Below are 142,252 nucleotides of genomic sequence, written 5' to 3'. Positions count from 1 at the left end.
CCCCCTGTAGGACCCCCCGGTGTGTACAGACCTGTGGGACCCCCCTGTGGGAACCCCCTGTGGGACCCCCCTGTGGAACCCCCTGCTTTAACCCGTGTCTGTGTTCCAGCATGTGTAACGAGTTCTCCCAGATCTTCCAGCTGTGCCAGTTTGTGATGGTAGGTGGCGCCGCAGATGTTTAGTGTTTCTGTTTTGGACGGATGAGTCTCATCAGCGCCGCCATCGTCTGTTTAGGAGAACTCCCAGAATGCAACGCTGGTCCACGCCACCCTGGAGACGCTGCTGCGCTTCCTCAACTGGATCCCCCTGGGCTACATCTTCGAGACCAAGCTGATCAGCACGTTAGTCTACAAGGTAACGAGCTGATTAGTCTACAAGGTCACGATGTAATTACTCTACAAGGTCACGATGTAATTACTCTACAAGGTCACGATGTAATTACTCTACAAGGTCACGATGTAATTACTCTACAAGGTAACGATGTAATTACTCTACAAGGTAACGACGTAATTACTCTACAAGGTCACGATGTAATTACTCTACAAGGTAACGATGTAATTACTCTACAAGGTAACGATGTAATTACTCTACAAGGTAACGACGTAATTACTCTACAAGGTAACGATGTAATTACTCTACAAGGTAACGATGTGATTAGTCTACAAGGTAACGATGTAATTACTCTACAAGGTCACGATGTAATTACTCTACAAGGTAACGATCTGATTAGTCTACAAGGTAATTTATCTGAAAGTCATGCTATTTTAATAAATGAGATTAACTAAGTTGTTGTATTTTAAACATAACTGCGTTTCTAATAACATAACTCATGTTTCCGTTGTTCCTGAACGTGCGGATGTTCCGTTTCTAATAACATATCTGCGTTTGTTTCCGGTAGTTCCTGAACGTGCCGATGTTCCGTTTCTAATAACATAACTCATGTTTCCGGTAGTTCCTGAACGTGCCGATGTTCCGTTTCTAATAACATAACTCATGTTTCCGGTAGTTCCTGAACGTGCGGATGTTCCGTTTCTAATAACATATCTGCGTTTGTTTCCGGTAGTTCCTGAACGTGCCGATGTTCCGTTTCTAATAACATATCTGCGTTTGTTTCCGGTAGTTCCTGAACGTGCCGATGTTCCGTTTCTAGTAACATAACTCATGTTTCCGGTAGTTCCTGAACGTGCCGATGTTCCGTTTCTAATAACATAACTCATGTTTCCGGTAGTTCCTGAACGTGCCGATGTTCCGTTTCTAATAACATAACTAATGTTTCCGGTAGTTCCTGAACGTGCCGATGTTCCGTTTCTAATAACATAACTAATGTTTCCGGTAGTTCCTGAACGTGCCGATGTTCCGTTTCTAATGACATAACTAATGTTCCCGGTAGTTCCTGAACGTGCCGATGTTCCGTTTCTAATGACATAACTAATGTTCCCGGTAGTTCCTGAACGTGCCGATGTTCCGTTTCTAGTAACATAACTCATGTTTCCGGTAGTTCCTGAACGTGCCGATGTTCCGTTTCTAATAACATAACTCATGTTTCCGGTAGTTCCTGAACGTGCCGATGTTCCGGAACGTGACTCTGAAGTGTCTGACGGAAATCGCCGGAGTCAGTGTGAGTCAATACGAGGAGCAATTCGTCTCACAGTTCACCCTCACCATGAGCCAACTCAAGCAGGTGAGCACCAGGAATAACCGGGTCATCGGGAATAACCCGGTCACCAGGAATAACCCGGTCATCAGGAATAACCCGGTCATGATGAATAACCCGGTCATCAGGAATAACCCGGTCATCATGAATAACCGGGTCATCATGAATAACCCGGTCATCATGAATAACCCGGTCATCATGAATATCTGGGTCATCATGAATAACCCGGTCATTATGAATAACCCGGTCATCAGGAATAACCCGGTCATCAGGAATAACCCGGTCATTATGAATAACCCGGTCATCGGGAATAACCCGGTCATCATGAATAACCCGGTCATTATGAATAACCTGGTCATCATGAATAACCTGGTCATCATGAATAACCCGGTCATTATGAATAACCTGGTCATCATGAATAACCTGGTCATCATGAATAACCCGGTCATCATGAATAACCCGGTCATCATGAATAACCTGGTCATCATGAATAACCCGGTCATCAGGAATAACCTGGTCATCATGAATAACCTGGTCATCATGAATAACCCGGTCATTATGAATAACCTGGTCATCATGAATAACCTGGTCATCATGAATAACCCGGTCATCATGAATAACCCGGTCATCATGAATAACCTGGTCATCATGAATAACCTGGTCATCGGGAATAACCCGGTCATCGGGAATAACCCGGTCATCATGAATAACCTGGTCATCATGAATAACCCGGTCATCATGAATAACCTGGTCATTATAAATAACCCGGTCATCAGGAATAACCCGGTCATCAGGAATAACCCGGTCATTATGAATAACCCGGTCATCGGGAATAACCCGGTCATCATGAATAACCCGGTCATTATGAATAACCTGGTCATCATGAATAACCTGGTCATCATGAATAACCCGGTCATTATGAATAACCCGGTCATCATGAATAACCTGGTCATCATGAATAACCCGGTCATCATGAATAACCCGGTCATCATGAATAACCTGGTCATCATGAATAACCCGGTCATCATGAATAACCTGGTCATCATGAATAACCTGGTCATCGGGAATAACCCGGTCATCGGGAATAACCCGGTCATCATGAATAACCTGGTCATCATGAATAACCCGGTCATCATGAATAACCTGGTCATCATGAATAACCCGGTCATTATGAATAACCTGGTCATCATGAATAACCCGGTCATTATGAATAACCTGGTCATCATGAATAACCCGGTCATTATGAATAACCTGGTCATCATGAATAACCCGGTCATTATGAATAACCTGGTCATCATGAATAACCCGGTCATCATGAATAACCTGGTCATCATGAATAACCCGGTCATTATGAATAACCCGGTCATCATGAATAACCCGGTCATCATGAATAACCTGGTCATCATGAATAACCCGGTCATCATGAATAACCCGGTCATTATGAATAACCCGGTCATTATGAATAACCTGGTCATCATGAATAACCTGGTCATCATGAATAACCGGGTCATCATGAATAACCCGGTCATCATGAATAACCCGGTCATTATGAATAACCCGGTCATCATGAATAACCGGGTCATCATGAATAACCCGGTCATCATGAATAACCCGGTCATTATGAATAACCTGGTCATCATGAATAACCTGGTCATCATGAATAACCGGGTCATTATGAATAACCTGGTCATCATGAATAACCCGGTCATCATGAATAACCGGGTCATCATGAATAACCCGGTCATCATGAATAACCCGGTCATTATGAATAACCTGGTCATCATGAATAACCTGGTCATCATGAATAACCCGGTCATCATGAATAACCCGGTCATCATGAATAACCCGGTCATCATGAATAACCGGGTCATCATGAATAACCGGGTCATCATGAATAACCCGGTCATCATGAATAGCCCGGTCATCAGGGAGGTCCTGGTAACCTTTGTAGTAACCTGTTCTGTGTTGTGCAGATGCTGCCTCTGAACACTAACATTCGTCTGGCTTACGCCAACGGCAAAGACGACGAGCAGAACTTCATCCAGAACCTCAGCCTGTTCCTCTGCACGTTCCTGAAGGAGCACGGGCAGCTGATCGAGAAGAGGCTGAACCTGCGCGAGACGCTCATGGAGGTTTGGCTTCAGTCAATACTGTCAGGAATAACCAGGGCTGAGAGAACTTCCACCATACGATACCTGAGCGATACTTTTCCCGATACTTACACTCAAATATGTGTCTCCAAGAACCAGAAAACGTGTGGAAGACCTGACCTTTATGATCGGGTTCATCTCTAAGGTCAAGTAACGTCTGCAAATCGGAATCATTTGGGGGGAATTTGTGGGAAAAATATAGAAAAAGTTATAAAAAACTAATAATAATAATAATAATAATAATTGGGAAAAAATTGGGCAAAAAACATGCAGTAATGAGGGCAACACATACGGGAAATAACTGGGGCAAAATGAAGTAAAAATGTGCCCAAAAAAATGTTCTCAGCCCTGGGAGTCTGCAGGAGCTACTGCAGGAGGAGATGTTCTAGATTATTGTGAAGGACATGTCTTTGCTGCTGTGTTCAGGCGCTGCACTACATGCTGCTGGTGTCGGAGGTGGAGGAGACGGAGATCTTCAAGATCTGTTTGGAATATTGGAACCACCTGGCGGCCGAGCTCTACAGAGAGAGCCCCTTCTCCACCTCCACGTCTCCACTGCTGTCGGGAAACCAGCACTTCGACGTGCCACCGAGGAGACAGCTCTACCTGCCCGTGCTGTCCAAGGTATAACGCCCCCTACTGTCCCCTTCTGCCCTCTACGGCCCAACGCCACAGACCAGGGGCTGATGGAGGATCTCAGCGTGGTTCTCCTGCTCATGGGGCTGATGGAGGATCTCAGCGTGGTTCTCCTGCTCATGGGGCTGATGGAGGATCTCAGAGTGGTTCTCCTGCTCATGGGGCTGATGGAGGATCTCAGCGTGGTTCTCCTGCTCATGGGGCTGTGGTAGTTTACTGACATGTTTACTGATGTGTTAACTGATGTGTTCTCTGTGTTGTTCAGGTGCGTCTGCTGATGGTCAGTCGGATGGCGAAGCCTGAGGAGGTGCTGGTCGTGGAGAACGATCAGGGAGAAGTCGTGCGGGAGTTCATGAAGGACACGGACTCCATCAACCTTTACAAGAACATGAGGGAGACTCTGGGTAAGAACATGAGGGAGACTCTGGGTAAGAACATGAGGGAGACTCTGGGTAAGAACATGAGGGAGACTCTGGGTAAGAACATGAGGGAGACTCTGGGTAAGAACATGAGGGAGACTCTGGGTGAGAACATGAGGGAGACTCTTGGTGAGAACATGAGGGAGACTCTGGGTAAGAACATGAGGGAGGCTCTGGGTGAGAACATGAGGGAGACTCTGGGTAAGAACATGAGGGAGACTCTGGGTGAGAACATGAGGGAGACTCTGGGTAAGAACATGAGGGAGACTCTGGGTGAGAACATGAGGGAGACTCTGGGTAAGAACATGAGGGAGACTCTGGGTAAGAACATGAGGGAGACTCTGGGTAAGAACATGAGGGAGACTCTGGGTAAGAACATGAGGGAGGCTCTGGATAGGGAGACTCTGGGTAAGAACATGAGGGAGACTCTGGGTGAGAACATGAGGGAGACTCTGGGTAAGAACATGAGGGAGACTCTGGGTAAGAACATGAGGGAGGCTCTGGGTAAGAACATGAGGGAGACTCTGGGTAAGAACATGAGGGAGACTCTGGGTAAGAACATGAGGGAGACTCTGGGTGAGAACATGAGGGAGACTCTGGGTGAGAACATGAGGGAGACTCTGGGTGAGAACATAAGGGAGACTCTGGGTGAGAACATGAGGGAGACTCTGGATAGGGAGACTCTGGGTAAGAATGAACGGGATGTTAGCTTTAAACACTTTTATACAGTGCTTTTCTTTGCCGTGTTAGCCATGCTAAGCTAAGCTAGCTAGCTAAGCTAAGCTAGCAGGCTACAGCCACAGCTGAGTTAATCTGAGACGCAAAGACGACCTACTGCAGCCCCAGAGAAGCTTCATGTTTAAAGTCTCCTCAGTCGTGTTTCTCGGAGCATTGGCTGATCTCCATCCTGACTCTGGTCACAATCAGCTCTCGGGGCATGAGGATGACGTCACTTTAAAGCGGGATTACACAGATGTAACACATGATCTGGACTAGCATTAGCCGTGTGTTTATCACGTGTTATAGATATGTAACATGTTCAAATGACCTTAGAAGAAACTCTCCTCTCGGGCCGCCCCATTAACTAAGATGCTCAAATACACACCAGAGGCCTGTGGCAGGTCTGTCTTTGACCTTGGGCTAGTGGTTCAGTATAAAAACAGATGTATTCAAGTTTTACAGAAAGAGTGAGGTTTGAATTGTTGGTGTAGATGCTTTTGCCTCCTGTGCACATACACAGCTGAGATCAGCGGCTCTGTGTGTTGGTGAGATGTTTCCTTCTGTAGGTCAGACGTCTACAGTTGTTTGAACCTCAAACACCCTGGTTCTAGTGAAATGTCCTCTTCCTCACGTCTTTCTCTGCTTCATTCTGGCTTTTTTCTGAAATAAATAAGAAGATGAGCTCCGCGTAACGTGAGCCGATTCACTGCACCTGCAGCGCTAAAGTTTAGGGAATGAAGCCTAACCCTAACCCTGAGAGGTCGGCGAGGACGCAGAACCACCAGCATTTCACAATAAAGCTTGTGTTTACATTACGGCGAAAGAGACAGAAACGTCCGACCCCGAGGACCTGAGAACGTACGAAACTGTTCCGCACTCGGTTAAGTTTCAAGTTTCAAGTTTAATGGTTTTGTAAAGCCCAATATCACAACAGAAGTGGCCTCACAGCTGCACCAAACATCAAGGCAATAAAACAGAGCAATAAATATAACAATAGGCGGCGTTCACGATTTTGAATGTGATGATGTCATAATGTCAGATGGAGGGCGGGGCCAATACAACTCTATGGGAGAAATGCAGTTTTTGTAAGAAATCTCCAAAACGAAAATTGACAAATGTTTTTCCTCTTCAGTTTTTGATCGTGACTGGATTCACAAACCAGTGATATTATTTTTTTGTCTGAAAGTCCTTTCTATTGGACAACATCATGGTCGTGTTTTCGCATATTGTCACCACTTTTTGACATTTTTCAGAGATAATAATTGGACATTAGTTCATATGAGCCGACAGAGGAGACGATGAACTTTGTGAAAGTTTTTGTTTCATGTGGATTCCTCCAGTAATGACTGAGATATGAGCCAAAAAACAAAGACATAAAAATATGCATTTTGTCAGTTACCACCGTTACCAGTGTTACCGTCAGTTGATCCACCTCAATGTTAAACTATGGCTCTTTAGAATGTTGTGATGTCACGTGAACGCTACCTATTAAAAGTTCAGGTGAATCCAGGCAAATATAATGTCCAATAGGAGGTAGCGGCGTGGGCGTCCCCCGTCCTTAGACTCTCCAACACGGCGAGGAAAAACTCAAAAACCCGGCAGGAGAAAAGAGAAACCTTGGGGAGAACCACAGAAGGAGAGATCCACTCCCATGGACGGACAGGCTATAGAGACCCAGGGCCGAAGGATCCCTCAGCAGACGGGCCAAGATCACAGACCGTCCAGTCCTCAGGTTCCAGAATGCAGGGTTCCTCCGTTCACCCAGGTTCCTCCAGGTTTCCAGTGTAACGGTTACTCCTCTGTTCCCAGTGTAACGGTTACTCCTCTGTTCCCAGTGTAACGGTTACTCCTCTGTTCCCAGTGTAACGGTTACTCCTCTGTTCCCAGTGTAACGGTTACTCCTCTGTTCCCAGTGTACCTGACTCACCTGGACTACGCCGACACCGAGCGCATCATGACGGAGAAGCTCCATAACCAGGTGAACGGCACCGAGTGGAGCTGGAAGAACCTGAACACTCTGTGCTGGGCCATCGGCTCCATCAGCGGAGCCATGCACGAGGAGGACGAGAAGAGGTTCCTGGTCACCGTCATCAAGGTACCAAAGCTCTCCAAAGCTCTCCAAAGCTCTCCACCACCTGACTGTCCTCTAAGACAGTTCCCTTTAGCCGACAGTTGAAGAACGATCCATGAACCTGGTCCCACCACTGCCTTAGTCTGAGAAACTGCTAATGTCACGTGTGTTGCCTTCAGGACCTGCTGGGCCTGTGTGAGCAGAAGAGGGGGAAGGACAACAAGGCCATCATCGCCTCCAACATCATGTACATCGTGGGGCAGTATCCGCGCTTCCTCCGAGCGCACTGGAAGTTCCTGAAGACGGTGGTCAACAAGCTCTTCGAGTTCATGCACGGTCAGAAAACACAAACTTCACCACGTCGGCCCCATCACAGCTTTACAAACGATGAATAAACTCACTGAAGCTCACGTGTTATTGTTCCTGCCTCAGTAGAAGTGTGAAGTGAATCTCCGTTTGATTCTTCTCCCTCAGAGACTCACGACGGCGTCCAGGACATGGCGTGCGACACTTTCATCAAAATCGCTCAGAAATGCAGACGCCATTTTATCCAGGTCCAAGTCGGGGAAGTCATGCCTTTCATCGATGAGATTCTCAACAACATCAACACCATCATTTGTGACTTACAGCCTCAGCAGGTCAGACAGAACTCTACGAACCTTCTTATGTCGTGTGGTCCTTCTCTGCAGGTTTAAAGCGTTTATCTCCTGGTCCTCTGTAGGTTTAAAGTGTTTATCTCCTGGTCCTTCTCTGTAGGTTTAAAGGGTTTATCTCCTGGTCCTTCTCTGTAGGTTTAAAGCGTTTATCTCCTGGTCCTTCTCTGTAGGTTTAAAGTGTTTATCTCCTGATCCTCTGTAGGTTTAAAGTGTTTATCTCCTGGTCCTTCTCTGTAGGTTTAAAGTGTTTATCTCCTGGTCCTTCTCTGTAGGTTTAAAGTGTTTATCTCCTGGTCCTCTGTAGGTTTAAAGTGTTTATCTCCTGGTCCTCAGTAGGTTTAAAGTGTTTATCTCCTGGTCCTCAGTAGGTTTAAAGTGTTTATCTCCTGGTCCTTCTCTGTAGGTTTAAAGTGTTTATCTCCTGGTCCTTCTCTGTAGGTTTAAAGTGTTTATCTCCTGATCCTCTGTAGGTTTAAAGTGTTTATCTCCTGGTCCTTCTCTGTAGGTTTAAAGTGTTTATCTCCTGGTCCTTCTCTGTAGGTTTAAAGTGTTTATCTCCTGATCCTCTGTAGGTTTAAAGTGTTTATCTCCTGGTCCTCTGTAGGTTTAAAGTGTTTATCTCCTGGTCCTCTGTAGGTTTAAAGTGTTTATCTCCTGGTCCTTCTCAGTAGGTTTAAAGTGTTTATCTCCTGGTCCTTCTCTGTAGGTTTAAAGTGTTTATCTCCTGGTCCTTCTCTGTAGGTTTAAAGTGTTTATCTCCTGGTCCTTCTCTGTAGGTTTAAAGTGTTTATCTCCTGGTCCTTCTCTGTAGGTTTAAAGTGTTTATCTCCAGGTCCTTCTCTGTAGGTTTAAAGTGTTTATCTCCTGGTCCTTCTCTGTAGGTTTAAAGTGTTTATCTCCTGGTCCTTCTCTGTAGGTTTAAAGTGTTTATCTCCTGGTCCTTCTCTGTAGGTTTAAAGTGTTTATCTCCTGGTCCTCTGTAGGTTTAAAGTGTTTATCTCCTGGTCCTCAGTAGGTTTAAAGTGTTTATCTCCTGGTCCTCAGTAGGTTTAAAGTGTTTATCTCCTGGTCCTCTGTAGGTTTAAAGTGTTTATCTCCTGGTCCTTCTCTGTAGGTTTAAAGTGTTTATCTCCTGGTCCTCTGTAGGTTTAAAGCGTTTATCTCCTGGTCCTTCTCTGTAGGTTTAAAGTGTTTATCTCCTGGTCCTTCTCTGTAGGTTTAAAGTGTTTATCTCCTGGTCCTCAGTAGGTTTAAAGTGTTTATCTCCTGGTCCTTCTCTGTAGGTTTAAAGCGTTTATCTCCTGGTCCTCTGTAGGTTTTAAGTGTTTATCTCCTGGTCCTCAGTAGGTTTAAAGCGTTTATCTCCTGGTCCTCTGTAGGTTTTAAGTGTTTATCTCCTGGTCCTTCTCTGTAGGTTTAAAGTGTTTATCTCCTGGTCCTTCTCTGTAGGTTTAAAGTGTTTATCTCCTGGTCCTTCTCTGTAGGTTTAACGTGTTTATCTCCTGGTCCTCTGTAGGTTTAAAGTGTTTATCTCCTGGTCCTTCTCTGTAGGTTTAAAGTGTTTATCTCCTGGTCCTTCTCTGTAGGTTTAAAGCGTTTATCTCCTGGTCCTCTGTAGGTTTAAAGTGTTTATCTCCTGGTCCTCTGTAGGTTTAAACTGTTTATCTCCTGGTCCTCCTCAGTAGGTTTAAAGTGTTTATCTCCTGGTCCTTCTCTGTAGGTTTAAAGTGTTTATCTCCTGGTCCTCTGCAGGTTTAAAGTGTTTATCTCCTGGTCCTTCTCTGTAGGTTTAAAGTGTTTATCTCCTGGTCCTCTGTAGGTTTAAAGTGTTTATCTCCTGGTCCTTCTCTGTAGGTTTAAAGTGTTTATCTCCTGGTCCTCTGTAGGTTTAAAGCGTTTATCTCCTGGTCCTTCTCTGTAGGTTTAAAGCGTTTATCTCCTGGTCCTCTGTAGGTTTAAAGTGTTTATCTCCTGGTCCTCAGTAGGTTTAAAGTGTTTATCTCCTGGTCCTCAGTAGGTTTAAAGCGTTTATCTCCTGGTCCTCTGTAGGTTTAAAGTGTTTATCTCCTGGTCCTTCTCTGTAGGTTTAAAGTGTTTATCTCCTGGTCCTTCTCTGTAGGTTTAAAGTGTTTATCTCCTGGTCCTTCTCTGTAGGTTTAAAGTGTTTATCTCCTGGTCCTTCTCTGTAGGTTTAAAGTGTTTATCTCCTGGTCCTTCTCTGTAGGTTTAAAGTGTTTATCTCCTGGTCCTTCTCTGTAGGTTTAAAGCGTTTATCTCCTGGTCCTCTGTAGGTTTAAAGTGTTTATCTCCTGGTCCTTCTCAGTAGGTTTAAAGTGTTTATCTCCTGGTCCTCTGTAGGTTTAAAGCGTTTATCTCCTGGTCCTTCTCTGTAGGTTTAAAGTGTTTATCTCCTGGTCCTTCTCTGTAGGTTTAAAGTGTTTATCTCCTGGTCCTCAGTGGGTTTAAAGTGTTTATCTCCTGGTCCTTCTCTGTAGGTTTAAAGTGTTTATCTCCTGGTCCTTCTCTGTAGGTTTAAAGTGTTTATCTCCTGGTCCTCAGTAGGTTTAAAGCGTTTATCTCCTGGTCCTCTGTAGGTTTAAACTGTTTATCTCCTGGTCCTTCTCTGTAGGTTTAAAGCGTTTATCTCCTGGTCCTTCTCTGTAGGTTTAAAGTGTTTATCTCCTGGTCCTTCTCTGTAGGTTTAAAGTGTTTATCTCCTGGTCCTTCTCTGTAGGTTTAAAGTGTTTATCTCCTGGTCCTTCTCTGTAGGTTTAAAGTGTTTATCTCCTGGTCCTTCTCTGTAGGTTTAAGTGTTTATCTCCTGGTCCTTCTCTGTAGGTTTAAAGTGTTTATCTCCTGGTCCTTCTCAGTAGGTGTAAAGTGTTTATCTCCTGGTCCTCTGTAGGTTTAAAGTGTTTATCTCCTGGTCCTTCTCTGTAGGTTTAAAGTGTTTATCTCCTGGTCCTTCTCAGTAGGTGTAAAGTGTTTATCTCCTGGTCCTCTGTAGGTTTAAAGCGTTTATCTCCTGGTCCTTCTCTGTAGGTTTAAGTGTTTATCTCCTGGTCCTTCTCTGTAGGTTTAAAGTGTTTATCTCCTGGTCCTTCTCAGTAGGTGTAAAGTGTTTATCTCCTGGTCCTTCTCTGTAGGTTTAAAGTGTTTATCTCCTGGTCCTTCTCAGTAGGTGTAAAGTGTTTATCTCCTGGTCCTCTGTAGGTTTAAAGTGTTTATCTCCTGGTCCTTCTCTGTAGGTTTAAAGTGTTTATCTCCTGGTCCTCAGTAGGTTTAAAGCGTTTATCTCCTGGTCCTTCTCTGTAGGTTTAAGTGTTTATCTCCTGGTCCTTCTCTGTAGGTTTAAAGTGTTTATCTCCTGGTCCTTCTCTGTAGGTTTAAAGTGTTTATCTCCTGGTCCTCAGTAGGTTTAAAGTGTTTATCTCCTGGTCCTTCTCTGTAGGTTTAAAGCGTTTATCTCCTGGTCCTTCTCTGTAGGTTTAAAGTGTTTATCTCCTGGTCCTCTGTAGGTTTAAAGTGTTTATCTCCTGGTCCTTCTCTGTAGGTTTAAAGTGTTTATCTCCTGGTCCTTCTCTGTAGGTTTAAAGTGTTTATCTCCTGGTCCTTCTCTGTAGGTTTAAAGTGTTTATCTCCTGGTCCTTCTCTGTAGGTTTAAAGCGTTTATCTCCTGGTCCTCTGTAGGTTTAAAGTGTTTATCTCCTGGTCCTTCTCTGTAGGTTTAAAGTGTTTATCTCCTGGTCCTTCTCTGTAGGTTTAAAGCGTTTATCTCCTGGTCCTTCTCTGTAGGTTTAAAGTGTTTATCTCCTGGTCCTTCTCTGTAGGTTCAAAGTGTTTATCTCCTGGTCCTCTGTAGGTTTAAAGCGTCTATCTCCTGGTCCTTCTCTGTAGGTTTAAAGTGTTTATCTCCTGGTCCTTCTCTGTAGGTTTAAAGCGTTTATCTCCTGGTCCTCAGTAGGTTTAAAGTGTATATCTCCTGGTCCTTCTCTGTAGGTTTAAAGTGTTTATCTCCTGGTCCTTCTCTGTAGGTTTAAAGTGTTTATCTCCTGGTCCTCAGTAGGTTTAAAGCGTTTATCTCCTGGTCCTTCTCTGTAGGTTTAAAGTGTTTATCTCCTGGTCCTCAGTAGGTTTAAAGTGTATATCTCCTGGTCCTTCTCTGTAGGTTTAAAGTGTTTATCTCCTGGTCCTTCTCTGTAGGTTTAAAGTGTTTATCTCCTGGTCCTCAGTAGGTTTAAAGCGTTTATCTCCTGGTCCTTCTCTGTAGGTTTAAAGTGTTTATCTCCTGGTCCTTCTCTGTAGGTTTAAAGTGTTTATCTCCTGGTCCTCAGTAGGTTTAAAGCGTTTATCTCCTGGTCCTTCTCTGTAGGTTTAAAGTGTTTATCTCCTGGTCCTCAGTAGGTTTAAAGTGTATATCTCCTGGTCCTTCTCTGTAGGTTTAAAGTGTTTATCTCCTGGTCCTTCTCTGTAGGTTTAAGTGTTTATCTCCTGGTCCTCTATAGGTTTAAAGTGTTTATCTCCTGGTCCTCAGTAGGTTTAAAGTGTTTATCTCCTGGTCCTTCTCTGTAGGTTTAAAGTGTTTATCTCCTGGTCCTTCTCTGTAGGTTTAAAGTGTTTATTTCCTGGTCCTTCTCTGTAGGTTTAAAGTGTTTATCTCCTGGTCCTTCTCTGTAGGTTTAAAGTGTTTATCTCCTGGTCCTTCTCTGTAGGTTTAAGTGTTTATCTCCTGGTCCTTCTCTGTAAGTTTAAAGGGTTTATTTCCTGGTCCTTCTCTGTAGGTTTAAAGTGTTTATCTCCTGGTCCTTCTCTGTAGGTTTAAAGTGTTTATCTCCTGGTCCTCAGTAGGTTTAAGTGTTTATCTCCTGGTCCTTCTCTGTAGGTTTAAAGTGTTTATTTCCTGGTCCTTCTCTGTAGGTTTAAAGTGTTTATCTCCTGGTCCTTCTCTGTAGGTTTAAAGTGTTTATTTCCTGGTCCTTCTCTGTAGGTTTAAAGTGTTTATCTCCTGGTCCTTCTCTGTAGGTTTAAAGTGTTTATTTCCTGGTCCTCTGTAGGTTTAAAGTGTTTATCTCCTGGTCCTTCTCTGTAGGTTTAAAGTGTTTATCTCCTGGTCCTTCTCTGTAGGTTTAAAGTGTTTATCTCCTGGTCCTTCTCTGTAGGTTTAAAGTGTTTATTTCCTGGTCCTCTGTAGGTTTAAAGTGTTTATCTCCTGGTCCTTCTCTGTAGGTTTAAAGCGTTTATCTCCTGGTCCTTCTCTGTAGGTTTAAAGTGTTTATCTCCTGGTCCTTCTCTGTAGGTTTAAAGTGTTTATCTCCTGGTCCTTCTCTGTAGGTTTAAAGTGTTTATCTCCTGGTCCTCTGTAGGTTTAAAGCGTTTATCTCCTGGTCCTTCTCTGTAGGTTTAAGTGTTTATCTCCTGGTCCTCTGTGGGTTTAAAGTGTTTATCTCCTGGTCCTTCTCTGTAGGTTTAAAGTGTTTATCTCCTGGTCCTTCTCTGTAGGTTTAAAGTGTTTATCTCCTGGTCCTCTGTGGGTTTAAAGTGTTTATCTCCTGGTCCTCTGTGGGTTTAAAGTGTTTATCTCCTGGTCCTTCTCTGTAGGTTTAAAGTGTTTATCTCCTGGTCCTTCTCTGTAGGTTTAAAGTGTTTATCTCCTGGTCCTCTGTGGGTTTAAAGTGTTTATCTCCTGGTCCTTCTCTGTAGGTTTAAAGTGTTTATCTCCTGGTCCTCAGTAGGTTTAAGTGTTTATCTCCTGGTCCTTCTCTGTAGGTTTAAAGTGTTTATTTCCTGGTCCTTCTCTGTAGGTTTAAAGTGTTTATCTCCTGGTCCTCAGTAGGTTTAAGTGTTTATCTCCTGGTCCTTCTCTGTAGGTTTAAAGTGTTTATTTCCTGGTCCTTCTCTGTAGGTTTAAAGTGTTTATCTCCTGGTCCTTCTCTGTAGGTTTAAAGTGTTTATTTCCTGGTCCTCAGTAGGTTTAAGTGTTTATCTCCTGGTCCTCTGTAGGTTTAAAGTGTTTATCTCCTGGTCCTTCTCTGTAGGTTTAAAGTGTTTATCTCCTGGTCCTTCTCTGTAGGTTTAAAGTGTTTATTTCCTGGTCCTCTGTAGGTTTAAAGTGTTTATCTCCTGGTCCTTCTCTGTAGGTTTAAAGCGTTTATCTCCTGGTCCTTCTCTGTAGGTTTAAAGTGTTTATCTCCTGGTCCTTCTCTGTAGGTTTAAAGTGTTTATCTCCTGGTCCTTCTCTGTAGGTTTAAAGTGTTTATCTCCTGGTCCTCTGTAGGTTTAAAGTGTTTGTCTCCTGGTCCTTCTCTGTAGGTTTAAAGTGTTTATCTCCTGGTCCTTCTCTGTAGGTTTAAAGCGTTTATCTCCTGGTCCTTCTCTGTAGGTTTAAAGTGTTTATCTCCTGGTCCTTCTCTGTAGGTTTAAAGTGTTTATCTCCTGGTCCTTCTCTGTAGGTTTAAAGTGTTTGTCTCCTGGTCCTTCTCTGTAGGTTTAAAGTGTTTATCTCCTGGTCCTTCTCTGCAGGTTTAAAGTGTTTATCTCCTGGTCCTCTGTGGGTTTAAACTGCTTGTCTTCTGGTCCTCCTCTGTAGGTTTAAAGTGTTTATCTTCTGGTCCTTCTCTGCAGGTGCACACATTTTACGAAGCCGTGGGTTATATGATCGGAGCTCAGACGGACCAGGCCGTTCAGGAACATCTCATCGAGAAGTACATGCTCCTGCCCAACCAAGTGTGGGACAGTATCATCCAGCAGGCCACCAAGGTGAGAACCTCTGAGGCTCCTCCACCACGTCGTTAACACCTGAGAGCCGTCCCTAACATGTGAGACCTGAGACCACCTCCTCTCTCTCCTCAGAACGTGGACATCCTGAAGGACGCTGAGACAGTGAAGCAGCTCGGCTCCATCCTGAAGACCAACGTTCGCGCCTGTAAAGCCGTTGGTCATCCCTTCGTCATCCAGCTCGGACGCATCTACCTGGACATGCTCAACGTTTACAAGTGCCTGAGCGAGAACATCTCAGCCGCCATCCAGACCAACGGTGAGGAGCATCTACACTCTCCTCACACACATCGCTGTTGTTTTCTGTCACTGATCTTCTGCTCAAAAGGGCGCCACCTGTAGGGCTAATGTTGTAGCGGCTCTGCTCCTGTGTTTAAGTCTCTCTGAGCGTCTCGTCTCTGTCTGTGCAGGTGAGATGGTGACGAAGCAGCCGCTGATCCGCAGCATGAGGACGGTCAAACGGGAGACGCTGAAGCTGATTTCCGGGTGGGTGAGCCGCTCCAACGATCCGCAGATGGTGAGAGCCAACGCCTCAGCGACTCATGTTCCTCTGAGCGTGACCTTTGTGTCCGTCTGGTGTTCCTCTGGTGTTCCTCTGGTGTTCCTCTCGAGTTCTTCTGAGCGTGACCTTTGTGTCCGTCTGGTGTTCCTCTCGTGTTCCTCTGGTGTTCCTCTCGTGTTCCTCTCGTGTTCTTCTGAGCGTGACCTTTATGTCCGTCTGGTGTTCCTCTGGTGTTCCTCTGGTGTTCCTCTCGTGTTCTTCTGAGCGTGACCTTTGGAGCTTCTGTGTGTCGGCCAACCACATAATGTCTGACCCGGGCAATCTGCTTTGTGGGGTGCCCCAGGGCTCTGTTCTAGGACCCCTCCTCTTTCTTCTATATATTCTTCCTCTCGGGCAGATCATCCAGCAGTTCAGTGACGTTGCCTGTCATTTATTTGCCGATGACCTCCAGCTATACTGTTCATTCAAACTGTCTGAAGTCCACAAACTGACTTCCCTCACAGACTGTCTGACACAGGTAAAGCAGTGGCTAAGCGACAACAGTCTTCAACTGAACTCTGACAAAACCGAGACACTTATCTTTGCCCCTGACGGTGACCTCCTCCCCGCCATCAAGCAACACTTAGGCAACTTGATGAGAATATGTCTCTTGAACATCATGTCAGGCAGTTGGTCAAAAACTGCAACTTCCATCTGCGTAACATGGCTAAACCCAGACCCATGGTGTCCAGAGAAGAACTGGAAATAATCATCCATGCGTTTGTGTCCTCGCGATTGGATTATTACTGAAACAGTCTCTTTACTTGCCTGAGCAAGAAACAGCTCGTCTGCAGTCAGTTCAAAACTCAGCTGCAAGACTTCTGACCAGGACAAACAGAAGAGCCCGGGACAAACAGAAGAGCCCAGGACAAGCAGAAGAGCCCAGGACAAACAGGAGAACCCAGGACAAACAGGAGAGCCCAGGACAAACAGGAGAGCCCAGGACAAACAGGAGAGCCCAGGACAAACAGGAGAGCCCAGGACAAACAGGAGAGCCCAGGACAAACAGGAGAGCCCAGGACAAACAGAAGAGCCCAGGACAAACAGGAGAACCCAGGACAAACAGGAGAGCCCAGGACAAACAGGAGAGCCCAGGACAAACAGGAGAGCCCAGGACAAACAGGAGAGCCCAGGACAAACAGGAGAACCCAGGACAAACAGGAGAGCCCACATCACGCCTGTGTTGAAGTCCTTGCACTGGCTCCTGTCAGTTTAAACTCTTGGTGCTGACCTTTCGAGCTCTACACGGTCAGGCTCCCACTTATACTGCGGACCTACTTAAACCCTAGAGTACGTCTCGGAACCTGAGGTCCTCTGGGCAGAACCTGTTGATGGTTCCACGGACACACTTTAAAACTCGGGGAGGCTGCTCCTTCAAAGCCGTCGCGCCCCGACTTTGGAATAAACTTCCTCTTGACTTGCGCTCATTGGAGTCAGCAGCTGCCTTCAAAAAGCACCTGAAAACCATCTGTTTGAGAAAGCATATGAGTCCGGCTGATGCAATACTGACACCACTTGTATAATGAATGCTGAATTTAGAATTTAGAATTATTGCAATGAGTATACTGTTTTAAAATTATGTTTTATCACTGTGAAGCGCTTTGTGACTCTGTGTCTGTGAAAGGCGCTATACAAATAAAGTTTACTTACTTACTTACTTACTTACTTTGTGCTGCAGGTAGGGGAGAACTTCGTGCCTCCGCTGCTGGACGCCGTGCTCATCGATTACCAGAGGAACGTCCCCGCGGCGCGAGAGCCCGAGGTCCTCAGCACCATGGCCACCATCGTCAACAAACTGGGAGGACACATCACGTCGGAAATACCGCAGATCTTTGACGCCGTGTTTGAGTGCACGCTCAACATGATCAACAAGGTACAGACGTGTGAAGCTTCCCTGTGTGTGAAACTATGCGTTAGCTTTATGTTCGCTTGATGTTAGCTTTACATCAGCTTCACGTTAGGTTGATGTTAATTTTACGTTAGCTTGACGTTAGCTTTACATCAGCTTTACATTAGCTTGACGTTAGCTTTACATTAGCTTCATGTTAGCTTTAGATTAGCTTCATGTTAGCTTTAGATTATCTTGACCTTAGTTTTACGTTAGCTTGACACTAGCTTGGCGTTAACTTGAAGTTAGCTTTACATTAGCTTCACATTAGCTTGACGTTAGCTTTACATTAGCTTCATGTTAGCTTTAGATTAGCTTCATGTTAGCTTTAGATTATCTTGACCTTAGTTTTACGTTAGCTTGACATTAGCTTGGCGTTAACTTGAAGTTAGCTTTACATTAGCTTCACATTAGCTTGACGTTAGCTTTACATTATCTTGACCTTAGCTTTACGTTAGCTTGACATTAGCTTAACGTTAGCTTTACATTATCTTGACCTTAGCTTTACGTTAGCTTGACATTAGCTTGCAGTTAACTTGAAGTCAGCTTTACAATAGCTTCACATTAGCTTGATGTTAGCTTTACGTTACCTTCACATTAGCTTGATGTTAGCTTTACACTAGCTTCACGTTAGCTTGATGTTAGCTTTACGTTACCTTCACATTAGCTTGATGTTAGCTTTACGTTACCTTCACATTAGCTTTACGTTACCTTCACATTAGCTTGATGTTAGCTTTACGTTACCTTCACATTAGCTTTACGTTACCTTCACATTAGCTTTACGTTACCTTTACATTAGCTTGACGTTAGCTTTAAATTATCTTGACCTTAGCTTTACGTTAGCTTGACATTAGCTTGCAGTTAACTTGAAGTTAGCTTTACAATAGCTTCACATTAGCTTGATGTTAGCTTTACATTAGCTTCACGTTAGCTTGATGTTAGCTTTACGTTACCTTCACATTAGCTTGATGTTAGCTTTACATTAGCTTCACATTAGCTTGATGTTAGCTTTACATTAGCTTCACATTAGCTTGATGTTAGCTTTACGTTACCTTCACATTAGCTTGATGTTAGATTTACGTTACCTTCACATTAGCTTGAAGTTAGCTTTACATTATCTGGACCTTAGCTTGAAGTTAGCTTGATGTTAGGAAACTGTGTTCTCTCTGCGTTCTCTCTGTGTTCTCTCTGTGTTCTCTCTGTGTTCTCTCTGTGTTCTCTCTGTGTTCTCTCTGTGTTCTCTCTGTGTTCTCTCTGCGTTCTCTCTGTGTTCTCTCTGTGTTCTCTCTGCGTTCTCTCTGTGTTCTCTCTGTGTTCTCTCTGCGTTCTCTCTGCTTTCTCTCTGTGTTCTCTCTGTGTTCTCTCTGTGTTCTCTCTGCGTTCTCTCTGTGTTCTCTCTGTGTTCTCTCTGTGTTCTCTCTGCGTTCTCTCTGTGTTCTCTCTGTGTTCTCTCTGTGTTCTCTCTGTGTTCTCTCTGTGTTCTCTCTGTGTTCTCTCTGCGTTCTCTCTGCTTTCTCTCTGTGTTCTCTCTGTGTTCTCTCTGTGTTCTCTCTGTGTTCTCTCTGTGTTCTCTCTGTGTTCTCTCTGTTCTCTCTCTGTGTTCTCTCTGCGTTCTCTCTGCTTTCTCTCTGTGTTCTCTCTGCGTTCTCTCTGTGTTCTCTCTGTGTTCTCTCTGCGTTCTCTCTGTGTTCTCTCTGTGTTCTCTCTGTGTTCTCTCTGTGTTCTCTCTCTGTGTTCTCTCTGCGTTCTCTCTGTGTTCTCTCTGTGTTCTCTCTGTGTTCTCTCTGTGTTCTCTCTGTGTTCTCTCTGTGTTCTCTCTGCGTTCTCTCTGTGTTCTCTCTGTGTTCTCTCTGTGTTCTCTCTGTGTTCTCTCTGCGTTCTCTCTGTGTTCTCTCTGCGTTCTCTCTCTGTTCTCTCTGCGTTCTCTCTGTGTTCTCTCTGTGTTCTCTCTGTGTTCTCTCTGCGTTCTCTCTGTGTTCTCTCTGCGTTCTCTCTGTGTTCTCTCTGCGTTCTCTCTCTGTTCTCTCTGCGTTCTCTCTGTGTTCTCTCTGTGTTCTCTCTGCGTTCTCTCTGTGTTCTCTCTGTGTTCTCTCTGTGTTCTCTCTGTGTTCTCTCTGCGTTCTCTCTGTGTTCTCTCTGTGTTCTCTCTGTGTTCTCTCTGCGTTCTCTCTGTGTTCTCTCTGCGTTCTCTCTCTGTGTTCTCTCTGCGTTCTCTCTGTGTTCTCTCTGTGTTCTCTCTGTGTTCTCTCTGTGTTCTCTCTGTGTTCTCTCTGTGTTCTCTCTGCGTTCTCTCTGTGTTCTCTCTGCGTTCTCTCTCTGTTCTCTCTGCGTTCTCTCTGTGTTCTCTCTGTGTTCTCTCTGCGTTCTCTCTGTGTTCTCTCTGTGTTCTCTCTGTGTTCTCTCTGTGTTCTCTCTGCGTTCTCTCTGTGTTCTCTCTGTGTTCTCTCTGTGTTCTCTCTGCGTTCTCTCTGTGTTCTCTCTGCGTTCTCTCTCTGTGTTCTCTCTGCGTTCTCTCTGTGTTCTCTCTGTGTTCTCTCTGTGTTCTCTCTGTGTTCTCTCTGTGTTCTCTCTGTGTTCTCTCTGCGTTCTCTCTGTGTTCTCTCTGTGTTCTCTCTGTGTTCTCTCTGTGTTCTCTCTGTGTTCTCTCTCTGTGTTCTCTCTGCGTTCTCTCTGTGTTCTCTCTGTGTTCTCTCTGTGTTCTCTCTGTGTTCTCTCTGTGTTCTCTCTGTGTTCTCTCTGCGTTCTCTCTGTGTTCTCTCTGCGTTCTCTCTGTGTTCTCTCTGTGTTCTCTCTGTGTTCTCTCTGTGTTCTCTCTGTGTTCTCTCTGTGTTCTCTCTCTGTGTTCTCTCTGCGTTCTCTCTGTGTTCTCTCTGTGTTCTCTCTGTGTTCTCTCTGTGTTCTCTCTGTGTTCTCTCTGTGTTCTCTCTGCGTTCTCTCTGTGTTCTCTCTCTGTGTTCTCTCTGCGTTCTCTCTGTGTTCTCTCTGCGTTCTCTCTGCGTTCTCTCTGTGTTCTCTCTGTGTTCTCTCTGTGTTCTCTCTGCGTTCTCTCTGCGTTCTCTCTGCGTTCTCTCTGCGTTCTCTCTGCGTTCTCTCTGCGTTCTCTCTGTGTTCTCTCTGTGTTCTCTCTGTGTTCTCTCTGCGTTCTCTCTGCGTTCTCTCTGCGTTCTCTCTGTGTTCTCTGTGTTCTCTCTGTGTTCTCTCTGTGTTCTCTCTGTGTTCTCTCTGTGTTCTCTCTGCGTTCTCTCTGCGTTCTCTCTGTGTTCTCTCTGTGTTCTCTCTGCGTTCTCTCTGCGTTCTCTCTGCGTTCTCTCTGCGTTCTCTCTGCGTTCTCTCTGCGTTCTCTCTGCGTTCTCTCTGCGTTCTCTCTGCGTTCTCTCTGCGTTCTCTCTGCGTTCTCTCTGCGTTCTCTCTGCGTTCTCTCTGTCTGAACTCTTTTTCCCACTCGTCTGTTTGTGGCAGAACTTCGAGGAGTTCCCGGAGCACAGGACGCACTTCTTCTACCTGCTGCAGGCCGTGAACTCCCACTGTTTCCCCGCGTTCCTCGCCATTCCCCCAGCGCAGTTCAAGCTGGTGCTGGACTCCATCATCTGGGCCTTCAAGCACACGATGAGGAACGTGGCGGACACCGGTGAGACCACGGCACACACTGTTCCTCTCTTTGAATCAAACATCTCCTGTGTCTCTCCTCAGGTCTGCAGATCTTTGTCCTGGTGTTAATAACGTCTCCTCTCTGTCCTCCTCAGGTCTGCAGATCTTTGTCCTGGTGTTAATAACATTGTCTCCTCTCTGTCCTCCTCAGGTCTGCAGATCTTTGTCCAGGTGTTAATAACGTTGTCTTCTCTCTGTCCTCCTCAGGTCTGCAGATCTTTGTCCTGGTGTTAATAACGTCGTCTCCTCTCTGTCCTCCTCAGGTCTGCAGATCTTTGTCCTGGTGTTAATAACGTTGTCTCCTCTCTGTCCTCCTCAGGTCTGCAGATCTTTGTCCTGGTGTTAATAACGTCGTCTCCTCTCTGTCCTCCTCAGGTCTGCAGATCTTTGTCCTGGTGTTAATAACGTTGTCTCCTCTCTGTCCTCCTCAGGTCTGCAGATCTTTGTCCAGGTGTTAATAACGTTGTCTCCTCTCTGTCCTCCTCAGGTCTGCAGATCTTTGTCCAGGTGTTAATAACGTTGTCTCCTCTCTGTCCTCCTCAGGTCTGCAGATCTTTGTCCTGGTGTTAATAACGTTGTCTTCTCTCTGTCCTCCTCAGGTCTGCAGATCTTTGTCCTGGTGTTAATGACGTTGTCTCCTCTCTGTCCTCCTCAGGTCTGCAGATCTTTGTCCAGGTGTTAATAACGTTGTCTCCTCTCTGTCCTCAGGTCTGCAGATCTTTGTCCTGGTGTTAATAACGTTGTCTCCTCTCTGTCCTCCTCAGGTCTGCAGATCTTTGTCCTGGTGTTAATAACGTTGTCTCCTCTCTGTCCTCAGGTCTGCAGATCTTTGTCCTGGTGTTAATAACGTCGTCTCCTCTCTGTCCTCAGGTCTGCAGATCTTTGTCCTGGTGTTAATAACGTTGTCTCCTCTCTGTCCTCCTCAGGTCTGCAGATCTTTGTCCTGGTGTTGATAACGTTGTCTCCTCTCTGTCCTCAGGTCTGCAGATCTTTGTCCTGGTGTTAATAACGTCGTCTCTTCTCTGTCCTCAGGTCTGCAGATCTTTGTCCAGGTGTTAATAACGTCTCCTCTCTGTCCTCCTCAGGTCTGCAGATCTTTGTCCTGGTGTTAATAACGTTGTCTCTCTGTCCTCCTCAGGTCTGCAGATCTTTGTCCTGGTGTTAATAACGTTGTCTCCTCTCTGTCCTCCTCAGGTCTGCAGATCTTTGTCCTGGTGTTAATAACGTTGTCTCCTCTCTGTCCTCCTCAGGTCTGCAGATCTTTGTCCTGGTGTTAATAACGTTGTCTTCTCTCTGTCCTCCTCAGGTCTGCAGATCTTTGTCCTGGTGTTAATAACGTTGTCTCCTCTCTGTCCTCCTCAGGTCTGCAGATCTTTGTCCTGGTGTTAATAACGTCTCCTCTCTGTCCTCCTCAGGTCTACAGATCTTTGTCCAGGTGTTAATAACGTTGTCTCCTCTCTGTCCTCCTCAGGTCTGCAGATCTTTGTCCAGGTGTTAATAACGTTGTCTCCTCTCTGTCCTCAGGTCTGCAGATCTTTGTCCTGGTGTTAATAACGTCTCCTCTCTGTCCTCCTCAGGTCTGCAGATCTTTGTCCTGGTGTTAATAACGTTGTCTCCTCTCTGTCCTCCTCAGGTCTACAGATCTTTGTCCTGGTGTTAATAACGTCTCCTCTCTGTCCTCCTCAGGTCTGCAGATCTTTGTCCTGGTGTTAATAACGTTGTCTCCTCTCTGTCCTCCTCAGGTCTGCAGATCTTTGTCCTGGTGTTAATAACGTTGTCTCCTCTCTGTCTCTCCTCAGGTCTGCAGATCTTTGTCCTGGTGTTAATAACGTTGTCTCCTCTCTGTCCTCCTCAGGTCTGCAGATCTTTGTCCTGGTGTTAATAACGTCGTCTCCTCTCTGTCCTCCTCAGGTCTGCAGATCTTTGTCCTGGTGTTAATAACGTTGTCTCCTCTCTGTCCTCCTCAGGTCTGCAGATCTTTGTCCTGGTGTTAATAACGTCGTCTCTCTGTCCTCAGGTCTGCAGATCTTTGTCCAGGTGTTAATAACGTCGTCTCCTCTCTGTCCTCCTCAGGTCTGCAGATCTTTGTCCTGGTGTTAATAACGTTGTCTCCTCTCTGTCCTCCTCAGGTCTGCAGATCTTTGTCCTGGTGTTAATAACGTCGTCTCCTCTCTGTCCTCAGGTCTGCAGATCTTTGTCCAGGTGTTAATAACGTCGTCTCCTCTCTGTCCTCCTCAGGTCTGCAGATCTTTGTCCAGGTGTTAATAACATTGTCTCCTCTCTGTCTCTCCTCAGGTCTGCAGATCTTTGTCCTGGTGTTAATAACGTTGTCTCCTCTCTGTCCTCCTCAGGTCTGCAGATCTTTGTCCTGGTGTTAATAACGTTGTCTCCTCTCTGTCCTCCTCAGGTCTGCAGATCTTTGTCCTGGTGTTAATAACGTCGTCTCCTCTCTGTCCTCCTCAGGTCTGCAGATCTTTGTCCTGGTGTTAATAACGTTGTCTCCTCTCTGTCCTCCTCAGGTCTGCAGATCTTTGTCCTGGTGTTAATAACGTTGTCTCCTCTCTGTCCTCCTCAGGTCTGCAGATCTTTGTCCAGGTGTTAATAACGTCGTCTCCTCTCTGTCCTCCTCAGGTCTGCAGATCTTTGTCCTGGTGTTAATAACGTTGTCTCCTCTCTGTCCTCCTCAGGTCTGCAGATCTTTGTCCTGGTGTTAATAACGTTGTCTCCTCTCTGTCCTCAGGTCTGCAGATCTTTGTCCTGGTGTTAATAACGTTGTCTCCTCTCTGTCCTCCTCAGGTCTGCAGATCTTTGTCCTGGTGTTAATAACGCCGTCTCCTCTCTGTCTCTCCTCAGGTCTGCAGATCTTTGTCCTGGTGTTAATAACGTTGTCTCCTCTCTGTCCTCCTCAGGTCTGCAGATCTTTGTCCTGGTGTTAATAACGTTGTCTCCTCTCTGTCCTCCTCAGGTCTGCAGATCTTTGTCCTGGTGTTAATAACGTTGTCTCCTCTCTGTCCTCCTCAGGTCTGCAGATCTTTGTCCTGGTGTTAATAACGTTGTCTTCTCTCTGTCCTCCTCAGGTCTGCAGATCTTGTACACGCTGCTGCAGAACGTGGCCCAGGAGGACTCAGCGGCTCAGAGCTTCTACCAGACGTACTTCTGCGATGTCCTGCAGCACATCTTCTCTGTGGTCACCGACACCTCGCACACGGCAGGTCGGCTCCTTTTCAGACAAACCTTTGCTCACAGACAAACTTCTCTCCAGGTTTTGGGCTTCCCGGGAACTTCAACGTTCAAAAGGAAAACGTTTGGGCAAAAAGTTTTGTATAATTTCAGCTGCTGTGGTTTTACCCGGACAGACTCCGGCAGCTCTAAAGGAAACAGAGTTCACTATTTAGAAACTGGGCCCAATAATGTTTGGAGCCGAGACTCTGGTGGAGACGATAGTGACGTGAAGAAGGAGTTTGTAGGGTCTGTGTTGACGACTCTCCTCGTTCTCCTTGTTGACAGTCCTCGTTCTCCTCATTGACAGTCCTCGTTCTCCTCGTTGACAGTCCTCGTTCTCCTCGTTGACAGTCCTCGTTCTCCTCATTGACAGTCTTCGTTCTCCTCGTTGACAGTCCTCGTTCTCCTCATTGACAGTCCTCGTTCTCCTCGTTGACAGTCCTCGTTCTCCTCGTTGACAGTCCTCGTTCTCCTTGTTGACAGTCCTCGTTCTCCTCGTTGACAGTCCTCGTTCTCCTCATTGACAGTCTTCGTTCTCCTCGTTGACAGTCCTCGTTCTCCTCATTGACAGTCCTCGTTCTCCTCATTGACAGTCCTCGTTCTCCTCATTGACAGTCCTCGTTCTCCTCGTTGACAGTCCTCGTTCTCCTTGTTGACAGTCCTCGTCCTCCTTGTTCTCCTCACTGACAGTCCTCGTTCTCCTCATTGACAGTCCTCGTTCTCCTCATTGACAGTCCTCGTTCTCCTCGTTGACAGTCCTCGTTCTCCTTGTTGACAGTCCTCGTTCTCCTCATTGATAGTCCTCGTTCTCCTTGTTGACAGTCCTCGTTCTCCTCATTGACAGTCCTCGTTCTCCTCATTGACAGTCCTCGTTCTCCTCATTGACAGTCCTCGTTCTCCTCGTCCTCCTCGTTGACAGTCCTCGTTCTCCTTGTTGACAGTCCTCGTTCTCCTTGTTGACAGTCCTCGTTCTCCTCGTTGACAGTCCTTGTTCTCCTCGTTGACAGTCCTCGTTCTCCTCATTGACAGTCCTCGTTCTCCTTGTTGACAGTCCTCGTTCTCCTTGTTGACAGTCCTCGTTCTCCTCATTGACAGTCCTCGTTCTCCTCGTTGACAGTCCTCGTTCTCCTCGTTGACAGTCCTCGTTCTCCTTGTTGACAGTCCTCGTTCTCCTCATTGACAGTCCTCGTTCTCCTCGTTGACAGTCCTCGTTCTCCTTGTTGACAGTCCTCGTTCTCCTCGTTGACAGTCCTCGTTCTCCTCATTGACAGTCCTCGTTCTCCTCGTTGACAGTCCTCGTTCTCCTTGTTGACAGTCCTCGTTCTCCTCATTGACAGTCCTCGTTCTCCTCGTTGACAGTCCTCGTTCTCCTCATTGACAGTCCTCGTTCTCCTCATTGACAGTCCTCGTTCTCCTCATTGACAGTCCTCGTTCTCCTCGTTGACAGTCCTCGTTCTCCTCGTTGACAGTCCTCGTTCTCCTCATTGACAGTCCTCGTTCTCCTCATTGACAGTCCTCGTTCTCCTCGTTGACAGTCCTCGTTCTCCTCGTTGACAGTCCTCGTTCTCCTCGTTGACAGTCCTCGTTCTCCTCATTGACAGTCCTCGTTCTCCTCGTTGACAGTCCTCGTTCTCCTCATTGACAGTCCTCGTTCTCCTCATTGACAGTCCTCGTTCTCCTCGTTGACAGTCCTCGTTCTCCTCGTTGACAGTCCTCGTTCTCCTCATTGACAGTCCTCGTCCTCATTGACAGTCCTCGTTCTCCTCGTTGACAGTCCTCGTTCTCCTCATTGACAGTCCTCGTTCTCCTCATTGACAGTCCTCGTTTTCCTCGTTGACAGTCCTTGTTCTCCTTGTTGACAGTCCTCGTTCTCCTTGTTGACAGTCCTCGTTCTCCTCGTTGACAGTCCTCGTTCTCCTCATTGACAGTCCTCGTTCTCCTTGTTGACAGTCCTCGTTCTCCTCATTGACAGTCCTCGTTCTCCTCGTTGACAGTCCTCGTTCTCCTCGTTGACAGTCCTCGTTCTCCTTGTTGACAGTCCTTGTTCTCCTTGTTGACAGTCGTTGTTCTCCTCGTTGACAGTCCTCGTTCTCCTCGTTGACAGTCCTCGTTCTCCTCGTTGACAGTCCTCGTTCTCCTTGTTGACAGTCCTTGTTCTCCTCGTTGACAGTCCTCGTTCTCCTCGTTGACAGTCCTCGTTCTCCTCGTTGACAGTCCTCGTTCTCCTCGTTGACAGTCCTCGTTCTCCTTGTTGACAGTCCTTGTTCTCCTCGTTGACAGTCCTCGTTCTCCTCGTTGACAGTCCTCGTTCTCCTCGTTGACAGTCCTCGTTCTCCTTGTTGACAGTCCTCGTTCTCCTCGTTGACAGTCCTCGTTCTCCTCGTTGACAGTCCTCGTTCTCCTCGTTGACAGTCCTCGTTCTCCTCATTGACAGTCCTCGTTCTCCTCATTGACAGTCCTCGTTCTCCTCATTGACAGTCCTCGTTCTCCTCGTTGACAGTCCTCGTTCTCCTCGTTGACAGTCCTCGTTCTCCTCGTTGACAGTCCTCGTTCTCCTCGTTGACAGTCCTCGTTCTCCTCATTGACAGTCCTCGTTCTCCTCATTGACAGTCCTCGTTCTCCTCATTGACAGTCCTCGTTCTCCTCGTTGACAGTCCTCGTTCTCCTCGTTGACAGTCCTCGTTCTCCTCGTTGACAGTCCTCGTTCTCCTCGTTGACAGTCCTCGTTCTCCTCGTTGACAGTCCTCGTTCTCCTGATTGACTGTCTTCGTTCTCCTCGTTGACAGTCCTCGTTCTCCTCGTTGTCAGTCCTCGTTCTCCTTGTTGACAGTCCTCGTTCTCCTTGTTGACGGTCCTCGTTCTCCTCGTTGACAGTCCTCGTTCTCCTCGTTGACAGTCCTCGTTCTCCTCGTTGACAGTCCTCGTTCTCCTCGTTGACAGTCCTCGTTCTCCTCGTTGACAGTCCTCGTTCTCCTCGTTGACAGTCCTCGTTCTCCTCGTTGACAGTCCTCGTTCTCCTTGTTGACAGTCCTCGTTCTCCTTGTTGACAGTCCTCGTTCTCCTCGTTGACAGTCCTCGTTCTCCTCATTGACAGTCCTCGTTCTCCTCATTGACAGTCCTCGTTCTCCTCGTTGACAGTCCTCGTTCTCCTCGTTGACAGTCCTCGTTCTCCTCATTGACAGTCCTCGTTGACAGTCCTCGTTCTCCTCGTTGACAGTCCTCGTTCTCCTCGTTGACAGTCCTCGTTCTCCTCGTTGACAGTCCTCGTTCTCCTCATTGACAGTCCTCGTTCTCCTCGTTGACAGTCCTCGTTCTCCTCATTGACAGTCCTCGTTCTCCTCGTTGACAGTCCTCGTTCTCCTCATTGACAGTCCTCGTTCTCCTCATTGACAGTCCTCGTTCTCCTCGTTGACAGTCCTCGTTCTCCTCGTTGACAGTCCTCGTTCTCCTCATTGACAGTCCTCGTTCTCCTCGTTGACAGTCCTCGTTCTCCTCGTTGACAGTCCTCGTTCTCCTCATTGACAGTCCTCGTTCTCCTCGTTGACAGTCCTCGTTCTCCTTTTTGACAGTCCTCGTTCTCCTCGTTGACAGTCCTCGTTCTCCTCATTGACAGTCCTCGTTCTCCTTGTTGACAGTCCTCGTTCTCCTCGTTGACAGTCCTCGTTCTCCTCGTTGACAGTCCTCGTTCTCCTTTTTGACAGTCCTCGTTCTCCTCGTTGACAGTCCTCGTTCTCCTCATTGACAGTCCTCGTTCTCCTTGTTGACAGTCCTCGTTCTCCTCATTGACAGTCCTCGTTCTCCTCATTGACAGTCCTCGTTCTCCTCGTTGACAGTCCTCGTTCTCCTCATTGACAGTCCTCGTTCTCCTTGTTGACAGTCCTCGTTCTCCTCGTTGACAGTCCTCGTTCTCCTTGTTGACAGTCCTCGTTCTCCTCATTGACAGTCCTCGTTCTCCTTGTTGACAGTCCTCGTTCTCCTCATTGACAGTCCTCGTTCTCCTCATTGACAGTCCTCGTTCTCCTTGTTGACAGTCCTCGTTCTCCTCATTGACAGTCCTCGTTCTCCTCGTTGACAGTCCTCGTTCTCCTCGTTGACAGTCCTCGTTCTCCTCATTGACAGTCCTCGTTCTCCTCATTGACAGTCCTCGTTCTCCTCATTGACAGTCCTCGTTCTCCTCGTTGACAGTCCTCGTTCTCCTCGTTGACAGTCCTCGTTCTCCTCGTTGACAGTCCTCGTTCTCCTCGTTGACAGTCCTCGTTCTCCTCATTGACAGTCCTCGTCCTCCTCGTTGACAGTCCTCGTTCTCCTCGTTGACAGTCCTCGTTCTCCTCATTGACAGTCCTCGTTCTCCTCATTGACAGTCCTCGTTCTCCTCATTGACAGTCCTCGTTCTCCTCGTTGACAGTCCTCGTTCTCCTCGTTGACAGTCCTCGTTCTCCTCGTTGACAGTCCTCGTTCTCCTCGTTGACAGTCCTCGTTCTCCTCATTGACAGTCCTCGTTCTCCTCGTTGACAGTCCTCGTTCTCCTCGTTGACAGTCCTCGTTCTCCTCGTTGACAGTCCTCGTTCTCCTCGTTGACAGTCCTCGTTCTCCTCGTTGACAGTCCTCGTTCTCCTCGTTGACAGTCCTCGTTCTCCTCGTTGACAGTCCTCGTTCTCCTCATTGACTGTCTTCGTTCTCCTCGTTGACAGTCCTCGTTCTCCTCGTTGTCAGTCCTCGTTCTCCTTGTTGACAGTCCTCGTTCTCCTTGTTGACGGTCCTCGTTCTCCTCGTTGACAGTCCTCGTTCTCCTCGTTGACAGTCCTCGTTCTCCTCGTTGACAGTCCTCGTTCTCCTCGTTGACAGTCCTCGTTCTCCTCGTTGACAGTCCTCGTTCTCCTCGTTGACAGTCCTCGTTCTCCTCGTTGACAGTCCTCGTTCTCCTTGTTGACAGTCCTCGTTCTCCTTGTTGACAGTCCTCGTTCTCCTCGTTGACAGTCCTCGTTCTCCTCATTGACAGTCCTCGTTCTCCTCATTGACAGTCCTCGTTCTCCTCGTTGACAGTCCTCGTTCTCCTCGTTGACAGTCCTCGTTCTCCTCATTGACAGTCCTCGTTGACAGTCCTCGTTCTCCTCGTTGACAGTCCTCGTTCTCCTCGTTGACAGTCCTCGTTCTCCTCGTTGACAGTCCTCGTTCTCCTCATTGACAGTCCTCGTTCTCCTCGTTGACAGTCCTCGTTCTCCTCATTGACAGTCCTCGTTCTCCTCGTTGACAGTCCTCGTTCTCCTCATTGACAGTCCTCGTTCTCCTCATTGACAGTCCTCGTTCTCCTCGTTGACAGTCCTCGTTCTCCTCGTTGACAGTCCTCGTTCTCCTCATTGACAGTCCTCGTTCTCCTCGTTGACAGTCCTCGTTCTCCTCGTTGACAGTCCTCGTTCTCCTCATTGACAGTCCTCGTTCTCCTCGTTGACAGTCCTCGTTCTCCTTTTTGACAGTCCTCGTTCTCCTCGTTGACAGTCCTCGTTCTCCTCATTGACAGTCCTCGTTCTCCTTGTTGACAGTCCTCGTTCTCCTCGTTGACAGTCCTCGTTCTCCTCGTTGACAGTCCTCGTTCTCCTTTTTGACAGTCCTCGTTCTCCTCGTTGACAGTCCTCGTTCTCCTCATTGACAGTCCTCGTTCTCCTTGTTGACAGTCCTCGTTCTCCTCATTGACAGTCCTCGTTCTCCTCATTGACAGTCCTCGTTCTCCTCGTTGACAGTCCTCGTTCTCCTCATTGACAGTCCTCGTTCTCCTTGTTGACAGTCCTCGTTCTCCTCGTTGACAGTCCTCGTTCTCCTCGTTGACAGTCCTCGTTCTCCTCGTTGACAGTCCTCGTTCTCCTCATTGACAGTCCTCGTTCTCCTTGTTGACAGTCCTCGTTCTCCTCATTGACAGTCCTCGTTCTCCTCGTTGACAGTCCTCGTTCTCCTCGTTGACAGTCCTCGTTCTCCTCATTGACAGTCCTCGTTCTCCTCGTTGACAGTCCTCGTTCTCCTCGTTGACAGTCCTCGTTCTCGTCATTGACAGTCCTCGTTCTCCTCATTGACAGTCCTCGTTCTCCTCATTGACAGTCCTCGTTCTCCTCGTTGACAGTCCTCGTTCTCCTCATTGACAGTCCTCGTTCTCCTCGTTGACAGTCCTCGTTCTCCTCGTTGACAGTCCTCGTTCTCCTCATTGACAGTCCTCGTTCTCCTCGTTGACAGTCCTCGTTCTCCTCATTGACAGTCCTCGTTCTCCTCATTGACAGTCCTCGTTCTCCTCATTGACAGTCCTCGTTCCCCTCATTGACAGTCCTCGTTCTCCTCGTTGATAGTCCTCGTTCTCCTCGTTGACAGTCCTCGTTCTCCTCGTTGACAGTCCTCGTTCTCCTCGTTGACAGTTCTCGTTCTCCTCATTGACAGTCCTCGTTCTCCTTGTTGACAGTCCTCGTTCTCCTCATTGACAGTCCTCGTTCTCCTTGTTGACAGTCCTCGTTCTCCTCATTGACAGTCCTCGTTCTCCTCATTGACAGTCCTCGTTCTCCTTGTTGACAGTCCTCGTTCTCCTCATTGACAGTCCTTGTTCTCCTCGTTGACAGTCCTCGTTCTCCTCGTTGACAGTCCTCGTTCTCCTCATTGACAGTCCTCGTTCTCCTCATTGACAGTCCTCGTTCTCCTCGTTGACAGTCCTCGTTCTCCTCATTAACAGTCCTTGTTCTCCTCGTTGACAGTCCTCGTTCTCCTCGTTGACAGTCCTCGTTCTCCTCGTTGACAGTCCTCGTTCTCCTCGTTGACAGTCCTCGTTCTCCTCATTGACAGTCCTCGTTCTCCTCATTGACAGTCCTCGTTCTCCTCGTTGACAGTCCTCGTTCTCCTCGTTGACAGTCCTCGTTCTCCTCATTGACAGTCCTTGTTCTCCTCGTTGACAGTCCTCGTTCTCCTCGTTGACAGTCCTCGTTCTCCTCGTTGACAGTCCTCGTTCTCCTCATTGACAGTCCTCGTTCTCCTCATTGACAGTCCTCGTTCTCCTCGTTGACAGTCCTCGTTCTCCTCGTTGACAGTCCTCGTTCTCCTCATTGACAGTCCTCGTTCTCCTCATTGACAGTCCTCGTTCTCCTCGTTGACAGTCCTCGTTCTCCTCATTGACAGTCCTCGTTCTCCTCGTTGACAGTCCTCGTTCTCCTTGTTGACAGTCCTCGTTCTCCTCGTTGACAGTCCTCGTTCTCCTTGTTGACAATCCTTGTTCTCCTTGTTGACAGTCCTCGTTCTCCTCGTTGACAGTCCTCGTTCTCCTCGTTGACAGTCCTCGTTCTCCTCGTTGACAGTCCTCGTTCTCCTCGTTGACAGTCCTCGTTCTCCTCGTTGACAGTCCTCGTTCTCCTCGTTGACAGTCCTCGTTCTCCTCGTTGACAGTCCTCGTTCTCCTCGTTGACAGTCCTCGTTCTCCTCGTTGACAGTCCTCGTTCTCCTCATTGACAGTCCTCGTTCTCCTCGTTGACAGTCCTCGTTCTCCTCGTTGACAGTCCTCGTTCTCCTCGTTGACAGTCCTCGTTCTCCTCGTTGACAGTCCTCGTTCTCCTCGTTGACAGTCCTCGTTCTCCTCGTTGACAGTCCTCGTTCTCCTTGTTGACAGTCCTCGTTCTCCTTGTTGACGGTCCTCGTTCTCCTCGTTGACAGTCCTCGTTCTCCTCGTTGACAGTCCTCGTTCTCCTCGTTGACAGTCCTCGTTCTCCTCGTTGACAGTCCTCGTTCTCCTCGTTGACAGTCCTCGTTCTCCTCGTTGACAGTCCTCGTTCTCCTTGTTGACAGTCCTCGTTCTCCTTGTTGACAGTCCTCGTTCTCCTCGTTGACAGTCCTCGTTCTCCTCGTTGACAGTCCTCGTTCTCCTCATTGACAGTCCTCGTTCTCCTCATTGACAGTCCTCGTTCTCCTTGTTGACAGTCCTCGTCCTCCTTGTTGACAGTCCTCGTTCTCCTCGTTGACAGTCCTCGTTCTCCTCGTTGACAGTCCTCGTTCTCCTCGTTGACAGTCCTCGTTCTCCTCGTTGACAGTCCTCGTTCTCCTCATTGACAGTCCTCGTTCTCCTCGTTGACAGTCCTCGTTCTCCTCGTTGACAGTCCTCGTTCTCCTCATTGACAGTCCTCGTTGACAGTCCTCGTTCTCCTCGTTGACAGTCCTCGTTCTCCTCGTTGACAGTCCTCGTTCTCCTCGTTGACAGTCCTCGTTCTCCTCATTGACAGTCCTCGTTCTCCTCGTTGACAGTCCTCGTTCTCCTCATTGACAGTCCTCGTTCTCCTCGTTGACAGTCCTCGTTCTCCTCATTGACAGTCCTCGTTCTCCTCATTGACAGTCCTCGTTCTCCTCGTTGACAGTCCTCGTTCTCCTCGTTGACAGTCCTCGTTCTCCTCATTGACAGTCCTCGTTCTCCTCGTTGACAGTCCTCGTTCTCCTCGTTGACAGTCCTCGTTCTCCTCATTGACAGTCCTCGTTCTCCTCGTTGACAGTCCTCGTTCTCCTTTTTGACAGTCCTCGTTCTCCTCGTTGACAGTCCTCGTTCTCCTCATTGACAGTCCTCGTTCTCCTTGTTGACAGTCCTCGTTCTCCTCGTTGACAGTCCTCGTTCTCCTCGTTGACAGTCCTCGTTCTCCTTTTTGACAGTCCTCGTTCTCCTCGTTGACAGTCCTCGTTCTCCTCATTGACAGTCCTCGTTCTCCTTGTTGACAGTCCTCGTTCTCCTCATTGACAGTCCTCGTTCTCCTCATTGACAGTCCTCGTTCTCCTCGTTGACAGTCCTCGTTCTCCTCATTGACAGTCCTCGTTCTCCTTGTTGACAGTCCTCGTTCTCCTCGTTGACAGTCCTCGTTCTCCTCGTTGACAGTCCTCGTTCTCCTCGTTGACAGTCCTCGTTCTCCTCATTGACAGTCCTCGTTCTCCTTGTTGACAGTCCTCGTTCTCCTCATTGACAGTCCTCGTTCTCCTCGTTGACAGTCCTCGTTCTCCTCATTGACAGTCCTCGTTCTCCTCATTGACAGTCCTCGTTCTCCTTTTTGACAGTCCTCGTTCTCCTCGTTGACAGTCCTCGTTCTCCTCGTTGACAGTCCTCGTTCTCCTCATTGACAGTCCTCGTTCTCCTCGTTGACAGTCCTCGTTCTCCTCGTTGACAGTCCTCGTTCTCCTCATTGACAGTCCTCGTTCTCCTCGTTGACAGTCCTCGTTCTCCTCGTTGACAGTCCTCGTTCTCCTCGTTGACAGTCCTCGTTCTCCTCGTTGACAGTCCTCGTTCTCCTCGTTGACAGTCCTCGTTCTCCTCATTGACAGTCCTCGTTCTCCTCGTTGACAGTCCTCGTTCTCCTCGTTGACAGTCCTCGTTCTCCTCGTTGACAGTCCTCGTTCTCCTCGTTGACAGTCCTCGTTCTCCTCGTTGACAGTCCTCGTTCTCCTCGTTGACAGTCCTCGTTCTCCTCGTTGACAGTCCTCGTTCTCCTCATTGACAGTCCTCGTTCTCCTCATTGACAGTCCTCGTTCTCCTTTTTGACAGTCCTCGTTCTCCTCGTTGACAGTCCTCGTTCTCCTCGTTGACAGTCCTCGTTCTCCTCGTTGACAGTCCTCGTTCTCCTCGTTGACAGTCCTCGTTCTCCTCGTTGACAGTCCTCGTTCTCCTCATTGACAGTCCTCGTTCTCCTCATTGACAGTCCTCGTTCTCCTTTTTGACAGTCCTCGTTCTCCTCGTTGACAGTCCTCGTTCTCCTCATTGACAGTCCTCGTTCTCCTCGTTGACAGTCCTCGTTCTCCTCATTGACAGTCCTCGTTCTCCTCGTTGACAGTCCTCGTTCTCCTCGTTGACAGTCCTCGTTCTCCTCATTGACAGTCCTCGTTCTCCTCGTTGACAGTCCTCGTTCTCCTCGTTGACAGTCCTCGTTCTCGTCATTGACAGTCCTCGTTCTCCTCATTGACAGTCCTCGTTCTCCTCATTGACAGTCCTCGTTCTCCTCGTTGACAGTCCTCGTTCTCCTCGTTGACAGTCCTCGTTCTCCTCGTTGATAGTCCTCGTTCTCCTCATTGACAGTCCTCGTTCTCCTCATTGACAGTCCTCGTTCTCCTCATTGACAGTCCTCGTTCCCCTCATTGACAGTCCTCGTTCTCCTCGTTGATAGTCCTCGTTCTCCTCGTTGACAGTCCTCGTTCTCCTCGTTGACAGTCCTCGTTCTCCTCGTTGACAGTCCTCGTTCTCCTCGTTGACAGTCCTCGTTCCCCTTGTTGACAGTCCTCGTTCTCCTCATTGACAGTCCTCGTTCTCCTCATTGACAGTCCTCGTTCCCCTTGTTGACAGTCCTCGTTCTCCTCATTGACAGTCCTCGTTCTCCTCATTGACAGTCCTCGTTCTCCTCATTGACAGTCCTCGTTCTCCTTGTTGACAGTCCTCGTTCTCCTCATTGACAGTCCTCGTTCTCCTCATTGACAGTCCTCGTTCTCCTCCTTGACAGTCCTCGTTCTCCTTGTTGACAGTCCTCGTTCTCCTCGTTGACAGTCCTCGTTCTCCTCGTTGACAGTCCTCATTCACGGTTCTGGTCGTCGACGGTTCTCCTCGTCCTCCTGGTTCTCCTCCTCCTCCTGGTTCTCCTCATTGACGGTTCTCCTCGTTCACGGTTCTCCTTGTTGACGGTCCTCGTTCTCCTCATTGACAGTCCTCGTTCTCCTCATTGACAGTGCTCCTCGTTCTCCTCGTCCTCCTGGTTCTCCTCATTGACGGTTCTCCTCGTCCTCCTGGTTCTCCTCGTTGACGGTTCTCCTCGTTCTCCTCAGTGACAGTCCTCCTGGTTCTCCTCATTGACAGTCCTCGTTCTACTCGTCCTCCTTGTTCTCCTCGTTGACGGTTCTCCTGGTTCTCCTTATTGACGGTTCTCCTGGTTCTCCTCCTCCTCCTGGTTCTCCTCGTTGACGGTTCTCCTTGTTCTCCTCATTGACGGTTCTCCTGGTTCTCCTCATTGACGGTTCTCCTGGTTCTCCTTATTGACGGTTCTCCTCGTTGACGGTTCTCCTTGTTCTCCTTATTGACGGTTCTCCTGGTTCTCCTCGTTGACGGTCCTCCTGGTTCTCCTTATTGACGGTTCTCCTCGTTCACGGTTCTGGTCGTTGGCGGTTCTCCTGGTTCTCCTCATTGACGGTCCTCCTGGTTCTCCTTATTGACGGTCCTCCTCGTTCACGGTTCTCCTCATTGACGGTTCTCCTCGTCCTCCTGGTTCTCCTCATTGACGGTTCTCCTGGTTCTCCTTATTGACGGTCCTCCTCGTTCACGGTTCTCCTCGTTGACGGTTCTCCTGGTTCTCCTCATTGACGGTTCTCCTCGTTCACGGTTCTCCTCATTGACGGTTCTCCTCGTCCTCCTGGTTCTCCTCGTCCTCCTGGTTCTCCTCGTTAACGGTTCTCCTCGTTCACGGTTCTCCTCGTTCACGGTTCTCCTCGTTGACGTTCTCCTCCCCCTCTGTGTCCAGGGCTGACGATGCACGCCTCCATCCTGGCCTACATGTTTAACCTGGTGGAGGAGGGAAAGATCAACACGTCTTTAAACCCGGCGTCTCCCACAAACAACCAGGCCTTCATCCAGGAGTACGTGGCCAACCTTCTGAAGACGGCCTTCCCTCATCTACAGGAGTGAGTACTGCTACTACTACTGCTAAAAAACTTCAGAAACTACTGAAATGTTTTATAAACTACAAAAGCTGCTAAAACCATTGAAGTACAATTACTATAAAAGTACTACAATCCATTGTACACGAACACGGGTAAATCCACTGCTCCTTCAGGACGGGTCAAAAGCAGAGAACGAATTTCCCTACGGGGATAAAGTATAACTTAGCAATTATATACAAAAAACTAAAAAAATATTTAGAAATTCTAAAAACTATTGAAAACTGCTTTGTGCTAATGTCTCTGTGCTAATGTCTCAGTGCTAATGCTAATGGCTCAGTGCTAATGCTAATGTTTGTGCTAATGTCTCTGTGCTAATGTCTCAGTGCTAGTGCTAATGTTTGTGCTAATTTCTCAGTGCTAATGCTAATGTTTGTGCTAATGGCTCAGTGCTAATGCTAATGTTTGTGCTAATGTCTCAGTGCGCAGGTCAAAGTGTTCGTGACTGGACTGTTCAGCCTAAACCAGGACATTCCCGCCTTCAAAGAACATCTGCGAGACTTCCTGGTCCAGATCAAGGTGAGTTCAGAACCTTCAGCTCGTAGCTGCTTCGAGGACCTCCTCAATCCCGTCGTCACGTCTTCCGATGAGGAAGCAGAGGCTGGGGACTCGGAGGGGGGCTCACCCATCACCGGGGCTGAAGTCCCCCTGGTGGTTAGAAAGCTCCTCGTGGCTCCGGGGTGGATGAGATTCGTACCTTAAGTCTCTGGATGTTGCAGGACTGTCTTACCTCACACGTCTCTGCAACATCGCGTGGCGGTCGGGGACAGCGCCCCTGGATTGGCAGCTTTATACCCTTCATCGGGTGCTCGAGGGTTCGTGGAAGTTCGCCCCCAACCAGTCCCACATGTGTTTTGTGGATCTGGGGAAACATGGGGTCCGGGGCCCTCGTGGTGCCCTGTGGGGGTGCTCCGGGAGTCGCTGCTCCTTCACGTCGAAAGGAGCAGCTGAGGTGGCTCGGGCATCTGTTCCGGATACCTCCTGGTCGCCTCCCGCGGGAGGTGTTCCAGGCATGTCCTAGTGGGACGAGGCCTCGTGGACCCAGGACACGCTGGTGGGACTATGTCTCCGAGCTGGCCTGGTGTCGCCTCGGGGTCAGAAAAGCTGGAGGAGGTCGAGGTCCCCCCAGAACAGCTGGAGGAGGTCGAGGTCCCCCCAGATCAGCTGGAGGAGGTCGAGGTCCCCCCAGATCAGCTGGAGGAGGTCGAGGTCCCCCAGATCAGCTGGAGGAGGTCGAGGTTCCCCCAGAACAGCTGGAGGAGGTCGAGGTTCCCCCAGATCAGCTGGAGGAGGTCGAGGTCCCCCAGAACAGCTGGAGGAGGTGTGCGTGGATCGGCAAATCTGGGCGTCTCTGCTGAGACTGATGTCCTCGCGACCCGGCCCCGGATAAAGAGGAAGAAAATGGATGGATTCTCTTACGTTATAAACATGTCTCTCTCTTGTAGGAGTTACTTTATAAACGTGTCTCTCTCTTGTAGGAGTTACTTTATAAACGTGTCTCTCTCTTGTAGGAGTTACTTTATAAACATGTCTCTCTCTTGTAGGAGTTACTTTATAAACATGTCTCTCTTGTAGGAGTTACTTTATAAACGTGTCTCTCTTGTAGGAGTTACTTTATAAACGTGTCTCTCTCTTGTAGGAGTTACTTTATAAACATGTCTCTCTCTTGTAGGAGTTACTTTATAAACGTGTCTCTCTCTTGTAGGAGTTACTTTATAAACGTGTCTCTCTTGTAGGAGTTACTTTATAAACGTGTCTCTCTCTTGTAGGAGTTACTTTATAAACGTGTCTCTCTCTTGTAGGAGTTACTTTATAAACGTGTCTCTCTCTTGTAGGAGTTACTTTATAAACGTGTCTCTCTTGTAGGAGTTACTTTATAAACGTGTCTCTCTCTTGTAGGAGTTACTTTATAAACATGTCTCTCTCTTGTAGGAGTTACTTTATAAACGTGTCTCTCTCTTGTAGGAGTTACTTTATAAACGTGTCTCTCTTGTAGGAGTTACTTTATAAACGTGTCTCTCTCTTGTAGGAGTTACTTTATAAACATGTCTCTCTCTTGTAGGAGTTACTTTATAAACATGTCTCTCTCTTGTAGGAGTTACTTTATAAACGTGTCTCTCTTGTAGGAGTTACTTTATAAACGTGTCTCTCTCTTGTAGGAGTTACTTTATAAACGTGTCTCTCTCTTGTAGGAGTTACTTTATAAACGTGTCTCTCTCTTGTAGGAGTTACTTTATAAACATGTCTCTCTCTTGTAGGAGTTACTTTATAAACATGTCTCTCTTGTAGGAGTTACTTTATAAACGTGTCTCTCTTGTAGGAGTTACTTTATAAACGTGTCTCTCTCTTGTAGGAGTTACTTTATAAACATGTCTCTCTCTTGTAGGAGTTACTTTATAAACGTGTCTCTCTCTTGTAGGAGTTACTTTATAAACGTGTCTCTCTCTTGTAGGAGTTACTTTATAAACATGTCTCTCTCTTGTAGGAGTTACTTTATAAACGTGTCTCTCTCTTGTAGGAGTTACTTTATAAACGTGTCTCTCTTGTAGGAGTTACTTTATAAACGTGTCTCTCTCTTGTAGGAGTTACTTTATAAACATGTCTCTCTCTTGTAGGAGTTACTTTATAAACATGTCTCTCTCTTGTAGGAGTTACTTTATAAACGTGTCTCTCTTGTAGGAGTTACTTTATAAACGTGTCTCTCTCTTGTAGGAGTTACTTTATAAACATGTCTCTCTCTTGTAGGAGTTACTTTATAAACATGTCTCTCTTGTAGGAGTTACTTTATAAACGTGTCTCTCTCTTGTAGGAGTTACTTTATAAACGTGTCTCTCTCTTGTAGGAGTTACTTTATAAACATGTCTCTCTTGTAGGAGTTACTTTATAAACGTGTCTCTCTCTTGTAGGAGTTACTTTATAAACGTGTCTCTCTTGTAGGAGTTACTTTATAAACATGTCTCTCTTGTAGGAGTTACTTTATAAACGTGTCTCTTGTAGGAGTTACTTTATAAACATGTCTCTCTTGTAGGAGTTACTTTATAAACGTGTCTCTCTCTTGTAGGAGTTACTTTATAAACATGTCTCTCTCTTGTAGGAGTTACTTTATAAACATGTCTCTCTTGTAGGAGTTACTTTATAAACATGTCTCTCTTGTAGGAGTTACTTTATAAACGTGTCTCTCTAGGAGTTACTTTATAAACGTGTCTCTCTTGTAGGAGTTACTTTATAAACGTGTCTCTCTTGTAGGAGTTACTTTATAAACGTGTCTCTCTCTTGTAGGAGTTACTTTATAAACGTGTCTCTCTTGTAGGAGTTACTTTATAAACGTGTCTCTCTTGTAGGAGTTACTTTATAAACGTGTCTCTCTCTTGTAGGAGTTACTTTATAAACGTGTCTCTCTTGTAGGAGTTACTTTATAAACGTGTCTCTCTTGTAGGAGTTACTTTATAAACGTGTCTCTCTCTTGTAGGAGTTACTTTATAAACGTGTCTCTCTTGTAGGAGTTACTTTATAAACGTGTCTCTCTTGTAGGAGTTACTTTATAAACGTGTCTCTCTCTTGTAGGAGTTACTTTATAAACATGTCTCTCTCTTGTAGGAGTTACTTTATAAACGTCTCTCTCTTGTAGGAGTTACTTTATAAACGTGTCTCTCTTGTAGGAGTTACTTTATAAACGTGTCTCTCTCTTGTAGGAGTTACTTTGTAAACATGTCTCTCTTGTAGGAGTTACTTTATAAACGTGTCTCTCTCTTGTAGGAGTTACTTTATAAACGTGTCTCTCTCTTGTAGGAGTTACTTTATAAACGTGTCTCTCTTGTAGGAGTTACTTTATAAACATGTCTCTCTCTTGTAGGAGTTACTTTATAAACGTGTCTCTCTCTTGTAGGAGTTACTTTATAAACGTGTCTCTCTCTTGTAGGAGTTACTTTATAAACGTGTCTCTCTTGTAGGAGTTACTTTATAAACGTGTCTCTCTCTTGTAGGAGTTACTTTATAAACATGTCTCTCTCTTGTAGGAGTTACTTTGTAAACGTGTCTCTCTCTTGTAGGAGTTACTTTATAAACGTGTCTCTCTCTTGTAGGAGTTACTTTGTAAACGTGTCTCTCTCTTGTAGGAGTTACTTTATAAACATGTCTCTCTCTTGTAGGAGTTACTTTATAAACATGTCTCTCTCTTGTAGGAGTTACTTTATAAACATGTCTCTCTTGTAGGAGTTACTTTATAAACATGTCTCTCTCTTGTAGGAGTTACTTTGTAAACGTGTCTCTCTTGTAGGAGTTACTTTATAAACGTGTCTCTCTCTTGTAGGAGTTACTTTATAAACATGTCTCTCTCTTGTAGGAGTTACTTTATAAACATGTCTCTCTCTTGTAGGAGTTACTTTATAAACATGTCTCTCTCTTGTAGGAGTTACTTTATAAACATGTCTCTCTCTTGTAGGAGTTACTTTATAAACGTGTCTCTCTTGTAGGAGTTACTTTATAAACGTGTCTCTCTCTTGTAGGAGTTACTTTATAAACATGTCTCTCTCTTGTAGGAGTTACTTTATAAACATGTCTCTCTCTTGTAGGAGTTACTTTATAAACATGTCTCTCTCTTGTAGGAGTTACTTTATAAACGTGTCTCTCTTGTAGGAGTTACTTTATAAACGTGTCTCTCTCTTGTAGGAGTTACTTTATAAACATGTCTCTCTCTTGTAGGAGTTACTTTATAAACATGTCTCTCTCTTGTAGGAGTTACTTTATAAACATGTCTCTCTTGTAGGAGTTACTTTATAAACATGTCTCTCTCTTGTAGGAGTTACTTTATAAACGTGTCTCTCTCTTGTAGGAGTTACTTTATAAACGTGTCTCTCTTGTAGGAGTTACTTTATAAACGTGTCTCTTGTAGGAGTTACTTTATAAACATGTCTCTCTCTTGTAGGAGTTACTTTATAAACGTGTCTCTTGTAGGAGTTACTTTATAAACGTGTCTCTCTCTTGTAGGAGTTACTTTATAAACGTGTCTCTTGTAGGAGTTACTTTATAAACGTGTCTCTTGTAGGAGTTACTTTATAAACGTGTCTCTCTCTTGTAGGAGTTACTTTATAAACGTGTCTCTCTCTTGTAGGAGTTACTTTATAAACATGTCTCTCTTGTAGGAGTTACTTTATAAACGTGTCTCTCTTGTAGGAGTTACTTTATAAACATGTCTCTCTCTTGTAGGAGTTACTTTGTAAACGTGTCTCTCTCTTGTAGGAGTTACTTTATAAACGTGTCTCTCTCTTGTAGGAGTTACTTTATAAACGTGTCTCTCTCTTGTAGGAGTTACTTTATAAACGTGTCTCTTGTAGGAGTTACTTTATAAACATGTCTCTCTCTTGTAGGAGTTACTTTGTAAACGTGTCTCTCTCTTGTAGGAGTTACTTTGTAAACGTGTCTCTCTCTTGTAGGAGTTACTTTATAAACGTGTCTCTCTCTTGTAGGAGTTACTTTGTAAACGTGTCTCTCTCTTGTAGGAGTTACTTTATAAACGTCTCTCTCTTGTAGGAGTTACTTTATAAACGTGTCTCTCTCTTGTAGGAGTTACTTTATAAACGTGTCTCTCTCTTGTAGGAGTTACTTTATAAACGTGTCTCTCTCTTGTAGGAGTTACTTTATAAACGTGTCTCTCTCTTGTAGGAGTTACTTTATAAACGTGTCTCTCTTGTAGGAGTTACTTTATAAACGTGTCTCTCTCTTGTAGGAGTTACTTTATAAACGTGTCTCTCTCTTGTAGGAGTTACTTTATAAACGTGTCTCTCTTGTAGGAGTTACTTTATAAACATGTCTCTCTCTTGTAGGAGTTACTTTATAAACATGTCTCTCTCTTGTAGGAGTTACTTTATAAACATGTCTCTCTCTTGTAGGAGTTACTTTATAAACGTGTCTCTCTTGTAGGAGTTACTTTATAAACGTGTCTCTCTCTTGTAGGAGTTACTTTGTAAACGTGTCTCTCTCTTGTAGGAGTTACTTTGTAAACGTGTCTCTCTCTTGTAGGAGTTACTTTATAAACGTCTCTCTCTTGTAGGAGTTACTTTATAAACGTCTCTCTCTTGTAGGAGTTACTTTATAAACATGTCTCTCTCTTGTAGGAGTTACTTTATAAACGTCTCTCTCTTGTAGGAGTTACTTTATAAACATGTCTCTCTCTTGTAGGAGTTACTTTATAAACATGTCTCTCTCTTGTAGGAGTTACTTTATAAACATGTCTCTCTCTTGTAGGAGTTACTTTATAAACGTGTCTCTCTTGTAGGAGTTACTTTATAAACGTGTCTCTCTCTTGTAGGAGTTACTTTGTAAACGTGTCTCTCTCTTGTAGGAGTTACTTTATAAACGTCTCTCTCTTGTAGGAGTTACTTTATAAACGTCTCTCTCTTGTAGGAGTTACTTTATAAACATGTCTCTCTCTTGTAGGAGTTACTTTATAAACATGTCTCTCTCTTGTAGGAGTTACTTTATAAACGTCTCTCTCTTGTAGGAGTTACTTTATAAACGTCTCTCTCTTGTAGGAGTTACTTTATAAACATGTCTCTCTCTTGTAGGAGTTACTTTGTAAACGTGTCTCTCTCTTGTAGGAGTTACTTTATAAACGTCTCTCTCTTGTAGGAGTTACTTTATAAACGTCTCTCTCTTGTAGGAGTTACTTTATAAACATGTCTCTCTTGTAGGAGTTACTTTATAAACATGTCTCTCTTGTAGGAGTTACTTTATAAACATGTCTCTCTCTTGTAGGAGTTACTTTATAAACATGTCTCTCTTGTAGGAGTTACTTTATAAACGTGTCTCTCTCTTGTAGGAGTTACTTTACAAACATGTCTCTCTTGTAGGAGTTACTTTATAAACGTGTCTCTCTCTTGTAGGAGTTACTTTATAAACGTGTCTCTCTTGTAGGAGTTACTTTATAAACGTGTCTCTCTCTTGTAGGAGTTACTTTGTAAACGTGTCTCTCTCTTGTAGGAGTTACTTTATAAACGTCTCTCTCTTGTAGGAGTTACTTTATAAACGTCTCTCTCTTGTAGGAGTTACTTTATAAACATGTCTCTCTCTTGTAGGAGTTACTTTATAAACATGTCTCTCTCTTGTAGGAGTTACTTTATAAACGTCTCTCTCTTGTAGGAGTTACTTTATAAACGTCTCTCTCTTGTAGGAGTTACTTTATAAACATGTCTCTCTCTTGTAGGAGTTACTTTGTAAACGTGTCTCTCTCTTGTAGGAGTTACTTTATAAACGTCTCTCTCTTGTAGGAGTTACTTTATAAACGTCTCTCTCTTGTAGGAGTTACTTTATAAACATGTCTCTCTTGTAGGAGTTACTTTATAAACATGTCTCTCTTGTAGGAGTTACTTTATAAACATGTCTCTCTCTTGTAGGAGTTACTTTATAAACATGTCTCTCTTGTAGGAGTTACTTTATAAACGTGTCTCTCTCTTGTAGGAGTTACTTTATAAACGTGTCTCTCTCTTGTAGGAGTTACTTTACAAACATGTCTCTCTTGTAGGAGTTACTTTATAAACGTGTCTCTCTCTTGTAGGAGTTACTTTATAAACATGTCTCTCTTGTAGGAGTTACTTTATAAACGTGTCTCTCTCTTGTAGGAGTTACTTTATAAACGTGTCTCTCTTGTAGGAGTTACTTTATAAACGTGTCTCTCTCTTGTAGGAGTTACTTTATAAACATGTCTCTTGTAGGAGTTACTTTATAAACATGTCTCTCTCTTGTAGGAGTTACTTTATAAACATGTCTCTCTCTTGTAGGAGTTACTTTATAAACGTGTCTCTCTCTTGTAGGAGTTACTTTATAAACATGTCTCTCTTGTAGGAGTTACTTTATAAACGTGTCTCTCTTGTAGGAGTTACTTTATAAACATGTCTCTCTCTTGTAGGAGTTACTTTACAAACATGTCTCTCTTGTAGGAGTTACTTTATAAACGTGTCTCTCTCTTGTAGGAGTTACTTTATAAACATGTCTCTCTTGTAGGAGTTACTTTATAAACATGTCTCTCTCTTGTAGGAGTTACTTTATAAACGTGTCTCTCTCTTGTAGGAGTTACTTTATAAACGTGTCTCTCTCTTGTAGGAGTTACTTTATAAACATGTCTCTCTCTTGTAGGAGTTACTTTATAAACATGTCTCTCTCTTGTAGGAGTTACTTTATAAACGTGTCTCTTGTAGGAGTTACTTTATAAACGTGTCTCTCTCTTGTAGGAGTTACTTTATAAACGTGTCTCTCTCTTGTAGGAGTTACTTTATAAACATGTCTCTCTCTTGTAGGAGTTACTTTATAAACGTCTCTCTCTTGTAGGAGTTACTTTATAAACGTGTCTCTCTCTTGTAGGAGTTACTTTATAAACGTGTCTCTCTTGTAGGAGTTACTTTATAAACGTGTCTCTCTCTTGTAGGAGTTACTTTATAAACGTCTCTCTCTTGTAGGAGTTACTTTATAAACGTGTCTCTCTCTTGTAGGAGTTACTTTATAAACGTGTCTCTCTTGTAGGAGTTACTTTATAAACGTGTCTCTCTTGTAGGAGTTACTTTATAAACGTGTCTCTCTCTTGTAGGAGTTACTTTATAAACATGTCTCTTGTAGGAGTTACTTTATAAACGTGTCTCTCTTGTAGGAGTTACTTTATAAACGTGTCTCTCTTGTAGGAGTTACTTTATAAACGTGTCTCTCTCTTGTAGGAGTTACTTTATAAACGTGTCTCTCTTGTAGGAGTTACTTTATAAACGTGTCTCTCTCTTGTAGGAGTTACTTTATAAACGTCTCTCTCTTGTAGGAGTTACTTTATAAACGTGTCTCTCTCTTGTAGGAGTTACTTTATAAACGTGTCTCTCTTGTAGGAGTTACTTTATAAACGTGTCTCTCTTGTAGGAGTTACTTTATAAACGTGTCTCTCTCTTGTAGGAGTTACTTTATAAACGTGTCTCTTGTAGGAGTTACTTTATAAACGTGTCTCTCTCTTGTAGGAGTTACTTTATAAACGTGTCTCTCTCTTGTAGGAGTTACTTTATAAACATGTCTCTCTCTTGTAGGAGTTACTTTATAAACGTCTCTCTCTTGTAGGAGTTACTTTATAAACGTGTCTCTCTCTTGTAGGAGTTACTTTATAAACGTGTCTCTCTTGTAGGAGTTACTTTATAAACGTGTCTCTCTCTTGTAGGAGTTACTTTATAAACGTCTCTCTCTTGTAGGAGTTACTTTATAAACGTGTCTCTCTCTTGTAGGAGTTACTTTATAAACGTGTCTCTCTTGTAGGAGTTACTTTATAAACGTGTCTCTCTTGTAGGAGTTACTTTATAAACGTGTCTCTCTCTTGTAGGAGTTACTTTATAAACATGTCTCTCTTGTAGGAGTTACTTTATAAACGTGTCTCTCTCTTGTAGGAGTTACTTTATAAACGTGTCTCTCTCTTGTAGGAGTTACTTTATAAACGTGTCTCTCTCTTGTAGGAGTTACTTTATAAACGTGTCTCTCTCTTGTAGGAGTTACTTTATAAACGTGTCTCTCTCTTGTAGGAGTTACTTTATAAACGTGTCTCTCTCTTGTAGGAGTTACTTTATAAACGTGTCTCTCTCTTGTAGGAGTTACTTTATAAACATGTCTCTCTTGTAGGAGTTACTTTATAAACGTGTCTCTCTCTTGTAGGAGTTACTTTATAAACATGTCTCTCTCTTGTAGGAGTTACTTTATAAACGTCTCTCTCTTGTAGGAGTTACTTTATAAACGTGTCTCTCTCTTGTAGGAGTTACTTTATAAACGTGTCTCTCTTGTAGGAGTTACTTTATAAACGTGTCTCTCTCTTGTAGGAGTTACTTTATAAACGTCTCTCTCTTGTAGGAGTTACTTTATAAACGTGTCTCTCTCTTGTAGGAGTTACTTTATAAACGTGTCTCTCTTGTAGGAGTTACTTTATAAACGTGTCTCTCTTGTAGGAGTTACTTTATAAACGTGTCTCTCTCTTGTAGGAGTTACTTTATAAACATGTCTCTCTTGTAGGAGTTACTTTATAAACGTGTCTCTCTCTTGTAGGAGTTACTTTATAAACGTGTCTCTCTCTTGTAGGAGTTACTTTATAAACGTGTCTCTCTCTTGTAGGAGTTACTTTATAAACGTGTCTCTCTCTTGTAGGAGTTACTTTATAAACGTGTCTCTCTTGTAGGAGTTACTTTATAAACGTGTCTCTCTCTTGTAGGAGTTACTTTATAAACATGTCTCTTGTAGGAGTTACTTTATAAACGTGTCTCTCTTGTAGGAGTTACTTTATAAACGTGTCTCTCTTGTAGGAGTTACTTTATAAACGTGTCTCTCTCTTGTAGGAGTTACTTTATAAACGTGTCTCTCTTGTAGGAGTTACTTTATAAACGTGTCTCTCTCTTGTAGGAGTTACTTTATAAACGTCTCTCTCTTGTAGGAGTTACTTTATAAACGTGTCTCTCTCTTGTAGGAGTTACTTTATAAACGTGTCTCTCTTGTAGGAGTTACTTTATAAACGTGTCTCTCTTGTAGGAGTTACTTTATAAACGTGTCTCTCTCTTGTAGGAGTTACTTTATAAACGTGTCTCTTGTAGGAGTTACTTTATAAACGTGTCTCTCTCTTGTAGGAGTTACTTTATAAACGTGTCTCTCTCTTGTAGGAGTTACTTTATAAACATGTCTCTCTCTTGTAGGAGTTACTTTATAAACGTCTCTCTCTTGTAGGAGTTACTTTATAAACGTGTCTCTCTCTTGTAGGAGTTACTTTATAAACGTGTCTCTCTTGTAGGAGTTACTTTATAAACGTGTCTCTCTCTTGTAGGAGTTACTTTATAAACGTCTCTCTCTTGTAGGAGTTACTTTATAAACGTGTCTCTCTCTTGTAGGAGTTACTTTATAAACGTGTCTCTCTTGTAGGAGTTACTTTATAAACGTGTCTCTCTTGTAGGAGTTACTTTATAAACGTGTCTCTCTCTTGTAGGAGTTACTTTATAAACATGTCTCTCTTGTAGGAGTTACTTTATAAACGTGTCTCTCTCTTGTAGGAGTTACTTTATAAACGTGTCTCTCTCTTGTAGGAGTTACTTTATAAACGTGTCTCTCTCTTGTAGGAGTTACTTTATAAACGTGTCTCTCTCTTGTAGGAGTTACTTTATAAACGTGTCTCTCTCTTGTAGGAGTTACTTTATAAACGTGTCTCTCTCTTGTAGGAGTTACTTTATAAACATGTCTCTCTCTTGTAGGAGTTTGCAGGTGAAGACACCACAGACTTGTTCCTGGAGGAGCGAGAGGCGTCGCTGCGTCAGGCTCAGGAGGAAAAACATAAGATCCAGATGTCGGTGCCGGGAATCCTGAACCCTCACGAAATCCCGGAGGAAATGTGTGACTGATGCGGCTCCCCTACAGGGGGCGCTCCTACAGGGGCCGCTCCTACAGGGGGGGCTCCTACAGGGGCCGCTCCTACAGGGGCCGCTCCTACAGGGGGCGCTCCTACAGGGGCCGCTCCTACAGGGGGGGCTCCTACAGGGGCCGCTCCTACAGGGGCCGCTCCTACAGGGGCCGCTCCTACAGGGGGGGCTCCTACAGGGGCCGCTCCTACAGGGGGGGCTCCTACAGGGGCCGCTCCTACAGGGGGCGCTCCTACAGGGGGCGCTCCTACAGGGGGCGCTCCTACAGGGGCCGCTCCTACAGGGGCCGCTCCTACAGGGGGCGCTCCTACAGGGGCCGCTCCTACAGGGGCCGCTCCTACAGGGGCCGCTCCTACAGGGGCCGCTCCTACAGGGGCCGCTCCTACAGGGGCCGCTCCTACAGGGGCCGCTCCTACAGGGGGCGCTCCTACAGGGGCCGCTCCTACAGGGGGCGCTCCTACAGGGGCTGCTCCTACAGGGGGCGCTCCTACAGGGGGCGCTCCTACAGGGGGCGCCGCTCCTACAGGGGCCGCTCCTACAGGGGGCGCTCCTACAGGGGGCGCCGCTCCTACAGGGGCCGCTCCTACAGGGGGCGCTCCTACAGGGGCCGCTCCTACAGGGGGCGCTCCTACAGGGGCCGCTCCTACAGGGGCCGCTCCTACAGGGGGGGCTCCTACAGGGGCCGCTCCTACAGGGGGGGCTCCTACAGGGGGGGCTCCTACAGGGGGCGCCGCTCCTACAGGGGGGGCTCCTACAGGGGCCGCTCCTACAGGGGCCGCTCCTACAGGGGCCGCTCCTACAGGGGCCGCTCCTACAGGGGGCGCTCCTACAGGGGCCGCTCCTACAGGGGCCGCTCCTACAGGGGCCGCTCCTACAGGGGGCGCTCCTACAGGGGGCGCCGCTCCTACAGGGGCCGCTCCTACAGGGGGCGCTCCTACAGGGGCCGCTCCTACAGGGGCCGCTCCTACAGGGGGCGCTCCTACAGGGGCCGCTCCTACAGGGGCCGCTCCTACAGGGGCCGCTCCTACAGGGGGCGCTCCTACAGGGGGCGCCGCTCCTACAGGGGCCGCTCCTACAGGGGCCGCTCCTACAGGGGCCGCTCCTACAGGGGGCGCTCCTACAGGGGGCGCCGCTCCTACAGGGGCCGCTCCTACAGGGGGGGCTCCTACAGGGGGGGCTCCTACAGGGGGCGCCGCTCCTACAGGGGCCGCTCCTACAGGGGCCGCTCCTACAGGGGGCGCTCCTACAGGGGCCGCTCCTACAGGGGCCGCTCCTACAGGGGCCGCTCCTACAGGGGCCGCTCCTACAGGGGCCGCTCCTACAGGGGCCGCTCCTACAGGGGCCGCTCCTACAGGGGCCGCTCCTACAGGGGCCGCTCCTACAGGGGGCGCTCCTACAGGGGGCGCTCCTACAGGGGGCGCTCCTACAGGGGCTGCTCCTACAGGGGCCGCTCCTACAGGGGGCGCCGCTCCTACAGGGGGCGCTCCTACAGGGGCCGCTCCTACAGGGGCTGCTCCTACAGGGGGGGCTCCTACAGGGGCCGCTCCTACAGGGGCCGCTCCTACAGGGGCCGCTCCTACAGGGGGCGCTGCTGCCGCTCCACCAAATGCCAAAACTCTTCTTCAGTGGCCCTTTTTAAACAACAGCGTTTTTATGGAACCTTCTGTAACATTTCTCCGGGTTTGGGCTCAGACCGACTGCATGAAGTTCTTTCTCATGTTTATATTTACATAAATATCAGCAGGACCTTTTTGTTTGGGCTTTTGGAGCTGAATGTGAATTTAAGGATTCGGACGAAGGCGCTTTAGGGACAAACGTGTGGAAAGAGGAAACAGAAACAACGCTTTGGTTTAAATATTGTTTATTAGCATTGAATAATGTTTATCAATGTTAATTAATGTAAATTAATGATTATCAATGTTAATTAATGTAAAGTCTTTAATCAGTGAAATTTTCGGAGCAAAACAAATTCGGACCAAGTTTTGAAACTAAAGTTGGACTAAAAAGAACTGGTTTTATCCAGAGTGTCAGAGGCGAATGTTTCCGGATGACACACGTCTGGCCCGTTCTTTCTGCTTCTCCTAAAGCGTTTGGAGAGGCGTGTTGTGCATATCGCCCCCTGGTGGTGACTCTGTCTGTGAGTCATGTTTAGTTTCCTCTGAGAGGAGTTTGTTTGGGACGTATTTATGGCTGTTTCTTCTTCACTGGATTTAAGTTCAAACTAAAGCTTCTAAACAGGAAATAGATTTTATTTAACGTTTGTTTCTAACAGATTTTCAAACTGGTCTGATCAAAGGTTTGAGTTTACACTCGGTTTTGTATTTTTCTGTTGGAAACTTTTGTTTTGTTTGGATGAATTAGGAGCTTGTACAAAGTGCCGTCTCCTCGTCGTGAACTTTTGAACCATTAAAGTTGAGACTTTTATAAAACTCCGCCTCCAAAACGACTCCTCCTTTCACAGGTTTCTGATTGAAGCACAAATAATTACAATTAATTACACAATTACAATTAATTACAATTAATTACAGTGAATTACACAGTTGATTACAGTTCCAACTCCACATCAGGAGTTTAGGGCTGCTTTACACTGGGAGTAAAGTGTGTTGATTATTAACACACTTAATTACACACTTATTAACACTCTTATTAACACACTTAATTACACACTTATTAACACTCTTATTAACACACTTATTAACACTCTTATTAACACACTTATTAACACTCTTATTAACACTCTTATTAACACTCTTAGTAACACTCTTATTAACACACTTATTAACACTCTTATTAACACACTTATTAACACTCTTATTAACACACTTATTAACACTCTTATTAACACTCTTATTAACACTCTTAGTAACACTCTTATTAACACACTTATTAACACACTTATTAACACTCTTATTAACACTCTTATTAACACTCTTAGTAACACTCTTATTAACACACTTATTAACACTCTTATTAACACTCTTATTAACACTCTTAGTAACACTCTTATTAACACACTTATTAACACACTTATTAACACTCTTATTAACACTCTTATTAACACTCTTATTAACACTCTTATTAACACACTTATTAACACTCTTATTAACACACTTATTAACACTCTTATTAACACACTTATTAACACTCTTATTAACACTCTTATTAACACTCTTATTAACACTCTTAGTAACACTCTTATTAACACACTTATTAACACTCTTATTAACACTCTTATTAACACTCTTAGTAACACTCTTATTAACACACTTATTAACACTCTTATTAACACACTTATTAACACTCTTATTAACACTCTTATTAACACTCTTAGTAACACTCTTATTAACACACTTATTAACACACTTATTAACACTCTTATTAACACTCTTAGTAACACTCTTATTAACACACTTATTAACACTCTTATTAACACACTTATTAACACTCTTATTAACACTCTTATTAACACTCTTATTAACACTCTTAGTAACACTCTTATTAACACACTTATTAACACTCTTATTAACACTCTTATTAACACTCTTAGTAACACTCTTATTAACACACTTATTAACACTCTTATTAACACACTTATTAACACTCTTATTAACACTCTTATTAACACTCTTATTAACACTCTTATTAACACTCTTAGTAACACTCTTATTAACACTCTTAGTAACACTCTTATTAACACTCTTATTAACACACTTATTAACACTCTTATTAACACACTTATTAACACACTTATTAACACTCTTATTAACACACTTATTAACACTCTTATTAACACTCTTAGTAACACTCTTATTAACACACTTATTAACACTCTTATTAACACTCTTATTAACACTCTTAGTAACACTCTTATTAACACACTTATTAACACTCTTATTAACACTCTTATTAACACTCTTATTAACACTCTTATTAACACTCTTATTAACACACTTATTAACACTCTTATTAACACTCTTAGTAACACTCTTATTAACACACTTATTAACACTCTTATTAACACTTACTAACACTCTTATTAACACTCTTAGTAACACTCTTATTAACACACTTATTAACACTCTTATTAACACACTTAATTACACACTTAATTACACACTTATTAACACTCTTATTAACACTCTTATTAACACTCTTATTAACACTCTTATTAACACTCTTATTAACACACTTATTAACACTCTTATTAACACACTTAATTACACACTTATTAACACTTACTAACACTCTTATTAACACTCTTAGTAACACTCTTATTAACACACTTATTAACACTCTTATTAACACACTTAATTACACACTTAATTACACACTTACTAACACTCTTATTAACACACCTTCTGGGTCGTTCCGCCAAATCAATGCCTTTTTATGAACCCAAGGAAAGAAACAGCCACAAAATGATGATCACAACCGATATAATATTGTGGAAAATGTTAAATTATTAAATATTTTAATAAATCATTTCATACATTTTTCATAAAAATGCGTAATTTGCTAATGAGTTCTGTATTCGACTAAGTGATTAATGAACTTCTGGTCACATGTTCATTAATAGAACCAAGAAACAGTTCCATGTTTCACAGTTTGTAAAGCAGATCAAAGCTTCACTACAGAGCGACAAGCTAGCTTTAGCCTTTTCATAGCATTAGCATTTCTAACCGTGTTCAGCCCACGGACACGTGTTCACACGTCTGTGATCACAAACAAGAGCCAGATTTAATAAAGTTTATTCAAAAGAAGAGTTTATCAGCCTTCAGGAGAGAGAGCGCCCTCTACAGGACCAGGTAATCCGCTGAGATTAGGGTCTTTAGGACTTTGAACTACAAAACTGTGAGAGTATCTGTGCTCTATGTCTGGGCTGAGCTGATGAAGCCATTTGGATGAAAAGGTGAAACGTTCGACACTTCAACCAGAGAGTCCAGACGAGGACTCGAGAACCTTTGCTGAAGTAAAGGAGCGAAAGCGTTTGTGACGATTCTGAAACGGTTTTATTTATTTCTATTGTTTTGGCAGTGAAAACTCACAGAAAAAATAATCACAACAATTACAAAAAATTACAATGAACTGAAGAATGACTTTGTCTCTTTTTGTGATCAAGTTTTTATTGTGCAAATGTAAAGCAGTTAGTTTAGATCTAATCATCAATAACACAGTAATAACGCAGTAATAACAGTGATAATGCAGTAATAACAGTGATAATGCAGTAATAACACAGTAATAACGCAGTAATAACAGTGATAACAGTGATAATGCAGTAATAACACAGTAATAACGCAGTAATAACAGTGATAACAGTGATAATGCACTAGTTAAATCTGTTAATCCAATCATGAAGTCCTGTTTTTTTGAATGAGCTGAGCCACGTGACCTGAAAGTAAAGACCGGTTTGTTTTTGTTTTAGAGAAAAAAACTGAAAGGAAAAAAAGTGAAAAGAGAGGAACCGACAGGAAGTGGAGGAGTCGGGCCTTCAAAATAAAAGTCTTTGGTTTTCTTTGGGAGTTTTTCCTGTCGGGGGGGGGCTCACCTGTTGTAATATAATAATAATATAATAGTCAGTGGTATTAGTTTGGTGTAGGCTCCTCTCCTGAAAAAGAGATTCTTAATCCGGGACTTTCCTGGTGTAGACTGACCTGTTTTTGAAGTTTCCTCATCAGCTCCATCTAGTGTGCAAACTACAGTATTACAACCACATTGACCTGGAAAAGTAAATAAAGAAAATATTCTATGTAGTACTTTTATATCCAAACATTCGGTATGAAGCACAAGCAAAAGTCCTGTCGGGTCACACGGGGAAACTAGTAAATAAGTTACTAATAAATAAGCAGAGGAAGTGTCGCCAAAGTATTTACTCAAGTCACAGTTACTCAAGTAAAAGTACTCAGATAAAATGTTACTCGAGTACTGTGTGTAACTATTAGAGGGAAAAAGAAAAAGTCAGATTTATTTGTAATGACGTCGTAAATTGTGTGAAAGAAAGAAAATACAGAAAACTAAATAATGGTGAAGAACAAGGAGCACGAGACGAACTACAGTTATATTCACTGTCTATAATATAAGTAGTGCTCTGGTACTCTGGTGCTCTGGTCCTCAGGCGCTCTGGTGCTCTGGTGCTCTGGTGCTCTGGTGCTCTGGTATTCTGGTGCTCTGGTGCTCTGGTGCTCTGGTCCTCAGGCGCTCTGGCGCTCTGGTGCTCTGGTGCTCTGGTGCTCTGGTATTCTGGTGCTCTGGTGCTCTGGTGCTCTGGTCCTCAGGCGCTCTGGTGCTCTGGTGCTCTGGCGCTCTGGTGCTCTGGCGCTCTGGCGCTCTGGTATTCTGGTGCTCTGGTGCTCTGGTGCTCTGGTGCTCTGGTACTCTGGTACTCTGGTATTCTGGTGCTCTGGTGCTCTGGCGCTCTGGCGCTCTGGCGCTCTGGCGCTCTGGCGCTCTGGCGCTCTGGCGCTCTGGCGCTCTGGCGCTCTGGCGCTCTGGCGCTCTGGCGCTCTGGCGCTCTGGCGCTCTGGCGCTCTGGCGCTCTGGTACTCTGGTGCTCTGGTGCTCTGGTGCTCTGGTACTCTGGTACTCTGGTACTCTGGTGCTCTGGTGCTCTGGTACTCTGGTGCTCTGGTGCTCTGGTGCTCTGGTGCTCTGGTACTCTGGTGCTCTGGTGCTCTGGTGCTCTGGTACTCTGGCGCTCTGGCACTCTGGCGCTCTGGCGCTCTGGCACTCTGGTGCTCTGGCGCTCTGGTGCTCTGGTACTCTGGTGCTCTGGTGCTCTGGTACTCTGGTACTCTGGTGCTCTGGTGCTCTGGTACTCTGGTACTCTGGTACTCTGGTACTCTGGTGCTCTGGTGCTCTGGTGCTCTGCTCCTACCTATACTCGAGTCAAAGTCCTGGGCCCGTTTCAATCCTGTTTTATCTACGGGTTAAATTATGAGTTCAATCAAGTCTCTGGTTCAAACCGGGTTAAACTTCATTGTGACTTTATCGTGACTTTATTCAGGGCTGCCAACTCTTTTCACCGTGAGACACACGCATTTGAGCGCCTTCACACGCTCAACCAAAAAATATCCCTGACTTTTTGCAGTGAGCGGCTGCAGGACCGACCAAAGTCTCTCTCCAGAGTCTGGTGAAAAGTTGGCCTGTTTATTGTGACTTTATTGTGAAGGTCTGCGCAGGAAGCGGCCGCTCTTCTCGCTCTTCTTTCTTCTTTCTTTGGCTCAAAGCGCAGAAAGAGCCGCAGCTGCGAAGGACCTGAAACTGTGGAACTTTTCTTCATCTGAAACACGACAAAAACCCGAGAATGAAACATGAAAACACGGGATGACCGGACACGGAGTCACGCGGGAATAATGCGGGAATAATGCGGGAATAATGCGGGAATAATGCGGGAATATCCAGACTTTCGGACGCGTTTCTTTCGAAGCCCGAGGAGGTGAGAGACTTTTCACACTTTGTTTTCGCTGCGGTTCGTGTCTCACAAACTGTGACAGAGAAACGAGTCTTTGTTGTTTCTTCTTCTCCTGTTGTGACGCTTTTAACCAACAACAATAACAGGTTTAAAAGAGAAAAGAAAAGAACGGACTAAAGCCCAGGCAGGTCTACATCCGGGTCCAACACGCTGAGGTTTAAACCAGGACGAAACATAAACCAGGACGAAACTTTCCCACAGAAAGTAGGGTTAAACCAGGCCTGAATATGTGAAAACTAGGACTAAACTAACCAATTAACTAACTAACCATAACCAACTAACCATAACTAACTAACCCTAACTAACTAACCCTAACTAACTAACCACCTAAAGCAGGCTCAGCTCCAGTGTTTAGAGACTCTAACCTCCACATTAACTCTGCTCCACTTTGATAAAGCTCAGTCATAAACACAAACAGTTTATCCTCTAAACTAGTGGTTCTCAACCTGGGGGTCGCGAGACAAATATGGGGGGTCGCCAGATCATTTATATAAAATAAACATGTTTTCATTAGCGTATAATCTAATGTGTTATTGTAGCGTGTGTTATTTTACCAGAGGGACATTATTTGTTCGTAGTTTGATGAATTTTATTTCAGCCATTTGTTTTTTCCCTTTGTTTTCTAAGAATTCTGGAGGCTCGTGCTTCTATTTCCCACAGTGTGCCCCGGCAACCCCCGCCTGAACTCAGCACTTTTCCTCCAGTTCGGTTTTGCCCAAATCTAAAAGCTTCTGGAAAAGAAGTCAAAATAGCAACAAACAAGACAAACTTTATAAGCCGTCAACAAAAGAAGAAGAAGATCTTTATTTATAAAGTGCTTTCACAGACATGGTCACAAAGCGCTTTACATGAGACACTTGTACATTCACTCCACACTCGGTGTAAACTACATGTGTAGCTTCAGCGCCCCCTGGGGGAGACTGTCAGAGGCGCTTTCGCGACTACACACGTCTGCGCCAACGGACCCTCTGACACCACCAGACATCCACTCACACACATCATTCATCCTGGCCTATTGTGCATGTTTTTAGTGTTGGGGAAACCGGAGTACCCGGAGGAAACCTACGCAGACACGGGGAGAACATGCTCCACACAGAAAGGCCCGTCCAGGTGGGAATCGAACCCGGGACCTTCTAGCTGTGAAGCGAGAGCACTAACCACTGCGCCACCGAGCCGCCCCCAAAAGCGAGAAAATCATGCAATGAAAAACAAAACTCAAAAAGTGACGACAACCCGAGGGAAAAGATCATTTTGCATCAGGTTTGTAGGTCTTAGCTTTCAAATGAGGTGTTGCACTGGCCTGTAGGCTGTGAGCTTTTAGATTTGGGTAAAGCTGAGCTGGTTGTGTTTTCGTCACACTTTTTGAAGCTTGATCACATTAGGCTCGGTCAATATGAAGTGAAACTGAGGCCAAACACAGACACATTTATCCGTCCAGTGTCGTTTAAACCAACATCTCCCAGACCAGGTCCCAGAGGAAAGATCTGAAAACGCCGTTCACGTGGCTCCAAACGATCACAGCTCCAGAGTCTGTGATCCATGATGACCTGATACTGAGCTTTCCTCATGGATCTGTGAGGGTTTGACTCCGCCCCTCTTTGCTCCACAAGCCACAGGTGACGAGTAGAAAAACACGAGTCAGTTTTTAACTGACAGGAAAAGTCAAAAAGTCTGGAGGAGGAATCGCACTTTTCACAGCGGTTCCTTGAAGCACTTTGAGCCTAAAGACGCTGAATAAATGTGACCATTTACCATTTAGGCTTAACAGAACTACAGCTTTAGTTACTTTAGTTAAACCAAGCCCAAAAATGTGAAAACTGGACAAAAATAACTAACTAACTAACTAACTAACTAACTCACTAACTCACTGAAGCAGAATCAGGCGGTTTAAAGACTGACCTCAATAATAATCCTGCTCTACTTTGATAAACACAAACCCTTTAAAGATTTTAACCTCTTAACTCTCGCCTGAACCAAACACATTGTCTCCAGTTCAGTTTTACCCAGTTTTTAGCTTCTGGACTGGAGCTCACATACCCCAGGCCAGAGTAACGCCTCATTTGAAAGCTAAGACCTACAAAACTGATCTAAGTTGTCGTATTTTTGTTGCTTTTTCATCACTTTTCTGTTGGGTTTTTGTTGCTATTTTGATGCTTTTACCAAGAAGCTTTTAGATTTAGGTAAAGTCGAAGTGTGCTCGTCTAAACCAGATAAAGTTCGTCTGAATCTCCCGTCGTTTTCAAACCTGTATCGTCTCAAAGAGTTCAGTTTGTTTCTCCTGCTTTTTATTTTTGCAATAATGTTTAATTGGCCTTTTTCAATCGGGAACTTTATTAAACTCTGAGTCTGAACCAGGAATCATCATCATCATCCTCATCCTCCTCATCCTCATCAGGACTAACCCTAAAGTCTCCAAAAGTCCCTCAGGTCCTCGTCTGCGTCCGTGTGGTTCAGTTTCAGGCCGAGTCGGTGAAAGCGAACTGAGCTCTGGGTTAGTGATGATGATGTGGAGTTTTGTGGCTGAAACGTCTCATTGTTTTGGATCATCATTACTGTCTTCATCACTATCATCCAGAAACCACAGAAGATTATCTCATGTAAAGTGCGACTCCAGTGATTTACCTGAAGTAAAAGACTGAACGACCTGAAGTTAGTCACAGACTTTAGGACTTGAAGAATCAACTAAACCCTAAAGATTTGACTTTCCCGTTGCCTTGTAATGTAATGATTCCAGCTCTTCCCTGTGACCTCATCTGCATACGCCCGGTTATAAACACTGACTTCATGTTATCACCGTGACCCTTAGACTCCGACCAACGACACGAGTCTGAGACGCCGCGGTGCTGCTATACAGGCGGGCGCTCGGAGGCGGGCGCTCGGAGGCGGGCGCTCGGAGGCGGGCGCTCGGAGGCGGGCGCTGGGAGGCGGGCGCTGGGAGGCCGGCGCTCGGAGGCCGGCGCTCGGAGGCCGGCGCTCGGAGGCCGGCGCTCGGAGGCCGGCGCTCGGAGGCGGGCGCTCGGAGGCGGGCGCTCGGAGGCGGGCGCTCGGAGGCGGGCGCTCGGAGGCGGGCGCTCGGAGGCGGGCGCTGGGAGGCGGGCGCTCGGAGGCCGGCGCTGGGAGGCGGGCGCTGGGAGGCGGGCTTTAGTCACATCTTCACTGGTCGTCTGATGGATGTAGCGATTATCTTCTAGCACGATAATCACGATAATCAAAAAATATGGCCATAAATTAATCGCTGCATTTTTAGCGTGATTAACGATAATGTTGTTTATCGTCCCGTCCCTAAAATCCAGTAATGCAAACAACAGACTGTAAGAAAACTGAAAACTGAAACGGTTTCTTTAAAGGGTTTAGCGCAGGTCGGTTTAGAAAAGAAAACGGAAACATTTACAGAATGAATTTACCACTTATCGAGCCGATACCACATACTTGGTAAACTAAACCTTCTGTCTTTCTAAAAGAACAAAACAATAATAGTTTTAACCTAAGAAGACAGTATGAACCTTTTACAAAGACCACATACTCATTAATGAGGTCCCGATACCACTTAACTATATTCCTCATAGAGCTGCATTTATCACAGAATAACTCCCTAATCCAGAGTCTGAGCTGGAGTTAAACACGGCTAAATGCTGGGTCTGCAGAGTTTACAAAACGACAGGCTAATGTGGCTAACTGCATCTGGAAAACTAACCCAGTGACTAAAAAGTCCTCAGAAACCAGAAAATAAAGAGATGCTGCATGTTCATATGGAGCAAAAAATAATCCAAATGCTGAAGGTGAGGCTAAGTTACTTCGACACAGGAAAATACACACAGTTGTAGTACTATTATTAAATATAAAAATGAATGATGAGGCACAAGCTTTAAGTACCTTTTGGACTGTTCTGTGTGTGATGGACAGTTTCAGTTTATTTTCTGATATAACGACTTTAGGTTTACTCAAGGAAATGCAAATGAGTAAAGTCTACAAACACTTACTCACACAAGTATTGATAAAACAAGGTGACATGAACTCTTTCTCTCTGCAAACCTTTCCTGACTCATTCTTTAGTGTTTCTGAGTCTGAAACTCTGACTGAACAAAGCCTCTGTGTGAGACATCGGTGACGTCGTGTTTCCTGAAAAGAAGCTTAAAACTCTGACGCTGCAGTTTGAGCGGTGACTGAGGTCAGGTGTTTCTCAGGTGTTTCTCAGGTGTTTCTCTGGTGTTACTCCGGTGTTACTCCGGTGTTAGTCCGGTGTTTCTCAGGTGAACCTCTCATGCTCCACGACCGACAGAAATGATCCTAACTTTTTTTTTTGCATTGTTGCCATATTTTTGTCACATTTTCGGAGTTCTTGCTTGTTTTTGTTGCTATATTTATATATATATATTTTTTTTTAAAGTTTTTAGATTTGGGTAAAGCCAAGATTAAGAGGATCAGGATGTGTTTTTTTTTTTGTTTACAAAAATGAATACAAATACTTTGTTTCCTAATACTTAAAATCATAGAGAACATGTCAAATAGAATGAAATAAGAATTTCAGGAATATTGAATTTTAAGTTTAAACACAGTCTTTTAAACATGACTCTTTTATTATGACTTTATTTTACAGAACCTTGATACTTTGTACGTAGCTACATTTAGAACAATGTAATGTGCTCTGCAACGATGTGTAGTAACTTGTACCTGTGGGTTAGATACACAATGTAGTAATATGTACTAGTACTTTGTAGGGACATAATGTAAAAGAACACGAGACCTTTTAGGGTTAGGGCTTTAGGTTAGTTATGTCTTATTACATTATATACTTACAAACATATCATTCCATTGTGTATCTAACCCATAGGTACAAGTTATTACAAGTTGTTACAGAGCACATTATAGTATTGTACATTTAGTTTAGTACAATGTATCAAGGTACTGTAGAATAAAGTGTTACCTATTTTTAAGGCAAAGTCATGACTTCAATAATTCATCTGAGTTCATGGGAAAAGACATTGTTGATGTTTGAACAATAGCATTAGTTATTAGTTATTCTATTTTAAAATTGTCCTTTTAAAATCCTTGAACGTCAAGGACCCAGAAACAGCTGCTCATCAGGAGCGACACGACGTTCCTCAGGGAGGCTTTGACGTTTGGACGGATGTGACTGAACGACAAACAGAATTAGGAAAGTTTAAACTCAAAGGTTGTTATTTAACTTTTTAAATGTTTTTCCAGCTGTATTGTTGATCAATCTTATTCCCATCTCAGTTTGTCGTTCTTCGGTCTAAAATAAGTAAAGACAACAGTTTTATCTAATATCTGTTGAAGTTTCCATTAATAACGTTTATTCACTGCACCGTCTCTAAGGCGTCTTGTGTTCCGGTGGTTCTCTGGAGCTGAAGGACAGACTGAGGAGTTTTTTAGAATCACAGCAGTTTGTGGAAAAAGGAAGCAGCGTCAGTTTCCTCTTTTCACCGACGACTTTGAGGAGAATAAAAGTCTGTGGTTGAGTTCATGACTCACTTCAAAAACGTCACAAAAGATTCCAGGATTAATAAACCAGGAACCTGTGAATCCCTGATTAATCATGAATCGAAATGATGCAAACGGAACCATCTCAATGTAGATGATGATGTTTGGTAAAATGTGATGTTCATTTTGGCCAATATTGCCGAGCCCTATGTACGGGGCTGAGGTCACAGGGAGGTTCCTCACGCTGTAAATACAGTGAGGTCCATAAATATTGGAACATCGACTCAATTCTTTTACTTTTAGCTCTACAAACCACAACAATCGATTTCATATTAAACAACAAAGATGTGCTTGAACTGCAGACTCTCAGCTTTAATGAGTATTTACATCCAAATCAGATGAACGGTGGGATTAAAACCGTTTGTATGTGACTTTTTAAGGAACTGAAAGTAATGGAACAAGTGGCTGCTCAGCTGTTCCATGGCCAGGTGTTTCCCTCATTATCCCATTTAAAAAGAAACAGATGTGACGTCCATTTGTGTGTCAAGTCAACAATGAAGAGAAGACTTCACCAGAGAGAACGATTAACCACAAGGTGTAAAGCCTCAAAAACAGGAGGCAAAAAGCCTTCACAGTTCTGTCCTGGGACAGATGAGACAAAGACAACTTGTCCCAGAGTGATGGAAGAGAAGAGTCTGGAGAAATAAAGGAAACATCACCTCCTCAGTGAAACATGGTGGTGCAGCATCATGGCATGGGCTTGTCTGGGCCAATGGAACTGGTTCCCTTGTATTTGTTGATGATGTGACTGTATTGTGACAATATTATGAGCTCATAATACGCGGCTTCACAGATGGACAATGACCCGAAGCCAAAGAGCTTTTTGAAATGTTATTCAGTGCATTTCACTTGTTAAAGACCAAACTGAAGGGAAAATGTCCCAAGAACAAGTAGGAACTGAAGATATGGCAGAGCATCACCAGGGATGAAACCAAGCGTCTGAGACGTCTGTGCCTTCTTTATTTCCTTTCTTTAACCAGGTACAACTCATTGAGATTTACAATCTCTTTTTCAAGAGTGACCTGGCCCAGAGACTTCAGGCTGTCACCGACTGTAAAGGATTTGAGACCAAATATTCAAAATGAAAAAGTTAGATTCATAATTGTTACTTTGTCCCATTACTTTTGGTCCCTTGTAAAGTGGGAATGTAAATAGCCTCAAATGAAAGCTGGAAGTCTGCAGTTTAGCTACATACTGGTTGTTTCATTTCAGATATTTTGAGGTGGTTTATAGAGCCAAAAAGATGAGAATTGAGTCGATGTCCCAATCTTGCTACAGCAAGACGTTCCTGAGTTAAACATGTACAATAGGTCATAAATACTAATATGTTTAGTTTATTTCTTTGTTCCAGACACTGAGGCTCGTCATGTCGACGTCGAGGCCAGAGCGAAGAGGCAGCTTCTTCAAGGTACACACAGGACGACTGAGAGCTTCTTTAAAGGCCATTCTCTCCTGGACGACTGAGAGCTTCTTAAAGGCCATTCTCTCCAGGACGACTGAGAGCTTCTTAAAGTCCATTCTCTCCAGGACGACTGAGAGCTTCTTAAAGGCCATTCTCTCCAGGACGACTGAGAGCTTCTTAAAGTCCATTCTCTCCTGGACGACTGAGAGCTTCTTTAAAGGCCATTCTCTCCAGGACGACTGAGAGCTTCTTTAAAGGCCATTCTCTCCAGGACGACTGAGAGCTTCTTTAAAGTCCATTCTCTCCTGGACGACTGAGAGCTTCTTAAAGGCCATTCTCTCCAGGACGACTGAGAGCTTCTTTAAAGGCCATTCTCTCCAGGACGACTGAGAGCTTCTTAAAGGCCATTCTCTCCTGGACGACTGAGAGCTTCTTTAAAGTCCATTCTCTCCTGGACGACTGAGAGCTTCTTTAAAGTCCATTCTCTCCTGGACGACTCTTCAGATACTTCCGATACTGATCCGATATTTTGACTCTTCAGATACTTCCGATACTGATCCGATATTTCGACTCTTCAGGCCGATAATGATCGATAGTGTTGAGTTAAGGCTAAAATGAAACTTTTACATCATTTTACATTAAACAGCAGCAGCAGATGTTCTGGTTTCAGCTGGATCTGCATCGAAAGGACCTTTATGTTTATGTGACAGAAACAGAACCACGTGGATCATTATTCTGTAGAAACGAGAGTGCAGGTCCTGAATCTGCTGCAGCTCCAGCCTGCAGGTTTACCGCAGCACTGAGGTGAACCTGCGTCTTTATGGGGATCCCGATACCGATACTGAATATCGGATCGTTGCAGCCCTAAGAAGCTGAGTCTGGGATCGTCTGAAATAACTGCAGCTGTGTTTTAAGTTGTTCGTCTGTAATTGTAACAGATCCTTGTTTGTGTCTCAGCTGATCGAGTCTTTGGCCTGTGAACTCGTGACTCTGAAGAAGGAGATGGGCCATAAATCTAAGTCTGCAGACGCCGACTTCAGTCACTTCAACGACTCGAATGAATCTGAGGACCCGGGAAGGTCAGTGCAGCCACCAGAGGGTGCTGTGTGTTTCATTACAGTGACTCTGTCTGACCACCAGGCGGCGCTGTCTCTGATTGTCGCTGTTTGTCTCTGATTGTCGCTGTTTGTCTCTAATTGTCTCTGTCTGTCTCTGTCTGACCACCAGGCGGCGCTGTCTCTGTCTGTCTCTGTTTGTCTCTGTCTGACCACCAGGCGGCGCTGTCTCTGATTGTCGCTGTTTGTCTCTGATTGTCGCTGTTTGTCTCTAATTGTCTCTGTCTGTCTCTGTCTGACCACCAGGCGGCGCTGTCTCTGTCTGTCTCTGTTTGTCTCTGTCTGACCACCAGGCGGCGCTGTCTCTGATTGTCGCTGTTTGTCTCTGTTTGTCTCTGATTGTCGCTGTTTGTCTCTAATTGTCTCTGTCCTTGTCTCTGTCTGACCACCAGGCGGCGCTGTCTCTGTCTGTCTCTGTTTGTCTCTGTCTGACCACCAGGCGGCGCTGTCTCTGTCTGTCTCTGTTTGTCTCTGTCTGACCACCAGGCGGCGCTGTCTCTGATTGTTGCTGTTTGTCTCTGTTTGTCTCTGTTTGTCTCTGTCTGACCACCAGGCGGCGCTGTCTCTGATTGTTGCTGTTTGTCTCTGATTGTCTCTGTCCTTGTCTCTGTCTGTCTCTGTCTGTCTCTGTCTGACCACCAGGCGGCGCTGTCACTGATTGTCTCTGTCCTTGTCTCTGTCTGACCACCAGGCGGCGCTGTCTCTGATTGTCTCTGTTTGTCTCTGTTTGTCTCTGTCACTGATTGTCTCTGTCCTTGTCTCTGTCTCTGATTGTCTCTGATTGTCTCTGTCCTTGTCTCTGTCTCTGATTGTCTCTGTCTGTCTCTGTCTGACCACCAGGCGGCGCTGTCACTGATTGTCTCTGTCCTTGTCTCTGTCCTTGTCTCTGTCCTTGTCTCTGTCCTTGTCTCTGTCCTTGTCTCTGTCCTTGTCTCTGTCTGACCACCAGGCGGCGCTGTCACTGATTGTCTCTGTCTGTCTCTGTCTGACCACCAGGCGGCGCTGTCTCTGATTGTCTCTGTCTGTCTCTGTTTGTCTCTGTCTGTCTCTGTCTGACCACCAGGCGGCGCTGTCTCTGATTGTCTCTGTCTGTCTCTGTCTGTCTCTGTCTGACCACCAGGCGGCGCTGTCACTGATTGTCTCTGTCTGTCACTGATTGTCTCTGTCTGTCTCTGTTTGTCTCTGTCTGTCTCTGTCCTTGTCTCTGTCTGTCTCTGTCTGTCTCTGTCTGACCACCAGGCGGCGCTGTCACTGATTGTCTCTGTCTGTCTCTGTTTGTCTCTGTCTGTCTCTGTCTGTCTCTGTCTGTCTCTGTCTGTCTCTGTCTGACCACCAGGCGGCGCTGTCTCTGATTGTCTCTGTCCTTGTCTCTGTCTGACCACCAGGCGGCGCTGTCACTGATTGTCTCTGTCCTTGTCTCTGTCTGTCTCTGTCTGTCTCTGTCTGTCTCTGTCTGTCTCTGTCTGACCACCAGGCGGCGCTGTCACTGATTGTCTCTGTCTGTCTCTGTCTGTCTCTGTCTGTCTCTGTCTGACCACCAGGCGGCGCTGTCTCTGATTGTCTCTGTCCTTGTCTCTGATTGTCTCTGTCTGTCTCTGTCTGACCACCAGGCGGCGCTGTCTCTGATTGTCTCTGTCCTTGTCTCTGTCTGTCTCTGTCTGACCACCAGGCGGCGCTGTCTCTGATTGTCTCTGTCTGTCTCTGTCTGTCTCTGTCTGACCACCAGGCGGCGCTGTCACTGATTGTCTCTGTCTGTCTCTGTTTGTCTCTGTCTGTCTCTGTCCTTGTCTCTGTCTGTCTCTGTCTGTCTCTGTCTGTCTCTGTCTGTCTCTGTCTGTCTCTGTCTGACCACCAGGCGGCGCTGTCTCTGATTGTCTCTGTCCTTGTCTCTGATTGTCTCTGTCTGTCTCTGTCTGACCACCAGGCGGCGCTGTCACTGATTGTCTCTGTCTGTCTCTGTCCTTGTCTCTGTCTGACCACCAGGCGGCGCTGTCACTGATTGTCTCTGTCTGTCTCTGTCTGTCTCTGTCTGTCTCTGTCTGACCACCAGGCGGCGCTGTCTCTGATTGTCTCTGTCCTTGTCTCTGATTGTCTCTGTCTGTCTCTGTCTGACCACCAGGCGGCGCTGTCACTGATTGTCTCTGTCTGTCTCTGTCCTTGTCTCTGTCTGACCACCAGGCGGCGCTGTCTCTGATTGTCTCTGTCTCTGATTGTTTCTGTCCTTGTCTCTGTCTCCACAGTGTGGACGAGGACGTGAGTGGCCTGTTTCTGCGCGGCGCCCCCTGCTGGGGGGCGGGGCCTGGCCTCAGGGACTCGGGGTACTCCGGGTTCTCCCCTCACAGACGAATCACGCTTCTGGAGCGACTGGTCCGGACCCACAATGTGTGGCTGCAGCTGGCCCTCAGTCAGCAGGGGGCGCTCACACTGCTGCAGAAGCAACCTCCACGGGTAAGACCCTGACGGACCCTGTCAGAGGGTAAGACCCTGTCGGAGGGTAAGACCCTGTTAGACCCTGATGGAGGGTAAGACCCTGATGGAGGGTTAGACTCTGATGGAGGGTAAGACCCTGATGGAGGGTTAGACCCTGTTAGACCCTGATGGAGGGTTAGACCCTGTTAGACCCTGTTAGACCCTGATGGAGGGTTAGACCCTGATGGAGGGTTAGACCCTGTTAGACCCTGTTAGACCCTGATGGAGGGTTAGACCCTGATGGAGGGTTAGACCCTGATGGAGGGTTAGACCCTGATGGAGGGTTAGACCCTGATGGAGGGTTAGACCCTGTTAGACCCTGTTAGACCCTGATGGAGGGTTAGACCCTGATGGAGGGTTAGACCCTGTTAGACCCTGATGGAGGGTAAGACCCTGATGGAGGGTTAGACCCTGTTAGACCCTGTTAGACCCTGATGGAGGGTTAGACCCTGATGGAGGGTTAGACCCTGATGGAGGGTTAGACCCTGATGGAGGTTAGACCCTGATGGAGGGTTAGACCCTGATGGAGGGTTAGACCCTGATGGAGGGTTAGACCCTGATGGAGAGTTAGACCCTGATGGAGGGTTAGACCCTGATGGAGGGTTAGACCCTGATGGAGAGTTAGACCCTGATGGAGGGTTAGACCCTGATGGAGGGTTAGACCCTGATGGAGAGTTAGACCCTGATGGAGGGTTAGACCCTGATGGAGGGTTAGACCCTGTTAGACTCTGATGGAGGGTTAGACCCTGATGGAGGGTAAGACCCTGATGGAGGGTTAGACCCTGATGGAGGTTAGACCCTGATGGAGGGTTAGTCCCTGATGGAGGGTTAGACCCTGTTAGACCCTGATGGAGGGTTAGACCCTGTTAGACCCTGATGGAGGGTTAGACTCTGATGGAGGGTTAGACCCTGTTAGACCCTGATGGAGGGTTAGACCCTGATGGAGGGTTAGACCCTGATGGAGGGTTAGACCCTGATGGAGGGTTAGACCCTGATGGAGGGTTAGACCCTGATGGAGGGTTAGACCCTGATGGAGGGTTAGACCCTGTTAGACTCTGATGGAGGGTTAGACCCTGATGGAGGGTTAGACCCTGATGGAGGGTTAGACCCTGATGGAGGGTTAGACCCTGATGGAGGGTTAGACCCTGATGGAGGGTTAGACCCTGATGGAGGGTTAGACCCTGATGGAGGGTTAGACCCTGATGGAGGGTTAGACCCTGTTAGACCCTGATGGAGGGTTAGACTCTGATGGAGGGTTAGACTCTGATGGAGGGTTAGACTCTGATGGAGGGTTAGACCCTGATGGAGGGTTAGACCCTGTTAGACCCTGATGGAGGGTTAGACTCTGATGGAGGGTTAGACTCTGATGGAGGGTTAGACCCTGATGGAGGGTTAGACCCTGATGGAGGGTTAGACCCTGTTAGACCCTGATGGAGGGTTAGACTCTGATGGAGGGTTAGACTCTGATGGAGGGTTAGACCCTGATGGAGGGTTAGACCCTGATGGAGGGTTAGACCCTGATGGAGGGTTAGACCCTGATGGAGGGTTAGACCCTGATGGAGGGTTAGACCCTGATGGAGGGTTAGACCCTGTTAGACCCTGTTAGACCCTGATGGAGGGTTAGACCCTGATGGAGGGTTAGACCCTGATGGAGGGTTAGACCCTGATGGAGGGTTAGACCCTGTTAGACCCTGATGGAGAGTTAGACCCTGATGGAGGGTTAGACCCTGTTAGACCCTGATGGAGGGTTAGACCCTGTTAGACCCTGATGGAGGGTTAGACCCTGTTAGACCCTGATGGAGGGTTAGACCCTGATGGAGGGTTAGACCCTGATGGAGGGTTAGACCCTGTTAGACCCTGATGGAGAGTTAGACCCTGATGGAGGGTTAGACCCTGTTAGACCCTGATGGAGGGTTAGACCCTGTTAGACCCTGATGGAGGGTTAGACCCTGATGGAGGGTTAGACCCTGTTAGACCCTGATGGAGAGTTAGACCCTGATGGAGGGTTAGACCCTGATGGAGGGATAGACTCTGATGGAGGGTTAGACCCTGATGGAGGGTTAGACCCTGATGGAGAGTTAGACCCTGATGGAGGGTTAGACCCTGATGGAGGGTTAGACCCTGATGGAGGGTTAGACCCTGATGGAGGGTTAGACTCTGATGGAGGGTTAGACCCTGATGGAGGGTTAGACCCTGATGGAGAGTTAGACCCTGATGGAGGGTTAGACCCTGATGGAGGGTTAGACCCTGATGGAGGGTTAGACTCTGATGGAGGGTTAGACCCTGATGGAGGGTTAGACCCTGATGGAGGGTTAGACCCTGATGGAGGGTTAGACCCTGTTAGACCCTGATGGAGGGTTAGACTCTGATGGAGGGTTAGACCCTGATGGAGGGTTAGACCCTGATGGAGGGTTAGACCCTGATGGAGAGTTAGACCCTGATGGAGGGTTAGACCCTGATGGAGGGTTAGACCCTGATGGAGGGTTAGACCCTGATGGAGGGTTAGACCCTGATGGAGGGTTAGACCCTGATGGAGGGTTAGACCCTGATGGAGGGTTAGACCCTGTTAGACCCTGATGGAGGGTTAGACCCTGTTAGACCCTGATGGAGGGTAAGACCCTGATGGAGGGTAAGACCCTGTTAGACTCTGATGGAGGGTTAGACCCTGATGGAGGGTTAGACCCTGATGGAGGGTTAGACCCTGATGGAGGGTTAGACCCTGATGGAGGGTTAGACCCTGATGGAGGGTTAGACCCTGATGGAGGGTTAGACCCTGTTAGACCCTGATGGAGGGTAAGACCCTGATGGAGGGTTAGACCCTGATGGAGGGTAAGACCCTGATGGAGGGTTAGACCCTGATGGAGGGTAAGACCCTGATGGAGGGTTAGACCCTGTTAGACCCTGATGGAGGGTTAGACCCTGATGGAGGGTTAGACCCTGATGGAGGTTTAGACCTTGATGGAGGGTAAGACCCTGATGGAGGGTTAGACCCTGATGGAGGGTTAGACCCTGATGGAGGTTTAGACCTTGATGGAGGGTTAGACCCTGATGGAGGGTTAGACCCTGATGGAGGGTTAGACCCTGTCGGAGGGTTAGACCCTGATGGAGGGTTAGACCCTGATGGAGGGTTAGACCCTGATGGAGGGTTAGACTCTGATGGAGGGTTAGACCCTGATGGAGGGTTAGACCCTGATGGAGGGTTAGACCCTGATGGAGGGTTAGACCCTGATGGAGGGTTAGACTCTGATGGAGGGTTAGACCCTGATGGAGGGTTAGACCCTGATGGAGGGTTAGACCCTGATGGAGGGTTAGACCCTGTTAGACTCTGATGGAGGGTTAGACCCTGATGGAGGGTTAGACTCTGATGGAGGGTTAGACCCTGATGGAGGGTTAGACTCTGATGGAGGGTTAGACTCTGATGGAGGGTTAGACTCTGATGGAGGGTTAGGCCCTGATGGAGGGTTAGACCCTGATGGAGGGTTAGACCCTGATGGAGGGTAAGACCCTGATGGAGGGTTAGACCCTGATGGAGGGTTAGACCCTGATGGAGGGTTAGACCCTGATGGAGGGTAAGACCCTGTCAGAGGGTTAGACCCTGTTAGACCCTGATGGAGGGTTAGACCCTGATGGAGGGTTAGACCCTGATGGAGGGTTAGACCCTGTTAGACCCTGATGGAGGGTTAGACCCTGATGGAGGGTTAGACCCTGATGGAGGGTTAGACCCTGTTAGACTCTGATGGAGGGTTAGACTCTGATGGAGGGTTAGACTCTGATGGAGGGTTAGACCCTGATGGAGGGTTAGACCCTGATGGAGGGTTAGACTCTGATGGAGGGTTAGATTCTGATGGAGGGTTAGACCCTGATGGAGGGTTAGACCCTGATGGAGGGTTAGACTCTGATGGAGGGTTAGACCCTGATGGAGGGTTAGATCCTGATGGAGGGTTAGACCCTGATGGAGGGTTAGACCCTGATGGAGGGTTAGACCCTGATGGAGGGTAAGACCCTGATGGAGGGTTAGACCCTGATGGAGGGTTAGACTCTGATGGAGGGTAAGACCCTGATGGAGGGTTAGACCCTGATGGAGGGTTAGACCCTGATGGAGGGTTAGACTCTGATGGAGGGTAAGACCCTGATGGAGGGTTAGACCCTGTTAGACCCTGATGGAGGGTTAGACTCTGATGGAGGGTTAGACCCTGATGGAGGGTTAGACCCTGATGGAGGGTTAGACCCTGATGGAGGGTTAGACCCTGATGGAGGGTTAGACCCTGATGGAGGGTTAGACCCTGATGGAGGGTTAGACCCTGTTAGACCCTGATGGAGGGTTAGACCCTGATGGAGGGTAAGACCCTGATGGAGGGTTAGACTCTGATGGAGGGTTAGACTCTGATGGAGGGTTAGACCCTGATGGAGAGTTAGACCCTGATGGAGGGTTAGACCCTGATGGAGGGTTAGACCCTGTTAGACTCTGATGGAGGGTTAGACTCTGATGGAGGGTTAGACCCTGATGGAGGGTTAGACTCTGATGGAGGGTTAGACCCTGTTAGACTCTGATGGAGGGTTAGACCCTGTTAGACCCTGATGGAGGGTTAGACCCTGATGGAGGGTTAGACCCTGTTAGACTCTGATGGAGGGTTAGACTCTGATGGAGGGTTAGACCCTGATGGAGGGTTAGACCCTGTTAGACCCTGATGGAGGGTTAGACCCTGTTAGACTCTGATGGAGGGTTAGACCCTGTTAGACCCTGATGGAGGGTTAGACCCTGTTAGACCCTGATGGAGGGTTAGACCCTGATGGAGGGTTAGACCCTGTTAGACTCTGATGGAGGGTTAGACCCTGATGGAGGGTAAGACCCTGATGGAGGGTTAGACCCTGATGGAGGGTTAGACCCTGATGGAGGGTTAGACCCTGATGGAGGGTTAGACCTTGTTAGACCCTGATGGAGGGTTAGACCCTGATGGAGGGTTAGACCCTGTTAGACTCTGATGGAGGGTTAGACCCTGATGGAGGGTTAGACCCTGATGGAGGGTTAGACCCTGATGGAGGGTAAGACCCTGATGGAGGGTTAGACCCTGATGGAGGGTTAGACCCTGATGGAGGGTTAGACCCTGATGGAGGGTTAGACCCTGATGGAGGGTTAGACCTTGTTAGACCCTGATGGAGGGTTAGACCCTGATGGAGGGTTAGACCCTGATGGAGGGTAAGACCCTGATGGAGGGTTAGACCCTGATGGAGGGTTAGACCCTGATGGAGGGTTAGACTCTGATGGAGGGTAAGACTCTGATGGAGGGTTAGACCCTGATGGAGGGTTAGACCCTGATGGAGGGTTAGACCCTGATGGAGGGTTAGACTCTGATGGAGGGTAAGACCCTGATGGAGGGTTAGACCCTGTTAGACCCTGATGGAGGGTTAGACTCTGATGGAGGGTTAGACCCTGATGGAGGGTTAGACCCTGATGGAGGGTTAGACCCTGATGGAGGGTTAGACCCTGATGGAGGGTTAGACCCTGATGGAGGGTAAGACCCTGATGGAGGGTTAGACTCTGATGGAGGGTTAGACTCTGATGGAGGGTTAGACCCTGATGGAGGGTTAGACCCTGATGGAGGGTTAGACCCTGATGGAGGGTTAGACCCTGATGGAGGGTTAGACCCTGATGGAGGGTTAGACCCTGATGGAGGGTTAGACCCTGATGGAGGGTTAGACCCTGATGGAGGGTTAGACTCTGATGGAGGGTTAGACCCTGATGGAGGGTTAGACCCTGATGGAGGGTTAGACCCTGATGGAGGGTTAGACCCTGATGGAGGGTTAGACCCTGATGGAGGGTTAGACCCTGATGGAGGGTTAGACCCTGATGGAGGGTTAGACCCTGATGGAGGGTTAGACCCTGATGGAGGGTTAGACCCTGATGGAGGGTTAGACCCTGATGGAGGGTTAGACCCTGATGGAGGGTTAGACCCTGATGGAGGGTTAGACCCTGATGGAGGGTTAGACCCTGATGGAGGGTTAGACCCTGATGGAGGGTTAGACTCTGATGGAGGGTTAGACCCTGATGGAGGGTTAGACCCTGATGGAGGGTTAGACTCTGATGGAGGGTTAGACCCTGATGGAGGGTTAGACCCTGATGGAGGGTTAGACTCTGATGGAGGGTTAGACCCTGATGGAGGGTTAGACCCTGTTAGACCCTGATGGAGGGTTAGACTCTGATGGAGGGTTAGACTCTGATGGAGGGTTAGACTCTGATGGAGGGTTAGACTCTGATGGAGGGTTAGACTCTGATGGAGGGTTAGACCCTGATGGAGGGTTAGACCCTGATGGAGGGTTAGACCCTGATGGAGGGTTAGACCCTGATGGAGGGTTAGACTCTGATGGAGGGTTAGACTCTGATGGAGGGTTAGACCCTGATGGAGGGTTAGACTCTGATGGAGGGTTAGACTCTGATGGAGGGTTAGACTCTGATGGAGGGTAAGACCCTGATGGAGGGTTAGACCCTGATGGAGGGTTAGACCCTGTTAGACTCTGATGGAGGGTTAGACCCTGATGGAGGGTTAGACCCTGTTAGACCCTGATGGAGGGTTAGACTCTGATGGAGGGTTAGACCCTGTTAGACCCTGATGGAGGGTTAGACCCTGATGGAGGGTTAGACCCTGTTAGACCCTGATGGAGGGTTAGACCCTGATGGAGGGTTAGACTCTGATGGAGGGTTAGACTCTGATGGAGGGTTAGACCCTGATGGAGGGTTAGACCCTGATGGAGGGTTAGACCCTGATGGAGGGTTAGACCCTGATGGAGGGTTAGACCCTGATGGAGGGTTAGACCCTGATGGAGGGTTAGACCCTGATGGAGGGTTAGACCCTGACGGAGGGTTAGACCCTGATGGAGGGTTAGACCCTGATGGAGGGTTAGACCCTGATGGAGGGTTAGACCCTGATGGAGGGTTAGACTCTGATGGAGGGTTAGACCCTGATGGAGGGTTAGACCCTGATGGAGGGTTAGACCCTGTTAGACTCTGATGGAGGGTTAGACCCTGATGGAGGGTTAGACCCTGTTAGACCCTGATGGAGGGTTAGACCCTGTTAGACTCTGATGGAGGGTTAGACCCTGATGGAGGGTTAGACCCTGATGGAGGGTTAGACCCTGATGGAGGGTTAGACCCTGATGGAGGGTTAGACCCTGTTAGACTCTGATGGAGGGTTAGACCCTGATGGAGGGTTAGACCCTGATGGAGGGTTAGACCCTGTTAGACTCTGATGGAGGGTTAGACCCTGATGGAGGGTTAGACCCTGTTAGACTCTGATGGAGGGTTAGACCCTGATGGAGGGTTAGACCCTGTTAGACCCTGATGGAGGGTTAGACCCTGTTAGACTCTGATGGAGGGTTAGACCCTGATGGAGGGTTAGACCCTGTTAGACTCTGATGGAGGGTTAGACCCTGATGGAGGGTTAGACCCTGTTAGACCCTGATGGAGGGTTAGACCCTGATGGAGGGTTAGACTCTGATGGAGGGTAAGACTCTGATGGAGGGTTAGACCCTGATGGAGGGTTAGACCCTGATGGAGGGTTAGACCCTGATGGAGGGTTAGACCCTGATGGAGGGTTAGACCCTGATGGAGGGTAAGACTCTGATGGAGGGTTAGACTCTGATGGAGGGTTAGACCCTGATGGAGGGTTAGACCCTGTTAGACCCTGATGGAGGGTTAGACCCTGATGGAGGGTTAGACCCTGATGGAGGGTTAGACCCTGATGGAGGGTTAGACCCTGATGGAGGGTTAGACCCTGATGGAGGGTTAGACCCTGTTAGACCCTGATGGAGGGTTAGACTCTGATGGAGGGTTAGACCCTGATGGAGGGTTAGACCCTGATGGAGGGTTAGACCCTGATGGAGGGTTAGACTCTGATGGAGGGTAAGACCCTGTTAGACCCTGATGGAGGGTAAGACCCTGATGGAGGGTTAGACCCTGTTAGACCCTGATGGAGGGTTAGACCCTGATGGAGGGTAAGACCCTGTTAGACCCTGATGGAGGGTAAGACCCTGATGGAGGGTTAGACCCTGATGGAGGGTTAGACCCTGATGGAGGGTTAGACCCTGATGGAGGGTTAGACCCTGATGGAGGGTTAGACCCTGATGGAGGGTTAGACCCTGTTAGACCCTGATGGAGGGTTAGACTCTGATGGAGGGTTAGACTCTGATGGAGGGTTAGACTCTGATGGAGGGTTAGACCCTGATGGAGGGTTAGACCCTGATGGAGGGTTAGACCCTGATGGAGGGTTAGACCCTGATGGAGGGTTAGACTCTGATGGAGGGTTAGACCCTGATGGAGGGTTAGACCCTGATGGAGGGTTAGACCCTGATGGAGGGTTAGACCCTGATGGAGGGTTAGACCCTGATGGAGGGTAAGACCCTGATGGAGGGTTAGACCCTGATGGAGGGTTAGACCTTGTTAGACCCTGATGGAGGGTTAGACCCTGATGGAGGGTAAGACCCTGTTAGACCCTGATGGAGGGTAAGACCCTGATGGAGGGTTAGACCCTGATGGAGGGTAAGACCCTGATGGAGGGTTAGACCCTGTTAGACCCTGTTAGACTCTGATGGAGGGTTAGACCCTGATGGAGGTTAGACCCTGATGGAGGGTTAGACCCTGATGGAGGGTTAGACCCTGATGGAGGGTTAGACCCTGTTAGACCCTGATGGAGGGTTAGACCCTGATGGAGGGTTAGACCCTGATGGAGGGTTAGACTCTGATGGAGGGTTAGACTCTGATGGAGGGTTAGACCCTGATGGAGGGTTAGACCCTGATGGAGGGTTAGACCCTGTTAGACCCTGATGGAGGGTTAGACCCTGATGGAGGGTTAGACTCTGATGGAGGGTTAGACCCTGATGGAGGGTTAGACTCTGATGGAGGGTTAGACCCTGATGGAGGGTTAGACCCTGTTAGACCCTGTTAGACCCTGATGGAGGGTTAGACCCTGATGGAGGGTTAGACCCTGATGGAGGGTTAGACCCTGTTAGACTCTGATGGAGGGTTAGACCCTGATGGAGGGTTAGACCCTGATGGAGGGTTAGACCCTGATGGAGGGTTAGACTCTGATGGAGGGTTAGACCCTGATGGAGGGTTAGACCCTGATGGAGGGTTAGACCCTGATGGAGGGTTAGACTCTGATGGAGGGTTAGACTCTGATGGAGGGTTAGACCCTGATGGAGGGTTAGACCCTGATGGAGGGTTAGACCCTGATGGAGGGTTAGACCCTGTTAGACCCTGATGGAGGGTTAGACCCTGATGGAGAGTTAGACCCTGATGGAGGGTAAGACCCTGATGGAGGGTTAGACCCTGATGGAGGGTTAGACTCTGATGGAGGGTTAGACCCTGATGGAGGGTTAGACCCTGATGGAGGGTTAGACCCTGTTTGACCCTGATGGAGGGTTAGACTCTGATGGAGGGTTAGACCCTGATGGAGGGTTAGACCCTGATGGAGGGTTAGACTCTGATGGAGGGTTAGACCCTGATGGAGGGTTAGACCCTGATGGAGGGTTAGACCCTGATGGAGGGTTAGACCCTGATGGAGGGTTAGACTCTGATGGAGGGTTAGACCATGATGGAGGGTTAGACCCTGATGGAGGGTTAGACCCTGTTAGACCCTGATGGAGGGTTAGACCCTGATGGAGGGTTAGACCCTGATGGAGGGTTAGACCCTGTCAGAGGGTTAGACCCTGTCAGAGGGTTAGACCCTGATGGAGGGTTAGACCCTGATGGAGGGTTAGACCCTGTCAGAGGGTTAGACCCTGTCAGAGGGTTAGACCCTGATGGAGGGTTAGACCCTGATGGAGGGTTAGACCCTGATGGAGGGTTAGACCCTGATGGAGGGTTAGACCCTGATGGAGGGTTAGACCCTGATGGAGGGTTAGACCCTGATGGAGGGTTAGACCCTGATGGAGGGTTAGACCCTGATGGAGGGTAAGACCCTGATGGAGGGTTAGACCCTGATGGAGGGTTAGACCCTGATGGAGGGTTAGACCCTGATGGAGGGTTAGACCCTGATGGAGGGTTAGACCCTGATGGAGGGTTAGACCCTGATGGAGGGTTAGACCCTGATGGAGGGTTAGACCCTGTCAGAGGGTTAGACCATGATGGAGGGTAAGACCCTGATGGAGGGTTAGACCCTGATGGAGGGTAAGACCCTGTCAGAGGGTTAGACCCTGTCAGAGGGTTAGACCCTGATGGAGGGTTAGACCCTGTCAGAGGGTTAGACCCTGTCAGAGGGTTAGACCATGATGGAGGGTTAGACCCTGTCAGAGGGTTAGACCCTGTCAGAGGGTTAGACCATGATGGAGGGTTAGACCCTGTCAGAGGGTTAGACCCTGTCAGAGGGTTAGACCCTGATGGAGGGTTAGACCCTGATGGAGGGTTAGACCCTGTCAGAGGGTTAGACCCTGTCAGAGGGTTAGACCCTGATGGAGGGTTAGACCCTGATGGAGGGTAAGACCCTGTCAGAGGGTTAGACCCTGATGGAGGGTTAGACTCTGATGGAGGGTTAGACCCTGTCAGAGGGTTAGACCCTGATGGAGGGTTAGACCCTGATGGAGGGTTAGACCCTGATGGAGGGTTTGACCCTGATGGAGGGTTAGACCCTGTCAGAGGGTTAGACCCTGATGGAGGGTTAGACCCTGATGGAGGGTTAGACTCTGATGGAGGGTTAGACCCTGATGGAGGGTTAGACTCTGATGGAGAGTTAGACCCTGATGGAGGGTTAGACTCTGATGGAGGGTTAGACTCTGATGGAGGGTTAGACCCTGATGGAGGGTTAGACCCTGATGGAGGGTTAGACCCTGTCAGAGGGTTAGACCCTGATGGAGGGTAAGACCCTGTCAGAGGGTTAGACCCTGTCAGAGGGTTAGACCCTGATGGAGGTTAGACCCTGATGGAGGGTTAGACCCTGATGGAGGGTTAGACCCTGATGGAGGGTTAGACCCTGTTAGACCCTGATGGAGGTTAGACCCTGATGGAGGTTAGACCCTGATGGAGGGTTAGACCCTGATGGAGGGTTAGACCCTGATGGAGGGTTAGACCCTGATGGAGGTTAGACCCTGATGGAGGGTTAGACCCTGATGGAGGGTTAGACCCTGATGGAGGGTTAGACCCTGATGGAGGGTTAGACCCTGACGGAGGGTTAGACCCTGTTAGACCCTGATGGAGGGTTAGACCCTGACGGAGGGTTAGACCCTGTTAGACCCTGATGGAGGGTTAGACCCTGATGGAGGGTTAGACCCTGATTGAGGGTTAGACCCTGTTAGACCCTGATGGAGAGTTAGACCCTGATGGAGGGTTAGACCCTGATGGAGGGTTAGACCCTGATGGAGGGTTAGACCCTGTTAGACCCTGATGGAGGGTTAGACCCTGATGGAGGGTTAGACCCTGATGGAGGGTTAGACCCTGTTAGACCCTGATGGAGGGTTAGACCCTGATGGAGGGTTAGACCCTGTTAGACCCTGATGGAGAGTTAGACTCTGATGGAGGGTTAGACCCTGATGGAGGTTAGACCCTGATGGAGGGTTAGACCCTGATGGAGGGTTAGACCCTGATGGAGGGTTAGACCCTGATGGAGGGTTAGACCCTGTTAGACTCTGATGGAGGGTTAGACCCTGATGGAGGGTTAGACCCTGTTAGACCCTGATGGAGGTTAGACCCTGATGGAGGTTAGACCCTGATGGAGGGTTAGACCCTGATGGAGGGTTAGACCCTGATGGAGGGTTAGACCCTGTTAGACCCTGATGGAGGGTTAGACCCTGATGGAGAGTTAGACCCTGATGGAGGGTTAGACCCTGATGGAGGGTTAGACCCTGATGGAGGGTTAGACCCTGATGGAGGGTTAGACCCTGATGGAGGGTTAGACCCTGATGGAGGTTAGACCCTGATGGAGGGTTAGACCCTGATGGAGGGTTAGACCCTGATGGAGAGTTAGACCCTGATGGAGGGTTAGACCCTGATGGAGGGTTAGACCCTGACGGAGGGTTAGACCCTGATGGAGAGTTAGACCCTGATGGAGGGTTAGACCCTGATGGAGAGTTAGACCCTGATGGAGGGTTAGACCCTGATGGAGGGTTAGACCCTGATGGAGGGTTAGACCCTGATGGAGGGTTAGACTCTGATGGAGGGTTAGACCCTGATGGAGGGTTAGACTCTGATGGAGGGTTAGACCCTGATGGAGGGTTAGACCCTGATGGAGAGTTAGACCCTGATGGAGGGTTAGACCCTGATGGAGGGTTAGACCCTGATGGAGGGTTAGACCCTGTTAGACCCTGATGGAGAGTTAGACCCTGATGGAGGGTTAGACCCTGATGGAGGGTTAGACCCTGTTAGACCCTGATGGAGGGTTAGACCCTGATGGAGGGTTAGACCCTGATGGAGGGTTAGACCCTGACGGAGGGTAAGACCCTGATGGAGGGTTAGACCCTGATGGAGGGTAAGACCCTGATGGAGGGTTAGACCCTGATGGAGGGTTAGACCCTGATGGAGGGTTAGACCCTGATGGAGGGTTAGACCCTGATGGAGGGTTAGACCCTGATGGAGGGTTAGACCCTGATGGAGGGTTAGACCCTGATGGAGGGTTAGACCCTGATGGAGGGTTAGACTCTGTCGGAGGGTTAGACCCTGATGGAGGGTTAGACCCTGTTAGACCCTGATGGAGGGTTAGACCCTGATGGAGGGTTAGACCCTGATGGAGGGTTAGACCCTGATGGAGGGTTAGACCCTGATGGAGGGTTAGACCCTGATGGAGGGTTAGACCCTGATGGAGGGTTAGACCCTGATGGAGGGTTAGACCCTGATGGAGGGTTAGACCCTGATGGAGGGTTAGACCCTGACGGAGGGTTAGACCCTGTCAGAGGGTTAGACCCTGATGGAGGGTTAGACTCTGATGGAGGGTTAGACCCTGATGGAGGGTAAGACCCTGATGGAGGGTTAGACCCTGATGGAGGGTTAGACCCTGATGGAGGGTTAGACTCTGATGGAGGGTTAGACTCTGATGGAGGGTTAGACCCTGATGGAGGGTTAGACCCTGATGGAGGGTTAGACCCTGATGGAGGGTTAGACCCTGATGGAGGGTTAGACCCTGATGGAGGGTAAGACCCTGATGGAGGGTTAGACCCTGTTAGACCCTGATGGAGGGTTAGACCCTGTTAGACCCTGATGGAGGGTTAGACCCTGATGGAGGGTTAGACCCTGATGGAGGGTTAGACCCTGATGGAGGGTAAGACCCTGATGGAGGGTTAGACCCTGTTAGACCCTGATGGAGGGTTAGACCCTGATGGAGGGTTAGACCCTGATGGAGGGTTAGACCCTGTTAGACTCTGATGGAGGGTTAGACCCTGATGGAGGGTTAGACCCTGATGGAGGGTTAGACCCTGATGGAGGGTTAGACCCTGATGGAGGGTTAGACCCTGATGGAGGGTTAGACCCTGATGGAGGGTTAGACTCTGATGGAGGGTTAGACCCTGATGGAGGGTTAGACCCTGATGGAGGGTTAGACCCTGATGGAGGGTAAGACCCTGATGGAGGGTTAGACCCTGATGGAGGGTTAGACCCTGATGGAGGGTTAGACCCTGTTAGACTCTGATGGAGGGTTAGACCCTGATGGAGGGTAAGACCCTGATGGAGGGTTAGACCCTGATGGAGGGTAAGACCCTGATGGAGGGTTAGACCCTGTTAGACCCTGATGGAGGGTTAGACCCTGATGGAGGGTTAGACCCTGATGGAGGGTTAGACCCTGTTAGACTCTGATGGAGGGTTAGACCCTGATGGAGGGTTAGACCCTGATGGAGGGTTAGACCCTGTTAGACCCTGATGGAGGGTTAGACCCTGATGGAGGGTTAGACCCTGATGGAGGGTTAGACTCTGATGGAGGGTTAGACCCTGTTAGACCCTGATGGAGGGTTAGACTCTGATGGAGGGTTAGACCCTGTCAGGGTTGGACACACCCGCCTCACTGTTTGAGTGCGATGAGCAAATACCCGATATCGTATTTTTTCCATTATGGGCTCCGATATCTGATACCAGTGGATCGCTAAGTACTTAAGCTGACACTTAAAACGCTCTACAGGGGGCGCTGTCCTGACGTGGCGGGGCAGAGCGATCCACAGCTTAGGGCCGACGGTGGAGAACCTTCTGCCCCCTTTAGTTTTATGGTTCGTCTTAGAAACTGGCCCTTGGACCTCAGAGCGCAGAGTGTCGGCCTGGAGGAGGTCAGTGAGGAGGTCAGTGAGGAGGTCAGTGAGGAGGTCAGTGAGGAGGTCAGTGAGGAGGTCAGTGAGGCAGTGAGGAGGTCCGTGAGGAGATCCGTGAGGCAGTGAGGAGGTCAGTGAGGCAGTGAGGAGGTCAGTGAGGCAGTGAGGAGGTCAGTGAGGCAGTGAGGAGGTCAGTGAGGAGGTCAGTGAGGAGGTCAGTGAGGTCAGTGAGGAGGTCAGTGAGGAGGTCAGTGAGGAGGTCAGTGAGGAGGTCAGTGAGGTAGTGAGGAGGTCAGTGAGGCAGTGAGGAGGTCAGTGAGGAGGTCAGTGAGGAGGTCAGTGAGGCAGTGAGGAGGTCAGTGAGGCAGTGAGGAGGTCAGTGAGGTAGTGAGGAGGTCCGTGAGGTCTAAAGGGAGCCCACTCACTCGCCTTGGTGTCCGTGCTTCGTTTCCTGCGCCTCGTCCCGGTCCACGATGGGATTATTTCTTTTAAAGTGGTTTAAATAATTTTTGGTTCGTGTGAGTCGTCCTATTGTTTCTATAGCGGTCATTCATTCGATTACTGGGAGTTACTGCAGAAGTAGAGGATTCCTATGATGTCTCTGTCTCTGACTCCTCTGTCTCTGACTCCCCTGTCTCTGTCTCTGACTCCCCTGTCTCTGACTCCCCTGTCTCTCCTCACAGACGTTCGTGGTGAGGCGCTCGGCGTCTCGGAGGAGGAAGGTCGTCTCCGTGAGGATTGACTCTGACGGAGCGGCTCTGGTCAGAGACTTCACTGTGACGGAGAGTCAGTTCTGTGAGTCACAGGCTCTATTTGGAGATATGGTTTGGACCTCAGGTGGACCTCAGGTGGACCTCAGGTCACTCCTATAGGAGTGTCCTACAGGAGTGTCCTGTAGGACACCCCTGTAGGACACCCCTGTAGGACACTCCTGTAGGACACTCCTGTAGGACACTCCTGTAGGACACTCCTATAGGACACTCCTGTAGGACACTCCTGTAGGACACTCCTGTAGGACACCCCTGTAGGACACTCCTATAGGACACTCCTGTAGGACACCCCTGTAGGACACTCCTATAGGACACTCCTATAGGACACTCCTATAGGACACTCCTGTAGGACACCCCTGTAGGACACTCCTGTAGGACACTCCTATAGGACACTCCTGTAGGACACACCTGTAGGACACTCCTATAGGACACCCCTGTAGGACACACCTGTAGGACACCCCTATAGGACACTCCTGTAGGACACCCCTGTAGGACACCCCTATGTGCCACAGTAACAGTGTCTGTGTCCACAGCGTTCGCTCTGGACGGCTCCGGGCTCCGCTTCGCTGATCTGTTCCGGCTCGTGGCTTTCTGCTGCATCAGTCGGTCAGTTCACTCTTCCTCTGACCTTCTGCTCTTCTGTGGAGGATCTTCTACACATTAACCTGGGTCTGAGGGTCTGGGGGTCTGAGGGTCTGAGGGTCTGAGGGTCTGAGGGTCTGGGGGTCTGGGGGTCTGAGGGTCTGAGGGTCTGGGGGTCTGAGGGTCTGGGGGTCTGAGGGTCTGAGGGTCTGGGGGTCTGGGGGTCTGAGGGTCTGGGGGTCTGGGGGTCTGGGGGTCTGAGGGTCTGAGGGTCTGAGGGTCTGAGGGTCTGGGGGTCTGGGGGTCTGAGGGTCTGAGGGTCTGAGGGTCTGAGGGTCTGGGGGTCTGAGGGTCTGGGGGTCTGGGGGTCTGAGGGTCTGAGGGTCTGAGGGTCAGGGTCAGGTTTGGGCGAACTCTGCCCTCACCACATCGACCATAAACCGGAAAATACTTTTCTCTCTCTCTCTCTCCCTCTCTAACCCTCCCCCTTCTCTCTCTCCCTCTCTAACCCTCCCCCTTCTCTCTCTCTCTCTCTAACCCTCCCCCTTCTCTCTCTCTCTCTAACCCTCCCCCTTCTCTCTCTCTCTCTCTAACCCTCCCCCTTCTCTCTCCCTCTCTAACCCTCCCCCTTCTCTCTCCCTCTCTAACCCTCCCCCTTCTCTCTCTCCCTCTCTAACCCTCCCCCTTCTCTCCCTCTCTAACCCTCCCCTTCTCTCCCTCTCTCTCCCTCTCTAACCCTCCCCCTTCTCTCTCTCTCTCTCTAACCCTCCCCCTTCTCTCTCCCTCTCTAACCCTCCCCCTTCTCTCTCTCCCTCTAACCCTCCCCTTCTCTCTCTCCCTCTCTAACCCTCCCCCTTCTCTCCCTCTCTAACCCTCCCCCTTCTCTCCCTCTCTAACCCTCCCCCTTCTCTCTCTCCCTCAGGGATGTGCTGCCGTTCACACTGAGGCTCCCGGGGCCGATCGCTGCTGCTCAGAGCGAGTCTGATCTCGACCGAATCAACGAACAAGGAGCAGGTACGTCAGGCTCTCACTCGTCCAGAGTTTGTACACCTGGGACCGATATTTCACCATCGTTTGGAAGTTTGTGTTATGGCAGATAGAGCTGGAAAAAGGAACATCTTCAGAGAGAATTCAAATCTCTTGAATTAAGGACCTTTAAATTGAGTTTAAATAAGAATCAGACAAATTCACTCTCATCTTTTTCACTTGAAATGATACTAAATAATCTGAATTAAGGAAAAATGTGCTTGTTCCATTGGCGAAAAGAGGTTTTATCTGATCTATGACGAGACCAAACTGATTTCATCTCTTCATTTAAGTTTCATGTCTTCAATGAGATGATTGTTCTTTTGTTCTTGGAGGCCGTTGTAATAATACAGAAACCTGGTCTGGTTTCTGCCTCGCCGTAAACGCTGCTGAATCTGCACAAAGTCCGTGTTTCTGTGATTCAAACGTCATTTCAGACTTAAATCAGCTGCACTTTCTCAAACTTTACAGTCTTTGTCGTCGGCTCTTCCTCGTCGACAGATCAGAGGAAACATTTGTGTTTGAAGCGAGAAAACCGTCAGATTTAAAAACGTTTTGATGCTTCAGTTTCTTCCACATGGTTTTGTTTTTTAATCTCGTAAACTTGTCTGAGTGAAACTCCTGCAGAGGAGTTGGAGAAGATCAAGATCAAACTAAACTCATGAAGATCAAGATCAAACTAAACTCATGAAGATGAAGATCAAGATCAAACTAAACTCATGAAGATGAAGATCAAGATCAAACTAAACTCATGAAGATGAAGATCATGATCAAACTAAACTCATGAAGATGAAGATCATGATCAAACTAAACTCATAAAGATGAAGATCAAGATCAAACTAAACTCATGAAGATGAAGATCATGATCAAACTAAACTCATACAGATGAAGATCATGATCAAACTAAACTCATGAAGATGAAGATCATGATCAAACTAAACTCATACAGATGAAGATCATGATCAAACTAAACTCATGAAGATGAAGATCATGATCAAACTAAACTCATAAAGATGAAGATCATGATCAAACTAAACTCATGAAGATGAAGATCATGATCAAACTAAACTCATGAAGATGAAGATCATGATCAAACTAAACTCATAAAGATGAAGATCATGATCAAACTAAACTCATGAAGATGAAGATCATGATCAAACTAAACTCATAAAGATGAAGATCATGATCAAACTAAACTCATGAAGATGAAGATCAAGATCAAACTAAACTCATGAAGATGAAGATCAAGATCAAACTAAACACTTTGGAAAAGGCTAGTTTTATTTGTTTGTATTATCTATTCATTTAAATAAAATGTGCTTCATGAAACGTGCAGAACAGTTATATTCTGAAGTAAATGTACATTATATTCTGAAGTAAATGTACATTATATTCTGAAGTAAATGTACATTATATTCTGAAGTAAATGTACATTATATTCTGAAGTAAATGTACATTATATTCTGAAGTAAATGTCAATGTCAATGTCAATTTTATTTATAAAGCACATTTAAAAACAACCATTGTCGACCAAAGTGCTGTACAAGAACAGTAACAATATGTACAATAAACACAATAAAAGTTAAACACAGGTCATATATAAATGCACAAACTGTGTCTGGTCCACATGGAACCGAAGGCCAAAGCAAAAAGATGAGTTTTTAATTTGGTTTTAAACTCCTCTACAGACTGAGCCGAGCGCACATGTAGAGGAGGCTGTTCCAAAGTTTAGGGGCCACTGAGAAGGTTCGGTCACCTCTGGACACACGCTTGGATTTAGGAACAGACAAAAGAAGCTGGTCTGCAGACCTCAGAGCTCTGGAAGGACAGTAGAGCTGGTCAGACCTCAGAGCTCTGGAAGGACAGTAGAGCTGGTCAGACCTCAGAGCTCTGGAAGGACAGTAGAGCTGGTCAGACCTCAGAGCTCTGGAAGGACAGTAGAGCTGGTCAGACCTCAGAGCTCTGGAAGGACAGTAGAGCTGGTCAGACCTCAGAGCTCCTGAAGGACAGTAGAGCTGGTCTGACCTCAGAGCTCTGGAAGGACAGTAGAGCTGGTCAGACCTCAGAGCTCTGGAAGGACAGTAGAGCTGGTCAGACCTCAGAGCTCTGGAAGGACAGTAGAGCTGGTCAGACCTCAGGGCTCTGGAAGGACAGTAGAGCTGGTCTGACCTCAGGGCTCTGGAAGGACAGTAGAGCTGCAGCAGTTCTGACAGATACTGAGGTGCCAGCGAATTTAGGCATTTAAAAACAATCAGCAGAATTTTAAACTTGATGCGAAAGGGAACTGGAAGCCAATGTAAGGAGGACAGAATGGGAGTGATGTGCTCCCATTTTCTTGTGCCGGTCAGCAGGCGGGCTGCGGCGTTTTGGACGCCCTGCAGGCGCTGGAGGGATTTAAGGTCCAGCCCTGTGTAAAGGGAGTTACAATAATCCAACCTTGAAGTGATGAAGGCGTGTATCGCCTTTTCTAAGTCTTTTTTTGGCAAGTAGGCCTTAATTTTCGCAAGAAGTCTTAGTTGGAAGTAGCTGGCTTTTACAACTGATCCGATGTGTTTTTCAAATTTGAAGCAAGTATCAAAAGTCACCCCAAGATTTTTAACAGTGGGGCAGATAAAGGAAACAAGAGGCCCAATAACACTGTCGGTCTTTAGGTTTGACAGGGGGCAACTTCCGAATACAGCTATCTCTGTTTTGGTTTTGTTCAGAGACAGGAAGTTTGAATTTAGCCAAGACTGGACGTCGCTCAGGCAGTTTGTCAAGGTTGTTAAGGAGGTTTTACTGGTGTCGACTGTAATTGGCAAATCCATCCATCCATCCATTTTCTTCCGCTTTATCCGGGGCCGGGTCGCGGGGGCAGCAGTCTCAGCAGAGATGCCCAAACTTCCCGATCCACACACACCTCCTCCAGCTGTTCTGACCCCGAGGCCACACCTCCTCCAGCTGTTCTGGGGGGACCCCGAGGCCACACCAGGCCAGCTCGGAGACATAGTCCCACCACCGTGTCCTGGGTCCACGAGGCCTTGTCCCACTAGGACATGCCTGGAACACCTCCCGCGGGAGGCGACCAGGAGGCATCCGGAACAGATGCCCGAGCCACCTCAGCTGCTCCTTTCGACGTGAAGGAGCAGCGACTCTACTCCGAGCTCCTCCCGGGTAACTGAGCTCCTCACCCGATCTCGGAGGGTGCGCCCAGCCACCCTGCGAAGGAAACTCATTTCGGCCGCTTGTATTCGCGATCTTGTCCTTTCGGTCATTACCCAAATCTCATGACCATAGGTGAGGGTGGGAACGTAGATCGATCGGTAAATCGAGAGCTTTGCCCCGACTCAGCTCCCTCTTCACCACGACAGACCGATACAGCGACCGCATCACTGCTGACGCCGCACCGATCCGTCTGTCCATCTCACGCTCCATCCGTCCCTCACTGAGAACAAGACCCCGAGATACTTGAACTCCTCCACTTGAGGCAAGGACTCCCCACCGACCCGAAGAGGGGAAACCACCTTTTTCCGGTGGAGAACCATGGCCTCGGATTTGGAGGTGCTGATCCTCATCCCGGCCGCTACACACTCGGCTGCAAACCGCCCCAGGGCAGCTGAAGGTCCTGGTTCGTTGAAGCCATCAGAACAACATCGTCCGCAAACAGCAGAGATGAGACTCTGAGGCTCCCAAACCGGACGCCCTCCGGCCCCTGGCTGCGCCTAGAAATTCTGTCCATAAAAGTAATGAACAGAACCGGTGACAAAGGGCAGCCCTGGCGGAGACCAACACGCACCGGGAACAGGTCTGACTTACTGCCGGCAATGCGAACCAAGCTCCTGCTGCGGTCATACAGGGAACGGACAGCCCTTAGCAGAGGGCCCCGGACCCCATACTCCCGGAGCACCCCCCACAGGGCACCACGAGGGCCCCGGACCCCATACTCCCGGAGCACCCCCCACAGGGCACCACGAGGGACGCGGTCGAACGCTTTCTCCAGATCCACAAAACACATGTGGACTGGTTGGAGCGAACTCCCACGAACCCTAGAGCACCCGACGGAGGGTATAGAGCTGGTCCAGTGTGCCACGACCAGGACGAAAACCGCATTGTTCCTCCTGGATCCGAGGTTCAACTATCGGCCGGATCCTCCTCTCCAGCACCCTGGAGTAGACCTTACCGGGGAGGCTAAGGAGGGTGATTCCTCTGTAATTGGAACACACCCTCCGATCCCCCTTTTTAAAGAGAGGGACCACCACCCCGGTCTGCCAATCCAGGGGCACTGTCCCCGACCGCCACGCGATGTTGCAGAGACGTGTCAGCCAAGACAGTCCTACAACATCCAGAGACTTAAGGTACTCAGGGCGAATCTCATCCACCCCCGGAGCCACCGAGGAGCTTTCTCACCACCTCGGTGACTTCAGCCCCGGTGATGGACGAGCCCCCCCCCCCCGGAGCCACCGAGGAGCTTTCTCACCACCTCGGTGACTTCAGCCCCGGTGATGGGCGAGCCCACCTCCGAGTCCCCAGCCTCTGCTTCCTCATTGGAAGACGTGACGACGGGATTGAGGAGGTCCTCGAAGTACTCCTTCCACCGCCCGACGACATCCCCAGTCGAGGTCAGCAGCCCCCCACCCGCACTGTAAACAGTGTTGGTGAAGCACTGCTTCCCCCTCCTGAGGCGCCGGATGGTTTGCCAGAATCTCTTCGAGGCCGACCGATAGTCTTCCTCCATGGCCTCCCCGAACTCCTCCCAGACCCGAGTTTTAGCCTCCGCGACCGCACGAGCCGCAGCACGCTTGGCCTGCCGGTAATTGGCAAATATATTTGAATATCATCTGCAAAGCAGTGATAGGAAACATTATGCTTTTGGAAAATAGAACCCAGTGGCAACATATATAAGGCAAAGAGGATTGGACCCAAAATGGATCCCTGAGGGACCCCACAGCTAAGGGGGGACACAGTGGACGAGAACTCTCCCAAGTGCACAGAGAACATTCTGTCAGAAAGGTACGAGCGGAACCACTGGAGGGCTGTACCCTTGATGCCTACTCACAACTCCAGACGAGATAAAAGTATTTTGTGGTCAACAGTGTCAAATGCAGCGGTAAGGTCAAGAAGAACAAGAACCGCTGATTTACCACTGTCCACAGCTAAAAGCAGATCATTAAAAACCTTTAAAAGGGCAGTTTCAGTGCTGTGTTTTGTTTTAAAACCGGACTGAAATTTCTCCCCAATCCCATTAAAATCAAGATATGACTGAAGTTGAGTTTCTCCAAGATCTTTGACAAATAGGAGAGTTTAGAAATAGGCCTAAAATTAGACAAAGCATTGGGGTCAAGATTATGTTTTTTGAGTAGCGGCTGAACGACTGCATGTTTGAAAACAGCAGGGACCGAACCGGTCATCAATGAAGAATTAATTATTTTCACAATACAAGGTCCAATTACTTCAATAACCTCCTTTAACAGATGAGGTGGGATAGTGTCCATAGGACAGGAGGAAGGTCTCAGATGCTTCACAATTTCAGTCACGCACAAAGTGGACACTTGCTCAAAATTCTCAAGAACAGAACAGCACATAGGAACAACAGCAGGATCACAATCACTGGTAGATGGGGATGGCCTGACAGCTGACACTTTGTTATTAAAATAATTTAAAAAATCTTCACAAAGTTCAACAGAAGGTACAACACTATTGGGCTCACATGGATTTAAAAGAGAATCAAGAGTGTTAAAAAGGAACTGAGGTTTATGTCTGTTATTACGAACAAGATTGGAAAAGTAGTTGCTTTTTGCACATTTTATGGCTTTTTGATAGTCTCTCAGGCACTGTTTCAGAATTTGTAAAGAGACATGAAGACAGTCCTTTTTCCATTTTCTTTCAGCGCGTCTACAAGCGCCTAAGCTCACGGGTATTTTCATTCAGCCATGGATCAGTGGCAGGCTTTGCGCGTTTTTGCGTAAAAGGGGCCACAGCGTTCAAAATATCTGTACAAGCCACATTAAAGTGTGAAAGCAACTGGTCCGGGCCAACATCAAGACAATCATTTTGCGTTAACAGCTCAGAATCACTAAGAGCAGCTGAGAACAAAGACGCAGTCTGGGCATTTACTGTGTGTTTAAACGTGCGGAGCTGCAGGGTTTAGCTTGACACGGGCGCAATGTCACACCAAACAGAACCGCATAATGATCAGAGAAGTGCGTATCACAAATGTCACCAATATCAACATCGAGTCCAAAGGAAAGCACAAGGTCCAGCGTGTGGCCTTTCTCGTGAGTAGGTCTTGAGACTGACTGAGTCAAATTAAAAGAGTCGATAAGGTTTAAGAACTCTCTGGCTAGAGGCTTAGACTCGCAGCAAACGTGGATATTGAAGTCTCCAACTATCAAAAACTTGTCATAATCCAGGGCTAGCCTCGTGACAAAGTCCGTAAAGTCTTCAATGAAATCCGTATTGATTTTTGGAGGCCGATAGACCACGGCACAAACAACGTCAGGTATATCAGGGCTCAATTCAAACACCAAAGACTCAAAACTCGTATATGAGTCAAATGGTAACTGGCGACATTTAAAGTGAGACTTGAAGAGTGAAGCTATCCCCCCACCTCTGCCTGTTGTCCTCGGGGCGCTCAAAAACATACAGTCTGGAGGTAACAGCTCAGAGAATGGGGCAGACTCACCAGCTCGAATCCATGTCTCCGTGAAGAACATTAGATCCAGTTTGCGCGATGTGAAGAAGTCGTTCAACAGAAATGTTTTGTTTGCCAGCGACCTGGCATTTAGGAGGCACAGTCGAAGAGTCAGATCCAAGTGCCTGGATGTCGACGAAGAGCAGCGTCTCACTTCCCGGAGAGATTCCAAATCAACACCGCGGCAGCGGGAAACATGGGGACGGTGCGGGCGCGTCTCCAGCGGGTGTCCGCATAATCCTGTCGGTGACGCAGGAACAATAGTCCGAATCCATCGGACTCCGAGAGGTCGCCCAGCCGCTGCAGACCAAGAGGTGCACCGCCGAGGATTAAAGCCGTAGAGAGCCTTCAATCTAACCAGGATACCTCCCCGCTTTCCGCGTTTCCTGGGGCGCTTTTTTCGCTGTGGCAAAGGCGTGCGTAACAGGTAAGGGGGCACTGTGGCTAGGTGAGGGAAAGCGTTTGAGGTCCCATCATTAAAGTTGTTTTTCAGCCACAGTACATGAGATGTTTTCATAGCGAAAAGTGCTTGACGATCATAAACAATGAGACCAGAGACATTCTGAACCAGAATATACAAAAGTAAAAGCACAAACAATCTAAGCAGAGCTGACAGACGACCGCCGGCACACGCTGGCGCCATCTTGCTCAGAACTGAACTGAACTTCCCTACTAAATGTACACACATGTGTACTAAATGTACACACATGTGTACTAAATGTACACATTTTCACTGCGATGTTACACGGCTCGTCTGAAAACAGGAAGTCTATAGTTTCCAACACACAAGTCTCTGTCACTTTCCGTTCCAAAGTTATAAAATCTGCGATGTTGTAAATGCTGGAACATGGACCTCATGTGGTTCAGAAGTGCGATTCAACGCTCCCTCCAGCAGATGGCGCTCTAGCAGGCCCCCGACACACCTATATGTTGTATACAGTTATTAAACCTTACACTTTACCTGCACTTACAGGTATTGACTTCCTGATTCCCTGGACCTGAACTCCAGGATCTAAAGCAGAGCTTTGTGGGAAAAACCCTGTAATTACCAAGCATTTACATCAGTGATCATCTGTAATAACGTGACCCCGCCCCTTTAAGCGAGTTGTCTGTAATAACGTGACCCGCCCCTTTAAGCGAGTTGTCTGTAATAACGTGACCCCTCCCCTTTAAGCGAGTTGTCTGCAATAACGTGACCCCGCCCCTTTAAGCGAGTTGTCTGTAATAACGTGACCCGCCCCTTTAAGCGAGTTGTCTGTAATAACGTGACCCCTCCCCTTTAAGCGAGTTGTCTGCAATAACGTGACCCGCCCCTTTAAGCGAGTTGTCTGCAATAACGTGACCCGCCCCTTTAAGCGAGTTGTCTGCAATAAAGTGACCCCGCCCCTTTAAGCGAGTTGTCTGTAATAACGTGACCCCTCCCCTTTAAGCGAGTTGTCTGCAATAACGTGACCCGCCCCTTTAAGCGAGTTGTCTGTAATAACGTGACCCCTCCCCTTTAAGCGAGTTGTCTGCAATAACGTGACCCGCCCCTTTAAGCGAGTTGTCTGCAATAACGTGACCCGCCCCTTTAAGCGAGTTGTCTGCAATAACGTGACCCGCCCCTTTAAGCGAGTTGTCTGTAATAACGTGACCCCGCCCCTTTAAGCGAGTTGTCTGTAATAACGTGACCCCTCCCCTTTAAGCGAGTTGTCTGCAATAACGTGACCCCGCCCCTTTAAGCGAGTTGTCTGCAATAACGTGACCCCGCCCCTTTAAGCGAGTTGTCTGTAATAACGTGACCCGCCCCTTTAAGAGAGTTGTCTGTAATAACGTGACCCCGCCCCTTTAAGCGAGTTGTCTGTAATAACGTGACCGCCCCTTTAAGCGAGTTGTCTGCAATAAAGTGACCCCGCCCCTTTAAGAGAGTTGTCTGTAATAACGTGACCCGCCCCTTTAAGAGAGTTGTCTGTAATAACGTGACCCGCCCCTTTAAGAGAGTTGTCTGTAATAACGTGACCCCGCCCCTTTAAGCGAGTTGTCTGTAATAACGTGACCGCCCCTTTAAGCGAGTTGTCTGCAATAACGTGACCCGCCCCTTTAAGAGAGTTGTCTGCAATAAAGTGACCCCGCCCCTTTAAGAGAGTTGTCTGTAATAACGTGACCCCGCCCCTTTAAGCGAGTTGTCTGTAATAACGTGACCGCCCCTTTAAGCGAGTTGTCTGCAATAACGTGACCCGCCCCTTTAAGCGAGTTGTCTGTAATAACGTGACCCCGCCCCTTTAAGCGAGTTGTCTGTAATAACGTGACCCCTCCCCTTTAAGCGAGTTGTCTGTAATAACGTGACCCCGCCCCTTTAAGAGAGTTGTCTGTAATAACGTGACCCGCCCCTTTAAGCGAGTTGTCTGTAATAACGTGACCCGCCCCTTTAAGAGAGTTGTCTGTAATAACGTGACCCCGCCCCTTTAAGCGAGTTGTCTGTAATAACGTGACCCGCCCCTTTAAGCGAGTTGTCTGTAATAACGTGACCCGCCCCTTTAAGAGAGTTGTCTGTAATAACGTGACCCCGCCCCTTTAAGCGAGTTGTCTGTAATAACGTGACCCGCCCCTTTAAGCGAGTTGTCTTTAATAACGTGACCCGCCCCTTTAAGCGAGTTGTCTGTAATAACGTGACCCGCCCCTTTAAGCGAGTTGTCTTTAATAACGTGACCCGCCCCTTTAAGCGAGTTGTCTGTAATAACGTGACCCCGCCCCTTTAAGCGAGTTGTCTGTAATAACGTGACCCCTCCCCTTTAAGCGAGTTGTCTGCAATAACGTGACCCCGCCCCTTTAAGCGAGTTGTCTGCAATAACGTGACCCCGCCCCTTTAAGCGAGTTGTCTGTAATAACGTGACCCGCCCCTTTAAGAGAGTTGTCTGTAATAACGTGACCCCGCCCCTTTAAGCGAGTTGTCTGTAATAACGTGACCGCCCCTTTAAGCGAGTTGTCTGCAATAAAGTGACCCCGCCCCTTTAAGAGAGTTGTCTGTAATAACGTGACCCGCCCCTTTAAGAGAGTTGTCTGTAATAACGTGACCCGCCCCTTTAAGAGAGTTGTCTGTAATAACGTGACCCCGCCCCTTTAAGCGAGTTGTCTGTAATAACGTGACCGCCCCTTTAAGCGAGTTGTCTGCAATAACGTGACCCGCCCCTTTAAGAGAGTTGTCTGCAATAAAGTGACCCCGCCCCTTTAAGAGAGTTGTCTGTAATAACGTGACCCCGCCCCTTTAAGCGAGTTGTCTGTAATAACGTGACCGCCCCTTTAAGCGAGTTGTCTGCAATAACGTGACCCGCCCCTTTAAGCGAGTTGTCTGTAATAACGTGACCCCGCCCCTTTAAGCGAGTTGTCTGTAATAACGTGACCCCTCCCCTTTAAGCGAGTTGTCTGTAATAACGTGACCCCGCCCCTTTAAGAGAGTTGTCTGTAATAACGTGACCCGCCCCTTTAAGCGAGTTGTCTGTAATAACGTGACCCGCCCCTTTAAGAGAGTTGTCTGTAATAACGTGACCCCGCCCCTTTAAGCGAGTTGTCTGTAATAACGTGACCCGCCCCTTTAAGCGAGTTGTCTGTAATAACGTGACCCGCCCCTTTAAGAGAGTTGTCTGTAATAACGTGACCCCGCCCCTTTAAGCGAGTTGTCTGTAATAACGTGACCCGCCCCTTTAAGCGAGTTGTCTTTAATAACGTGACCCGCCCCTTTAAGCGAGTTGTCTGTAATAACGTGACCCGCCCCTTTAAGCGAGTTGTCTTTAATAACGTGACCCGCCCCTTTAAGCGCCCGCACAGTCAGGACAATGGAACATGACACTGAAGCTTCTTTGGTGCTTTGTCCTTTGTCTGAGTCAGAAACAAAGTGCTCTGTTGTGGTTTTCATTCAGAAAGTCTCCTCTTTGTGTCTCAGGTTCGTGTTCTAGTCCTGAGTTTGTCTGAGAGACTTTCAGATAATGATTTGTTTATTTACCAGAGAGTCCAGAGGCTGCTGGTAATGGGAGGGCTGTTTTATTCACTGGGCTGACGTTTTAAACAGAAATAAAGTCACACGATGTAAATCAATCAAATACTGACTGAGCAGTTGGAATCAGAAAGAACTTTTCCTTCAGCGCTGAAGCAGGAGTTGGTCTGAGGCGATAGAAGGATTTACAACAGTAATATTCCAGACATTTATGTAAATGAACTTTCCTTTTCCTGAAGACAGTGAACGCACCGCGCTCTGCTGTTCCCGTAAGAACAAGTTCTGCATATTTGTCTTATCAAACTCCTGCACGTCTCTGTCCGGAACTTTATTTATAGAAACAAAGAAAACAACTATGTTTGTGCAGAACTGACTTTAAAATCTCACTCTCTGCTTTTCCTAATGTTTGGAAACTTTACAGAATAATTAAGAGTTGATTTTTAGTGACATTAAAGAGATGTTTTAAACTTTTTTTTTTCCTGTTTAAGCTGTGAACAGATGGACTTTGTGTCAAGATCTTAAAGATTCTTTGGAAAATAAAAGAGTCGTTTAGTGACTGAGAGACGGAGGCGGAGTCAGAGAGAAGGAGGCGGAGTCAGAGAGAAGGAGGCGGAGTCAGAGCTCACAAACGCTTAGGAAAACACAAACCCAGACCAGACGAGAGAGAGGATTGGAATGAACACAGGCTACTGCAGTACTTTGACAAATACTGCTATTGTACTACTGCTACAACCAGTGAGTCACGGAACACACAGGCGACAGAGAGGAGTCTGAACACAGACTACTGCAGTACTTTGAGAAATACTACTATAGTACTACTACTACAAACCAGTGAGTCACGGAAAACACAGACGACTGTCGAGCGACTACAAACAAGTGAGTACTGATGATTACAGACACATGAGTACAGTACTCAGTACTCACTACAGTACTATACCGACACTGCAGTTTATAACCACTACTGCAGTACTACGACTACAATAGTACTACAGGAGTACTGCATTACTATATTCCTATAGGAATCCTACTATAGTACTGCTACCACTACAAACCAGTGAATCACGGGAAACACAGACCAGATGAGTTATTCTTATTCTTACTGCCTGTTACGCTGAAACGCCTGTTACGCCGAAACGCCTGTTACGCCGAAACGCCTGTTACGCCGAAACACTGTTACGCCGAAACACTGTTACGCCGAAACGCCTGTTACGCCGAAACGCCTGTTACGCCGAAACACTGTTACGCCGAAACGCCTGTTACGCCGAAACGCCTGTTACGCCGAAACACTGTTACGCCGAAACGCCTGTTACGCCGAAACGCCTGTTACGCCGAAACACTGTTACGCCGAAACGCTGAAACGCCTGTTACGCCGAAACGCCTGTTACGCCGAAACACCTGTTACGCCGAAACACTGTTACGCCGAAACGCCTGTTACGCCGAAACGCCTGTTACGCCGAAACGCCTGTTACGCCGAAACGCCTGTTACGCCGAAACGCCTGTTACGCTGAAACGCCTGTTACGCTGAAACGCCTGTTACGCTGAAACGCCTGTTACGCCGAAACGCCTGTTACGCCGAAACGCCTGTTACGCCGAAACGCCTGTTACGCCGAAACGCCTGTTACGCCGAAACGCCTGTTACGCCGAAACGCCTGTTACGCCGAAACGCCTGTTACGCCGAAACGCCTGTTACGCCGAAACGCTGCCCTTGTTGAATAAATGTGTATTTCTACTAAAAGGCAATGAGAGTGAGAGGAGCGGACAGATGACAGACTACTGCAGTAGTACTATGTAGTGCAGTATTCCTACAGTATTGCAGTATTACTATAGTAGTGCTGCAGTACTATAGTAATACTGCAGTAGTACTATAGTAGTGCAGTATTCCTACAGTATTGCAGTATTACTATAGTAGTGCTGCAGTACTGTAGGAACACTGTACTGCAGTAGTACTATAGTAGTGCTGCAGTACTATAGTACTACTGCAGTACTGTAGGAACACTGTAGTAGTACTATAGTAGTGCTGCAGTACTATAGTACTACTGCAGTACTGTAGGAACACTGTAGTAGTGAGTCGTGTCAGACTGAATCAAACCGGTTAATCAAAGTTTTTAAAAATGTTCCAGGAAATGATTTCACCAAAATTTAAAAAAGGTTTAAAGTCTTTAAAGTTTGGAAATGAATGAATTGTTTGTTTTTCTTTTGTTTCAGTTGTTTCTAAAAAAAAACAAAAAAAAACTGTTTTTTAGGATTTACTGATGATGTTGAGAAACTTCACTTTGCGAGTTTTACCGACTCTTCTTACTTTGCTGTTTTATCCACCAGGTGGTGCTGTTTGTATGGCTTTATTTACTGACCAGGGCCCTTCTGTGGAGTTTGCATGTTCTCCCTGTGTCTGAGGAGGTTTCCTCCGGGTACTCCAGTTTCCCCTACCACTAAAAACATGTACAATAGGCCAGGATGAGAGTGTGTGTGAATGAATGTATGATGGTCTGAGTGATCGTTGCTTCTGTCAGTCTCCCCCCGGGGAAATCAGTCTCCCCCAGGGGAGATCAGTCTCCCCCAGGGGAAATCAGTCTCCCCCAGGGGAAATCAGTCTCCCCCCGGGGAAATCAGTCTCCCCCAGGGGAAATCAGTCTCCCCCCGGGGAAATCAGTCTCCCCCAGGGGAAATCAGTCTCCCCCCGGGGAAATCAGTCTCCCCCAGGGGAAATCAGTCTCCCCCAGGGGAAATCAGTCTCCCCCAGGGGAAACTGAAAGTTTACCTCCACTGAGTCTAGACTGAATGTAAAATAATCTCATGTAAAGCGCTTTGTGACGGAGTATGTGAAACACGCTGTATAAATGAAGCTCTTCTTGTATTAGTATTATCTTGTATTCGGCGCTTGGGAAATGGACTTTGAAGCCTTTATAGAAACATAGTGGAGCAGAAAGTGTTAAAAGTGTTAAATGTCACGGAGTAAAAGTAAAGTAAAAAAAAAAAAACTAGTAAAGGACAGAATATTGTCGTCTTCTTTCATTGAACTTCCACATCTTTACAGTAAAACTTCATCAATTTGATGTTTCTTCGACGGCGGTTGGCGAAAGCTTCCGGTTCTTTTTCCAGATCCATCTGATGTTTCCGTTTAACAAAGCCTGACCGGTTTGTGTTTCAGGTTTTTGGGACGCTCCAGCAGGAAACAAAAGCTCCTCGACGAAATCTGTGAAATCTGCGTCGCAACATAAGCCGCACCTCAGAACACGGCCGCCATCGCAGCTCGAGCGCTGCCAGGCCAACGGAGCGCTGTGCTTCGTCAACCCGCTGTTCGCCAAGATCCACCACGAGGACGCAAGGCGAGAAGACGCCAACGCAAGGCGAGAAGACGCCAACGCAAGGCAAGAAGACGCCAACGCAAGACGAGAAGACTGTGGTGTGGCTGAAGTAAGGCGAGAAGACTGTGGTGTGGTTGAAGTAAGGCGAGAAGACTGTGGTGTGAACAGTGTGGCTGAAGTAAGGCGAGAAGACTGTGGTGTGGTTGAAGTAAGGCGAGAAGACTGTGGTGTGAGCAGTGTGGCTGGAGCAAGGCGAGAATACTGCGGTGTGAACAGTGTGGCTGAAGTCAGACGAGACGGCTCCAAACCCGAGTCTCTCGCCGCTGAATCGCAGAGTGAAGATGCTGAGGCGAAACATGAGGAAAGCCTTGTAAATCCAAGAAAAGCTGATTCTCAGCGCTCGCCTCCTCCTCCACGACCTCCACCCCCGCGCTTCCCAAACCGCCCGCTCGTGAGGACCAGAAGCATGCCGGTGAAAGTGCCCTGGATCGTGGCATCAAAGTCCGACGAGGGAGATGGAAAAGGCGGGACTTTTCTGTCCAGACTGGGGTCATCTCTGAGCATCAGCCCGTCCACTTCACCTCCGACCAAGATCTTCAGCATCAGCTCGCCCATCGCCATCCCTAAAGCGTCACCGCCCAAGAAGATCTTCAGCATCAGCTCGCCCATCGCCATCCCTAAAGCGTCACCGCCCAAGAAGATCTTCAGCATCAGCTCGCCCATCGCCATCCCTAAAGCGTCACCGCCCAAGAAGATCTTCAGCATCAGCTCGCCACTCGCCGTCCCCAAAGCGGCCTCCGTCCCTCTGTCCTCGTGCAGCCAGGAGGACGAGCAGATGGAGGAGCATGTGATCGAGCGAGCGCTGAGGCGAGCGCGGCTGCAGAGGAGCGTCAGAAACAAGTAAGACGCTTTTCCTCCGTTTAAAGTCTGCAGGTCTGTGAGCGGCGCCCGGAGCAGGGCCAGGAAGTGTCTGTAGGAGACTTCATTTTGTGACAAATTAGTTCCTGCCTGTGAAGTGTGGAGTCTGGTGGAGATGTTGTTAAAGAGTGGAATTAAAACCTCATTCGGAGAATGAGGTTTAGTAAAACTTTCCAAACTTCCAAATATTAACAGTAGGAAAGAGGCTCTGGTGAAAACACTTGTGATGCTAGTTTCTGTAGCATTAGCGTCACAGTGACAGGTTTATAAATCCTCTGTAAAGAGTTAGAAAAGTATAAAAAAGACGTTCATGTTCCGGCAGTGAAGAAGACGGAGAATTCCAAGATGGCGGCAGAGCGCGCGAGACGGCGGAGGGAGAGCAGCGTCTGAGCGACATGAGTCTTTCCACCGACTCGTCCGACTCGCTTGACTTTTCCCAACCGTCGGGCTTCTTCTTCCCGCCTCTGCACGACCCGGCCACGCCCACTCTGGACGAGATGGACGCACACCTGCCGCTGTCTCTGCCGCCGCCGGCTTTCAGCCTGGAGGAGGAGGAGGACGAGGATGATGAAGATGACGACGGGGTCAGTCTGAGCGACCAGGAGCAGGTGGGCGGGGCCTTACAAAGTCTGAGCACATTACGCCTGATTTACCAGCTCGTACTTTTGTATTTTTTTATTGTCTACTGATCAAATTGGTATTTTGAAAACGTGGCTTTTGTTCCCGCAGGGCTAATAAGTGTCTGTGATGTTTCCAGGACCAGGACGTGACGCTGACTCCTCCCGGACACTCGGCGCGGCGGCGGTCCAGCGCCGGAGCCGTGGTCATCCACAAAGCGCTCAAGGGGAAGCTGCGTAAAATGAGCGGCGTGTTCCAGTCGCTGCTGACGCCGGAGAAACGGGCCGTGAGGCGGCTGCTGGAGCTGTCGCGCGACAAGAACTCCTACTTCGGAGGATTAGTGCAAGACTTCATCAGCTACGTGACGGACCGGGGGGCGGAGCCAGGGGCGGAGACAGGTGCGTCTGCCACAAACACCACTCAAAAGCATCTTTATTCTGGATAAATAAAGGTAAAAAACAAGCAAAAACACCTTCACTTTTCTGAGTGGATTCTGAACATATTTAGCTCAAACGTTTCCCGTTTTGTCCAGTTTATGTTGATCAGGGACGTCTCGATTCCACATTTTCGGTTTGACTATTGTGAGAATAAAATGTGGCGAGTGTGAGACGGTCTGAGTCACTCTGAGAATAATGTTTGTTTCTTGGTCCAGAGCGAAGCGTGGGTGTCGGTCTCGGGTTGGACTCCGGCACTGAGCTGCTGCAGACCGTGAGGCAGTTCCTGACGCAGATGAAGAGTTACCTCCAGCAGAGCTCGGAGCTGCAGCCGCCGCTCGAGAGCCTCATCCCGGACGAGCAGACGGGTGAGTCTCTACGTGTTCTAGTTCAGACGTGTTTTAGTTCAGACGTGTTTTAGGTCAGACGTGTTTTAGTTCAGACGTGTTTTAGGTCAGACGTGTTTTAGTTCAGACGTGTTTTAGGTCAGACGTGTTTTAGGTCAGACGTGTTTTAGTTCAGACGTGTTTTAGTTCAGACGTGTTTTAGTTCAGACGTGTTTTAGGTCAGACGTGTTTTAGGTCAGACGTGTTTTAGTTCAGACGTGTTTTAGTTCAGACGTGTTTTAGGTCAGACGTGTTTTAGTTCACACGTGTTTCAGTTCAGACGTGTTTTAGTTCAGACGTGTTTTAGTTCAGACGTGTTTTAGTTCAGACGTGTTTTAGGTCAGACGTGTTTTAGTTCACACGTGTTTCAGTTCAGACGTGTTTTAGTTCAGACGTGTTTTAGTTCAGACGTGTTTTAGGTCAGACGTGTTTTAGTTCAGACGTGTTTTTAGACGTGTTTTAGGTCATACGTGTTTTAGGTCAGACGTGTTTTAGTTCAGACGTGTTTTAGGTCAGACGTGTTTTAGTTCAGACGTGTTTTAGGTCAGACGTGTTTTAGTTCAGACGTGTTTTAGGTCAGACGTGTTTTAGGTCAGACGTGTTTTAGGTCAGACGTGTTTTAGTTCAGACGTGTTTTAGGTCAGACGTGTTTTTAGACGTGTTTTAGTTCACACGTGTTTCAGTTCAGACGTGTTTTAGTTCAGACGTGTTTTAGTTTAGACGTGTTTTAGTTCAGACGTGTTTTAGGTCAGACGTGTTTTAGTTCAGACGTGTTTTAGGTCAGACGTGTTTTAGGTCAGACGTGTTTTAGGTCAGACGTGTTCTAGTTCAGACGTGTTTTAGTTCAGACGTGTTTTAGTTCAGACGTGTTTTAGTTCAGACATGTTTTAGTTCAGACGTGTTTTAGGTCAGACGTGTTTTAGTTCAGACGTGTTTTAGTTCAGACGTGTGTTAGTTCAGACGTGTTTTAGGTCAGACGTGTTTTAGGTCAGACGTGTTTTAGTTCAGACGTGTTTTAGTTCAGACGTGTTCTAGTTCAGACGTGTTTTAGGTCAGACGTGTTTTAGGTCAGACGTGTTTTAGTTCAGACGTGTTCTAGTTCAGACGTGTTTTAGTTTAGACGTGTTTTAGTTCAGACGTGTTTTAGGTCAGACGTGTTTTAGTTTAGACGTGTTTTAGTTCAGACGTGTTTTAGGTCAGACGTGTTTTAGGTCAGACGTGTTTTAGGTCAGACGTGTTTTAGGTCAGACGTGTTCTAGTTCAGACGTGTTTCAGTTCAGACGTGTTTTAGTTCAGACGTGTTTTTAGACGTGTTTCCCAGACTCTGCAGCTCGACCGGACCGGCCGGTTTGTCTTTCCTGTGTCACAAAGACCAAGCGTTTGTTTGTTCTTTTCAATGACACAGTGATACTGACTCATAAACCACTTCCTCCTGAAACACTGTCTGTCCAGGGAAAGTTTGAGTTCAGGGGGTGAAACGCTGACTCGTCCAAACGTCAGCAGGTTTGGAGCACGAGCACAAACCACACGTGAGGCCCTGAAGTCTGAGGAAAACAACATGTAAAAGTGTGTTTAGGGTGATGCGGTCGCCGTATCGGTCTGTCGTGGTGAAGAGGAGCCGAGTCTCGATCTACGTTCCCCCCTCACCTATGGTCATGTGAGGAGCTCAGTTACCCGGGAGGAGCTCGGAGTAGAGTCGCTGAAGACCCAGGACACGCTGGTGGGACTATGTCTCTGTGGCCTGGTGTCGCCTCGGGGTCAGAACAGCTGGAGGAGGTCATGGTCCCCCCAGAACAGCCAGAGGAGGTCAGGGTCCCCCCAGAACAGCTGGAGGAGGTCATGGTCCCCCCAGAACAGCTGGAGGAGGTCAGGGTCCCCCCAGAACAGCTGGAGGAGGTCAGGGTCCCCCCAGAACAGCTGGAGGAGGTGTGCGTGATAAGGACGTCTGGGCATCTCTGCTGAGACTGCTGCCCCCACGACCCGGCCCTGGATAAGGAGGACAATGGATGGATGTTTAACTGTGTTACAGAGAGACTGCTCGAGAAGCAGATGCACAAGCTCTGCTGAAGCCTCTTTGTTATGGTTTATTATAGTTTCTATTGTATATGTTTATGTTACTGAGTGTGTGTTGGAGAAGGCGATAAACTGGTGCTGAAGCCTCTTTGTTATGGTTTTTATAGTTTCTATTGTATATGTTTATGTTACTCAGTGTGTGTTGGAGAAGGCGATAAACTGGTGCTGAAGCCTCTTTGTTATGGTTTTTATAGTTTCTATTATATATGTTTATGTTACTCAGTGTGTGTTGGAGAAGGCGATAAACTGGTGCTGAAGCCTCTTTGTTATGGTTTTTTATAGTTTCTATTGTATATGTTTATGTTACTGAGTGTGTGTTGGAGAAGGCGATAAACTGGTGCTGAAGCCTCTTTGTTATGGTTTTTATAGTTTCTATTGTATATGTTTATGTTACTGAGTGTGTGTTGGAGAAGGCGATGCATAAACTGGTGCTGAAGCCTCTTTGTTATGGTTTACTAAAGTTCATATTTTGTTTATGTTTTATGTTACAGAACGTGTGTTGGAGAAGGCGATGCATAAACTGGTACTGAAGCCTCTGAAGCCCGTCCTGACCCTCGCGCTGCACGAAGCCTCGGTCCGCAGCGGGGCGTGGGCGGAGCTCAGGGAGAACCTGAACGTTGCTAAAACCAAGACGCCGGCGGAGATGGGCGTGTCCGACGCCACGCCGCCCGACCACGTGTCCCTGGAGAAGATCAGAACCAAACTCGTCTCCATCTGCAAACTGTACTCTCCAGAGAAGAAGGTCCAGAGGCTTCTGCAGGTCTGCAAGCTCATCTACGCCGTCATGGAGGACAACTCAGGTGAGACTTATCATCACCAAGAACAACTCAGAACTAACACAGTCATGGAGGACAAGTCAGAGCTAACACAGTCATGGAGGACAACTCAGGTGAGACTTAACATCACCAAGAACAACTCAGAACTAACACAGTCACGGAGGACAAGTCACAACTAACACAGTCATGGAGGACAAGTCAGAACTAACACAGTCATGGAGGACAAGTCACAACTAACACAGTCACGGAGGACAAGTCAGAACTAACACAGTCATGGAGGACAAGTCAGAACTAACACAGTCATGGAGGACAACTCAGAACTAACACAGTCACGGAGGACAAGTCAGAACTAACACAGTCACGGAGGACAAGTCACAACTAACACAGTCACGGAGGACAAGTCACAACTAACACAGTCACGGAGGACAAGTCAGAACTAACACAGTCATGGAGGACAACTCAGAACTAACACAGTCACGGAGGACAAGTCACAACTAACACAGTCACGGAGGACAAGTCACAACTAACACAGTCACGGAGGACAAGTCAGAACTAACACAGTCATGGAGGACAAGTCAGAACTAACACAGTCATGGAGGACAACTCAGAACTAACACAGTCATGGAGGACAAGTCAGAACTAACACAGTCACGGAGGACAACTCAGGTGAGACTTAACATCACCAAGAACAACTCAGAACTAACAGGCATGGAGGACAAGTCACAACTAACACAGTCACGGAGGACAAGTCAGAACTAACACAGTCATGGAGGACAAGTCAGAACTAACACAGTCATGGAGGACAACTCAGAACTAACACAGTCATGGAGGACAACTCAGAACTAACACAGTCACGGAGGACAACTCAGAACTAACACAGTCACGGAGGACAAGTCAGAACTAACACAGTCATGGAGGACAAGTCACAACTAACACAGTCACGGAGGACAAGTCAGAACTAACACAGTCATGGAGGACAAGTCAGAACTAACACAGTCATGGAGGACAACTCAGAACTAACACAGTCACGGAGGACAAGTCACAACTAACACAGTCACGGAGGACAAGTCACAACTAACACAGTCACGGAGGACAAGTCAGAACTAACACAGTCATGGAGGACAAGTCAGAACTAACACAGTCATGGAGGACAAGTCAGAACTAACACAGTCACGGAGGACAAGTCAGAACTAACACAGTCACGGAGGACAACTCACAACTAACACAGTCATGGAGGACAAGTCACAACTAACACAGTCACGGAGGACAAGTCAGAACTAACACAGTCATGGAGGACAACTCACAACTAACACAGTCACGGAGGACAAGTCACAACTAACACAGTCACGGAGGACAAGTCAGAACTAACACAGTCACGGAGGACAACTCAGAACTAACAGGCATGGAGGACAAGTCAGAACTAACACAGTCATGGAGGACAACTCACAACTAACACAGTCACGGAGGACAACTCAGAGCTAACACAGTCACGGAGGACAACTCAGAACTAACACAGTCATGGAGGACAAGTCAGAACTAACACAGTCATGGAGGACAACTCACAACTAACACAGTCACGGAGGACAACTCAGAGCTAACACAGGCATGGAGGACAAGTCAGAACTAACACAGTCATGGAGGACAACTCAGAACTAACACAGTCATGGAGGACAACTCACAACTAACACAGTCACGGAGGACAAGTCAGAACTAACACAGTCACGGAGGACAACTCAGGTGAGACTTAACATCACCAAGAACAACTCAGAACTAACAGGCATGGAGGACAAGTCAGAACTAACACAGTCATGGAGGACAACTCAGGTGAGACTTAACATCACCAAGAACAACTCAGAACTAACAGGCATGGAGGACAAGTCAGAACTAACACAGTCATGGAGGACAACTCAGAACTAACACAGTCATGGAGGACAACTCAGAACTAACACAGTCATGGAGGACAAGTCAGAACTAACACAGTCATGGAGGACAAGTCAGAACTAACACAGTCATGGAGGACAACTCAGAACTAACACAGTCATGGAGGACAAGTCAGAACTAACACAGTCATGGAGGACAACTCAGAACTAACACAGTCATGGAGGACAAGTCAGAACTAACACAGTCACGGAGGACAACTCAGGTGAGACTTAACATCACCAAGAACAACTCAGAACTAACAGGCATGGAGGACAAGTCAGAACTAACACAGTCATGGAGGACAACTCAGAACTAACACAGTCATGGAGGACAACTCAGAACTAACACAGTCATGGAGGACAAGTCAGAACTAACACAGTCACGGAGGACAACTCAGAACTAACACAGTCATGGAGGACAAGTCAGAACTAACACAGTCACGGAGGACAAGTCAGAACTAACACAGTCATGGAGGACAACTCAGAACTAACACAGTCATGGAGGACAACTCAGGTGAGACTTATCATCACCAAGAACAACTCAGAACTAACACAGTCATGGAGGACAACTCAGAACTAACACAGTCATGGAGGACAAGTCAGAACTAACACAGTCACGGAGGACAACTCAGAACTAACACAGTCATGGAGGACAAGTCAGAACTAACACAGTCACGGAGGACAAGTCAGAACTAACACAGTCATGGAGGACAACTCAGAACTAACACAGTCATGGAGGACAACTCAGGTGAGACTTATCATCACCAAGAACAACTCAGAACTAACACAGTCATGGAGGACAAGTCAGAACTAACACAGTCATGGAGGACAACTCAGAACTGACACAGTCATGGAGGACAACTTTGGTGAAACTTAACACCGTAATGGAGGAGTTCAGGACATTTGGCTTCTAGTCACAGAAGCTTCTTCTTGGCTCTTTAGGTCAGAAAAGACACTTTTACCTAAACATGAGCTAAGTCTAAATCAGACCTAGGCTCCTCCCAGGAGGCGGGAACCAAAACCTGCCAAAAATGCAGTTTTGGTTTTAAATATTTTGTAAATAAACTGTTTTGTGAATAAATGCAATAATAAATAACAAAGTGTTTGTGTCCAGGACGTCTGTTTGGCGCTGACGACTTCCTGCCCATGCTGACCTACGTGTTGGCGCAGTGTGACGTGCCGCAGCTGGACCACGAGGTCCTCTACATGATGGAGCTGCTGGACCCCACGCTGCTCAACGGAGAAGGTAAGAACTCTGCCCCTGAGCCTGTCCTTTTATCCAATCAGACTCATAGTATATGTGCTGTGGGTAAGTTCAGGCCAAAGAGCTCCTTCAACGGTCGCCCTGAGACTCTGTTCGTTTCTCTCAGAGGATTTCCTTCTATCAGAAGTATCCACACGTCTGTGTCGATCCGTGAATTCTCCTACGATTATATTGTCCTGTTGTGAAGAGTCTTGGTGTTTTTATGAACAATACTTTTAAGTTAGAGAAACACATGAGCTCACAGGGTTTGAAGATTATTATTGTAATAGCTACAAACACAAATATACAGTATGTTTTACCTTATACCTTTACCATTTTTATTATCCGTGATTGAATTACCTTAAATTATTAACGTTTTTAACCATAACTTTGAGTGCTATTATGTAATTATTGTGCATATTTATGAATGTTTTTAACCTTTCTGTCTGTACTATGAAGTACATACAAATTGGCTTGTACTTTACATTGCAGTTAAACGTGGCCTATATCAAAGTGCAATAGCACCCTCTAGTGGGTGAAAAGTTACTGTTGCACAAAGCAGCAAATTATAAACTCGAGCGACAATTAAAGAAACATTAACACCAGCCTTGTTCCCTTTTGCTAAGGAACGGTCAGAAGCAAACAATGTTTATTTAATGTAAACGTTCTCTTTACACAGTTAACCTTCTCTCTGCTTTACAACAGTTACTTACGAGTCACATAATGCTGTGCTACTGCTATACAAATACAATTAAACACTGTGTGTTTGTAGGAGGGTATTACCTGACCAGTGTGTGTTTGTAGGAGAGTATTATCTGACCAGTGTGTGTTTGTAGGAGAGTATTATCTGACCAGTGTGTGTTTGTAGGAGAGTATTATCTGACCAGTGTGTGTTTGTAGGAGAGTATTATCTGACCAGTGTGTGTTTGTAGGAGAGTATTATCTGACCAGTGTGTTTGTAGGAGAGCATTATCTGACCAGTGTGTTTGTAGGAGGGTATTATCTGACCAGTGTGTTTGTAGGAGAGAGTATTATCTGACCAGTGTGTGTTTGTAGGAGAGAGTATTATCTGACCAGTGTGTGTTTGTGTGTTTGTAGGAGAGTATTATCTGACCAGTGTGTTTGTAGGAGGGTATTATCTGACCAGTGTGTTTGTAGGAGGGTATTATCTGACCAGTGTGTGTTTGTAGGAGAGTATTATCTGACCAGTGTGTGTTTGTAGGAGAGTATTATCTGACCAGTGTGTGTTTGTAGCAGAGTATTATCTGACCAGTGTGTTTGTAGGAGAGTATTATCTGACCAGTGTGTGTTTGTAGGAGAGAGTATTATCTGACCAGTGTGTGTTTGTAGGAGAGAGTATTATCTGACCAGTGTGTGTTTGTGTGTTTGTAGGAGAGTATTATCTGACCAGTGTGTTTGTAGGAGGGTATTATCTGACCAGTGTGTGTTTGTAGGAGAGTATTATCTGACCAGTGTGTGTTTGTAGGAGGGTATTATCTGACCAGTGTGTGTTTGTAGGAGGGTATTATCTGACCAGTGTGTGTTTGTAGGAGAGTATTATCTGACCAGTGTGTGTTTGTAGGAGGGTATTATCTGACCAGTGTGTGTTTGTAGGAGAGTATTATCTGACCAGTGTGTTTGTAGGAGAGTATTATCTGACCAGTGTGTATTTGTGTGTTTGTAGGAGAGTATTATCTGACCAGTGTGTTTGTAGGAGAGTATTATCTGACCAGTGTGTGTTTGTAGGAGAGTATTATCTGACCAGTGTGTTTGTAGGAGAGTATTATCTGACCAGTGTGTATTTGTGTGTTTGTAGGAGAGTATTATCTGACCAGTGTGTGTTTGTAGGAGAGAGTATTATCTGACCAGTGTGTGTTTGTAGGAGAGTATTATCTGACCAGTGTGTTTGTAGGAGAGTATTATCTGACCAGTGTGTATTTGTGTGTTTGTAGGAGAGTATTATCTGACCAGTGTGTTTGTAGGAGGGTATTATCTGACCAGTGTGTGTTTGTAGGAGAGTATTATCTGACCAGTGTGTTTGTAGGAGAGAGTATTATCTGACCAGTGTGTTTGTAGGAGAGAGTATTATCTGACCAGTGTGTTTGTAGGAGGGTATTATCTGACCAGTGTGTGTTTGTAGGAGAGTATTATCTGACCAGTGTGTGTTTGTAGGAGGGTATTATCTGACCTGTGTGTTTGTAGGAGGGTATTACCTGACCAGTGTGTGTTTGTAGGAGAGTATTATCTGACCAGTGTGTGTTTGTAGGAGGGTATTATCTGACCAGTGTGTTTGTAGGAGAGTATTATCTGACCAGTGTGTTTGTAGGAGAGTATTACCTGACCAGTGTGTGTTTTTAGGAGAGTATTACCTGACCAGTGTGTGTTTGTAGGAGAGTATTATCTGACCAGTGTGTTTGTAGGAGAGTATTATCTGACCAGTGTGTGTTTTTAGGAGAGTATTACCTGACCAGTGTGTGTTTGTAGGAGAGTATTATCTGACCAGTGTGTTTGTAGGAGAGTATTATCTGACCAGTGTGTTTGTAGGAGAGAGTATTATCTGACCAGTGTGTTTGTAGGAGGGTATTATCTGACCAGTGTGTGTTTGTAGGAGGGTATTATCTGACCAGTGTGTGTTTGTAGGAGGGTATTATCTGACCAGTGTGTTTGTAGGAGGGTATTATCTGACCAGTGTGTTTGTAGGAGAGTATTATCTGACCAGTGTGTTTGTAGGAGGGTATTATCTGACCAGTGTGTGTTTGTAGGAGGGTATTATCTGACCAGTGTGTGTTTGTAGGAGGGTATTATCTGACCAGTGTGTGTTTGTAGGAGAGTATTATCTGACCAGTGTGTTTGTAGGAGAGTATTACCTGACCAGTGTGTGTTTGTAGGAGAGTATTACCTGACCAGTGTGTGTTTGTAGGAGAGTATTACCTGACCAGTGTGTGTTTGTAGGAGAGTATTATCTGACCAGTGTGTGTTTGTAGGAGGGTATTATCTGACCAGTGTGTTTGTAGGAGAGTATTATCTGACCAGTGTGTGTTTGTAGGAGAGTATTACCTGACCAGTGTGTGTTTGTAGGAGAGTATTACCTGACCAGTGTGTGTTTGTAGGAGGGTATTATCTGACCAGTGTGTTTGTAGGAGAGTATTATCTGACCAGTGTGTTTGTAGGAGAGTATTATCTGACCAGTGTGTGTTTGTAGGAGAGTATTACCTGACCAGTGTGTGTTTGTAGGAGAGTATTACCTGACCAGTGTGTGTTTGTAGGAGGGTATTATCTGACCAGTGTGTTTGTAGGAGAGTATTATCTGACCAGTGTGTGTTTGTAGGAGAGTATTACCTGACCAGTGTGTGTTTGTAGGAGAGTATTATCTGACCAGTGTGTGTTTGTAGGAGGGTATTATCTGACCAGTGTGTTTGTAGGAGAGTATTATCTGACCAGTGTGTGTTTGTAGGAGGGTATTATCTGACTAGTGTGTGTTTGTAGGAGAGTATTATCTGACCAGTGTGTTTGTAGGAGAGTATTATCTGACCAGTGTGTGTTTGTAGGAGAGTATTATCTGACCAGTGTGTGTTTGTAGGAGGGTATTATCTGACCAGTGTGTTTGTAGGAGAGTATCATCTGACCAGTGTGTGTTTGTAGGAGGGTATTATCTGACCAGTGTGTGTTTGTAGGAGAGTATTATCTGACCAGTGTGTTTGTAGGAGAGTATTATCTGACCAGTGTGTGTTTGTAGGAGGGTATTATCTGACTAGTGTGTGTTTGTAGGAGAGTATTATCTGACCAGTGTGTTTGTAGGAGAGTATTATCTGACCAGTGTGTGTTTGTAGGAGGGTATTATCTGACCAGTGTGTGTTTGTAGGAGAGTATTACCTGACCAGTGTGTCTCTAGGAGGGTATTATCTGACCAGTGTGTTTGTAGGAGAGTATTATCTGACCAGTGTGTGTTTGTAGGAGAGTATTACCTGACCAGTGTGTCTCTAGGAGGGTATTATCTGACCAGTGTGTTTGTAGGAGAGTTTTATCTGACCAGTGTGTGTTTGTAGGAGGGTATTATCTGACCAGTGTGTTCGTAGGAGAGTATTATCTGACCAGTGTGTTTGTAGGAGGGTATTATCTGACCAGTGTGTGTTTGTAGGAGGGTATTATCTGACCAGTGTGTGTTTGTAGGAGAGTATTACCTGACCAGTGTGTCTCTAGGAGGATATTATCTGACCAGTGTGTTTGTAGGAGAGTATTATCTGACCAGTGTGTGTTTGTAGGAGAGTATTACCTGACCAGTGTGTCTCTAGGAGGATATTATCTGACCAGTGTGTTTGTAGGAGAGTATTATCTGACCAGTGTGTGTTTGTAGGAGAGTATTATCTGACCAGTGTGTTTGTAGGAGAGTATTATCTGACGTGTGTGTTTGTAGGAGGGTATTATCTGACCAGTGTGTGTTTGTAGGAGGGTATTATCTGACCAGTGTGTGTTTGTAGGAGAGTATTATCTGACCAGTGTGTTTGTAGGAGAGTATTATCTGACCAGTGTGTGTTTGTAGGAGAGTATTATCTGACCAGTGTGTGTTTGTAGGAGAGTATTATCTGACCAGTGTGTTTGTAGGAGAGTATTATCTGACCAGTGTGTTTGTAGGAGGGTATTATCTGACCAGTGTGTTTGTAGGAGGGTATTATCTGACCAGTGTGTTTGTAGGAGAGTATTATCTGACCAGTGTGTTTGTAGGAGAGTATTATCTGACCAGTGTGTTTGTAGGAGAGTATTATCTGACCAGTGTGTTTGTAGGAGAGTATTATCTGACCAGTGTGTTTGTAGGAGAGTATTATCTGACCAGTGTGTTTGTAGGAGAGTATTATCTGACCAGTGTGTTTGTAGGAGGGTATTATCTGACCAGTGTGTTTGTAGGAGAGTATTATCTGACCAGTGTGTTTGTAGGAGAGTATTATCTGACCAGTGTGTTTGTAGGAGGGTATTATCTGACCAGTGTGTGTTTGTAGGAGAGTATTATCTGACCAGTGTGTTTGTAGGAGAGTATTATCTGACCAGTGTGTTTGTAGGAGAGTATTATCTGACCAGTGTGTGTTTGTAGGAGGGTATTATCTGACCAGTGTGTGTTTGTAGGAGAGTATTATCTGACCAGTGTGTTTGTAGGAGAGTATTATCTGACCAGTGTGTTTGTAGGAGGGTATTATCTGACCAGTGTGTTTGTAGGAGAGTATTATCTGACCAGTGTGTGTTTGTAGGAGAGTATTATCTGACCAGTGTGTGTTTGTAGGAGAGTATTATCTGACCAGTGTGTTTGTAGGAGGGTATTATCTGACCAGTGTGTGTTTGTAGGAGAGTATTACCTGACCAGTGTGTCTCTAGGAGGATATTATCTGACCAGTGTGTTTGTAGGAGAGTATTATCTGACCAGTGTGTGTTTGTAGGAGGGTATTATCTGACCAGTGTGTGTTTGTAGGAGAGTATTATCTGACCAGTGTGTTTGTAGGAGAGTATTATCTGACCAGTGTGTGTTTGTAGGAGAGTATTACCTGACCAGTGTGTCTCTAGGAGGATATTATCTGACCAGTGTGTTTGTAGGAGAGTATTATCTGACCAGTGTGTGTTTGTAGGAGAGTATTACCTGACCAGTGTGTCTCTAGGAGGGTATTACCTGACCAGTGTTTGTTTGTAGGAGAGTATTATCTGACCAGTGTGTTTGTAGGAGGGTATTATCTGACCAGTGTGTGTTTGTAGGAGAGTATTATCTGACCTGTGTGTGTTTGTAGGAGAGTATTATCTGACCAGTGTGTCTGTAGGAGGGTATTATCTGACCAGTGTGTTTGTTGGAGAGTATTATCTGACCAGTGTGTTCGTAGGAGAGTATTACCTGACTAGTGTGTTTGTAGGAGAGTATTACCTGACCAGTGTGTCTGTAGGAGGGTATTATCTGACCAGTGTGTTTGTTGGAGAGTATTATCTGACCAGTGTGTTCGTAGGAGAGTATTACCTGACTAGTGTGTTTGTAGGAGAGTATTATCTGACCAGTGTGTCTCTAGGAGGGTATTATCTGACCAGTGTGTTTGTAGGAGAGTATTATCTGACCAGTGTGTGTTTGTAGGAGAGTATTATCTGACCAGTGTGTGTTTGTAGGAGAGTATTATCTGACCAGTGTGTGTTTGTAGGAGGGTATTATCTGACCAGTGTGTTTGTAGGAGGGTATTATCTGACCAGTGTGTTTGTAGGAGGGTATTATCTGACCAGTGTGTTTGTAGGAGAGTATTATCTGACCATTGTGTGTTTGTAGGAGGGTATTATCTGACCAGTGTGTGTTTGTAGGAGAGTATTATCTGACCAGTGTGTTTGTAGGAGAGTATTATCTGACCAGTGTGTGTTTGTAGGAGGGTATTATCTGACCAGTGTGTGTTTGTAGGAGAGTATTACCTGACCAGTGTGTCTCTAGGAGGATATTATCTGACCAGTGTGTTTGTAGGAGAGTATTATCTGACCAGTGTGTGTTTGTAGGAGAGTATTACCTGACCAGTGTGTCTCTAGGAGGGTATTACCTGACCAGTGTGTGTTTGTAGGAGAGTATTATCTGACCAGTGTGTTTGTAGGAGAGTATTATCTGACCTGTGTGTGTTTGTAGGAGAGTATTATCTGACCAGTGTGTGTTTGTAGGAGAGTATTATCTGACCTGTGTGTGTTTGTAGGAGAGTATTATCTGACCAGTGTGTCTGTAGGAGGGTATTATCTGACCAGTGTGTTTGTTGGAGAGTATTATCTGACCAGTGTGTTCGTAGGAGAGTATTACCTGACTAGTGTGTTTGTAGGAGAGTATTACCTGACCAGTGTGTCTCTAGGAGGGTATTATCTGACCAGTGTGTTTGTAGGAGAGTATTATCTGACCAGTGTGTGTTTGTAGGAGAGTATTATCTGACCAGTGTGTGTTTGTAGGAGAGTATTATCTGACCAGTGTGTGTTTGTAGGAGGGTATTATCTGACCAGTGTGTGTTTGTAGGAGAGCATTATCTGACCAGTGTGTGTTTGTAAGAGAGTATTATCTGACCAGTGTGTTTGTAGGAGAGTATTATCTGACCAGTGTGTTTGTAGGAGAGTATTATCTGACCAGTGTGTGTTTGTAGGAGAGTATTATCTGACCAGTGTGTGTTTGTAGGAGGGTATTATCTGACCAGTGTGTGTTTGTAGGAGGGTATTATCTGACCAGTGTGTTTGTAGGAGAGTATTATCTGACCAGTGTGTTTGTAGGAGAGTATTATCTGACCAGTGTGTGTTTGTAGGAGGGTATTATCTGACCAGTGTGTGTTTGTAGGAGAGTATTATCTGACCAGTGTGTGTTTGTAGGAGGGTATTATCTGACCAGTGTGTGTTTGTAGGAGGGTATTATCTGACCAGTGTGTTTGTAGGAGGGTATTATCTGACCAGTGTGTTTGTAGGAGAGTATTATCTGACCAGTGTGTTTGTAGGAGGGTATTATCTGACCAGTGTGTGTTTGTAGGAGGGTATTATCTGACCAGTGTGTGTTTGTAGGAGGGTATTATCTGACCAGTGTGTGTTTGTAGGAGAGTATTATCTGACCAGTGTGTTTGTAGGAGAGTATTACCTGACCAGTGTGTGTTTGTAGGAGAGTATTACCTGACCAGTGTGTGTTTGTAGGAGAGTGTTATCTGACCAGTGTGTTTGTAGGAGAGTATTATCTGACCAGTGTGTGTTTGTAGGAGAGTATTACCTGACCAGTGTGTGTTTGTAGGAGAGTATTATCTGACCAGTGTGTGTTTGTAGGAGGGTATTATCTGACCAGTGTGTTTGTAGGAGAGTATTATCTGACCAGTGTGTGTTTGTAGGAGGGTATTATCTGACTAGTGTGTGTTTGTAGGAGAGTATTATCTGACCAGTGTGTTTGTAGGAGAGTATTATCTGACCAGTGTGTGTTTGTAGGAGGGTATTATCTGACCAGTGTGTTTGTAGGAGAGTATCATCTGACCAGTGTGTGTTTGTAGGAGGGTATTATCTGACCAGTGTGTGTTTGTAGGAGAGTATTATCTGACCAGTGTGTTTGTAGGAGAGTATTATCTGACCAGTGTGTGTTTGTAGGAGGGTATTATCTGACTAGTGTGTGTTTGTAGGAGAGTATTATCTGACCAGTGTGTTTGTAGGAGAGTATTATCTGACCAGTGTGTGTTTGTAGGAGGGTATTATCTGACCAGTGTGTGTTTGTAGGAGAGTATTACCTGACCAGTGTGTCTCTAGGAGGGTATTATCTGACCAGTGTGTTTGTAGGAGAGTATTATCTGACCAGTGTGTGTTTGTAGGAGAGTATTACCTGACCAGTGTGTCTCTAGGAGGGTATTATCTGACCAGTGTGTTTGTAGGAGAGTTTTATCTGACCAGTGTGTGTTTGTAGGAGGGTATTATCTGACCAGTGTGTTCGTAGGAGAGTATTATCTGACCAGTGTGTTTGTAGGAGGGTATTATCTGACCAGTGTGTGTTTGTAGGAGGGTATTATCTGACCAGTGTGTGTTTGTAGGAGAGTATTACCTGACCAGTGTGTCTCTAGGAGGATATTATCTGACCAGTGTGTTTGTAGGAGAGTATTATCTGACCAGTGTGTGTTTGTAGGAGAGTATTATCTGACCAGTGTGTGTTTGTAGGAGAGTATTATCTGACCAGTGTGTGTTTGTAGGAGGGTATTATCTGACCAGTGTGTGTTTGTAGGAGAGCATTATCTGACCAGTGTGTGTTTGTAAGAGAGTATTATCTGACCAGTGTGTTTGTAGGAGAGTATTATCTGACCAGTGTGTTTGTAGGAGAGTATTATCTGACCAGTGTGTGTTTGTAGGAGAGTATTATCTGACCAGTGTGTGTTTGTAGGAGGGTATTATCTGACCAGTGTGTGTTTGTAGGAGGGTATTATCTGACCAGTGTGTTTGTAGGAGAGTATTATCTGACCAGTGTGTTTGTAGGAGAGTATTATCTGACCAGTGTGTGTTTGTAGGAGGGTATTATCTGACCAGTGTGTGTTTGTAGGAGAGTATTATCTGACCAGTGTGTGTTTGTAGGAGGGTATTATCTGACCAGTGTGTGTTTGTAGGAGGGTATTATCTGACCAGTGTGTTTGTAGGAGGGTATTATCTGACCAGTGTGTGTTTGTAGGAGAGTATTATCTGACCAGTGTGTTTGTAGGAGAGTATTATCTGACCAGTGTGTTTGTAGGAGGGTATTATCTGACCAGTGTGTGTTTGTAGGAGGGTATTATCTGACCAGTGTGTGTTTGTAGGAGGGTATTATCTGACCAGTGTGTGTTTGTAGGAGAGTATTATCTGACCAGTGTGTTTGTAGGAGAGTATTACCTGACCAGTGTGTGTTTGTAGGAGAGTATTACCTGACCAGTGTGTGTTTGTAGGAGAGTGTTATCTGACCAGTGTGTTTGTAGGAGAGTATTATCTGACCAGTGTGTGTTTGTAGGAGAGTATTACCTGACCAGTGTGTGTTTGTAGGAGAGTATTATCTGACCAGTGTGTGTTTGTAGGAGGGTATTATCTGACCAGTGTGTTTGTAGGAGAGTATTATCTGACCAGTGTGTGTTTGTAGGAGGGTATTATCTGACTAGTGTGTGTTTGTAGGAGAGTATTATCTGACCAGTGTGTTTGTAGGAGAGTATTATCTGACCAGTGTGTGTTTGTAGGAGGGTATTATCTGACCAGTGTGTTTGTAGGAGAGTATCATCTGACCAGTGTGTGTTTGTAGGAGGGTATTATCTGACCAGTGTGTGTTTGTAGGAGAGTATTATCTGACCAGTGTGTTTGTAGGAGAGTATTATCTGACCAGTGTGTGTTTGTAGGAGGGTATTATCTGACTAGTGTGTGTTTGTAGGAGAGTATTATCTGACCAGTGTGTTTGTAGGAGAGTATTATCTGACCAGTGTGTGTTTGTAGGAGGGTATTATCTGACCAGTGTGTGTTTGTAGGAGAGTATTACCTGACCAGTGTGTCTCTAGGAGGGTATTATCTGACCAGTGTGTTTGTAGGAGAGTATTATCTGACCAGTGTGTGTTTGTAGGAGAGTATTACCTGACCAGTGTGTCTCTAGGAGGGTATTATCTGACCAGTGTGTTTGTAGGAGAGTTTTATCTGACCAGTGTGTGTTTGTAGGAGGGTATTATCTGACCAGTGTGTTCGTAGGAGAGTATTATCTGACCAGTGTGTTTGTAGGAGGGTATTATCTGACCAGTGTGTGTTTGTAGGAGGGTATTATCTGACCAGTGTGTGTTTGTAGGAGAGTATTACCTGACCAGTGTGTCTCTAGGAGGATATTATCTGACCAGTGTGTTTGTAGGAGAGTATTATCTGACCAGTGTGTGTTTGTAGGAGAGTATTACCTGACCAGTGTGTCTCTAGGAGGATATTATCTGACCAGTGTGTTTGTAGGAGAGTATTATCTGACCAGTGTGTGTTTGTAGGAGAGTATTATCTGACCAGTGTGTTTGTAGGAGAGTATTATCTGACGTGTGTGTTTGTAGGAGGGTATTATCTGACCAGTGTGTGTTTGTAGGAGGGTATTATCTGACCAGTGTGTGTTTGTAGGAGAGTATTATCTGACCAGTGTGTGTTTGTAGGAGAGTATTATCTGACCAGTGTGTTTGTAGGAGGGTATTATCTGACCAGTGTGTTTGTAGGAGAGTATTATCTGACCAGTGTGTTTGTAGGAGAGTATTATCTGACCAGTGTGTTTGTAGGAGGGTATTATCTGACCAGTGTGTTTGTAGGAGAGTATTATCTGACCAGTGTGTTTGTAGGAGAGTATTATCTGACCAGTGTGTTTGTAGGAGGGTGTTATCTGACCAGTGTGTTTGTAGGAGAGTATTATCTGACCAGTGTGTGTTTGTAGGAGAGTATTATCTGACCAGTGTGTGTTTGTAGGAGAGTATTATCTGACCAGTGTGTTTGTAGGAGAGTATTATCTGACCAGTGTGTTTGTAGGAGGGTATTATCTGACCAGTGTGTTTGTAGGAGAGTATTATCTGACCAGTGTGTTTGTAGGAGAGTATTATCTGACCAGTGTGTTTGTAGGAGAGTATTATCTGACCAGTGTGTTTGTAGGAGAGTATTATCTGACCAGTGTGTTTGTAGGAGAGTATTATCTGACCAGTGTGTTTGTAGGAGAGTATTATCTGACCAGTGTGTTTGTAGGAGGGTATTATCTGACCAGTGTGTGTTTGTAGGAGAGTATTATCTGACCAGTGTGTGTTTGTAGGAGAGTATTATCTGACCAGTGTGTTTGTAGGAGAGTATTATCTGACCAGTGTGTTTGTAGGAGGGTATTATCTGACCAGTGTGTTTGTAGGAGGGTATTATCTGACCAGTGTGTTTGTAGGAGAGTATTATCTGACCAGTGTGTTTGTAGGAGAGTATTATCTGACCAGTGTGTTTGTAGGAGAGTATTATCTGACCAGTGTGTTTGTAGGAGAGTATTATCTGACCAGTGTGTTTGTAGGAGAGTATTATCTGACCAGTGTGTTTGTAGGAGGGTATTATCTGACCAGTGTGTTTGTAGGAGAGTATTATCTGACCAGTGTGTTTGTAGGAGAGTATTATCTGACCAGTGTGTTTGTAGGAGGGTATTATCTGACCAGTGTGTTTGTAGGAGGGTATTATCTGACCAGTGTGTTTGTAGGAGAGTATTATCTGACCAGTGTGTGTTTGTAGGAGAGTATTATCTGACCAGTGTGTTTGTAGGAGAGTATTATCTGACCAGTGTGTTTGTAGGAGAGTATTATCTGACCAGTGTGTGTTTGTAGGAGGGTATTATCTGACCAGTGTGTGTTTGTAGGAGAGTATTATCTGACCAGTGTGTTTGTAGGAGAGTATTATCTGACCAGTGTGTTTGTAGGAGGGTATTATCTGACCAGTGTGTTTGTAGGAGAGTATTATCTGACCAGTGTGTGTTTGTAGGAGAGTATTATCTGACCAGTGTGTGTTTGTAGGAGAGTATTATCTGACCAGTGTGTTTGTAGGAGGGTATTATCTGACCAGTGTGTGTTTGTAGGAGAGTATTACCTGACCAGTGTGTCTCTAGGAGGATATTATCTGACCAGTGTGTTTGTAGGAGAGTATTATCTGACCAGTGTGTGTTTGTAGGAGGGTATTATCTGACCAGTGTGTGTTTGTAGGAGAGTATTATCTGACCAGTGTGTGTTTGTAGGAGAGTATTACCTGACCAGTGTGTCTCTAGGAGGATATTATCTGACCAGTGTGTTTGTAGGAGAGTATTATCTGACCAGTGTGTGTTTGTAGGAGAGTATTACCTGACCAGTGTGTCTCTAGGAGGGTATTACCTGACCAGTGTTTGTTTGTAGGAGAGTATTATCTGACCAGTGTGTTTGTAGGAGGGTATTATCTGACCAGTGTGTGTTTGTAGGAGAGTATTATCTGACCTGTGTGTGTTTGTAGGAGAGTATTATCTGACCAGTGTGTCTGTAGGAGGGTATTATCTGACCAGTGTGTTTGTTGGAGAGTATTATCTGACCAGTGTGTTCGTAGGAGAGTATTACCTGACTAGTGTGTTTGTAGGAGAGTATTACCTGACCAGTGTGTCTGTAGGAGGGTATTATCTGACCAGTGTGTTTGTTGGAGAGTATTATCTGACCAGTGTGTTCGTAGGAGAGTATTACCTGACTAGTGTGTTTGTAGGAGAGTATTACCTGACCAGTGTGTCTCTAGGAGGGTATTATCTGACCAGTGTGTTTGTAGGAGAGTATTATCTGACCAGTGTGTGTTTGTAGGAGAGTATTATCTGACCAGTGTGTGTTTGTAGGAGAGTATTATCTGACCAGTGTGTGTTTGTAGGAGGGTATTATCTGACCAGTGTGTTTGTAGGAGGGTATTATCTGACCAGTGTGTTTGTAGGAGGGTATTATCTGACCAGTGTGTTTGTAGGAGAGTATTATCTGACCATTGTGTGTTTGTAGGAGGGTATTATCTGACCAGTGTGTGTTTGTAGGAGAGTATTATCTGACCAGTGTGTTTGTAGGAGAGTATTATCTGACCAGTGTGTGTTTGTAGGAGGGTATTATCTGACCAGTGTGTGTTTGTAGGAGAGTATTACCTGACCAGTGTGTCTCTAGGAGGATATTATCTGACCAGTGTGTTTGTAGGAGAGTATTATCTGACCAGTGTGTGTTTGTAGGAGAGTATTACCTGACCAGTGTGTCTCTAGGAGGGTATTACCTGACCAGTGTGTGTTTGTAGGAGAGTATTATCTGACCAGTGTGTTTGTAGGAGGGTATTATCTGACCAGTGTGTGTTTGTAGGAGAGTATTATCTGACCTGTGTGTGTTTGTAGGAGAGTATTATCTGACCAGTGTGTCTGTAGGAGGGTATTATCTGACCAGTGTGTTTGTAGGAGAGTATTACCTGACCAGTGTGTCTCTAGGAGGGTATTATCTGACCAGTGTGTTTGTAGGAGAGTATTATCTGACCAGTGTGTGTTTGTAGGAGAGTATTATCTGACCAGTGTGTGTTTGTAGGAGAGTATTATCTGACCAGTGTGTGTTTGTAGGAGGGTATTATCTGACCAGTGTGTGTTTGTAGGAGAGCATTATCTGACCAGTGTGTGTTTGTAAGAGAGTATTATCTGACCAGTGTGTTTGTAGGAGAGTATTATCTGACCAGTGTGTTTGTAGGAGAGTATTATCTGACCAGTGTGTGTTTGTAGGAGAGTATTATCTGACCAGTGTGTGTTTGTAGGAGGGTATTATCTGACCAGTGTGTGTTTGTAGGAGGGTATTATCTGACCAGTGTGTTTGTAGGAGAGTATTATCTGACCAGTGTGTTTGTAGGAGAGTATTATCTGACCAGTGTGTGTTTGTAGGAGGGTATTATCTGACCAGTGTGTGTTTGTAGGAGAGTATTACCTGACCAGTGTGTGTTTGTAGGAGAGTATTATCTGACCAGTGTGTGTTTGTAGGAGGGTATTATCTGACCAGTGTGTTTGTAGGAGAGTATTATCTGACCAGTGTGTTTGTAGGAGAGTATTATCTGACCAGTGTGTGTTTGTAGGAGGGTATTATCTGACCAGTGTGTGTTTGTAGGAGAGTATTACCTGACCAGTGTGTGTTTGTAGGAGAGTATTACCTGACCAGTGTGTGTTTGTAGGAGAGTATTATCTGACCAGTGTGTTTGTAGGAGAGTATTATCTGACCAGTGTGTGTTTGTAGGAGGGTATTATCTGACCAGTGTGTGTTTGTAGGAGGGTATTATCTGACCAGTGTGTGTTTGTAGGAGGGTATTATCTGACCAGTGTGTGTTTGTAGGAGGGTATTATCTGACCAGTGTGTGTTTGTAGGAGGGTATTATCTGACCAGTGTGTGTTTGTAGGAGGGTATTATCTGACCAGTGTGTGTTTGTAGGAGAGTACTATCTGACCAGTGTGTTTGTAGGAGAGTATTATCTGACCAGTGTGTGTTTGTAGGAGGGTATTATCTGACCAGTGTGTGTTTGTAGGAGGGTATTATCTGACCAGTGTGTGTTTGTAGGAGAGTATTATCTGACCAGTGTGTTTGTAGGAGAGTATTATCTGACCAGTGTGTTTGTAGGAGAGTATTATCTGACCAGTGTGTTTGTAGGAGAGTATTATCTGACCAGTGTGTTTGTAGGAGGGTATTATCTGACCAGTGTGTTTGTAGGAGAGTATTATCTGACCAGTGTGTTTGTAGGAGAGTATTATCTGACCAGTGTGTTTGTAGGAGGGTATTATCTGACCAGTGTGTGTTTGTAGGAGAGTATTATCTGACCAGTGTGTTTGTAGGAGAGTATTATCTGACCAGTGTGTTTGTAGGAGAGTATTATCTGACCAGTGTGTGTTTGTAGGAGGGTATTATCTGACCAGTGTGTGTTTGTAGGAGAGTATTATCTGACCAGTGTGTTTGTAGGAGAGTATTATCTGACCAGTGTGTTTGTAGGAGGGTATTATCTGACCAGTGTGTTTGTAGGAGAGTATTATCTGACCAGTGTGTTTGTAGGAGAGTATTATCTGACCAGTGTGTTTGTAGGAGGGTATTATCTGACCAGTGTGTTTGTAGGAGAGTATTATCTGACCAGTGTGTTTGTAGGAGAGTATTATCTGACCAGTGTGTGTTTGTAGGAGGGTATTATCTGACCAGTGTGTGTTTGTAGGAGAGTATTACCTGACCAGTGTGTCTCTAGGAGGATATTATCTGACCAGTGTGTTTGTAGGAGAGTATTATCTGACCAGTGTGTGTTTGTAGGAGGGTATTATCTGACCAGTGTGTGTTTGTAGGAGAGTATTATCTGACCAGTGTGTTTGTAGGAGAGTATTATCTGACCAGTGTGTGTTTGTAGGAGAGTATTACCTGACCAGTGTGTCTCTAGGAGGATATTATCTGACCAGTGTGTTTGTAGGAGAGTATTATCTGACCAGTGTGTGTTTGTAGGAGAGTATTACCTGACCAGTGTGTCTCTAGGAGGGTATTACCTGACCAGTGTGTGTTTGTAGGAGAGTATTATCTGACCAGTGTGTTTGTAGGAGGGTATTATCTGACCAGTGTGTGTTTGTAGGAGAGTATTATCTGACCTGTGTGTGTTTGTAGGAGAGTATTATCTGACCAGTGTGTCTGTAGGAGGGTATTATCTGACCAGTGTGTTTGTTGGAGAGTATTATCTGACCAGTGTGTTCGTAGGAGAGTATTACCTGACTAGTGTGTTTGTAGGAGAGTATTACCTGACCAGTGTGTCTGTAGGAGGGTATTATCTGACCAGTGTGTTTGTTGGAGAGTATTATCTGACCAGTGTGTTCGTAGGAGAGTATTACCTGACTAGTGTGTTTGTAGGAGAGTATTACCTGACCAGTGTGTCTCTAGGAGGGTATTATCTGACCAGTGTGTTTGTAGGAGAGTATTATCTGACCAGTGTGTGTTTGTAGGAGAGTATTATCTGACCAGTGTGTGTTTGTAGGAGAGTATTATCTGACCAGTGTGTGTTTGTAGGAGGGTATTATCTGACCAGTGTGTTTGTAGGAGGGTATTATCTGACCAGTGTGTTTGTAGGAGGGTATTATCTGACCAGTGTGTTTGTAGGAGAGTATTATCTGACCATTGTGTGTTTGTAGGAGGGTATTATCTGACCAGTGTGTGTTTGTAGGAGAGTATTATCTGACCAGTGTGTTTGTAGGAGAGTATTATCTGACCAGTGTGTGTTTGTAGGAGGGTATTATCTGACCAGTGTGTGTTTGTAGGAGAGTATTACCTGACCAGTGTGTCTCTAGGAGGATATTATCTGACCAGTGTGTTTGTAGGAGAGTATTATCTGACCAGTGTGTTTGTAGGAGAGTTTTATCTGACCAGTGTGTGTTTGTAGGAGGGTATTATCTGACCAGTGTGTTCGTAGGAGAGTATTATCTGACCAGTGTGTTTGTAGGAGGGTATTATCTGACCAGTGTGTGTTTGTAGGAGGGTATTATCTGACCAGTGTGTGTTTGTAGGAGAGTATTACCTGACCAGTGTGTCTCTAGGAGGATATTATCTGACCAGTGTGTTTGTAGGAGAGTATTATCTGACCAGTGTGTGTTTGTAGGAGAGTATTACCTGACCAGTGTGTCTCTAGGAGGATATTATCTGACCAGTGTGTTTGTAGGAGAGTATTATCTGACCAGTGTGTGTTTGTAGGAGAGTATTATCTGACCAGTGTGTTTGTAGGAGAGTATTATCTGACGTGTGTGTTTGTAGGAGGGTATTATCTGACCAGTGTGTGTTTGTAGGAGGGTATTATCTGACCAGTGTGTGTTTGTAGGAGAGTATTATCTGACCAGTGTGTGTTTGTAGGAGAGTATTATCTGACCAGTGTGTTTGTAGGAGAGTATTATCTGACCAGTGTGTTTGTAGGAGGGTATTACCTGACCAGTGTGTCTGTAGGAGGGTATTATCTGACCAGTGTGTTTGTTGGAGAGTATTATCTGACCAGTGTGTTCGTAGGAGAGTATTACCTGACTAGTGTGTTTGTAGGAGAGTATTACCTGACCAGTGTGTCTCTAGGAGGGTATTATCTGACCAGTGTGTTTGTAGGAGAGTATTATCTGACCAGTGTGTGTTTGTAGGAGAGTATTATCTGACCAGTGTGTGTTTGTAGGAGAGTATTATCTGACCAGTGTGTGTTTGTAGGAGGGTATTATCTGACCAGTGTGTTTGTAGGAGGGTATTATCTGACCAGTGTGTTTGTAGGAGGGTATTATCTGACCAGTGTGTTTGTAGGAGAGTATTATCTGACCATTGTGTGTTTGTAGGAGGGTATTATCTGACCAGTGTGTGTTTGTAGGAGAGTATTATCTGACCAGTGTGTTTGTAGGAGAGTATTATCTGACCAGTGTGTGTTTGTAGGAGGGTATTATCTGACCAGTGTGTGTTTGTAGGAGAGTATTACCTGACCAGTGTGTCTCTAGGAGGATATTATCTGACCAGTGTGTTTGTAGGAGAGTATTATCTGACCAGTGTGTTTGTAGGAGAGTTTTATCTGACCAGTGTGTGTTTGTAGGAGGGTATTATCTGACCAGTGTGTTCGTAGGAGAGTATTATCTGACCAGTGTGTTTGTAGGAGGGTATTATCTGACCAGTGTGTGTTTGTAGGAGGGTATTATCTGACCAGTGTGTGTTTGTAGGAGAGTATTACCTGACCAGTGTGTCTCTAGGAGGATATTATCTGACCAGTGTGTTTGTAGGAGAGTATTATCTGACCAGTGTGTGTTTGTAGGAGAGTATTACCTGACCAGTGTGTCTCTAGGAGGATATTATCTGACCAGTGTGTTTGTAGGAGAGTATTATCTGACCAGTGTGTGTTTGTAGGAGAGTATTATCTGACCAGTGTGTTTGTAGGAGAGTATTATCTGACGTGTGTGTTTGTAGGAGGGTATTATCTGACCAGTGTGTGTTTGTAGGAGGGTATTATCTGACCAGTGTGTGTTTGTAGGAGAGTATTATCTGACCAGTGTGTGTTTGTAGGAGAGTATTATCTGACCAGTGTGTTTGTAGGAGAGTATTATCTGACCAGTGTGTTTGTAGGAGGGTATTATCTGACCAGTGTGTTTGTAGGAGGGTATTATCTGACCAGTGTGTTTGTAGGAGAGTATTATCTGACCAGTGTGTTTGTAGGAGAGTATTATCTGACCAGTGTGTTTGTAGGAGAGTATTATCTGACCAGTGTGTTTGTAGGAGAGTATTATCTGACCAGTGTGTTTGTAGGAGAGTATTATCTGACCAGTGTGTTTGTAGGAGAGTATTATCTGACCAGTGTGTTTGTAGGAGGGTATTATCTGACCAGTGTGTTTGTAGGAGAGTATTATCTGACCAGTGTGTGTTTGTAGGAGAGTATTATCTGACCAGTGTGTGTTTGTAGGAGAGTATTATCTGACCAGTGTGTTTGTAGGAGAGTATTATCTGACCAGTGTGTTTGTAGGAGGGTATTATCTGACCAGTGTGTTTGTAGGAGAGTATTATCTGACCAGTGTGTTTGTAGGAGAGTATTATCTGACCAGTGTGTTTGTAGGAGAGTATTATCTGACCAGTGTGTTTGTAGGAGAGTATTATCTGACCAGTGTGTTTGTAGGAGAGTATTATCTGACCAGTGTGTTTGTAGGAGAGTATTATCTGACCAGTGTGTTTGTAGGAGGGTATTATCTGACCAGTGTGTTTGTAGGAGGGTATTATCTGACCAGTGTGTGTTTGTAGGAGAGTATTATCTGACCAGTGTGTGTTTGTAGGAGAGTATTATCTGACCAGTGTGTTTGTAGGAGAGTATTATCTGACCAGTGTGTTTGTAGGAGGGTATTATCTGACCAGTGTGTTTGTAGGAGGGTATTATCTGACCAGTGTGTTTGTAGGAGAGTATTATCTGACCAGTGTGTTTGTAGGAGAGTATTATCTGACCAGTGTGTTTGTAGGAGAGTATTATCTGACCAGTGTGTGTTTGTAGGAGAGTATTATCTGACCAGTGTGTTTGTAGGAGAGTATTATCTGACCAGTGTGTTTGTAGGAGAGTATTATCTGACCAGTGTGTTTGTAGGAGAGTATTATCTGACCAGTGTGTTTGTAGGTGAGTATTATCTGACCAGTGTGTTTGTAGGAGGGTATTATCTGACCAGTGTGTTTGTAGGAGAGTATTATCTGACCAGTGTGTTTGTAGGAGAGTATTATCTGACCAGTGTGTTTGTAGGAGGGTATTATCTGACCAGTGTGTTTGTAGGAGGGTATTATCTGACCAGTGTGTTTGTAGGAGAGTATTATCTGACCAGTGTGTGTTTGTAGGAGAGTATTATCTGACCAGTGTGTTTGTAGGAGAGTATTATCTGACCAGTGTGTTTGTAGGAGAGTATTATCTGACCAGTGTGTGTTTGTAGGAGGGTATTATCTGACCAGTGTGTGTTTGTAGGAGAGTATTATCTGACCAGTGTGTTTGTAGGAGAGTATTATCTGACCAGTGTGTTTGTAGGAGGGTATTATCTGACCAGTGTGTTTGTAGGAGAGTATTATCTGACCAGTGTGTGTTTGTAGGAGAGTATTATCTGACCAGTGTGTGTTTGTAGGAGAGTATTATCTGACCAGTGTGTTTGTAGGAGGGTATTATCTGACCAGTGTGTGTTTGTAGGAGAGTATTACCTGACCAGTGTGTCTCTAGGAGGATATTATCTGACCAGTGTGTTTGTAGGAGAGTATTATCTGACCAGTGTGTGTTTGTAGGAGGGTATTATCTGACCAGTGTGTGTTTGTAGGAGAGTATTATCTGACCAGTGTGTTTGTAGGAGAGTATTATCTGACCAGTGTGTGTTTGTAGGAGAGTATTACCTGACCAGTGTGTCTCTAGGAGGATATTATCTGACCAGTGTGTTTGTAGGAGAGTATTATCTGACCAGTGTGTGTTTGTAGGAGAGTATTACCTGACCAGTGTGTCTCTAGGAGGGTATTACCTGACCAGTGTTTGTTTGTAGGAGAGTATTATCTGACCAGTGTGTTTGTAGGAGGGTATTATCTGACCAGTGTGTGTTTGTAGGAGAGTATTATCTGACCTGTGTGTGTTTGTAGGAGAGTATTATCTGACCAGTGTGTCTGTAGGAGGGTATTATCTGACCAGTGTGTTTGTTGGAGAGTATTATCTGACCAGTGTGTTCGTAGGAGAGTATTACCTGACTAGTGTGTTTGTAGGAGAGTATTACCTGACCAGTGTGTCTGTAGGAGGGTATTATCTGACCAGTGTGTTTGTTGGAGAGTATTATCTGACCAGTGTGTTCGTAGGAGAGTATTACCTGACTAGTGTGTTTGTAGGAGAGTATTACCTGACCAGTGTGTCTCTAGGAGGGTATTATCTGACCAGTGTGTTTGTAGGAGAGTATTATCTGACCAGTGTGTGTTTGTAGGAGAGTATTATCTGACCAGTGTGTGTTTGTAGGAGAGTATTATCTGACCAGTGTGTGTTTGTAGGAGGGTATTATCTGACCAGTGTGTTTGTAGGAGGGTATTATCTGACCAGTGTGTTTGTAGGAGGGTATTATCTGACCAGTGTGTTTGTAGGAGAGTATTATCTGACCATTGTGTGTTTGTAGGAGGGTATTATCTGACCAGTGTGTGTTTGTAGGAGAGTATTATCTGACCAGTGTGTTTGTAGGAGAGTATTATCTGACCAGTGTGTGTTTGTAGGAGGGTATTATCTGACCAGTGTGTGTTTGTAGGAGAGTATTACCTGACCAGTGTGTCTCTAGGAGGATATTATCTGACCAGTGTGTTTGTAGGAGAGTATTATCTGACCAGTGTGTGTTTGTAGGAGAGTATTACCTGACCAGTGTGTCTCTAGGAGGGTATTACCTGACCAGTGTGTGTTTGTAGGAGAGTATTATCTGACCAGTGTGTTTGTAGGAGGGTATTATCTGACCAGTGTGTGTTTGTAGGAGAGTATTATCTGACCTGTGTGTGTTTGTAGGAGAGTATTATCTGACCAGTGTGTCTGTAGGAGGGTATTATCTGACCAGTGTGTTTGTTGGAGAGTATTATCTGACCAGTGTGTTCGTAGGAGAGTATTACCTGACTAGTGTGTTTGTAGGAGAGTATTACCTGACCAGTGTGTCTCTAGGAGGGTATTATCTGACCAGTGTGTTTGTAGGAGAGTATTATCTGACCAGTGTGTGTTTGTAGGAGAGTATTATCTGACCAGTGTGTGTTTGTAGGAGAGTATTATCTGACCAGTGTGTGTTTGTAGGAGGGTATTATCTGACCAGTGTGTGTTTGTAGGAGAGCATTATCTGACCAGTGTGTGTTTGTAAGAGAGTATTATCTGACCAGTGTGTTTGTAGGAGAGTATTATCTGACCAGTGTGTTTGTAGGAGAGTATTATCTGACCAGTGTGTGTTTGTAGGAGAGTATTATCTGACCAGTGTGTGTTTGTAGGAGGGTATTATCTGACCAGTGTGTGTTTGTAGGAGGGTATTATCTGACCAGTGTGTTTGTAGGAGAGTATTATCTGACCAGTGTGTTTGTAGGAGAGTATTATCTGACCAGTGTGTGTTTGTAGGAGGGTATTATCTGACCAGTGTGTGTTTGTAGGAGAGTATTACCTGACCAGTGTGTGTTTGTAGGAGAGTATTATCTGACCAGTGTGTGTTTGTAGGAGGGTATTATCTGACCAGTGTGTTTGTAGGAGAGTATTATCTGACCAGTGTGTTTGTAGGAGAGTATTATCTGACCAGTGTGTGTTTGTAGGAGGGTATTATCTGACCAGTGTGTGTTTGTAGGAGAGTATTACCTGACCAGTGTGTGTTTGTAGGAGAGTATTATCTGACCAGTGTGTTTGTAGGAGAGTATTATCTGACCAGTGTGTGTTTGTAGGAGGGTATTATCTGACCAGTGTGTGTTTGTAGGAGGGTATTATCTGACCAGTGTGTGTTTGTAGGAGGGTATTATCTGACCAGTGTGTGTTTGTAGGAGGGTATTATCTGACCAGTGTGTGTTTGTAGGAGGGTATTATCTGACCAGTGTGTGTTTGTAGGAGGGTATTATCTGACCAGTGTGTGTTTGTAGGAGAGTACTATCTGACCAGTGTGTTTGTAGGAGAGTATTATCTGACCAGTGTGTGTTTGTAGGAGGGTATTATCTGACCAGTGTGTGTTTGTAGGAGGGTATTATCTGACCAGTGTGTGTTTGTAGGAGAGTATTATCTGACCAGTGTGTTTGTAGGAGAGTATTATCTGACCAGTGTGTTTGTAGGAGAGTATTATCTGACCAGTGTGTTTGTAGGAGAGTATTATCTGACCAGTGTGTTTGTAGGAGGGTATTATCTGACCAGTGTGTTTGTAGGAGAGTATTATCTGACCAGTGTGTTTGTAGGAGAGTATTATCTGACCAGTGTGTTTGTAGGAGGGTATTATCTGACCAGTGTGTGTTTGTAGGAGAGTATTATCTGACCAGTGTGTTTGTAGGAGAGTATTATCTGACCAGTGTGTTTGTAGGAGAGTATTATCTGACCAGTGTGTGTTTGTAGGAGGGTATTATCTGACCAGTGTGTGTTTGTAGGAGAGTATTATCTGACCAGTGTGTTTGTAGGAGAGTATTATCTGACCAGTGTGTTTGTAGGAGGGTATTATCTGACCAGTGTGTTTGTAGGAGAGTATTATCTGACCAGTGTGTTTGTAGGAGAGTATTATCTGACCAGTGTGTTTGTAGGAGGGTATTATCTGACCAGTGTGTTTGTAGGAGAGTATTATCTGACCAGTGTGTTTGTAGGAGAGTATTATCTGACCAGTGTGTGTTTGTAGGAGGGTATTATCTGACCAGTGTGTGTTTGTAGGAGAGTATTACCTGACCAGTGTGTCTCTAGGAGGATATTATCTGACCAGTGTGTTTGTAGGAGAGTATTATCTGACCAGTGTGTGTTTGTAGGAGGGTATTATCTGACCAGTGTGTGTTTGTAGGAGAGTATTATCTGACCAGTGTGTTTGTAGGAGAGTATTATCTGACCAGTGTGTGTTTGTAGGAGAGTATTACCTGACCAGTGTGTCTCTAGGAGGATATTATCTGACCAGTGTGTTTGTAGGAGAGTATTATCTGACCAGTGTGTGTTTGTAGGAGAGTATTACCTGACCAGTGTGTCTCTAGGAGGGTATTACCTGACCAGTGTGTGTTTGTAGGAGAGTATTATCTGACCAGTGTGTTTGTAGGAGGGTATTATCTGACCAGTGTGTGTTTGTAGGAGAGTATTATCTGACCTGTGTGTGTTTGTAGGAGAGTATTATCTGACCAGTGTGTCTGTAGGAGGGTATTATCTGACCAGTGTGTTTGTTGGAGAGTATTATCTGACCAGTGTGTTCGTAGGAGAGTATTACCTGACTAGTGTGTTTGTAGGAGAGTATTACCTGACCAGTGTGTCTGTAGGAGGGTATTATCTGACCAGTGTGTTTGTTGGAGAGTATTATCTGACCAGTGTGTTCGTAGGAGAGTATTACCTGACTAGTGTGTTTGTAGGAGAGTATTACCTGACCAGTGTGTGTTTGTAGGAGAGTATTATCTGACCAGTGTGTTTGTAGGAGAGTATTATCTGACCAGTGTGTGTTTGTAGGAGAGTATTATCTGACCAGTGTGTGTTTGTAGGAGAGTATTATCTGACCAGTGTGTGTTTGTAGGAGGGTATTATCTGACCAGTGTGTTTGTAGGAGGGTATTATCTGACCAGTGTGTTTGTAGGAGGGTATTATCTGACCAGTGTGTTTGTAGGAGAGTATTATCTGACCATTGTGTGTTTGTAGGAGGGTATTATCTGACCAGTGTGTGTTTGTAGGAGAGTATTATCTGACCAGTGTGTTTGTAGGAGAGTATTATCTGACCAGTGTGTGTTTGTAGGAGGGTATTATCTGACCAGTGTGTGTTTGTAGGAGAGTATTACCTGACCAGTGTGTCTCTAGGAGGATATTATCTGACCAGTGTGTTTGTAGGAGAGTATTATCTGACCAGTGTGTGTTTGTAGGAGAGTATTACCTGACCAGTGTGTCTCTAGGAGGGTATTACCTGACCAGTGTGTGTTTGTAGGAGAGTATTATCTGACCAGTGTGTTTGTAGGAGGGTATTATCTGACCAGTGTGTGTTTGTAGGAGAGTATTATCTGACCTGTGTGTGTTTGTAGGAGAGTATTATCTGACCAGTGTGTCTGTAGGAGGGTATTATCTGACCAGTGTGTTTGTTGGAGAGTATTATCTGACCAGTGTGTTCGTAGGAGAGTATTACCTGACTAGTGTGTTTGTAGGAGAGTATTATCTGACCAGTGTGTTTGTAGGAGAGTATTATCTGACCAGTGTGTTTGTAGGAGGATATTACCTGACCAGTGTGTCTCTAGGAGGGTATTATCTGACCAGTGTGTTTGTAGGAGAGTATTATCTGACCAGTGTGTGTTTGTAGGAGAGTATTATCTGACCAGTGTGTGTTTGTAGGAGAGTATTATCTGACCAGTGTGTGTTTGTAGGAGGGTATTATCTGACCAGTGTGTGTTTGTAGGAGAGCATTATCTGACCAGTGTGTGTTTGTAAGAGAGTATTATCTGACCAGTGTGTTTGTAGGAGAGTATTATCTGACCAGTGTGTTTGTAGGAGAGTATTATCTGACCAGTGTGTGTTTGTAGGAGAGTATTATCTGACCAGTGTGTGTTTGTAGGAGGGTATTATCTGACCAGTGTGTGTTTGTAGGAGAGTATTACCTGACCAGTGTGTGTTTGTAGGAGAGTATTATCTGACCAGTGTGTGTTTGTAGGAGGGTATTATCTGACCAGTGTGTTTGTAGGAGAGTATTATCTGACCAGTGTGTTTGTAGGAGAGTATTATCTGACCAGTGTGTGTTTGTAGGAGGGTATTATCTGACCAGTGTGTGTTTGTAGGAGAGTATTACCTGACCAGTGTGTGTTTGTAGGAGAGTATTACCTGACCAGTGTGTGTTTGTAGGAGAGTATTATCTGACCAGTGTGTTTGTAGGAGAGTATTATCTGACCAGTGTGTGTTTGTAGGAGGGTATTATCTGACCAGTGTGTGTTTGTAGGAGGGTATTATCTGACCAGTGTGTGTTTGTAGGAGGGTATTATCTGACCAGTGTGTGTTTGTAGGAGGGTATTATCTGACCAGTGTGTGTTTGTAGGAGGGTATTATCTGACCAGTGTGTGTTTGTAGGAGGGTATTATCTGACCAGTGTGTGTTTGTAGGAGAGTACTATCTGACCAGTGTGTTTGTAGGAGAGTATTATCTGACCAGTGTGTGTTTGTAGGAGGGTATTATCTGACCAGTGTGTGTTTGTAGGAGGGTATTATCTGACCAGTGTGTGTTTGTAGGAGGGTATTATCTGACCAGTGTGTGTTTGTAGGAGGGTATTATCTGACCAGTGTGTGTTTGTAGGAGGGTATTATCTGACCAGTGTGTGTTTGTAGGAGGGTATTATCTGACCAGTGTGTTTGTAGGAGAGTATTATCTGACCAGTGTGTTTGTAGGAGAGTATTATCTGACCAGTGTGTGTTTGTAGGAGGGTATTATCTGACCAGTGTGTGTTTGTAGGAGAGTATTACCTGACCAGTGTGTGTTTGTAGGAGAGTATTACCTGACCAGTGTGTGTTTGTAGGAGAGTATTATCTGACCAGTGTGTTTGTAGGAGAGTATTATCTGACCAGTGTGTGTTTGTAGGAGGGTATTATCTGACCAGTGTGTGTTTGTAGGAGGGTATTATCTGACCAGTGTGTGTTTGTAGGAGGGTATTATCTGACCAGTGTGTGTTTGTAGGAGGGTATTATCTGACCAGTGTGTGTTTGTAGGAGGGTATTATCTGACCAGTGTGTGTTTGTAGGAGGGTATTATCTGACCAGTGTGTGTTTGTAGGAGAGTACTATCTGACCAGTGTGTGTTTGTTGGAGGGTATTATCTGACCAGTGTGTGTTTGTAGGAGGGTATTATCTGACCAGTGTGTGTTTGTAGGAGGGTATTATCTGACCAGTGTGTGTTTGTAGGAGGGTAATATCTGACCAGTGTGTTTGTAGGAGGGTATTATCTGACCAGTGTGTGTTTGTAGGAGAGTACTATCTGACCAGTGTGTGTTTGTTGGAGGGTATTATCTGACCAGTGTGTGTTTGTAGGAGGGTATTATCTGACCAGTGTGTGTTTGTAGGAGGGTATTATCTGACCAGTGTGTGTTTGTAGGAGGGTAATATCTGACCAGTGTGTTTGTAGGAGGGTATTATCTGACCAGTGTGTGTTTGTAGGAGGGTATTATCTGACCAGTGTGTTTGTAGGAGAGTATTATCTGACCAGTGTGTGTTTGTAGGAGGGTATTATCTGACCAGTGTGTGTTTGTAGGAGGGTACTATCTGACCAGTGTGTACGGAGCCCTGTCGCTGATAAAGAACGTCCGTGAGGAACAGGCTGAGCGGGTGCTGAGCTCTCAGACCAGAGACACGCTGCACCAGTGGCACCGTAGGAGGACCATGCAGAGGACGGCACCCTCTATAGACGACTTCCAGGTCTGCACCCTCCCTATAACAAACACCTCATCAGTAATAAAACTGAGGCCTCGTCCACACATAGCGTTGAACCAGATACAAAATCCCTCTGAGCAAATCTTTGGAACCAATATGTCAGAATAAATGCACACATTCACACCTGGCTCTGAACATTATTTAGATTCATGGCTTTTCTTTTTACAGATTACATATATTTATACAAACACATAGAAGGACAGAAACCTGCATTACATGTTCCTCGTATTTAGTACAAATATGAAACTAGTCATCTCCAGTTTCATATTGTGCTGATCCATAGTTTGTCTGAAAGAAAGTGAACTCTGTGTGTTTCCTCAGAACTACCTGCGGGTGGCGCTGCAGGAGCAGGACAGCGGCTGCACAGCGAAAACACTGAGAGTGCGTCCCCAGGCCACAGTGGAGGACGTGTGCTCGCTCTGCGCGCTCAAGTTCTGCGTGGACGAGCCGCAGGAGTACGGCCTTTTCCTGGAGACGGACGGCGGCCGCCAGCAGCTCGCGCCCGACACGCACCCGCAGAAGATCAAAGCCGAGCTGCACAGCCGAGAGCGGCCCGCGGCTTTTCACTTCGTCTACAGGAGGGTGGACTTCAGCGGCAGCACTGACCACGCTAACGACCACGCTAACGACCACGCTAACAACCACGTTAACGACCACGCTAACGACCACGCCAACGACCACGCCAACGACCACGCTAACGACCACGCCAACGACCACGCCAACGACCACGCCAACGACCACGCTAACGACCACGCTAACGACCACGCTAACGACCACGCTAACGACCAGGCTAACAACCACGCTAACCCTAACCCAAACTCATCCGAGCGGCCAAACCTCAGGCCCAGATTCAGTTTACCGTCGGGAAACGTCCTCTCCGTCTCCATCTGAGCCGCTCACTCACATCTGTTCACTTTGAAACGACCCCTGACCCTAACCCTGATCAGGGGTTGGGGTTCGGTTGATCAGGTTTTCTCTGCTGATCCTTTATTAAAGACTTGGATTATTTGTGTTTTTGCCAAAAGCAGGTGTTTCTTTGAACTTGAATAAATCAGGATCTAAATCAATCAAACCTAATGTGACAAAAGCATCGTCTGAAGCAGTAAAATATAATAATGTATAATGTGCCTCAAACTAAATGACTCTCTCTGACGGAGGAAAATGCCTCTTCAGCCTTTTCAGAAGGAGCAGAAAACCTTTGGATCAAAGTGGACTCAGACTTCTGCTTTGTCAGCGGCTCATCGGAAACTCGAAAGGAGAAGGAAATGAACTTGTTTTTCTGATGCACGCGACGCCTCTGGCTCCAAAACAGACTTCTTTGTAGAAATCAAACAGTTGCTGGTTAACTGTTAATGTTGTGTGTGCATTTTACAGACTTGATGTTTGTTTTTATCAATGAGCGTTGTGTCTGTTTTTTGTGAAAATGAATTTAAAGATAAAAAACACAAACTCCTGGTTTACTCTGAGCCTCAGGATGTTTTCGATCATTGTCAAAAAGACCTAGAGTCAAACCTCAACCCAAAGTCAATGCCAGTGTTGTTTTTACATGAGATGTTCCGTTTGGACGTTTGAAAAGAACTCACTGCATCCTGAAGGCCAGAGGTTCTATGCTGGAGGGCCAGACTTTGCCCCCGGGCCTGATGTTGCCTCCCTTTGTTTCAGATGCTTCAGATAGTGCTGTTTCAGATGCTTCAGTGCAGGGACTTCTGTATGTGTCGACATTAACTTTAATGTCACGTTCAGATCAAAGTAAATGTGGAGGATCTGATTCTGCACAAAAGAAACATTTGAGTTGATGAGAAGAAAAGTCAGAAATGAGACGTGTTAAAAATGGTGTGTGAACGTATTATTACGAGTACGTTAATGCTGGTCACTGCCGGTTCGTTAATGCTTGTTAATAATTAATAGTTAAAGCTGTTGAAGTGTCAGTATCTCATGACTGTTCTGTTGAAATGTTTTTTGTTTTTATGAAACTTCGGGGCATTTTGCGGACGGTTGTGTTCAGTACGTTTTAATTTTATTGTGGCCTCTTAGCTGGTCTGAGGTCAGTCTGTGCTTAATGACTTTAATTCTTTTACTTTGAAAGGAAAAGGAAATGAGATAAGAAGTAACATGGAATAGGTTGAGTTGGTTTTGGCTGTTTCATCATTTGGTTTCAAAATAAAGATGAAATGTTTCCTTTTACTTAAAGCCACGTTTCAGATGTTGATTCTCCTGCGGCAGGTCATTTCCCACACGTGGATCATGAAATACGAAACCTCATATTTCTGCCGATCCTGGGGGTTTGAGTATCGGCCGATATCTGATATTAACCGATACCAAGAGGCTTTCTTAGAAGTGTGATTTCTCCATTTAAGATCAATAAAGTCTGATCTTTTCTTGTCATGACGTTACAGATCAATTATCAGTCACATCTATGAATCAACTTATGGAAAAACATTGAACAAGGATCACCAGACTTTTCTATTTTCAACACCGTCGGTTTATGAGTTGATTACATTAATACTATTATTTTAAAACAACATGCAGGCTGTTTCATAAACCAGGCTCACTCTGAGTGACTGACTGAGCACAAGCTATGTTTCTTCCAACAACAATGGGAAATGCAAATGACACAAGCAGGGTATTAGCGCCATCATCTGGCCAAAATACAGGTTGGCCGCAAAAATGTGAAAAAAAAAATAAAAAATACATTACAAAATCAATTACTTTATGAAATAACTTATAAATATACACCAACATTGTCTTCATTGTTAACGTTGTGTGACATATTACAGTACATTGCATTATGGGTAAAAAAAAAGTCTGAAATTCAGTGTTTATGAGTCTGTGCAGGGATAGTTTTTGTACCATTGACCTTTTCCTGAAAACTGATAATCCACTGATTTACATTAATCCCATTCAATTCAAATTCAATTCAAATTCACTTTATTTATCCGTTAGGAACTTCATTTGCAGGAGAAGTGCCAGTACGGGCCCGATAAAAACAGAACATCCACAGACATTCAACAACATACAGCAATAATAAATACATTAAAAAAAACAATATAGTGGGCCTTTGATAGACCAATGTCCACTCAGTCATTTATTCAGCAGGCGGATGGAGGTCGGGAGGAAAGTGGAGGTCGCCCTCTTTGTCCCCAGAGGGAGGGACCTGAACCTGCGCCCTGACGGCAACAGGGCGTAGTGAGAGTGTAGAGTGTGTGAGGAGTCTGTGGAGATCTGAGTTCCTTTCCTCAGAACTCTGGAGTCATAGATGCTGCTGAGTGAGTCCTGCTCCTGACCGATGATTTTATTGCTGATTTTGAAAGAAAAAAGAGGCGTTGTTGACATTTTGAAAATATGTGTTCAGCATTGAGTTTGAATGTGAGTTTATGGTCAATTATGAATTAACCTTTTCTATTATTTCGTTGTTGACAGTGAGTGAGGGAGAGCTGGAGTGGCCATGTTGGAAGTTGATAGTCATCTCTTTGGTCTTGGATACATTTAAATCCAGACAGTTCTCCCGACACCACCGTGAGAATGAGTCCAGTTCAGTTTGCAGTGATCCCTGTGTGTTTGTAGTGTCCATGATAACTGTGTCGTCTGAGTACTTGATGTAGGTTATACCTGGGGTGGTGCTCCTGCAGTCGCTTGTGTACAGAGTGAAGAGAAGTGGAGAGATGACTGAACCTTGAGGAGAACCAGTGGATATTGTCCTGACAGCACTGAGGTGGCCGTTCACTCTGACCCTCTGATCCCTCTCCGTGAGGAAGGAAAGGACCCAGAGGATGAGATGAGGGTTGGCGTTCATCTGGAGCAGCTTACGTTCCATGAGATGTGGTTGCACGGTGTTAAATGCACTTGAGAAATCCACGAAGACCAGGTTGACATGGGACTTGGGCTTTTCTAGGTGGGTGATGACACCATGTACCAGAGTGAGCACAGCATCATCCACCCCTCTCCGTGGCTGGTAGGCGAATTGCAGTGGATCAGAGTGCATACCCACATCAGCCTGCAGCTGGGCCATGACGAGCCTTTCGAAGCTCTTCATGATCAGTGATGTCAAAGCCACAGGCCGATAGTCGTTGTTGGTGCTGGGGTTACTCTTCTTCGCCACTGGACAGATGATAAAGGACTTCCAGATGGAGGGAATGGAGTGTTCCGCGAGGGAACGGTTGAACAGGGAGCAGAGGACACCAGCCAGCTGACTGCAACAGCCCTTCAGCAGGCGCCCACAGATCTGATCCGGTCCGGGAGCCTTGTTGGGTTTAACCTGCCTTCAGTGTCGTGTGCGGGGGTTCAGAGTTCACTCAAACACAAACTGATCCACCATAGGCGTCTTAACGATGTGTCAAACCAAAGCAGCGGAGCCTCGTCTCCAAACAACCAAAGGAAACAGGAGACGAGCGTATTCTAACGTGGAAACAGAGCGAGACATCAGAGATCAACAAACGCAAAATCCACCGGAATAAAAAGAAAATAAACTTACTGAAGCTGCGTGGCCAAAGTGTCCTGTCCTGGATCAAAGCAGCGTCTCTGCTTTGCTATACCTAACGAGGGCCCTAATGAGGGGATAACGATAGTGCATAAGTTTATCATATTAGATATAAATGGAGAGAAACCAGACTGGTGTCTGAATAACACTGAGCTACAAAAAGAAGCCATTTTGTGTCGTCATGGGAACTGCTCCGAACAAGACCATTGTGATATGAGACTATTATGTTTATTTAGATCCCCATTAGTTACTCAATGAAGCAGCTATTCTTCCTGCGCTCTAAACAGTTTTAAACAAACATTAACATCAAGGCAACAGTGAAGACAAATACAGAAGTGCACACAACACACGGTTCTACTTTTGTGGGGTCCACCTTGTTTTACCCATGTGCGGGTCCATCTTTCCAGTCATTCTAAAGTCATGAAAAAAATCTGGTGATGGGTAAAAAAAAATCACTTATATTTATATTCCAAAATGTTCACTACACGCTGATTTTTTGATCACTTGCACGTGTTCATTTCTCATTTTTAATGCTAGTGAGGCCCATCTTTGTTTACATACTGACATTTTCAGTTTTTGCATCTTAAAGATTGGGAGAGGCCAAATGCTAACAACATCTTTGGTCATTTTGCGTGACTGAGGGCATGTACAAAGACCAGACAGGTACATAACTCGTCCAAGCTCAGGTAAGAACATCTCAATCTGGAAAAACAGTGGCCTGTTCTTCTCCAGGGGTTCAAATATATCCAGACAGAAGTATCACATATTTGTTTATTGATCTTGATCTCATCATTAATCTCTTTATTACTAAATACCATACATTTCGTTTTATCTAAGTTAAGTGAAAATTTATTCACGTCAAACCAATTTTTTAGTTTGTATAATTCTCTTTCTACCACCAACACAAGCTCCTTAAGATTTGGGACAGAGCAATATATCGTTGTGTCGTCCACGAAGAGAATAAAATTAAGAACATCCGATACTTTACAAACATCATTTATATACACTGCGTTCAAGATTATTATGCAAATTATATTTTTGTGTCAAAAAGGTAAAATAATAATAATAATAATGAAACTCATGAATGGTTTTGTGTCTTGGGGCTCTTTGAATCACTGACATTAATCTCTCAGACCTGGGATGATTAGTTTTAGGTTAAGCCCAGTTAAGGGAAAAACTACTGAAAAAGGATGTTCCACTTTATTAAGCAGATCATCATTTTCAAGCAATATGGGAAAGAAAAAGGGTCTCTCTGCTGATGAAAACCGTGAAATAGTTGAATGTCTTGGTCTAGGTGAGAAAACCTTCGATATTTCATGAAAGATGAAGCGTAATCATCGAACTGATAAGAGATTTGTGGATGATTCAGACACACTCGGGTTTGTGCAGATAAAGGCATGATGAGGACGGTTTCTGCCAGACAAACACATCAGATTAAGAGAACAGCAGCTACAAAGCCGACCCTCCAGAGGCTGCAGTTGTGCATAAACCTTCTATCCGGCCTCCCCTAAACTGTTCATTGAAGCTGAAGCAGAAACGGCTGCAGTGGCTCAGAAATACATGAGACTCATTTTCAAACAGTCTTGTTCACTGATGAGGCCGTGTAGCCCTGGATGGTCAGATGGATGGTTGGTGAATGGCCACCATGTCCCAACAAGGCTGTGACGTTTTCAGTTTTCATCCAAACAGCAGCTCTGGGAGGCTATTCTAACATCCCGCAAAGAAATCCAAGCAGAAACTCTACAAAAACTCACATGAATAAAAGCATGCTTCCTGTCCTGACAAACTTTCACAACAAAAGTCCAGTGTTGGGCAAGTTTCTCTCATGCCTGGCTGTGAAGATATTTTTTCCTACGATAGTTGGTAGATCAACCACTCACAAGTCATAAGAGTGAAACGTCATACATATATCAACCAATCAGCTTAACCCTGACCTGCCCCCACTAACCTTAAGGATATGGGCGGTGCCTAATCTTAATAAGTCTCTGATTGGATGATGAATGTACACCGTTTACCAACTGTCCTAGGAAAATGTTTTTGTAATTGTTTAACTATAACAGTATATATTGAAATAAATATATGTTTTTGTTCTAGTATCTGACCTCGGCCTACATTATTTTATTGAATGTAATTATTTGTCTTTCAAATATGATTTTATAATATCAAATTCTGACCAGGCAGAAACAAGAGTGTCACACTTAGTCTATGTAAGCTTTTTCATCCAGGTAACATAAATGCTTAAAAAAAATTAATATTTTGATTTGTTGTTGTATCAACTAAAACGTTTCAACAGTCATCCAACTGTCATCATCCGTTAGGTCTTTGAGACTGAGCACTGGTCTTATATACACAGCTGCAGGTGATGACAGTGTCACTCACTACAGACAGAGACCATGTCATGACATGTCAGTGTATAAACCATAATAACCCTCTAAGTGCAAAGTGTCCTCAGCCAAATATAGTTTGTGACTTCTGCAAAATAAGGTCTTAGAAATAGCATTACAGCCACTCCAGAACCTACTTTGACCCTGGATCCTCTGGTCAGAACATGGCTCTGCATGAGAGACTCTCCACCCCGTCCCACAAACAAATAATATTATTCAATTCAATGCACGCTGTTCCATACAAAAAATGTTTCAGCAAAAAATACACAAAAAGATGAGCAGGTAGACATGGTAACCATAATCAATAACAACAGATGCACAGTAAATCTATTTTATTATTTTACTACAATCATTAAGAATCAAATTACTTACTTGTTAAATAATTATAAAAAGATCAAAATCGCTGTTAAATTAACTCGGACACACTTCTGCGTTAGTGAGAAAAACAGACCCGAGCACACAAAGATGATACAAACACCCATAGATACATATTGTAGATTTAAAGGCGATCAAACGCATCAGTGCATTCCAACCCAGATATAACTAACTGAAAGACCATTCGGGGTTTCCATTCCAAATCCATTCAAACAAATAATTAAGTGGCATGTGCAGTTAACCCTTGTGTCATGAGCGTTTGTTTTAGTCTGGCCTTTACAACTTGTAAATAATGTGTGTTGTTGTCCCGATCTAATAAACAGATTTCATTTCTGCAGAATCCTTTTTCTTACCTACATTTTCTATATTTCCTGTAAAGACCAGGAGCATTTCTAACTTTCTGTTTCTGTGTTATTGAATGCATCACAGCTGAAGTAGGAAAACTGACTCCATTCTCTCTCTTAAACCCAGACACAGAGCTCTGCCAGGACAGTTCTCTGCCAGGACAGTTCTCTGCCAGGACAGTTCTCTGGAAGAAACTCCTGTCTGAACAAGTCCAGTGAGAAAGACTCATAAACAATGCGTGTGTGTGTTTATTCACCGAGTAGATATAAGGCTGAGGTTTTCTGATGAAGAGAAACACAAACCCAGAGGAACATCTTATGGGACATGAAAAGAGGTGAGTCCTTTACTCTTATTCTTATAAACAGATAAGGCTCAGGTTAGTTCTGTTTTTAGGTGACGGCCCTGAGGCAGAGGTTCGTCTTCACCTGGGAATCAGAAATCCGTCAGCTGAAAACTCTGCCTTCACTCTGAAGAACCTCACAAGCTCAAGGAAAATACATAAATAACCCCATTTGTTTATGGAATGCAGAACTAGCATGTATCAGATCAGAGCAGGGCGATAGAACACATGCAAATATACAATATCCACTTCATCTCCAAAGTGAAGAAACAAACATGAATTGTAAAATCTGCTCCTAAATAGAAATGAAAAATACTTAATGAAGTGAAGTCTCTTACAAAAAGAGGATTATGTTTTTTCTGTACTTTTTTCATTTGTTCCAGACATTTCTCTTTTTGAACGACAGAGCAAAGTAAATACATCTTTATCGCCCAGCTCTATGCTGTTTGTTCATGCAGTGAAGGATTTCAGTTTTTGAAAAGATTCCAGAAACCCTGATGAGCAGTTTGGTTTTATTTGTGCATTTATGCCCTGAAAGAGGCTGTGAGGACATACAGAGGCAGAACTCCACTATGCGAACCTACAGTAAAGTGTGTACTCAATACGGTGAACAATATGCCAGTGTAGTGATGGTTGTGCGGACTAAAGAACAGTGTAAGGCTGTATGTCAGGCATTCTACTTGTTACAAGGAGTTGGCTGTACTGGAAAAAGTCAAATACTTCAGTCACCGGATCAGGAGTGACCTCTGATGATTACGATCCAGAGGCAGGACTGTACAAGCCAATAATATGGACTCAGGCATCATGCGTGTAAACTCGGGCATCATGCATGTAAACTCGGGCATCATGCATGTAAACTCAGGCATCATCCATGTAAACATTGTAGCCTTCAGCTAATTTTCATCCATACACTCTTTTCACGCTGATGTCACAAATCCGCCATTATACTTCCGGGCAGTATGACCCGGCTCCTCACCTGTTCCACCCGCCACTCTCAGGGAGAAGGTCCAGTGAGGCTACATAATGAGGTCCCTTTACCCCGTGGACAGTAAACTATACCCCACTCTGCAATCACTGAAGTGAGCTGCATTTATTATATCTATATCCAACTCTGACCATATCTTCCATTTTTGATGCACTTTTTGATCTGTTTTTCTAATGTTACTGTGTTTGTGCCTGGAACGACAATAAACAAGTGGGTATTTATTAATGGAATGTGCACACTTACAGTATTATGCACATTCATCACATACCATGTAATGTTCCAATGCCCAAACAAATATTTTAATGCTCATGGACACACATAGTATTTGACTTAGATTATTGACTAGAAAATCTAAAATGGAAAAGGGTTATAAATTATTCATGAAAAGATAACAGTAAGTTTAAAATATGTTGGTGTGCTTTCATTGCTTTAACCATAACAAACAATATTGATATGTTGTGTAAATTTTCGTTTTAAAAAGACTTTTACTCATGCAAGAGCAAGTGGGATTAGCATTACACTACTCACGATCAACTGGAATGAACAGTGTATTGTCTAACATTTTAGTGCAGACTCAGAGTGAGGTGAAGATGTCATTAGCCGTGAAGAAAAACAAGGAAGCACATAATCTTCAAGTTCTTTTTCAGCAGTCGTGTAACATGGATAGAGATCCCAGTCTCATTCATTCCTGAAGTTGCTGTGTCCAGCAGACATGGACAGAAGCTGCTGCCCTGCATTGGGAATGACTCTCTGCATAATATACGCATGTTTGAAGCTCCACAAAATGATGTTGATTTTCTGTACAAACAGTTTTATTTTTGTTGTATTTGTGTATTTGTTTTATTTTTTTTACCACGGTTTCTGTAGTCGCCTCTTGTGCAGTTCCCTAAAATGACAGATACATATTACTGACACTAATAAGAACTATAGACAAAACTTTGACTGTGTGCTTGGCCGTGTACTGGTAGAGGATAAAGGAACAGGCACACTTTTAAAGCCCATGGCCCCATTGACACTGATGGGCAAAAGGAAAAAGGCTTCAAACAGTGTTTCCAAAATATACCTTCATATTTCACGAACCATGAGATTCTGTGACCTATGCCTCGGTAAAGGGAAATGCTTACACATACAATATTTCAACTGAGGCATTCAAATACAACACAAATAAACTACAATGTTCATTGTAATACTTTCAAATCTTCAATCATTCAAATAAGGCTTTAGTTTTTAATAATTTATTGACACAATGGCTGTGAAGCCCCATTCATTCATGAGGCTTCATATAGTGTGTGCAGGGCATTCCCCGCAGGACATTTCCTGCACAGTAACCAGGACATCATGTCAGTTAAAGGTTATCTGTTGAAAAAGTAAAGTTAAGTATATTTGTAGCTTCAAACAAGCGTTTATTATGCACAGAGTCATTTAATGCAATGGCACTGGAGAAACTGTTCATATGGACGATGACAGTGATACTCAGTCTCATTTTTCTCTTATACTTGTTTTTATGGACCTTTTGGAATCTGTAATAATGATTGATTGACTAAATGTAGATGTTCATTTCTTTCAATGTCATTTTTTTTAATTCATCCATTTATTTCTTAATTTATGTTTTGAACTATTTACTCGTTAATTATGTATTATTCATTTATCTATTCTGCAACAACATTGGACGAACCAGATGCTTTGCTTAAAAAACAGGTGTGAGACACAGACCGAGAAGAAGCATAGGTTTGCACTCAACTAAGAAACAAAATATCCACTGTGATCAAATACATTATATTATCTATAACCAAGGTCAAGTCATAGCTGTCATAGCTGTAACCCTGTGATTACTTTGTAATGAATACTCAAAAAGACTCGAAATATTGAACTATGTATATTTTACTTCTAGATTATACTAATCTATATAAATAAATAATTAATCTAGGTCTAACACGTGATTATCGCTCATAGTTTGAGTGTAGATTTCATCTGAATACAGTGGCTTTCAGCTTGCTCTGTGTCCCATGCTGGATTTTAAAAGGTGTTCAGTGGTGTCACAATGGTGTTATATTCAATGGTTTTGCGATGATCTATGTCCCTAAATAAGTAGTGTTTTGTGCTCTTGAGAATTTTATGCTTTGTGTGATCACATGTGGAGAAATGTGACCAAAAGGAGGAATTGTGGAAATATGTGCCTTTTTATGCATGCATTTAGGAAATACTATATGTTCTTTAGCTTAAAGTGACATAGTAGTTCTCTGGTATTACGATGTCATGAGATTAGGTATGTGACCTGCTTGCTGACCTGAGTGGATCAGCAGAGTGACCTGAGGGACAAAGGAATTCAGGTGATTACTATCGCCATGGTTACCACATTCCAGAGATGAGCAAAAACCCCACTCCAAAACCCCCAGGCCATTTTGTGGCATTGGAATTCCTTCATTTCCTGTCTTGTGAATGGCTGATCAGATAAAACACAGTTCAGGACAAATAAAGAC

At 45.8% G+C, this 142,252-nt stretch overlaps 2 protein-coding genes across 3 annotated transcripts in view; both read left to right on the top strand.

Moving 5' to 3' along the window:
- Positions 1-47,475, top strand: part of xpo1b (exportin 1 b) — a 68,946-nt gene extending 21,471 nt beyond the window's left edge. For both annotated transcript variants that reach the window (XM_079567056.1, XM_079567055.1), the window contains exons 8-25: positions 110-158; positions 235-354; positions 1,553-1,681; positions 3,628-3,786; positions 4,231-4,428; positions 4,706-4,844; positions 7,493-7,674; positions 7,830-7,986; positions 8,125-8,288; positions 14,928-15,062; positions 15,156-15,339; positions 15,491-15,597; positions 17,300-17,494; positions 20,969-21,137; positions 24,235-24,369; positions 35,869-36,028; positions 36,487-36,583; positions 47,302-47,475. In XM_079567056.1, coding sequence (XP_079423182.1) covers positions 110-158; positions 235-354; positions 1,553-1,681; positions 3,628-3,786; positions 4,231-4,428; positions 4,706-4,844; positions 7,493-7,674; positions 7,830-7,986; positions 8,125-8,288; positions 14,928-15,062; positions 15,156-15,339; positions 15,491-15,597; positions 17,300-17,494; positions 20,969-21,137; positions 24,235-24,369; positions 35,869-36,028; positions 36,487-36,583; positions 47,302-47,448 — 2,626 coding nt within the window. In that variant the 3' untranslated portion in view covers positions 47,449-47,475. The remainder of the gene's footprint in view (positions 1-109; positions 159-234; positions 355-1,552; positions 1,682-3,627; positions 3,787-4,230; positions 4,429-4,705; positions 4,845-7,492; positions 7,675-7,829; positions 7,987-8,124; positions 8,289-14,927; positions 15,063-15,155; positions 15,340-15,490; positions 15,598-17,299; positions 17,495-20,968; positions 21,138-24,234; positions 24,370-35,868; positions 36,029-36,486; positions 36,584-47,301) is intronic.
- Positions 47,476-54,705: 7,230 nt separating this feature from the next.
- On the top strand, positions 54,706-131,782 carry LOC306971955 (ras and Rab interactor 2-like). Its single transcript, XM_079568398.1, has 16 exons — positions 54,706-54,898; positions 61,788-61,844; positions 62,796-62,917; positions 65,194-65,401; positions 80,317-80,428; positions 80,937-81,009; positions 81,908-81,999; positions 95,800-96,856; positions 97,197-97,482; positions 97,632-97,890; positions 98,145-98,294; positions 100,877-101,185; positions 104,195-104,326; positions 130,688-130,851; positions 131,188-131,511; positions 131,656-131,782. Exons 2-16 carry the CDS (start codon positions 61,803-61,805, stop codon positions 131,755-131,757), a joined length of 3,432 nt encoding a protein of 1,143 aa, XP_079424524.1. The 5' UTR covers positions 54,706-54,898; positions 61,788-61,802; the 3' UTR covers positions 131,758-131,782.
- Positions 131,783-142,252: the final 10,470 nt, after the last annotated feature.

Source organism: Gobius niger (assembly GCF_951799975.1).
Source record: "Gobius niger genome assembly, chromosome: 12".
NCBI classification, from domain to species: Eukaryota; Metazoa; Chordata; class Actinopteri; order Gobiiformes; family Gobiidae; genus Gobius; species Gobius niger.
Note: the sequence above shows the minus strand (reverse complement) of the source record. Positions and strands in the feature narration are given on the sequence as shown.

Excerpts from the sequence above, each read along its gene's own strand:
- LOC306971955 (XM_079568398.1), top strand. The coding sequence starts at position 61,803 with ATGTCGACGTCGAGGCCAGAGCGAAGAGGCAGCTTCTTCAAG. Across the intron at positions 81,010-81,907 it reads GCTTTCTGCTGCATCAGTCG|GGATGTGCTGCCGTTCACAC; the intron begins GTCAGTTCACTC and ends TCTCTCCCTCAG. Across the intron at positions 82,000-95,799 it reads AATCAACGAACAAGGAGCAG|GTTTTTGGGACGCTCCAGCA; the intron begins GTACGTCAGGCT and ends TTTGTGTTTCAG.